General features: G+C 35.8%; 2 protein-coding genes across 2 annotated transcripts; both read left to right on the top strand.

The window, feature by feature from the left end:
• Positions 1 to 3,136: 3,136 nt before the first annotated feature.
• Positions 3,137 to 15,490, top strand: LOC129264764 (uncharacterized). Its single transcript, XM_064101393.1, has 6 exons — positions 3,137 to 3,282; positions 7,105 to 7,742; positions 8,875 to 8,915; positions 10,333 to 10,396; positions 14,935 to 14,982; positions 15,485 to 15,490. The coding sequence occupies exons 1-6, from the start codon at positions 3,213 to 3,215 to the stop codon at positions 15,488 to 15,490; spliced, it is 867 nt and encodes a 288-aa protein (XP_063957463.1). The 5' UTR covers positions 3,137 to 3,212.
• Positions 15,491 to 60,817: 45,327 nt separating this feature from the next.
• LOC129265401 (arginine-hydroxylase NDUFAF5, mitochondrial-like) lies at positions 60,818 to 114,636 on the top strand. Its single transcript, XM_064101392.1, has 6 exons — positions 60,818 to 60,874; positions 61,778 to 61,888; positions 62,864 to 62,950; positions 86,957 to 87,101; positions 89,262 to 89,344; positions 114,553 to 114,636. Exons 1-6 carry the CDS (start codon positions 60,818 to 60,820, stop codon positions 114,634 to 114,636), a joined length of 567 nt encoding a protein of 188 aa, XP_063957462.1.
• Positions 114,637 to 131,640: the final 17,004 nt, after the last annotated feature.

The following is a 131,640-nucleotide window of genomic DNA, read 5'->3' as shown; positions in this document are numbered from 1 at the left end:
GTCAAAAAGGGGCCTAAGCTTTCGATCCTAGCAGAATCTTCGTCGGAGGCAAAAATATTAAAATAAAAAGAGTTGCCAAAGCTGCTGTTGTACATGTATAATTTCACACACACAAATATATATATATATATATATATGTATATATATATATATATATATGTATATATATATATATATATATATTGCTTATGCACATGACCTAAACACATGGATTAATTACTGGTATGACTTGACATCATGGTTAGGTGCCAACATGCACATGCTATTTCACAAGTGATCTTATTGGTGGATATGCAGTACTTAGCCTTTGCCCTCTAAGCATGATCTGACCAATGTGGAGGTGTGTTAATGTTAATACCACATTCAAATGGAAATTCAAGAGCAATTCCACTTATAGTCACTTATAAATCTTTGTGAAACACCCACTCTTTTTGTGATTGTAGTGCATTGGTTCTCATCTTCAAAATTACTCTGAAAGTGTCTTGAACCTAGGTAATCAAAAGTCAAAAGTTTCCTGTTTCCTGTCTAAAAAATTATATTTCTGTATATTTATTTCTTACTTTGGCCATCTTTGACCTCCTTAGATCCGCCACTGCTTTCTACTTTGATAATCACATTGATCATCCCATTCTTGCTAACAGAGACTGAAGGGGGGGGGGTATACTTGTTACAGCCCCCTCCACCAAGCTGAAGACAGACAAAGATAAACATGTATATTGATACAAATCAAGAATAGCACATACTGTATAAAGTCATGTTCAGTAGTTTAAGAGGGGCAAATTCAATAGTTTTATTGGTAATAAGTCACTCATACCAATTTTTATCTAATTAAAGCAGACAAAATGATAGAAACATGTACTAACAGATATTTTGATGAAAATCCAAAATGACAGTCAATTTTTTTAAGCTATCCCATTTCATTAACTTAAATTTATTTTGTGAAACTTCTTTGACAATATCTTCTTTTTTTTCACGCTTTTATTAAAACTGATTTGATAGGATGGATTTTTCCATTAAATTTGTGAAAAATTCGCATCAGTAAAAAATTGCACCCCTTCCAACATTATTTTAATAGTAGAATTTCATTTATGCCACTCATTCAATGAACAAGGTTATGATATAACCTTGTTCTCTGTTGTACCTCCATGTGTGGCAAAATAAGGGTGGCAATGTTTGGCTTATTCTCTCTTTTTCTTTGGGACAAATGCTTTTTTTTACACTGACAGTTTCCATTACACCTATTCATCATACAACTTGGTTCTTCAGTAAATTTGATTCTTTAAATTATTTTTTTCTTAATTTAAAATAGAGATTGAAAAATGAAAATTTTCTTGCCATACATACTTTCCACCAATAGAGGGCGTACACAAAAATATGCCCAAAATTCAAGTTTTTGAGTGCTCTGGTGAATACAAAAATTATACCCAAGTTACTAATGAAAAATAAATTGCAACTGTAAGGAAATTAGTAATATTGGTCACAAAATTGATATTTTAATGATTTTTTTAAGTGTGTGCTCTGTACAGCATTGGCATACCATAGTCCTAACTGTAGATTCCCACAGGTAGGATGGTTGCAGTGGCCAAGTGATTTATGCCATTAGAAACCAAATAGAAATCTCCTAATTGACCCTTTTGGAATTTTGAATTGGGAAAAAGTGGCTTGTTTGTGTAATAATTCTAGATAAATCTGGGTCTTGTGAATATCACTACATTGTTGAAGTGTAAGCTCTAAAACAACAGTATGAGGGGGTGCAGGGTGAGAATAAGAGATGGAAATTAATTAAGGGGGGCTAAGAAACAAGAGAGATGGCTATGGAGGAGAGGGGGCGGGGATACCAGATGACTTGTTCCCTTGAATTCACTCCATGTTGTGAAAAGAAATAATAATTTTAATTTCAAATTTGAGTAATTGTGCCACTGTTATAGATGGGGGGGGGGGGGGGCTGGCTCTTTTCCCATAGCTGGAGATGCACAATTTTGAAAGCAATTTGGTGTTTGCCATAGGCTAAGAAAATGTCTGAAGCAATTGAAATATTTTAATGGGGGGGGGGGGGCATTTAAAAAAAATTGAGTGCATAATTATTATTCAACATCAGCACCCCAGGGCCCAGTCACAAAATTGTGTCTAGGGTTGTGCATCCACTTAAATGATTATGTATAGGAACATTAGAATGGGAAAATAAGAAAGGGAAAGGGGTTCATTTTGATCCATGAGTATTGTATGTTCATCAACCGCGATTTGAACAAATCTTTACCGCGTTCCTGTGGCCCTCGAGAATTCAGCGACCGTCTCGTCTCAAGTCGCGCTAATACAGGGAATTTTCTTTTCTTCTTGCCACGTCGAAGACGCAGTCGCAAGAACTTCGTCGTAGATCTTAACCAAGATCTACTAAGATTAGGGATCCATCCAACAGGGTTTTGTGATAGATGTCCTGAGGTAGAAACTGTCAGACATTATCTTTTACATTGTCCAAAATATATAATTGAAAGATCAATGCTCCTTGTAGAATTGAATGAATCACAGCCAGGACAAATAATGGAGTATTTAAAAAAAGATGACCCAGGGATACAGAAAGCATTTTTACGTTTCGTTTCAAGAACGAAACGTTTTAGTAAGGAGTGATGTACTATTTTAATATTGTATTGTCTATAAGAAATATGAATGGATATGCTTGTACAAGTCTAATGTGAAAAGAAGAAAAAATATATATATATACATAATAATGTATGATATAATATATACAATATGATATATTCTGCACATATAACTAACAAAGCCCACAAGTGTTTTCGCCTTGTTGTTGTTGTTGTTTAAAAAAAAGAAACAAATTATTTTAATGTTTAACCCATCTGTAAGCACAGGTACACTAGCGCCCCCTCGTCTATGCATGGGTGACCTAGGCATTTATGTCCGAAAAATCGGCACAATGTACCGTGCTGACCGGTATGATTGCATCTTTGAAAGGGCAGGGCAAGCGCAACTAGTTGGAACTGAGCTGAAGATAGCGGTTTGTTTTTGGTGAAGTTTTGTTTATATGCCATTTTGACAAGAGTTACTGCAAACTTTTGTACATATCATAATTATCCTCTTTCATATCAGAAGGATACAAAAAAAATATTTTATATATGTATACATCATATTGGTAATAATATTATTATGTGAGAAGTGAGATTTTTTATTAATAATGTCAATGGCGACAATAGTCAAATATGACTAATCGCCACTCAAACCAACATAAGAAGAAGAAGAAGAAGTCGGGAATGCAGCTCGCAGGAAAAGGTGAGGAGGATTATTTTTCCCATCGATATACAGCTAGATCCAGGGATATTATACAATATAATTAATTAATATGCGATAGATTTATAGGTTCTCTTTTGGTAGGGTTAAGGTCTGTGAAATTATAACCACAAGTTTCGCCTACCGTGATTGAATAATTTACTGCAATTGCAAAGCAGCAGACAGGACTAGGTATCCCCACTTTTCTCGCAGCCAGAGAAGACGGGGAAGAATTGGCTTCGTCTCCGCAGCAGAACCGACGTACCGTAATGTCACTCGGCTCGAATTAGAAGTTACGGTCAAACATCCTACTCCTTACCTTTCTCGTCTCCTCTTTTCCATTGCTATGTAATCCTTACTACTACTTGTCAAGTTCATGATTTTTAGATTTTATCAGTATCACGTTATTTCTGCCACATCAAAACACATGACATGGGCCTAAGTAAAGTTTTAAACCAAAATTTTGGCAAAAATGCTCTTTAAGTTTTTGGCAAAAAGCTTTAATATGACGGTGACTTTTTATGTTCGGTAATTACAGAGAGTGAGAAAGACTTTCTAACTTGATCTGTACAGGGACTCGATGACAATGGCATATTAAGTTCGGATAAACCAGGGAAGTGGGAGTCATGCGACAGCCGAAGTAGATCTATTCTAAGTCACGTTAGGCCTACTGTTTTTTTCTTTTTAACTTTTTTTTTTCTGTTTTGGTGCAAATTAAGGCCAAAATGTAATATCTTTGTTTTTGTCTCACCTGCGAAGCGGGTGCTGCTTTTCCGACAGCGGCGGTGCGGCATCAACACCAAATCTTAACTGAAGGTTAAGTTTTTGAAGTGACAGCATAACTTAGAGAGTGTAATGGGCCTAGTTCATGACACTTGGCCATAAGGTTAATCAAGTATTACTGAACATCCTGCCTTAGTTTTAGGTCACGTGACCAAGTTCAAAGGTCATTTAGGTCAATGAACTTAGACCATGTTGGGAAATCAACATCAAAATCTTAACCGAAGGTTATGCTTTTGAAATGTCATCATAACTTAGAAAATATATGGACCTAGTTCATGAAACTTGGACATAAGAGTAATCAAGTATCTCTGAACTTCCTGTGCAAGTTTCAGGTCACATGATCAAGGTCAAAGGTCATTTAAGGTCAATGAACTTTGGCCAAGTTGGGGGTATTTGTTGAATTACCATCATAACTTTGAAAGGTTATTAGTCTAGTTCATAAAACTTTGATATAAGAGTCATCAATTATCACTGAACATCCTGTGCGAATTTCAGGTCACATGACCAAGGTCAAAGGTCAACAAACTTCGGCCATGTGGGGGGTATCTGTTGAATTACCATCATACCTTTGAAAGTTTATGGATCTGATTCATCAAACTTGGACATGAGTAATCTAGTATCACTGAACATCCTGTGCGAATTTCAGGTCACATGACCAAGGTCAAAGGTCAATGAACTTTGGCCATGTTGGGGGTATCTGTTGAATTACCATCATAACTCTGAAAGTTTATGGATCTGGTTCATGAAACTTGGACATAAGAGTAATCAAGTATCACTGAACATCCAGTGCGAGTTTCAGGTCACATGACCAAAGTCAAAGGTCATTTAAGGTTATTGAATTTGGCCATTTGGAAGTAATTATTAGATTGCTGTCATAACTTTCAAAGTTTATAGATATAGTTTATAATTGTGGATATAGGGGTAATCAAGTATCACTGACAAGTCTTAGGTCGCATGATCAAGGTCAAATGTCAATTATTGTCAATGAACGTAGTATTGTATCATGAATGGTTTTTTTTGTGAATAATTGTTTTATAGTAGTTTTCAAAGTCAGTACTGCTGCTATAGAATCGCGCGATGCAGATGAGACTGCCAGAGGCGCTCCACTAGTTTTATATATTTTTTGTGAAATAAAGACAAAAATCGAAGAGCCCCATCGGGGGGATTTTGTATCATTAACCCCCTAACGTGTACGAGGAGAAATTAAAAAAAAAATGTTTATAAAAAGTCCTCGAATCATATGGCTGCCAGCTGTCTACCATGGGCATGGGGCATGGCTGTTAGACTTGGATCTATACGAATGTACTGTTTCTTCTGAGATTTTCACATTTTCTGATTTTTTTTGTCCTACACAGACGGATGACGGCCATTGGGCTCGTAATGGTGGAGCAAACAACCGCCACATAACTACAGCATCTATGGAAAAAGGGTGCACTTTTGGTTGACCCTCCTTGATTAGATCTAGATCTACTCCTAAATTTTGCTTTTTGACGGGGGGAAAAACAAAAAAATAATATAGATAAATTTAAGTCTATATCAAACACAATCAGCTTACCACCTTTCTTTGTCAGCTACAGCTGAACGAACGGACGTGCCAGCGGATTGTCTTGCACGTTCATACGCTCAGCTGTAGCTGTGCTGACAGCGATCGAAGAAGAAGAACCTGGCTGATCCTGATCTATTTGTCATCGAAATTCGCTAATTTCCAGCATATCTTTCACTTTCAGAAAGGTGGTAAGCTGAATGTATTCAATAGAAATATATCTTTATTATTTCTTCCACTTTACCCCATCAAAAAGCAAAATTTTTGAGTAATTGAGGAGGGTGCAAAAGTGTACCCTTTCTCCATAGCTGCTGTAGTTAAGCAGCAGATTTTAGACTCTCTTCTACGACTAGACCATGAGCAGATTATTTCAATATTGTGTGCTCTAAAGGCTTTACACCTCTGCTCTCTAGAAATTATACATGTACAATCCTGCATTCTGCTATGTGTTTTCTATTTCCATTTATATTCCTAGGTAGGATTCTTGCTAATTTATAGATTTCTGGGTATATCGGCTAATATAGCCATATAAAGAAAAACTCTTATATAACCTGATTCATTCGATGAATGCTATTAAACTAAGCTTCGTGTATTATTTTAGGTAAGATCTTTGTAAACTCTCTATATGTAGGCCTTATACATGTATAATAAGCTCCTAGAGCATTATAGTCTTTTAGGGGGGCTGCCACAGTAATGCTGAATTAAAGGAAACCAAAACCCAAGAAGAGAAGCAATCTTATTAGAAAGAGTAAAATGAGAGGAACAATTTAAAAGGAGTTTCATCAAAATTTGTTATGAAATAAGCAAGTTATGAGAGTTTGAAAACTCTTGCTGTACTTTCTATGGGCATTCTCAAATTGGCAAACGTGCTTCAAAATGGCTGATTTTGTGGACAACTCTCCATTTGTTTTGTACACAAATTTTCAGATTTTCCTCATTATCTTTCAAATTGCATCTTGCCTCCTTCTGAGCACAACATATGTCATGGGAAAATATAATCCACACCATATATGTCAAGGTCAGGAGGTGATAATGTGAAATATGTAAAATAAAGGGGAAAATCTGAAAATATGTGTACAAAACAAATGGAGAGTTGTCCACAAAATCAGCCATTTTGCAGCACGTTAGCCAATTTGAGGATCCACATAGAAAGTACAACAAGACTTTTTAAACATCCATAACTTGTTTTTTCATAACCAATTTTTGATGAAACTTTTTTTTTTAATTGTTCCTCTCATTTTACTCTTTCCAATATGATTGCTTCTCTTCTTGGGTTTTGGTTTCCTTTAAATTTGTACTGTTAGAGATCAAGACTGGGACTAATTAATGTCACTGGTACTAGTCTGAAACAAAGATCATCTGATTTTTTCTTTACAAAGTACTATCATTTAAATTTCAAGGTCACAGCAAGATAATGTGTCTCTACTTGTCATCTACATGTACTAATTACATTTATAAAAATCTTATTGTGTGTTTCGTTTTTTCATTTTATTTCACAGGATTGAGCTTCCGTAAAACAGGAAAGTCAGCCATGTTCCATAATTGCCAGTATTGGTCTGGTGTCCTCTCGGCATCATTTCAGACCAGGACCTCTCTAGCAGGATCAGCTTGGAAAGGAAAGACTTCATGTCTTCTTCAAACAAAACAGAAAGTCGGAGGGAAAAGAAGCTTATTAGCATCAGGATATCAACACTTTCTAAAAGAAAAGCGTTTAGGCATCAGGACTTTAGAGAGCCCTGGGACGGACACCATGTATAATCACCAAGGCACCCATAGACAAAGAACTTCCCTCAGGAGTCTTCTTGCTCCTCCATCATTTAGCCAAAAGGTTTCTAGAATGATGAGGATGGTAAATGATTACCTTTGCTCTCATAGAAAAAAGATCGATCCAAAACACCTGGCATCTGAATGTGGAATTCGGCATCTTTCAAGATATCAACAATTGTTTCGAGACCAAAGGAACATGTTTGTCACAAGAAGATCATTGGAGAGAAACCTGTCAACCTCTTCATATCTCTGTCATCCAGCTAGAGGGGAGAGTGTGATGAATGTCTTTGATCGCAAGACTAAGAGGAAACAGAGGGACAGGGCTGCAATGGCAAAAGATGTAGAGGTGTATGACTACATCAAAGATGAAGTAATTAAACCTATTATCTGACCTTAAACCTTCTCCTCATACAGTTTTTTATTCCCAACCTTGCCTAATATAAATCTGATTTGAGTTCAATAGCTTTGACTTAAGATGGCAAAAGTAAGATAATAATGAAATAGATTAGATTTGCAGTACATGACTAAAATAGATAGTAAGGTTTGATTTGTCTTTCGAATGCATTTGAATAATTAATGATAATAATCAGAGTTTGTAATTTTGATTGGTTGACTTTATTTTACTTGTATTTGACTTTTTTTTTGTTTAATGTCAATTTATTTCAAAGAGTTCTAAATTAAAATTGGAGGTAAAGCAATTTGTCAACAATTCTCATGGAAATTCAATGAAATTGATATTTTCTTAAAATCTTTAAAAAAAAACAGAATAATGAAAGGACAAAGAGCTAGAAATAAAGTAAGTGCTCATACAGCACTTATGTATGGATACGTGAGTCGTTAATACATGTACCTCTCTCAAATACTAAAACTAATATCACTGACCAACATGGCTCTTATCTAGTTCAGAACAACAGGCCTAAACTATGCTCTTTGAAATTTGTGAAGTTTACTTGATATCCAAATATTTGTGGTAACTAAATTTCATAAAGTACATATATTTTAGTGGTGTGCTATTGAATGAACTCAATTTGTTTCATAATATTTAAATTTTGAGTGCTGTGAATATGCCAGATCTATAAAGAAATCATACAACTAAATATTTATGAAATACCCCTGGTACATGTATGACCCTTTGATCAAAGTCACAAATATGATAAATGAAGGAGAGTTAGAAGCTGATTCCCAATTACTTATCTAAGGGAGATTAAATGTGGAGATTATCAATCAATCTTAACTACTTGATGTGATGTGAATCAATTTTGTTTCCTTTGATACAAAATGTATGCATTTGATAAACTTATTGTGGAACTACAAAACAAATGAGATTTTAATTGAAAAAAAAAAATTGCTAGCTGTGTTTGATATTATGGAAAAATATGACGTTCTACTCCCAAACAAATAATTTTTCTTTTTTAAATTGAACTTAAACCCTTGTTGTTCCTTCCCTTTGTGGGGTCATTGAAGTAACCTAAATTCAAATGTACACTTTTTTTTTTCATCAGATAGCTTATCGAATGGTGGACAGAATTAGAGATGTGACAAGGTAAATAACGAAGAGATCATAAGAACTAGCATGTAATAATTTAGTGTCTTCAAAATCATATTAATCTTGAAGTAGAACTATAATGATTATCAATAGGTAATGAATTAATAGTATTGAAAATGATAATACATATTTCTTATAGTACATAAAGCAGTTGCCAATTGTAATCTATTTTACTTTAATTTCTGCTTAGCCTATGCCAAAGCCCATTTCAAACTATATCTTCATCATGGTGAATTGACCTTCATGTATGTTCATAGCAAATTGTGCCTCAGTGGAACTATGACATTTCAAATTTATAGACTAATATGAATACTGGGTGATGTTTATAAAAGAAGGCTTTGAACTCATTTCCATTTTTGTCTCACCTGCGAAGCAGAGTGAGACTATAGGCGCCGCTTTTCCGACGGTGGCGGCAGCGGCGTCAACGCCAAATCTTAACCGAAGGTTAAGTTTTTGAAATGATAGCATAACTTAGAATTAAAGTAATGGACCTAGTTCATGAAACTTTGCCATAAGGTTAATCAAGTATTACTGAACATCCTGCCTGAGTTTTGAGTCACATGACCAAGGTCAAAGGTCATTTAGGGTCAATGAACTTGACCATGTTGGGGGAATCAACATCAAACTCTTAACCTTAAGGTTAAGTTTTTGAAATGTCATCATAACTTAGAAAACATATGGACCTAGTTCATGAAACTTGGACTTAAGGTTAATCAAATATTACTGAACATCCTGCCTGAGTTTTGAGTCACATGACCAAGGTCAAAGGTCATTTAGGGTCAATGAACTTTGGTCAAATTGGGGGTATTTGTTGAATTACCATCATAACTTTAAAATGTTATGGATCTGATTCATGAAACTTGGACATAAGAGTAATCAAGTATCACTACACATCCTGTGTAAGTTTCAGGTCACACAATCAAGGTCAAAGGTCATTTAAGGTCAATGAACTTTGGCCATTTTAGAGGTAATTATTAGATTGCTGTCATAACTTTCAAAGTTTATAGATTTAGTTTATAAAATGTGGATATAGGGGTAATCAAGTATTACTGACAAGTCTTGGGTTGCATGATCAAGGTCAAATGTCATTTATTGTCAATGAAGTAGTATTGTATCATTATATAAATGCTGTTTTTGTGAATAATTATTTTATAGTAGTTTTCAAAGTCAGCTCTGCTGCTATATTGAATCGCGTGATGCAGGTGAGACTGCCAGAGGCGCTCCACTTGTGTATTGTTTTTAGTCAATTGATGCAATTTTCTTGTATGGCAGGTTGAAAAAAAAATAGTGTATGCTACATTAACTTAGCTAAAAGAGATCCATCTTTAATTTTAAAAAATCATTGAGAAATAGACTTATGTCCCTTTCACGTATTAATTTTGATTAATATATGTTGTCTTTTCTTATTTTGCAGAAAGTTTCCAGTAGCTGTAGATCTTGGCTGTGGGAGAGGTTTAATGGCTAACTACTTAACTGAGGTGAGTTGAGATGATAAGCTGTATGTACAAAAGCAAACAATTGCTTGTATGAAAAAAGCATTTGATAGCTGGCAAGTGCTAAGCTATCACATATTACACACATGGCAAGGCGTCAATCCACACTTTGCCACTCTCACCCAGGTGCTAATTGGGTACCGGTAGGAAACAACCGTCATTGTGGTTGGTTTAGCAAGTGTGCGCCTAACAGGGTGCTTGGAATGCTATGAATCCAGTGATCGGGTAATAATAATTGTGAAGCGCTTTGAACAGTCGTAGATTCATAAAGCGCTATATAAATGCAAATTATTTTTATTATTAAGAAACAAAATCTTAAAATGTAAAAATCTTCTATTCCTCTACCCCTTCACCATTTCCCTCATATGTTTTGTACACAGCCTAAAATTAAAATGGCGATATGCGAAGGCTGACAAATGTATACTTACCCAACGCTGTGGGGCGCTCTTGAGCGTTTCATTGCACGCTCTATGTGAATATGTATGCAGAGAAGTTTGCACATTCCATGTGACTGGGGCATTGCTGAGAGAGCAATGGCTGATATGTTATTATACTAGTATTCGATCAATTTTACTGAACATGTCTTCAGATGATGTGAGTGGAATATCGAATGCAATGGTGTCGATCTGTATTCATGGATGGGGGGGGGGGGGGGAGATGACTGACTCAAATATTTTTGAGGAAATATTTTTGAGGATGGGGAGCTTTCAAAATGACCCTTGCTGAAAATCATAAGTTGAAATATTTTGTAGTGGTTGATATGCATGCTAAATTCTTTAGTTTTCTTGGAAATTAATTCATTATTGCAGTGTACTAAAATAATTTTCAAAATTCTAATTTATGTTACAAGTACTGGTATGCCTAATATAAATCATACAAAAGAAAGACAAAAAAAAAAAAATTGTCAGTACCATATAAAGTGATCTGTTAATTAAGCATAATGCATACAACTTAATAATGTTTCTTCTTTCTAAAATCTATCTTGGTTGGCAGTGTTTTCTTCTTAATCTATGAAATGACAGACAAATTACAATTAGTTAGATGACAACTTATTATGTATATCACTTTTTGTACTTGATCACTCTTACCATCATTTCTGAGATGGTTTTAACCCCAAAACAGGTTTTTAAATGCTTTATACATGGGCAGGTCCAAGCTATTTGACTTGTGACGTACTGTACGGGACATTTAGAGACTTTAAAGTTGTGTAACATAAAGAATAAATGCACAACAGAGAATCTTTTATGGATTTTGGAAGGCCAGTTGTGCCCTCTTTATTCAGTAAAAAAATTAGTGATCTACAATTCCATTAACGATGTAATATTTTAATTAATATGCGCTGTGACGTACGGGACCAGACAAAAGCTGATTTTTTTGAAAAAAAGTTTGTCATTAAAACTCTGTGAATTGGAATAAGCTGGAAATCTCTCATTATCATGTTTTCATCTTGTATCTTATCAAGTTTCATTAGCCATGATGAAATGATAGAACGCATTGTTGTTATTATGTAATAGCTCAAAATATAAACATTCGCGCTGTGACGTACGGGACATTTGTCCATGTGTAAAACGAATGGGGAAAGTGAAATTTCATCAAAACTTACAATTAACTGGATGAAAACCAAAGTAAGTAAGTTTTACATGGATTATTATGATTGATATATATTTCTATTATAGTATATGATTAAACAAAACACAAAAAAACTTAATGACCTTATAATTATGATATATTTAATTAATAACATATGTTTACAAGTATGCTAATATATGCACCCTTGTTATTTATTACAAATCATAACTTTATTATCAGCCTTTTACCAATATTCAACCACTTAAATAATATCATTTATCTCAATTTACTTCATCTTTGCTCCTAATTGAAAAATAACCCTAATTCGAATTACATAGAAATCCTATGTATAAAGTATGGTGTGTCCCGTACGTCACACATTTGTCCCGTACGTCACAAAGCTTAATTAGCTGATATAATTAAACATGCAATTGATTCAGTAAATTCACTTTAAGTTTTGGATGTATAGTAATATAAATTAGAACTCTCCAAGGTGTGAAGAAAACTGTTCAACTTTTCCATAATTAGAATCTAAAAAAACATATGCTAAATTGTGATGTACGGGACACTGCCTGTTGGACACCAGATAATTAACTTAATTAATTAATTTTCAAAATAATTTTTTTTCTCAAATGTTTGCATTAACTTAGCACTACAAGTCCCCACAGAAATATTTTCAAATATATAATTTGCATTATCTGCAGATCAAAAAATGTGATGTCCCGTACGTCACACTAATAAATGATTTCTTGGAATCGTGACCTTGGCATTCATTAACTTTACATTTTCAGAAGAAAAAAAAATATAGGGCAAAAACCTTCAGAGTATAAGCTTTAAAATGACATACAATATGTTAGATTTAGGCAAAGATTTAATTTTGGCTTCAGAGGGGACAATAGCTTGGACCTGCCCACATGTAAGTGAAAAATTCAACTGCATTTTTAATATTTCCTCAACATTTTTTTTAACCATCAGTGTGTAATATTTATTTTATATTGGGTGGCACAGAATGGAATACCAGAGATACGAGTTAGGGCCAATATTCCATGAATCGAAGATGAGTGGAATATTGTCCCTATAAGTAGTTCAGGATGATGTTATAATTGCGCTCTATGCTTTGCATCCTATTGTATTCATTGTTGTACGCATTGTATTTTTTTGCGCATTAGACTGTTCAATATGGTACCTTATTGGACAGTAAGTTTTGTGCAGTAGCCTGTGGCATATTCTTCGTATTTTGTTCCTTTGTTAATTGTGTCATACTTCTGAAGCCATGACTTCAGTCGTTGAAGACCCCAAAATCTCCATTCACACATGCTTGAACCAAAAATAGTCTCACAAGAGCCTTGACATGTGGGAAAAGGGCTTGCACCTCGGAATGCAGATCTTCTGGAAAGCGATCTTGGCATCATAGACAGTACTATGAAGCTTTTGTTGTTTTGCTGGAACATCTGCCATTGTAACCAGAGAGGGTTTCTTGTCAATTCTAGATAATGTTTGATGATTGCTTCTTAGTGCCCCTCAATCATGCCAGTCACAAGAACACGTTCAAGCTCAACATAAGTTGCCAGGTTGCCTTTCAAACAGAGGGTCATGGCTTCAAATGCTAGCCATTGCATGTTTTCCTTCAAGAAATTTATCCACAATGTGCTGCACTCGACCCTGGTGAGGTGAATGGGTAACCGGTAGGAAGAAATTCCTTAAATGCTCAAGCGCCTGATCAAGGTAGCCGTGCTAAAGCCGGGGTAATAATAACTTTATCATGTTAAGCAGGGCCCTCTGGTAGAACAGTTTTCAGCACTGAAGTGGCTGCCCTGGGTGAAATATGACATTATTATTATTATTATTAGGTCTTTGTTTGATGCTACTTCAAATCTTTCTTCCATCTCTCTCATCAGGTGGCCAAGGAAATGAAAGAATTGCTGTCTGTAAAGCTCTTTGAGTTTGTTGTGATGTAAATCATTTGCTTGGCCTCCCAGCCTCTGAGGGCATTTTCTTTTTTCGGCCGATCAAGGGGATCAAGGTCATAAGCCTCAATCTTGGCAGAAGCTCCTCCAAACTCATCTTGGAAGTTTTCTTCAGTCTTCTACAACATCAGCTGCTCCAAGCAGATTTCTGTGGCTGCCATCATACCTGAAAAGTGAAAATGAAACATTGAATATTCTGTCAAATCTTTGATTGATAAATCAGTCTTCATCAAAATTATGCTGTATTCTTTAATAAAGAGTAAAATGCACCGTATAGCAAAAATATAGTTGAAATTATGTTACCAAACCATGTTACCAAACCACTCCTCCATCAGTCTTTTAAACAAATGCCATGTTTTTTGGCACAGCAATCTTGCGTGCTAGCAGCATATAAGAGAAGAATCTTCATTAAACTTACCAGATTTGAAGACTGAGCTTGACAGGCACTGTTCAGTTATTCGTTAAGGGACGGCTATTGGATTAGCCAAAGCCACCATAGTTTTGGCCAGTAGAATTGTTCCTTTCTAAAATCTATCAAACAGTCCATTTGCCTTTAGATGTGCTGTCCAATGTGCTGGAGGTTGCCATCTCCTGCACTGCTTCATAGATATTCAGTACTTATACATGCTGGCTGGAAGATGACAAAGCCATCTCGTTTGACAGAGGGCCTAATGGTTTTCCTGCCTCGTGGAAGTGGGTCTTTGTCACATGCTTGATCCAGTTAAAAGTGATTTATTGCAGTCACAATATAAAGCACTGTGTAAATTACGTAACTATTACTGTCTTTATCATTATAGCTGCTGCAACTACTACTCGGGTATTAATTGTGTAGCCTCTATGTGTGTCATATCTTACAGATTTTTATACACTCTTCAGGAATACCAAAATCATGATTTTTGTGTCAATATATATTGTTTCTCTTTCATAACAATAAAGACAGGCTTATTCATTCATATTTCCTTTTTTGTTTCATTTAAATTCCCTTAGGATGAAATTGGCACCTTGTATCAGTGTGAAATGTCTGAGAAAATGCTGGTAAGTATTCAGTTTCAATAGTTTTATTATTCACATTTTATGCTTTCTGCCTTTGATGCCCAGATTTTTTAAGTTTAGTTTTGTTTTGTTTCCTATAATTTACCTTGCCTTGAGAATAGAGGATGAGTAAATTTTAATCCAACTTTAGGATGTAAGGAAAATCCAAGATGGGAGTACATGTAGTTCATTGTCTTCTATAGATTGTTGTATTACAGTTATTCAAGACAAATTTGAAAAGAGGGTGAATCTGCTATATATTGGTTCCAAGACATCCAACATCAAAAGTCATGTGAAGTTTATTTTTGTCAAAGTTTAGCATACCCCAAACCCAAATAAACCCATTCCAAGTTTGATATTTATATTTATATGTATATATATATATATAAGTTTCTTTTTTAAATCAAAACTCATCAAAATTCAGTTTCACAGCAAGGCAATATGTGTTCCATTTATGATTTGGCACCAATAGTCTCATTTTCTCAATTTCCATTAATTTTTATAGATTTAGATTTAGATTTTATTATACGCCTGTCCTTGACGCGACGTGTGACATGTTTTCATCTTACCCTTCTGAAGTCCTTGTAAACGCGATAACTTAAGTTTAACTTAACCTAGGCTCATATAATTTGGTGTGTATGATACTAGCATGAATCCCAGGAAGCCTATTGATCTTGAGATCAAAGGTCAAGGTCACAGTGACATATTTTCATCTTACCCTTCTGCAGTTCTTGTAAACGCGATAACTTCAGTATAACAAAATCTAGGCTCATATAATTTGGTGTGTATGATACTAACATGAATCCCGGGAAGCCTAACGATTTTGAGGTCAAAAGGTCAAAGGTCAAGGTCACATTGACATGTTTTCATACCCTTCTGAAGTCCTTGTAAATGTGATAACTTCAGTTTAACTCAACCTAGGCTCATAATATTTGGTGTGTATGATACTAGCATGGATCCCAGGAAGTCTATCAATTTTTAGGTCCAAAGGTCGCAATGACGTGTTGTCATCTTAACCTAGGCTCATATAATTTGGTGTGTATGCTACTAGCATGGATCTCAGGAAGCCTATTGATTTTGAGGTCAATAGGTCAAAGGTCAAGATCACAGTGACATATTTTCATCTTACCCTTCTGAAGTCCTTGTTCACACGATAACTTTAGTTGAACTTAACCGAGGCTCATATAATTTGGTGTGTATGATACTAGCATAGATTCCAGCAATTCTAATGAGTTTAAGGTCAAAGGTGAAGTCGCCTCTTTTCACTTTTCTTGCTTGACCAATAACTCCATTTTCTGCGTTATAGGCGGGCGTATTATGTGCCCGCCTTAGCGGCACTCTTGTTTAAGTTCTAATCTTGCTCAAATCAAGCTATCTATTTTGATTTTTTTTAATGTTCTTTTTTTTTACATTTGTGATGGAAGTCCCAATATTTCTGTTAACCCAATCTTCAAAAGTGTGTGACTACAGAAGCACCAACAGTTGTTTTACAATATTGAAGTCGTTCAAACCATTGCCAAATTGTAAATCTGCAAACTTGGTATGGATGAAAGCATTGATGTGACCTATGTAACTGATTTCAAAACTAATGAACAAAACTAATGATATTTTCACAGAAGTTACAATATTGACTGAGAATTTTAAAGCTAAACATGTCTGCCAGAGGGAATTTATATTGGGAGAAGCTGTGTAACATTGATTGACAGATTGTGACAGTTTAAAAATGTAGTTATTACTCACAATATCATTAGGTCATGATATTCAAGTACCTTTTGTATGTTTGAACATTAGGGAGACATAATGGAAAGAGACTGAAAGTAAATTAGTGTGATGGTGAGAGAATGTGTCCATGGGAGATCATGTGCATGGAGATCTTAGATGGCCCAACCTTTAATAGCAAGAGGTATTATGTGTGAAAGATGCCAAAAAAGACTTAAGAGTTTTAGGGTCGAACAAATGGAAATGTTGCAGAAGCTCTAATAGTTTATTGAATATTGATAAAAGTCTGGAGGAAAAGTGCAAGACTTTTTGACGACAAATGAAAAGTGAATTTGTTATTATCAACATTTTGGTCAAATCTATGACTCTGTTTGACTTTTGTAAAAAAAACAACCAAAGAATAAATCCGTACCATACTTAAAGTTACAAAGGAAATAAATGCATAGAATTCCACATTCGAAGAAAGCTGGCCTTGTCTTGTCTCTCAGTCTTCATGAATATGATGCAAGAGGGCAGCAAACTACTAAAATATGTTCCTCAATTGAGCCAACAATGTTAGGGTTCATGAAGTAAACTTCATATGGTCACTTTTATCTGAAGAGCCAGTGTCAATTTCAATACATAGTTTAGATGGATTGAATACAATAAAACGAAGCACATCGTAACAGAAATTTAATGAAGGTGAAATTAGAATAAAAACATCCATTTTCATGAGTACAGGTAGTCTTTTGTATTGATTTTTACTTGTAGTTCATAAACTAGAAATACTGAAATTTTATTCATTATTTTATTTCATGAAATTTCAAAAATGTCAGTGTTTTCATCAATTCAAAGGTTTTTCACATGAATCATTGTTCTTGCAGTACATATAACCAATTATGATGCCATGGGGAATATCTTTATTATGGAATGCAGAGAAAAATGAATTATCTTCCTCAAATAAGAAAATCTTGAACAGCTGTTTAATACATATAAGACGTGTTTTTATTCAATCATTAAATTTGAAATTTTATAAATTGGTCCTTTCATGGATACATTTTAATGTAAAATCCCCCTTTTTACTTTGCTACTATTTTTGATGTTCTTTTATTGATATCTGGGCCCTGTTGCAAAAAAGTTTATGTATTGATTTATGTCATGATTTATGTCACGATTTATGTCATACAGCATAAATCATGACATAAACACAAATATTGACATAAATCCGTTGCATAAAGCTTTATGTCATAAATCACGACATAACATCATGACATAAATCCATTTGAATGACATAAATTTATGTCGTGATTAAAATCAAGACATAAACTGCGGCTTTCTGCAATAAGTGACTTAAGGGAAATTTTAGGATTATTTTTTTATAATTATGCCCTTTGTAATTTGATGATATTTTGAGTTTTACTTGGAGTTTCCAAATAATTTTTGTGTCATTGGATAGCCTAAGATGTATTCTTTCAATATTAAAGAAAATAATTATCGTAAATATTTCCCTTATTTTTATAAGCAAAGCTAGGCCTAAGCATAAAAGTTATTGTGCTTAATTTTTTAGGATAGGACATTTTCCTTAGAATTATATTATAATTTAATATATCAACGTCACATGTTTTTCAAGCACCACCCCTCCATCCCGAAATAATGATAATAACTTTGACTTTCAGTCTAGAATCGCCCCTTTTGTGCTTAATTCAGATGTGATTAAACAAGAAATTTGGTACACACATTGGATGTCTTCAAGTCCGGTGTTGGCGATTGCTTCCCTTAGCCCCCAAACCTATTTTGTGTGTTAGAAATCATGTTGCCATGGTAACGGCATATTATATGACAAAAAATTGGTAAAATACTTTCAGTTTTAATTTCTTCATCAATTTTCAACCAATTCTCTTGGAATTTGGTTCACACATTGAGTGAGAGGTAAAGGTGTGAGAGACACATATTTTGTGTGTGTTGGAAGTTGTGTTGCCATGGTTACAACATATTATAAGCCCCAAATTGGGTAAAAATATATTGGTTCCAACTACTTGATTAGTTTTCAACCAATTCTTATGAAATTTGGCTCACACATTGGTCTCGAGGTAAAGACAAATACAGGACATTTTTTTTGCATGTGTCGGAAATCGTGTTGCCATGGTAACATTATATATGTCAATACCTCTGTCACCCATCATTTATATTTTTTCATCTTTGAGCACCTGGCCATTTTCTTTCTATCTCTCTCTCATCAAATGTAATCCCCCCCCCAAAATGCTTTATCCTCTTTTCCCCTTTCATTATCATCCTCCCTCTGAGATTGGCCCACTATCATTCTCGGAACTTATCTCTCCAATTCTCAATACATCTATCTCTGTTAATGACTCCTTCACATTTATAGTACTTTTTTTTTCCCGTTCTACTTCACCTCGCCCCCCCCCCTCTCTCTCTCATTATTCCCTATACAGTGTAATCTTTGCATCTCTGGATCTTTCTCACTTTTATATGAAATTTCTTTTAATTTCTCGCCCTTCCTACTTCAAATCTTCATCTCAATCAATTATTTTCCCAATTTGACAATTTATGGGAAAATATTCAGAGTTCATAAAAAAAACAATCATACAATTTTCTACAAATATTAGTTACTATTTTTAGGAGGGAAACAAGTGTGTTCTGAGGGGCAAATCATATTTTAACCACACCCCACCCCCTCCCGATTCAATAAAAAAAAAACGAACAAAGAGATGAAGCAAAAAGAATGACATTTTATGTAAATTTATTACTTTTAAAATAAATTCACATTAAAATTTGTAAAACAATGTAATCTTGTTACCTGTCCCATGTCCTTTAATCATGACTGTATAAATATGATTTAAAGGTCAAATCCACCCCAGAAAATGTTGATTTGAATAAAAAGAGAAAAATCAAACTAGCAAAACGCTGAAAATGTCATCAAAATCGGATGTAAAATAAGAAAGTTATGACATTTTAAAGTTTTGCTTATTTTTCACAAAACATTGTATGCACAACTCAAACGAGACAGTCGATGATGTCCCTCACTCACTATTTCTTTTGTTTTTCATTGTTTGAATTATACTATATTTCTTTTTTTTTATATAGATTTGACAATAAGAAACAACTTGACTGATCATATAGTATTAAACAATGCTCATTCCACATGTTCAGGGAGGAATTAATTGTTCTTTCACTTGACAATGAGGAGAAAAATTGAATATTCCATATTTCATATTATAAAATACCAAAGAAATAGTAAGTGGATGACGTCATCAGTCACCTCATTTGCATACCCACCAGAATGTGCATATAACTGTTTTGTGAAATTAAGCAAAACTTTAAAATGTCATTATTTTCTTATTTTACATCCGATTTTGATGAAATTTTCAGTGTTATGCTTGTTGAATTTTTCTCTTTTTATTCAAATCAACTTTTTGTTGGGGTGGACTTAAAATAAAAAATGGGTTAATAGTCTCCGAATATTATTTTTTATACCCTTATATGGTTGTAAGAATATATTTCATTTCAATCAAGTCATTGGAGAAAATGTTCATATGTGGCGAAAAAATACAACAACACAAAATTGAGGTCAAGGTCATGTTTATGTTATCAACTTGCGACCTCTCCCTTCTACTCCTACCACTATTTTATTCTTAAATGCACTTATATTGTGTTTATGCTTGTAAGCTCACATTGTTAGTCTCTTTGTTGAGATGAATTGTATGAGATGAATTGTAAAAGAGATTCATATTTGAAAATGAATGATATATAACAGTACATCACATTTACAACTGCTCTTAAAAACAATAAAATAAGTTAAAATAAATATTACCGTACAGTATACTTGTATTTACAAGTAGAATATTCAATAAACACAACTTTATATAAAAACTCACCTTCATACTAAAATATATTTCTTGTTCAATGGCACACAGTGGCAGAGTGTCTGGACTTCCATCTCCTTCCAGTTGCAATCCCCCTCTTTATTTCTACCTCTTCTCATCGTTTGTGTGGTTCAACTGTTAGGAAAGTGAATACAAAATTTTTAATAGTAACAGATGAGAATGAATTCATATTTACATTTTGAATAAACAACTGAAGTTCCTTCTTTAAAAAAATATTTAATCATTACAGATTTTGTCAAATATATTTGACAGGGGTGTTGGGACAGTTTCACTGGCTTTTTTCAGAACTGTGTAAAAATGAATTCTATCCATGAGTGCATTGAGAATACTAATCAAAGGCAAATAAGGTCTAGTCATTCAACCTTGAAATGGTTTGATGAAAACACTAAGAAGGTTCAAATTTGAACCTTAGGGGTTGGTACAATAAGGAGTGCCAATGAGAGCGATTATGCTCATTTGTGCACCTTTATGGGTGTAGCAGATTTGAACCATGTAATAAAGGCTAAAAGATTTGAACATTTTTAATGTTTAAGTAATACTATTATGCACCTTAAAAGGTAAAATGTTGCCCCTTTCATTGTGCAAACGAACATTTCTGGGTGCAAACAATAATGACAAGGTCAATTTTTGCACCTTTTATCACTTAGGATGCAATATTGCAAGGAGAGTACAAGTGTTTCATTAAGGCTTCAAATTCCTTTTTTTCTGTTAGAAAAATATGTTAGAAAAATGATTTACACACGCAATATATGAATACTTCTAAAGATAGGTTTTGATAGGTAAGAAAATTGTAGGCCTTATAATTCTATTATTTATACAAAAATTAGGGATTTTTAAAAATTCAAATTGCCAAGGTTTTTTTTTCTAAAAAAAGCACCCCTTTAATGATTTATCTAAAAAATCCTTTAGAGTAAATAGGTAAAAGAAATAGAATATAGTAAAAAAAATCTTGATAACAGTCTCCAAGAGAATTTCAATTATCATGGTTATTTTTATCCACAGATCAGAAACCAAATCTTGTAGTTACCGGTAATGGAAATGCCTTTTCTCAAAGCATATTACTTGTGCATTGGTTTAAAATTAATATAAAAGGCATTTGATAAGGTTTTTAACCTGTTAAACAAATCAAAGAACTAAAATGTGCACTATATCCTCAGAAGTGTATTAAACTTATCAAACAGGTAGCTTGTCTACAGGCCAGCAGCCAGCTCGCAGAGAATATATTCAAATCAGAAAACACAGAGGATACATACATGTAGATCTATTTTTTTGTTGTTGACTGCATGTTCAACTCATTGCTTTTGTTAAAAATTAGAAGAGTCTAAAATATCAATCGAAGATGTACATTAATATCTATATTAGATATCAACATACAATGTTGTCATCATTTATCATAATTCTTCTCCCCCCCCCCTTTCTTTCCCTTCCTGTTCAGTAGTCTCCAGTCTTTGTTAACACAGAGGGTGTCCCAGGGTTTTCTAGATTATTTTATCACAATACACACCAATCATTTCAGTTGTTTTTTTTTTGCTTAACAGAGAGGGACTCCCCCCCCCCCAACTCGCTTCTAGGGTATTATACTCTACATGTTATTGTAGTGCACATCTTCCGACTGATGAATCTTGACTAGATCTAGGCCTCTACCCCTGGCATTAGAAAACAATATTAGAGCTAGACTACCCTATTCCATAGCTCTGTCATAAACCCAGGGGGCTCCACCACCGTAGCGTAGGCAGCAGAGGCACCGCCTTCCAAAGGTCTAAGTTAGAACCTACAGTACTAGACTCAATTTGAATTTTAATGTCAGAGTTAAGAAGCCAGGCTAAAGATTAGACATAGAATGGATCTAGAGTAACATTTGTAGTTCTAGTAGATCCATAATGTTAGATAATCTATGATAGATAGGCCCTACAAATGATTAGCTTACTAATGATGCAAAGACAGTTTCAATTTTGGGCCCTAGAATATACAAATAAATTACAAGCGATCACTGGTTCTGCCTGAGCTACATCTATTTCAGATCTCTTGTATTGCTAATTGGGTCCCGAATTAGGTCTCGATTTTGATCTATAATAAAAGCATGAATGGAAGGAACCCAAGCCAGACCCGGTCCAGGGGCATGCAGGGCTGCACCACCTCATTCCCTGGCCAGAACCAAGGCCCAAACCGGGGTAAGCCTACATGTAGATCTAGTAAAGTAGTAATACAATGGTAGGGCCAGCTCAGCTAACCAAGACAAATTTAAATTTCTTAGATCTAGATCTAGGAGGTCTAGTGACTAGTCTAAGTCTAACTTAGACCCTAGATAGAAAACTAGATCAGAATAGATCTACTGACTACTGCAGATCTAGACTAGAAGTGACAAAGGGGCCAAGCTAATATAGCTAATATAGCTAGGGCCTGGCCCTGCCTACCTCAGGCGAGGGCTCTATAGACTATAGGTTCCAATACACTTCACTACCGCTACCCTCCGCTCCACCTATCTGATAGTGGAGCGGACGGTAGCGGTAGTGAAGTATGTACTATCTATAGTGGAGCCTATACATGTACGAACCCTCGCTTGAGGTAGGCCATACCTAGGCTCTACTCTCTAACCTAATTTTTTTTAATCTACTAACATAGGCTCTGTTATAACTTATATAGGTCTGGCCTGGGCTAGGCCCTAACTTATTCTTACTTACTACTTAGTTTGTCTTAGACTTTACCGAGGGCTAGAAAGTCTAGGGCCTGGCTCTGACGCGACGGTCAATGAGTGACAGAGCTGGATAGACTTTAGGCCCTAACTAGAGGGTCTAGTCTAGTCGAATCTAACGTTAGGCCTAGACTAGATCCAACTTGTTAACGTTAGAATTTAGACTCTAGAAAGACTACTGACTAGATTTAGAATTGATTCAAGTACAGAAAAGTTATAAATAAAATTACCGCAAATTATGCTGGCGCAAATATTCACTACTGAATGACACGCGCCGTATAAGCTAAAACAACAACAACAACAATTTTCCAGAAAGGGCGGGGGTGCTCTAAAAAAAAAACTTAAAAATCAATGTCCAATATGTCGTGAAGATGAATTAAAACTGTTTTCTGTCGGTGTTCATTCCACGCATTATTCATGTTCATCCGACACAGGAACCTTTAAAACAATGTCCAATGTCGTGAAGATTATTTAAAACTGTTTTTTGACGGTGTTGATTCTATGCATTATTTGTCTGTGTCAGACGCCGGAACCTCCGGCTAGCACTGCCGGCGTTGTACGGCTAAAAGCAGCCGGAGAGTTTACAAGCAATCATTTCATAAAATTGACGGCGATAACAATTAATTTAAAATATCTCTTAATACTTAGAAACTTTAATTTTTAGTCAGAACGTGAGATAGATCTATTATCTATGATATATAACAATGAAAATTGGATACATACCAAAATATGCCTCTATCCCGTCAAAATGGGAAGCCGATGACCCTTTTTCGCAAGAAGTTGCTGCGGCTGAAAAATGACAACTTATGTCAACAGGCTCGTTCATGACTATTCAGTTTATGTAATGATGATTAAATCGCGTCATAAGCTAAAACAATACATAAATATTTTCATGCAACGGAATTTATGTCAACGGCATAAGCTATGCATGATTTTATGTCATGATCGAAATTTATGTCATTATGACATAAATTTTTATGCAACAGGGCCCTGGTTTTTTTTTCAATTGTAGATTATTTAAAATGATGAATTAATTAAGGGGAGTGATTCTTTTAATGCTAGATGCATGTATTGCCCCTATCCCAATGGCTCTGTGCTTGTGTGATGTCTTCATCCCTGTTTCAGGGGAGGACAGATACTATAATGTCTTACCTTCGCCAAAATAATTTCCTAATTCATGAAAAATACAAGGGTGTTCCTAATGTGTAGATTTTATATAATTGGGTTCTAATATTGTTTGAAAAAAAGCCTTTTCCATTCGCTACTGGATTTTACTCAATTTTGATTTCAAAGCACTCAGGAAACTCTGTGTACACTACTTACTATTATTTTGATTAATCATGAGTGCATCAATTATCCCTTCACCCCTGAATTCTGCAACTCACTTTTACTTTTTGCATAGATCACCTTATTCCACTAGGCAATTGATTGAATAATGGTTCCAGAGAAATGATGGATAGATTATTTTACATCCATGCCAAATGCAGTGAAAACTGAAATGGAAATAAAACCTTGTGAATTTTTATTGATGTACCGGTAAGTTTTTTATCAGATGCTGTATATAAGGTGTTATTAGTTACATCGTTAAAAGCAGAAAGGAGTATAGGCCTACCCATTAATGTAAGTGTGAAATTCAGTAAAGAATGACAATCATGAAAGAATGATTGATTTTTCTTTAGCTTTTATGTTGAGATTTAAAATGCAAACAGCCACTCTCTGTATGAGGTGTCATATAAATTCCTTAGAAAATTGAAAAAGGCTGTGAATTGAATACATCATCAGATATTACATACCGGTACATGTATATCATACATGCTTCTATGAAAGAAAACCCAGTCAGCGTGAAGCATGAAAATTACACTTTCTGGGATTTTGTATTATTATATGACATATACTAGGGCAACTGTTCACGTGTGACATCACAAGTCAATATCAAGCCTTAATTTATGTTTTCTGTCATTTTCTGCTTATCCTCTGAACTAACGCCCAAACATCTCCATGCTATTAAATATAGTAACTTCTGAGAATCCCTGTATATGCGTGATGGGTGTATCATGCATTATTTAAACGAGACTATTTATTCATTGGAATGCAATTTTAAAGATAAATTCCAGTTGTGGGGATGATCTCAAAATGACTTTTTACAGAATTTAATATAATGATCACCAAAGTGTCTGTTTGTATGAATAAAAAATATGTGCCAAAGGATTCTGGAAGAAATTGTGTAATTGCTGAGAAATAAGCAAAATAAGTGCGGATTCTGTCACTTCCGTCGGGTCTTTATTACAGCAATAATAATACACTGTCCCACGTGTGCCTATCTGTGTTGGCGATCTTCAGTGTGATCGTTTTTTAGCTTATTATGATTTCACAAAGTTCAGTTTATGTAACTGTACCAGATTTAGATCCACAATGATATAGTAATACTTAACCTTGGTTTTACAGACTTTCTCACGAAATCAGTATTTTACTGCAACTACTGTCATTTAGCTTTAAGCTTTTCAATTTTGGAAGGCGTGAATCTTGACGCAAGCCATGACAGAAAACACATTGATGCAATAATTGGTTCTTTACCCCAAGGAGTGTTTTGGTCTTCTGCCGTCTTGAAGCCAAACATCAGCTGCTGGAGACATCCATTATTGGTAGGAGTCACCATAGGGCGACTGACTTCAAAATTGAAATTTCTCTTTCTGATTAGATTGGTGTGAAGTCGTGTTTCTTGTGCTTTTTGGTGAATTAGAAGGGAAAGTTGATGGATAATAGTGGTGGTGTGTTTTCAAGCTAATTTTATTATGTTATTTGTGTATTTATGAGAGAGAGAGAGAGATAAAAATAATTGAAAACTAGAGTGAGATTGAAGGAAATGGAAAAGAGATATGAAAAGAGAAAGATGGAAGAGAGAAGAGAGAGTGGGTAGGAGGGGGGGGGGGATTAGGTACGAGCAACTAAAGAATGAGAAAATATAGAAAGGCAATGTAGATGAACAATGAAGGATTGGAGTGAGCCATAAAACCTTAAATGCATTCATGATTATATTCTTTGAAAAGGACTAAAAATGTACTACATGTATACATTCTAACTCCTTAGTTTTAAACCTAGTTTCATTCCATTTAATATTTGCAGAAAATTGTTAAATTTGTCACAAATACTCATCATGCTATTTTGTGCATTTTTATGAAAGAAAAAAAATCGTACTTCATTTTTTGAGAAATTTCATATTGTAGAGATTGTTCTGCAAATGATGAATCACATAAATTTGATGCAGTTTTTTTGTCTTCACTTTATGCATGTTAATGTTAATTTTTCAAATTGTGTGGACTTTATATTGTTTACCTAGTTTGTACTACATGTATGTGAAAGAAAGGATTTAATGGGAGTATCTAGATTTTTACACTGAATGACACAATAGAGTAAATAACATGCTGATTCAATAATGCTTAACTATTTCTGCTATGGTAACTCCCATAGGAACTCTGTAGGATAGCTTTCTGCTGGTATAACGCCAAGCTGGTATACAACTATTTACATAGGAATCATTTTACGCCTAAATTAATCAGACATAGTGGCTGACCATATAGATGACCAAAATTACTTGTAGGCCTATTCATTAAAGTGGAGACAATGGCAGAGCAGGGATTCAAACTCTCAGCCTTACTACTATGATTATTTTCAGCAATTTGACTCGATGCTCATTCAAGAATGTCAGTATTGGATGTTGCCCAATGTGGTTTCTTTACTGAACGCTCAATAGTGCACTAGAGGATTATAATCCTTGCCTGACAAAACATGGCAATTTTAGAAGCCTTTAAAAAAAAGAACATTATTACTACTCCTGAGAACTACTTTATGATCTGAGTTTACCCCTTTATATCCAAACTGATTCTGCCTTAATGCATAATTACATGTGATATCTATGTGTTTGTTTTTGTAACAGGACCAGGTCCCAACACCAGAGGGTGTAAAGACGATAAAGCTGGTTGCAGATGAAGAATTTGTTCCTTTCAAAGAGGAATCCTTAGATCTAGTCATAAGTAGTCTCAGGTGAGTGCCATTATGAAATTCTTTTTCATTTTTTGTCTCGCCTGCATAGCAGAGCGAGACTATAGGCGCCGCTTTTCCGACGGCGACGGCGGCGGCGTCAACATCAAATCTTAACCTGAGGTTAAGTTTTTGAAATGACATCATAACTTAGAAAGTATATGGACCTAGTTCATGAAACTTGGACATAAGGTTAATTAAGTATTACTGAACATCCTGCTTAAGTTTCAGGTCACATGACCAAGGTCAAAGGTCATTTAGGGTCAATGAACTTAGACCATGTTGGGAAAATTATTTTCAAAATCTTAACCGAAGGTTAAGTTTTTGAAATGACATCATAACTTAGAAAGTATATGGACCTAGTTCATGAAACTTGGGCATAAGGTTAATCAAGTATTAGTAAACATCCTGCTCGAGTTTCAGGTCATGTGACCAAGGTCAAAGGTCATTTAGGGTCAATGAACTTTGGTCAAGTTGGGGGTATTTGTTGAATTACTATCATAACTTTGAAAATTTATGGATCTAGTCCATGAAACTTGGACATAAGGTTAATCAAGTATTAGTGAACATCCTGCCTGAGTTTCAGGTCACATGACCAAGGTCAAAGGTCATTTAGGGTCATTGAACTTTGGCCAAGTTGGGGGTATTTGTTGAATTACCATCATAACTTTGAAAATTTATGGATTTAGTTCATGAAACTTAGACATTAGGTTAATCAAGTACCACTGAATATATCCTGTGCGAGTTTCAGGTCACATGACCTGATGACCATGGTCAATGGTCATTTAAGGTCAATGAACTTTGGCCGTGTTGGGGGTATATGTTAAATTACCATCCTAACTCTGAAAGTTTATGGATCTAGTTCATAAAACTTGGACATAAGAGTAATCAAGCATCACTGAACATCCCCTGTGAGTTTCAGGTCACAAAACCAAGTCAAAGGTCAGTTAAGGTCAATAAACTTAGGCCATGTTGGGGTAATTGTTGAAGTGCCATCATAACTTTGAAAGTTTATGGATAGAGTGAATGAAATGTGGACATGGGTGTAGTTGACAGTCTTAAGTCTCTGTTCAAATGTCATTTATGGTCAATGAACGTGGTATTATGTCATTATATGAATGATGTTTTTGTTAATGATTATTTTATAGTAGTTTTCAAAGTTAGCACTGCTGCTATATTAAATTGCGTAATGCAGGCGAGACTGCCAGAGGCGTTCCACTTGTTTTTGTACAGGAGCCAAACAGATTTCCTGTTCAGTCTATCTTTAAGGAATCAGCATTCATTAACACCACTATGGTGTTCATCCAAAAGGAATTGGTTACCCATTACCCTGAATGGAATCAAGTTTTTACAACCAACAGACACTGTATACTACTACAGTGTTTGTAGGTTACCAAATGGTATAAAGTCACAATTTCAGATTCCCTAGCCAGAGAATGCCTGAAGCAGACCAGGTAATGTATGTGGCGGTGGGACAGCAGAATTATATAATCCCCAAAGATGCAGCTAGACATTTACAGTGCTTTTCACAAAGTCTTGTGTCACCAAATTATTGCCATGAAACAATCCCCCCCAAAAAAAAAAATCTGTAATAAATATGCAATGTACTAATTATTTTATGACAGAGAATTGAAAGAAAAGTGTGAGGCTAATTCATCCTTTTACCCCTTTCTACTTAGCTTCATCCAAGTTTGTCATTTGCACTTTCCTAAAATGGATAAAAATGCAAAGGGTTCCAAACCCCTTAGAAAAGTGAATGGGCTTTGTAGAATAGTATGATTTTTTTCCGACAAAGTGGGAAATTTGTCAATGCAATTTGTTATAATTGAAAAGGAAATACTCTTCACATATTTTCTACACATGAGATTGTTTTCACTGTTGCGATTTGTAGTGACTGAATTATGATTTGAAATTTGGAATTGTTTTATATTTAACACCATCAGACCACCTTAATAATAGGTTGATTGATACAAATAAAAAAGACTTTGCTTGCTTGCATATTCAGTTGATATTGAATGACTTTTATTGCCAATGTGAAAGGTTTTTTCCTCTTCAAAACTGCTGGTTGATTTTCAAGCATATATGAAGAAAAAAACTTTTAAAAGACAATTACGTACCAGCATTCCAAGACCAGGGAACTATGATTGGTAAAGTTTACTTGTATAAAGGTGGGTAGTGCTTGTATCTATTTTTTAAATACATGCAGTTCATGATCTTGGCAGAGGGTGGGAGTGGGCTACACAAATGTCTTAGGGCAAAGTACTTGTCTTAAACACAAAGTTCATTGTCATTTAAAAGTTTTTTTTGTAAGGAGCAGCAGGCTATTCTATCTCTGCATGGGTTGGTGTTTTGTCTAGCCATGTATGTATTGTTTATAGGCTAAACATTCCCAATGTTGTGTTGAATGTTGAATGTGAGCTTGTTGAAGTGCAAGTAACATCACATGAAGCAATCTAGCGTGCAAGTGAGGAGTAACATGAAATTCAAATTGGCCTGCCATCTATAGCCCTAGGCATTCTAAGTGGCAGGTAGAAGAAGTGTTTCTAGTTACCTGAAAAAATCGGAGGATGTACATTTTTTTTACTTTTGATATTCAAGGTTGTGTTGTCATTTTCATGATATTTTTCTGTAAAATCCCTGAGGGGAAAATTGTCTGACTTTTTTTAATCACATTATCTATCACTTGGCTTAGATGGAAGAGCAGACATGAACATTATCCACGTGATGGTTATTATCTTTGAGATAAAAAAAGAAATATAGTGCCTTGCCTTGCAATGTAAAGCTTCAATTTTTAAGTGAATTGCTAGAAAGTATTAAACTAAATCGGGCTGTGTATATGAATCTATATCAATGATGGGATTGTTAACTGCCATAATAATAGTCTCCATTTTACTGATCTTTTCATTCTGTGAGCTATGTTCAACATCCTGTATTGTCTTCAGGGTAGCATTTCATGAAGAGTTTTATCCGACAAGTTGTCAGACAATTTTCCTTGATTTTGATTTGCTGAGACTAAGCACTATTAAACTATGGTAACTATCCATAAAACAGAACAAAAATGTCCGACAAGTCCTTTCATGAAATGCTTCCTATCCCCCATTGCAGAAAGAGTTACATTCAAATGCTACTCAAATAATTAAAATGCAGATCTGATGTTCAACCAATTAGAAGCACACATTTGGGACTTGTGTATGATTTTTTTGTTGTTGCAGCAATTAAACACAACAACTCTTTCAGTATCATGCCCCTGTTGGGCTCAAACCCATGCAGATGCACTCTCTAAGACACCGTTCTCATTACGATTTCTAAAACTGGTTTACTGGAAACCAGTTTGGAAGATCGCTTTGCTAGTGGTTTTCAAAATCACTTCACGTAAAGCGATCTTGTTGCTATGAAAATGCTCTCAGTGGGGTGACACGTTTTGCGCGAAATTCGAAACCGCGGCATAGGCATTCTATACCTGTCGTGTGGAGTAGCGCGCTCAAAATGTGCAAAGATCGCTTCATTAAGAATGGTTGTGTCCTCACGCTAAAACCAGTTTAATGAGGCAAAGCGATCTTGAAAACTACATCGCGAGGTGGTTTTCTGAACCGGTTTGGAAAATCATTTCCAAGATCGCTTCGACCGTTCTCACTACACATTAAACTAGTTTCCACTAAACTAGTTTTAGGGAGGTAGTGAGAACAGTGTCTAAATTCATATTACTTCTGACATGAATGTTGAATATTGTACTCTTTACAAAGTTATCACACCTGTACTGAAAGTTTAATACTTCTGGAAGTATTTATGCATCTTGTATTATACTTCAGACTATGTTGCTAAAAACACCAGGTTGGTGTTTCATAAAGCTGTTCGTAAGTTAAGAGCGACTTTAAGAACGACTGGTGATCTTTCTTGTGGTAAATTGTATACACCAAAGTGCTCATTGGCGATGGTTTATTAGCGCGTATTAAGAAAGGTTGACTAGTCGTTCTTAAAGTCGCTATTAACTCAAGAACAGCTTTGTGAAACGGCCCTCAGAGCAATGATCTGAACATGGCTCTGTATAAGATGAATGACGCTTTTGGTCTTGTCATGCAGCCTCAGGGAATCGACACCCAAGAAATAACATATCACCTAAGAGGCAAATGCCAGCAAAATATTATACAGTCACACTATTCCTTGCAGAGCTCAATCTTCAGACATTTCTTGTTTAATCTTCATTTTTCGTCCTTCCCCTTTCTCTAGTTTTGCCTACCACAACGGCACAAGTACAGTCTCTTACACTGGATTTTATAGACTTATTGTAACATATGTTTACAGTGTATACTCTTCTTCCTCACCATCCCTTTGTGATTCAAAAAGAGAGTTTCAACCCCCCCCCCCTAAAAAAAGTATGTTGATTTTTGTTTCACCTGAACGAAAATCGGGAGAGACCTAGTGATCACTTTTCCTGTTAGTCTATTGGTCTACTACAAAAAATAAACTTTTTGTTCAATTTTCTCTTATTTCTTTATTTGTGCATCAATTATACTCATACTTGGTACATATGACATTTGGGTATTAAATACCACATGTGAGCTAATGAGAATGTTTCAATTCAACTTTCTCTCATTTCTTTATTTCTGCATCCATTTTGATCACACTTGGTTCAAACTTCAAATGATCCCTGGGTAATACCACATGTGTTTCATTGAGGATGTTGGGATCAAAGATCATCAGTGTTAAAAGGTCAAGTTTTTGTTCATCTTGCTCTCATTTCTTTATTTCTGCATCAATTGTGTTTACACTTGGTACAAATAATCATTGGGTAATATAACACATACATTATGTGAATTATTAGGTCAAAGGCCATCTATGGGTCAAAAGATCATATTGCATATTTTATTGATCACAAAATCAGGCGAGACTTGTGATACGTGAGGTCATGTGCAGGCATACAGTATGTAATAGAAAATGCATAAATTTCAATGTTTAATGTTCGTGAGGAATTAAGTTTATTTTCTTTCAGGTGTGAAATAATTTGTCTGTTGATATACTGAAAGTACCAACAAATAAATTCAATTTTAAAAAAGATGACCTTCATTGATTTTGACTGCACGATAAATGGTGAAGTTGCTCGCGTATAACGTTACAAATAAAAAAAATGAAATAAAATTCCAATAACTTTTGTAATCTTTGATGGATTTTCCTTAAACCTACCCCAATAATTTAATTATTCTTTTATTTTAACCTTGAAGTTTTTGTCAGGGTGAACTTCACCTCTTAATAGAGGTTTCGAGCAACCCCAATGTTCAACTCTTGCAAATTATGGCCTCTTCTTGCCTTTCCCTATATGTCTGATCTGTTTATCCCACAGGAAATCTCTTTTTTTTATAACTAATTTATTTTTTATGGGCATAATTGAAATAATCTTTCTATGCCCTATTTGTATGTTCCTTTTTGCTTGTCTCTATCTTTATATGTCTCTTGTCTTCTCTCTCTCTGTCCTTTCTCTATAAGACTTCTTAATCTTGGTAATAGAAATCTCCTTTGCTTTATTTTTCTCTTTCATCTTTTGTTATTTAAATTTTATCAATAATCAACCCAAAACAACAACAGTGAAAGTTGTCTGTACTATTGTATTGCCTAAAGTTTCAACTACACTTAAATCATTCCTCTCAAATCACCAAGTTACAGTAGCAGAACATTTTCCATGAATAAATCCGGGGGGGGGGGGGGGCACTTCCATTGACAAGTGGATACCATGCGCGACCAAGGGGTCTCAAACAAGTATTGGAGTGTGAAACCCTACCCTTAACAAGTATTGGAAACAAAACGATACTCTTGGCAAGTATACCCTGAATTGAACCCCTGGTTCTTCTAGCGAAAATATAATACCTTTTTTCATTATTTTAGTGTTTTTGACACCCTTATTACGTTACGTACGTAATGTGCCCTATCTTGAAAAAGACACCCTTTTTACATATTTTTTTGGTCGCGCATGGTATCCACTTGTCAATGTAAGTGGCCCCCCCCCCAGAATAAATCATAGGATGATTCCACCAACGACATAGTCGTACTACACATATATGGAGTCCTAGCAACCTAAATGATTTTCTGTTGAAGTAGATTGCATTCTTGCATCTTTTATGTTCAATTTCCTATAATGAAGACTGTAAGAATAATATAAATTCTGAACCATTTTGGACTTGCTTTAGTGCCATAAAACTGAGGGTTTGGAAAATATTAAATGTTGAGTTACATGTACTTTGCAGAACTTGTAAGTTGTATGGCTTGCATCAATTCATTGTATTGTAAAGAGAATTTCTTGTTAAAAATGTACATGTAGCTTTGTCACTTAATTTTTTTTATTAATAGTTATCATTTACGGTACCGGTGATGGAAAAGACACATATTTTGTTGTTTCATCTTTTGACTTTTAAATTTTAGAGCTGTATATTTCTTTTTTTTCCAGATTTTAATTATTGAAAATCATGAAGCATAACAGCCAACTTTTATGTTTCTGGAGTTTTTTTTATTGATTAAAGTCAAAATATCATCACACAGATGTACACTGCAGTGAATGTTTCTTTGTTATCCAGGGAAAGTTTGATAAAATTCCCTTTCTCATCCAAGATAGACTGCAAACACATGATGCGTTTCATTTTTTTTTCTTGCACATCAGTTCAGGCATTGGAGAGAATTAATGAGGAAAGATCAGAGGAAAAGTGGCAAACATGTGGCAGGTGGGATTAACATTGATTTATTGGATGGCTGCAGCTATTTTAGGGGACTGAGGTGGTCTGGGTTTTATCAATCTCATGTGAACATTGAGTAAACATCAATCTTTGATTGTTAATGTGCTCACCTTAGCATAAGGACACACTCCATCTGAAATGTTGGATGCGGCGCAATTTGTTATTTTCACTGTGTTTCCTCAGTGTAGGCCTATAGTCTTGTGCCCCATTTCATGAAGTTGAGTGTGTTTTAGATATAATGCCAGCTTTCTATCAAAGATTATACTCTTGACCAATCAAACTGGTACATTTCAGTACCTTGCAGCAGTACAGTAGAAATTTGCCATTAATAAAAATAATTTATGAAATGAGCCTAGGACTTAACCTCGGAGTCTCAGACCATTTTGTGGATCAGATCTCACACCTTAAGTAATTAATTACAAAGAAGAAAATAGAGATTCTAAAAGAATAATAACTAGAACTTTAATTCGTCATGAGGACGAATTAGGTGATCTGTCTCTGATTTTCATGATCACGAATACAATCACCATGTTTATTGAGATCAATACGATGATCATATTGAAAACTGAACTTTTATTACGAAGAGAACATGTTGAATACCCTTGAAAAGAGGGAAATGAAAAGTTTTGTGAAATAAGTGTTACACATGGTATATGTACAAGTTATAATAAAAGGGTTTTAAAACTATTTTATTGTGCAATATATACCTTGTAATGGTCATAAAGGACCATTTGTGAAATGTTGAAAATAAACAAAAAAGAAAAAAAAATTCTCATATTCACCCCTGGGCTCGAACCCTCGACCCTAAGGACGCAAGTCTGGTGCCTTATCAACTGAGCTACACTATTTCCCATAGACTAATACACATAAGCACTATTTCCCATCGACTTTACACATAAGCAAATTGAGGGGATCTCAAATCCAATTTTTCAAGAAAAATACGGGCATGATCCCGGCTTTTTATCAGAAAAATAAGACCAGATTGCGATAGCTTACAATCTCAGCTACATTATACTCCAAGCTAAGAGAAAACCGACGATTAGAAATGGAGATATGGCTCGCGAAATAGAGGAATGTAAAATCCAGTTTTGAGAAAAAGCCATTTCCCATAGAGATTGCACACAAAATGAGCGAAAATGACATGCCTCTATAACTTGCCATTTTTCAGGATGATCCGTTCCTTTAAATGTTAATATAGCCATTAAGTTAGAAAGAGTATGTATTCAGCTACAACATATTAAAAAACTGGGCGAAAATTGACCAATATTTACGGAGTTATAGTCATATTTGCAAAATTATTAAAACGTCATAAAACAAAAATGGAAAATTTTAGTTCCGACGCCATTTTGATGACGTCATGATAAAATTTAGGGTCAAATGTGACATGAAATCACATCTACAATTCATACTCTATCGGAATATAAAAGAATATTTGAGGGTCAACGGACTATCCGAAGAGTTATATTAAATTTTGTAAAGGCATGTTTTTCCACATATTCGGCCTATTGTGAACGCGCGCGTGCGCGCGTTATTAAAAATTTGATAGAAGCTTATTCCTTTACTACTAGTCGTAGAAGGTTGATCAAGGTATCAAATTAATCAGAATTTAATAATAAATGCATTGATGTAAAAGAAACGGCGATTTTACATTGCGTAACGACGTTACGCGCGTGAACGCGCGCTAAAACGCGTGAGCGCGCAAATTCTTGAAATGCTTCAAATGACCTGATTCGTACTCTACTTTGATCAAAAAGTGATTTTGAGCATTTTAAAATTTTGACGCGCGCGTACATGCGCGTCGTGACGTGTTAATGACGTTTGATCACATGGACAGTTGACCCATGATCTGAAGTTAATTTCATGTTAATATTGTTCATTTTTGATGATTGATGATGAAGATATTGTTGATAATGTGATTTTACAAAATGGCGCGTAGATGACGTCACGATGACCATTTGACGTTGAACTTGTTTCGTACACATCGCATTATAACTGTGTATAATTGATAATAATTTGATGAAAATTGATAGAACAGTTTTTCTGATTTTGGTGGAACAAGAAAAGGGTGGAAAAAGAAAAATAAATAAAAAGAATAAATAAACTAGAATTTTAATTCGTCTTGTGGACGAATTAGGTGATCTGTCTGTCATTCTCATGATCACGATCTAATTTTCGATTATTACAACCATGTCAATGCAGTTCAATATGATCATCATCATAATAAACAAACTTTTATCAACGGAAGAACATATTAAATACAGCTGAAGACAACAAATTAGGTTGTGTAAAAGATCTTGTTTTATTAGAGATGCCAAATGCGATTTCGAAAGTGACTACACGAAATAGTGAAAATAATGTTGCTGGAATCCAAGAATGTAGAATCAAGTTTTGAGAAAAATCAGTATTAATAGAGGTTACACACAAATACATGAGCAAAAAAAAAAACATTGTCAAGTGAGTTTCGAACCAAGGATCCTCGCGTTGCAAGGCAGGTGTGCTATCCATTAGACCACAAAACTTCTCAAACTCTCGTCGTTCAAAGAATGAATATTATCTTGAATTGATTTATGACAGTAAAAATTGCCATTGTGATATGCCTCTATAAATTCTAAATTTTGAGGATTAATAATTAATATAAATGAAAATTTTAGAAAATATTTAGTAAGCGTATAAGCTCAGCTACAATATGTCGAAATCTGAGCGAAAAATGACCAACAATTACGGAGTAATAGTCATATTTGTAAAATTATTAAAACGTCATGAAACAAAAATGGAAAATTTTAGTTCCGACGCCATTTTGATGACGTCATGATAAAATGTAGGGTCGAATGTGACATGAAATCACATCTACAATTTATACTTCATCCGAATATAAAAGAAAATTTAGGGGTCAACGGACTATCTGAAGAGTTATATTGAATTTTGTAAAGGCATGTTTTTGCACATATTTGGCCTATTGTGAACGCGCGTGCGCGCATGATTCAAAGTTTGATTGAAGCTAATTCCTTTACTACTGGTCGTAGAAGGTTGATCAAGGTATCAAATTAATCAGAATTTCATAATAAATGCATTGACGTAAAAGAAACGGCGATTTCACATTGCATACCGACGTTACGCGCGTGAACGCGCGCGAAAACGTGTGAGCGCGCAAATTCTTGAAATGCTTCAAATGACCTATTTCGTACTCTACTTTGATCAAAAAGTGATTTTGAGCATTTTAAAATTTTGACACGCGCGTACATGCGCGTCGTGACGTGTTCATGACGTTTGATGACATGGACAGTTGACCCATGATCTGAAGTTATTTTTATGTTAATATTGTTCATTTTTGATGATTGATGATGAAGATATTGTTGATAATGTGATTTTACAAAATGGCGCGTAGATGACGTCACGATGACCATTTGACGTTGAACTTGTTTCGTACACATCGCATGATAACTGTGCATAATTGACAATATTTTGATGAAAATTGATCGAGCACTTTTTTTTATTTTGGTGGAACAAGAAAAGGGTGGAAAAAGAAAAAGAAATAAAAATAAATAAAAAAGAAAATTCGTAGAAACACAAGAGGTGATCTGTCAACTGACAGATCACCTAATAATAAAAAAAGATGTATGAGAGAAAAAATAATCAATTAATAACACAGAGTTAGCAAGTGACTGATACAGAGATAGATGCAGAGAGAGAGAGAGAGAATGGGGGGATTAAGTTTGATCACTTTATGTAAAGGATTTTTTGTGTAAGTGTAAAAACAGAACCCTTTTGAGAGGAAGTGAAAAACAGAGAAGAAAACTTTATGTTTTGGTCCTTGACAGATACTTTGGAATGAGTGAACATCCTCGTAGTACTCTGCTCATGGTATTCCTTCTTTTTTTTCTTCTTGAAGCAATCAAAGTAGACAGTGATGCAGAAAGAAGTTGTTGGTTCGTACGAGTGGAATCATTGAGCTGTGCTGGCTAGCAATGAGCTGGAGATAAATAAGAGTACAACCATTCACCTTATGTTCATTGATCTTCAGATCTATCTCTTACATACTGAGGTTATTCCCCTCCCCATCTAACATTTTCTGCATCCTGTTGCCGTGAGAAGACTTGTTCTGTTTCAAGTCTCACAAAAAAACAGACATGTAATGTCGGAACCTTGGAGCTGCTCAGTTCTTGTTACAGGGCAAAGAAGTTCACCATTGAGATCGATACTGCTATTTGGTCACCATTTGAAGCTATCTTTTACCTCTGTCTTGAATAGATTATGTGATAATCTCATCTTGTTTTGTTGGAATTGAAATTTCAATGAACTCCCTTTGCTCGCTCATTCAACTCATCCAGTTTTGTCGTCTTTAGCTTTAATTGACTCGTTATTTAGTCTAAAACAATGAAGAGTTCTATTTCCATTGCCATTTTCCTGGTTTCAATTTTTTTCTCATAACTTTTTTTTCTATTGTTACTGCCCATTACACTTTGTTCCCTTTCTTTGGTTTCTTTAATTTGTATAAATGTATATATATTTAAGCTAGGTAATTTCCTCTCCTTTTTTTAAAGTTATTTTTTTAATGCAATTTTGACTTGGCTCAGGCTATAAGAAGGTCCATGCATTGTGTGAGAAGACTACAAAAAATAAATTATCATATATACTTTTGTAATGTGTTCCCGTATTTGAAAGCTAATAACGATCGTTGTGAATTTCCGAGTTCTTTTCACATAATTTTGAAAGAATATTGTGGACAAAAATGCCTTAACATTAAAGGTCAAGTCCACCCCAGAAAAATGTTGATTTGAAACAATAGAGAAAAATCCAACAAGCATAACGCTGAAAATTTCATCAAAATCGGATGTAAAATAAGAAAGTTATGGCATTTTAAAATTTTGCTTATTTTTCACAAAATAGTTATATGAACAAGTCAGCAACATGCAAATGAGAGAGTCGATGATGTCCCTCACTCACTGTTTCTATTGTTTTTTATTGTTTGAATTACACAATATTTCAATTTTTACAAATTTGACAATAGGGATCAACTTGATTGAATCATAAAATGTTAAAACAATGGTAATTCCACATGTTCAGAGAGGAACAAAACTTTCTTTCACATGACAAAAAGGGGAAAATTAGAATAATTCATATTTCATTCAATAAAATACAAAAGAAATAGTGAGTGGATGACATCATCAGTTCCCTCATTTGCATACAGACCAGGATGTGCATATAACAATTTAGTGAAATTAAGCGAAATCTACAAATGTCATAACTTTCTTATTTTACATCCGATTTTGATGAAATTTTCAGCGTTGTGCTTGTTGGATTTTTCTCTTTTTATTCAAAACAACTTTTTGTTGGGGTGGACTTGTCCTTTAAAAACAAGACTCCCCAAAAAAGCAGTTGAAATGTTCAAGGAGAATATTTGTGTGTATAGTTCCATGTAGTGTTCAGAGCATCATGTTACTAATACACAGAAACAGTTCATTCCTGATTGTTTTGTCAATTGCAATATATCACACTGAGGTTTTGGTGCTATTGATGAAAATTTAGTTTCGTCCTAAATTTGATTCCATATGAAGTGAACTTAGAGTTATCTTTGAACCTTTATTAGTTACAGATACTGCTGAAAAGTACATGGTGATATCTTATACCCTCTGTTTTGGTTATTGAGAAGCATCAAGTTAGTCACGTGACTATTATGACACCTGTATAACAGACATATCTAGATCTTGAATGTGACAACAGGAAAGGTATTAAATGGCTTGTCTGGTCATCACATGGAGTAGACTGTACCTATATGCCAACAGAGATACGTGTATTTAGTTCAGAGGAAATAGAATATACTAATGGGTCCTCCAAGGCTCCAACCATTTTTTTATGGAAACACTTATTTTTTATTTTTTAATAATTTTATTCATAGTATTATTATTAATTTATTGATTAATTAATTAGTTAATTGATTTGTTTATTTATTTGTTGATTCATTCATTGTTATTATTTTTTTGGGGGGAGGGGGGATTGTGTCATGAAGCTGTTAAGTTATGCACAACTTTTCACATGACCTGATCTTTTACTTGTTTTGTAATAACTTAATCTGACGTTAGAAATGGTGTATTTTCATATTTGAAAATATACGGAACATTTTCTTGAAGAGGCCAATATATGGGCAAGCTAAGACATGATACATTCTGTATTTGAATTACCCAGGGAATGTTTTGTGTGTTCTACAAACCCAATTTCTTCACCATATGTGCTTGCTTAATCCAAATGTATAGAGGAACTAGTTCCTGAGGCTTTTCAAAACAATCATATAAATTGTACATAATCCTTAGACCAAATTGCTTCCAGGATTTGATTGATATCTTATCTCTGAATGCAATTTTCACACTATTTCTAGTGCATCTTATGTATTCATGTATGAACAGAAGTACAGTAATATTGGATATTTCATCAAGGGTCCAGAATAAGAGTGAAGTAGTTGTGGCCTGCTGGGGCCCGTAACACAAAGCTTAGCAATGATCGTAGACACATTTTTGTACAATTAATTCCATTGACTACAATGTACAATCAATCGTGAAAATCAAGCGTACGATTAATCGCTAACCTTTGTGTTATGGTACCCTGGTGTGTAGCTTCTAACGGCTCTGTTTCATAAAAGCTATCAGAAGCAAGTTATAAGCTAGTGTTATCAGCTACTGAAATCATGCAATTTGATTGGATGAGCAAATTTTCTGTAGGATTCTATGATTTGATTTTGAGTTTTCCAAAGAGGGGCCTGACTTGAAGGATTTGACAGATTTTTATCGGCAGTGCTGTTCATGTGGAACCTGCAAAATTAGGCTAAGCCATCCCTCTAACCAATATAGTCCATCGTTATAAAGGGCACGGACTTGCCTTCAGGGTTTTTCCTCATCCCTGATCAAGGAGTTTTTAAAAATCATGTTTGCATCTAGTGAATGAGGTGCAATAAATTAAGTTTCTCATCGAATGCAATGCATTACCTACTGTATATGTTTGAGTCCCTGACCACTTCTGTTTCATAGGCCTGTATTCTGAAGTCAGGTTTAACTAAGACCATGGTCTAACTCTGTGCTAAAATTATGGGAAGCCAAAAGTGTTAAAGTTTTTATTAAGTTGCATGTTTCTTATACTAACTGCTCTTTCCTGATTCATCGATGGTGAAGGCAATCATCTATTTATACTTCCTAGACAATTACGAATGATTTGAGAGCCAAATGAGCTGAAATATTATATCTCTACTGTTAGTGATTTTGTAACAATTGGCTGTCCATATGTAAACCACAACTTTAAACCTGGGTTTAAGTTAAACCCGACTTCAGAATACGGGCCAAAGTGTATGGATGTACAGTTCATCTCAGAAGAGGGAAACACATTTTTAGTATTCACAATCTTCAAGTATTTTTTATTATAAGAAATTCAATGTTTGTTTATTCTCACCTACATTGTATGCATAAAAGACTGAAGTTATAATTGTAAGTTAAGATGATGCTAGATCCTGATTGAACTATAGTATGCAGATCTGTGGAGTTCTATTTTTATCTTAACTTTATTTCAATTCAGCTCACAATCTCAGTCAATTTCTTTCCATTTCACTTATTGGCACTTTTCATTTGCAGCATCCACCCCAGTTGACTAGGCAAGTTGTATCCAAGTGACCCTTTACCTGTCCATGTTTCAGATTGCATCTATGGACTAGCTTTTATCAGATTCAGTATAGCTCAGAAATTAAATGTGAAGTAATGGTATGAAGCACTGAACTTGAGGACAGTAAACTTGAGGTTGTATCATGATATCAAACGGAGCCTTCTGCTGTCATGTTGCATTTTTTTCTACTTCTGAGTATTCAAATGCCCTTTCTTTGTGAAATGGAGAACAATCATAAACCAAAATAAATGAAGTAGGAATAAAACCACCCATTTTTCAATGCCAGAATACAGGGCTGCGTTTCTTTTTTTCTGTCTTCATGATGGAAAGAACTAATTTCTTGTTTTGATACCAGCATGTAAAAAACGGAATGTGTGTGGTTTGTAACACAAGAAAGTGTGAAGTCAGTCTTGAATCGTGTTGGAAAAAAAACTCCAATTTATTTTGTTTACAACATACACAATTCCATTTATCTAGATCAATGTTTCTGCAGTGTCCTGATGTACATGTATAGCACTTTCATTTCAAATAGTAATTGGAAACAGCGCATTGATTTTGCAAATTCATTTTTTTTTCTAGCAGAGAGAGGGAGAGAAAAAAAAGATATAGTCCTTTTTTCTTGAGAAGATTTTTTCCTACGCCACAGTTGTGGTAAAAGAAAGAAATTGAGGCAAGATGAGATTGTATTGGATTATGCAAGGTTATCTCCAGTTTTAGTATCAGAGTAAATGTTACACTGAAACTGATTTAATGAAGTGCCAAGCTTTTCATACAAGATATCCTGAATGATATTCTACTCATCATTATTTCTATAGTGGGTGTACATGTAGCATGTAAAAGTCATATTTGCCTTGCCCTCATGGCTCAAGCAACCCCCTGGATGTGATCATGCATCAATTGGTGCAGTGATCAGACAAAGCTGTTATTGGTTTTAATGTAACCAAAGAGAGTAATTTTTATCACCTGGGCCCCGTCTTACAAAGAGTTACGATTGATCCCATCTCAATATGGAAATCCATCAATGTCATAATTATTTTTGGAAATTTACTCAATGTCCTTTGAAAACAAAGAGAAGCATACTGAATTGTCAAGAAAACAGTGAATGAATGAATGAATGAATGAATGAATGAATGAATGAATGAATATACATCATTTCTAGAAAATATTTTGGACCAGCATGTAATTTTAGATGTTGACGTTGCTGGCTTTCCATAGTTGTGAGTGATCGGATCAATCGAACTCTTTGTAAGACGGGGCCCTGATGTCTATTATTCATACATTTGAATGAGAAAAGGGTACATCACAGCATCAGTTTTGCTAACGAGGGCCTACCAATTATAAGTTAAAATGGAGCCTTAAAGATCAGCTAGTATTGACAGCATGAACCAAGTATTAAAAATATAACAGAGAAATTCATGAAGCAAGTGGTCAGTGATTTTCACTGAACCTTTTGTTTGGGCAGTGATCAAATACACTTTGTGAAAGGCTCCCTAGATCTAAGGTAGATGTCAATACATGGTAGGTCATAGAAACCAGTAGGAAGCAGCCCCCACCTGTAAAAAAAAAACCAAATTTGTAATCAATGAAATTTGTATTTCATTTTGCAAATTTGACATGAACCAATCAAATCGCTTTGATTTAAATATCTTAATTCTTATTGAAAATAGAGAATATATTATGATATACATATGTACGTCCAATTGAGTAACAGTGAATGAAGCATTCTATTTTTAGTGACAGTTGTTAGAAGCTACTAAAATCCTTGTATCTGATTGGTTAGTAACATGATTGAATGTCAAGTTCAGTGATGAGATGCTTTATGAAACCCGACTAAATCTAAGGTAGATATGAATGTATTGAAGGTAATGGAACCCAGTAGGCCCCTGACGTAAATTATATTTTAAACAATATATTATTAATAGCTGATGTTAGCATCACTGCACATTAATTAGCCAATCAATTTACCTGTTTTTATGAGATAATGTGGCTTGAAACAAGAAAGTAAAGAATGGGGAATGACTTGGGACACTCCCGTAAACATTCTGTCACTGATTTTTCAATGACTGCTGTTATGAGTTGCTCTAAGTTTGTATATGATTGGTAAGAACACATTTTAAAATAAAATGTCTAGTAATTTGCTTCATGAAGTTTGCTCCAAATCTAATGTAGATGTGAATCTACTGCAGGTCATGGTATTTAGTCAGGATACCAAAAGTTATATGGCTATTATCGTTGATATTTGACAACTAAGTGCAAGATAACATGAAATTTATGCTGAAATTCAATGAATTCCTAATCATTGTAACTCTTTCAAGACATGACAATGACAGCTGGCATCATTCAGCTGTGTTGATGTAAATTTCATAGGCACTGTACTGGGATACTTGACTGAATCACCTCACTCATGTGTGACCACTGGTACACAAGGTCATGCAAATTTTTTTGTGGTTTCTGATAATTTAGGAATCTTGACTGTTTGAAATATTTGATGTTTTAACCTGGTGAACAGTCAAATGGCAAAAAGAGTATTCATCCCAGGCCTATATCCAACCTGATATTTTTCTGAGAGTGTAGCTCATTGTACATGCAGATTAGAAATACAAAATGAGAATTACATGGGAACATTTCATGAACCAATTGTGTCTTTAATTTTCATGACCAGTTTTTAGAAGCTACTAAATTTTAATATCAAATTCATATCAATTTTCAATAAATACAAGTAATTTACTAAAATATTCGGTTTTATTAAAATTTGTCTTAGCCCACAATCATATTTCTTTATTTTCAATAAAATTGTAGATTAAACATAGTTTAAAAAATAAAAAAGGGAAAGGTGAAAGTCTGCCCCCCTCCCCAATTTATCTTGATCTGCCAATGCACAATGGGAAGCCTATCTTATATCTCGTCTGTTTTTATCACCTTATTAGAGGAAACACTTGTCAGTGGATTTGGAAAGAAAGATACTGCAGTCTGCTGGATAATTGCTCATTTAACTCAACTTCAGAGATTCATATCACTTTTATTGCTGTCACCCTCAGCATTTCACATAGTCTGACAGATTTGTGATGCTGATGTTCCCTCATCACTCTTTTAAAAGATATTTTTGCTCCTGCTAAACTACATATTCATTGTGATTCTCTCTCCTTTTCCCTATTTATCTCTACATCCCCTTCTCGTTACCTCTCACGCTCTCTCTTACTCTTTCCATCCCTTTCTCTCTTCCCTTTCACCTTGTCTTTCACCTTCTCCCATTCTGTACAGCCTCCATTGGGTGAATGACCTGCCAGGGACCCTACGTCAAGTGAGTATACTCTTCTTCATTGCTACTATGCATTAAGCACCCTGCAGCAAAGTTTACACTGGATACTTCCACACCTACCTGATCAGTGAAATATCCATATTTTACAAGAACTCGTTTCCGACCCTTGATTTATTTCATGCATTTGCACCTCCCAAATCAAACTTGTCTAGGGTATTTGAGTTCTCATTGTAAAGAACATGGACATTCTTTTTATACAGAAGAATGTACAATCATCATGCGCTCATGATTGATGGGATTTAAGTTCTTATAATTATGTTTTCACATTGCTCATTCACCTGCAAATTAATCTTAGAAGAAGTTCTCTTAATCTTGATACAGTACCTAATACTTAGCAGGGGATGTGGAGTTTGTATTATACATGTGCGTATAGTGGCCAAATGTTGGCTTAGAATACTGGATAAAATGATACAAGGAAGTTTTCCTGATCAGTGTGACATAACCAACTATAAACTTGTATCTTGTTTCTGCTTGTCTACTCCCCTTTATGCTCTTCTTTATGCTTAGAAATTATCCATGGAGACACTGCACACCTTATCAAATAGCAAATCTCTAATCTTGTAGATAAAGTTTGAGACGAGTCAAAATCCTCGGTTATTACATGTAAACTATACTTGACATTCATGTATTAGCTTCGCATTACTGGCATGGACATTATTTACATTTCCCCCATGGCTCTATCCTGGATCTTCCCCCATAGACCACTGTACTAAATCAGAAGACAATTTTCTTATTTTTCATTTAAGGTTGAAGGACAATTTGGATACTCTTGTATTGCATTTTCATGAATTCTCATTTTGTCCTCGTGCCGCAAATTTTTAACTCTGCTTTTCCCAAAGCTTTGTTAACTTTGTGTTCATTAATTATAATATTAGTGTCTTAGTCCACACTCATGTTTGAGCTACTTCATGAGTTAAGTCCCTTATGGATGGGTGTGTGATGGAAATGCTGACAATACAGAAATAAAAAATAAAAAAAAGACAAACTATTCCAAATTTTCTGAAAACATAATGTGAGATCTCTATACGTGTACCTTGTATTGTGTTTCCAGAAACTGTACAGAGGGTTGTTTCGTGAGAGTGTTTAGCACTTAGTAGATCTCATTTATTTACAGATACCATAGTAAAAGTAAGACCGTCCTTGATTCTTGGTCAATTAAATAGAGGAAAGTTGTCAGATCTGACAGCTTTTAAGAAGACAAATGGGCCCTGAAATGCCTTCCCGGTATATGCCCAGATATTGTTCTGGTTTTATGTATAGACATAAAACTTATGTACTTGTTCAAATTTAAGATAGTTTGAGTAATTGTTGTCTTAAGGGGACATTACATACAATATGCTTAACCTGCAAACTATAAACAGATCTTGCCAGTGGCAGAGGCAGAATCCTCACAGGATTTTAAAGGATGGGACATTATACTTTTACCTTTTTGTCCTTTATTTGGAAAGAGAAAGATATGACGGATGCACAAAGGGGATACTTCCGAGAATAGTTCTATTATCTCTTCTCTTTTTGTCCTCTGATGTTTGAATCTTCACTTTTTTATGTTTCGACATGTGATGGTCACAACAAAGGAGGTGGGGTCATGTGAATACTAACAAAAAGGATGATTGCATCTCGGGGCCATGACTTACAAAGAGCTTTGATCAATTTTAATTGAATTCATTTTCTATCTCTTGATTACACAATAAGAGAACAATCTTACATTGAGTTTGTGATTTGAATTTATGGCAGCTCTGTATAAGAAGGGCCCCAGGTTTTACAGGTTCATTGTAAAAACTACAGTAAGATATTGTTGATTACTGTCATCAGTCAGACATCAAAACTTTCGCCAGACCATAGGTGCTGTGTCATAGCAAACTGGGGTAGTGTGATTAGTCATGGGTAAAGGTAAAAAATATGAATTCTTCTCCTCCCTTTGTTTATATAGATCAAGGGGAAAGAGCGGAAGCTAAAGAAAGAGGACGATAAATATATTTCAAAAAGGAAAGATGTAGACAGATAAATAAGTGGATGGAGAGGGCGAGAGTGTGCAAGAAAGAAGAGATACAGAAAGAGAGAGAGGGATTTTTTTTAAGGTTGAAAGTACATGTAGATGAAAATCAGACGTTTATTGCAGAATTATGTTTAATAAGAAAAACATCATCACCACCACTACCACCATCATCTTAATCATCATCATTGTTAATCTCATCATTCTTACCATTAAATTTTTTAAAAACTTTTTTATCTTTATTTTTTATTAATGCTTTATTTTACATAGCAGAGCATAATTGATTGGATTACTCAGAGGAACAATTCACATGCAAAAAAAAATTAAAAAAATGTTCTTTCTTCTGATTAACAAGTTGTTGGGAATCCGGCAGGCCAATTTAATCCCTGAAACCATGGGGTTTTAGTTCTTCTACTATCACTGCAGAGGTGATACCCAATAATGGATGGAAAACTCATAGCTTGATAGAGGACCATGAAGAAATTTAAGGGCAAGATATTACCAAAATGCTTGATCATGCAAGAAATGGAGAGTTTGCTGTGGAAACATTTTTTTTAAGTGAAAGTGAGAAGCAAATTTACTGTCAAAGGAAGTATATAATAACAAAAAGATGAGAGTTTGCAGTTTTTAAATGGAGTAGTACATTTCAGGATGCATCATGCTATGCCTACAAGGTATATCACGGTAAAAGAATTGTCCTAGTAGAAAGAGAATTGCCATCTATCAGAATGCAAATTCTACCCTTTGAAATGTATACCCTGGACTGAAATGAATAAAATGATTGATCTTATCCAAACATATGAATTATATCTAGAAACGCCTTACATGTGCCTCCAAGACCCAAATCATGTGAGGGGTATTGATGATGAATGGGTGTTTTAAGCTGTGAGGTTTGGAGTAGCTTTCGACAGTAATCATGCTGTGGAATGATGGATATCATACCTAGAGATGCAAGGGAATTAAAGGACAGGCCTTCTATTAGCAAGAAATGTTTTCACAGGGAATAGGGTCATTTACGCCATGAGCAAATGCAGCCTTTTTTATTCAAATGACCACTTCTTCCCCAAAACTCAACAAAATATCTGAGTCGAACAAACAAAATAATGTAAAGCAGATGTTGTTTTTAGTCTAGAATTTCTGAATTATCAATAATCAGTGAGCTATTTTGGTAACATAGCTTGTCTTGCTTCTCTTCTAATGTAATATTAAGCTTGTGTCTTGCAATCCTTTAAGAAACAATTATTGAAGTCGATGTTCTTTCATATTGGGTTTGCCAGAAGTGTAAGTGAGACGGTAAGTTAGGCCTTGCTTTTCAGAGGGCAGTATCAGCAACAAAATCTTCACCAAGCAAGGTCAAAGTTTTTGAAATGTCATCTTAACTTATAAATCTTTTCTATGAAACTTAGGCATAAAGGTAACCAGCAGGGGCGGTTAATCTAGGATTTTTCAAAAGGGGGCACATTTTCCCGAGGAAAAATTTGACAAGCAAAAAAAAAGTCCTCACTTACAAAAGAAGGGGCACACAAACATGAATCACAATATACAAACAGCGAATAGGCATGAGTGCGATGGTGCGAGATTTCGCATGAGGTGAAAGAAAGATGCTCTATTCAACGAGGCGTTAGCCGAGTTGAATAGAGGTTTTCTTTCTTTCACCGAATGCAAAATCTTGCACCATTGCATGAATAAGAATGTTCGCTATTTGTGTTGTACAATGCCTCAGAGTTTAGCGAAAATCAATGAGCAAAAATATTGAAAGCGAAAAGAAAAATCCCACAAGCGCACATGACCTCGGGCAGAATTGCACATGAATCCAGCAAGCTTAACGCAAATTTTTACTGCAACGGCACACTTTGGATGGTACGTGGTGTGTGCAATGGTACAAATGTGTGACATTCAGTCTCCCATTTGCTCGCGTACAACAAGCTAAGTAGGCATTGTACAATACCTCAGAATCAGGGTTTAGATGACCTTCATTCTAACGCTGTTTCTCCTGGGATTCGGGCTGATCCAGTGCGCAGTTTGACACCCGAAGTTTAGGTGTTTGGGCTCTTGAAAAATCAATCTTTTGCTTACAGAATTCAGTTTATTGAAAATGGTGTTCGGAAGTGAATTTCAGCGTAGATCCAATTTAATATTGACACTGTTAACTCAACAACAACTTAGATCATTGTCCAGTTAGTTCATTTACTAGAACTTGACAAAAAAAATGAAAAGCAGCAAAAGCAGCAAAAACGATGCGATGACCAACACAGAACTTGAAGTTAAATGCACGTAGCAAGAAATGCATGCATAGCACATAATAGCACATGCCTTGAGCTTTGCAAGAGTCAACCGGAAGAAGCCCGACACAGTGACGTCTATGGTTGCAAAATTCCCGGGAATTTTTGTGGTGGAAACTTTCCATGGGAATAAACAGGAATTTATTGGGAATTTGGGGAATTTTCTGCAATTTTCAGGAATTTTCAATGTAGCAATTTTCTGATATTTATATACAGGAATTGAAAGGATTACCCTGGCAGATGATGCTTGATTGTGCTTTGTCAGCAAGTTTCAAGCCAAATTTTATGCCAAGACAGTTAAGACGAGGCAGAATTTTAATGAATTTCATGTAAAAGTTGATTTACTGTATTAGTGGCTGAATGGTACGTGCGATGGCAGTACATGTACACTGCACATACTTTTAAAAGGGATATACATTGTTCATGGAATGATGCCTATTGGATATTCTGATCTTTTTGCAGATGATGAGAATCATTGATAATAATAATGAAATTATTATTATTTTTTATCATAATTTTATTTCTCATTTATTTCTGCATAGCAGAAGTGAGAACTTGGTACTGTTAGTGGCATTAATTTGATGAGTATAAATACAGATTGCTGGTTCAAGCTTCAAGTGTATTTCAATTAACCATGATACAAACAAACATTTTGTTCATTATTCTCAAAATACTAAATCAAATTAAATGAAAGTGATATGACTGTACTGTACTACACTGCATATAAAAAACAGGGTTACATTTTGAAATATTCCTACAAAATGATATCTTTGTAATATCCTGAAATTTTTCCTACATTCAAATATTGGTTCAGGCTTCTTTAAGCAAATGGCAATGTGACTATCAATGAATCTTACCACTTCAGTGTCGCCATTAACCTTTAAAAAGTTTATAAAAATGATATGCACAAAATTTTGAAATAGTTATGGATAAAAGTAGAAGTAAATCATGAAGTGCACAAGGAATTCTGCTAAAAAGATTGATTTTAGCATCTGAAAAACATCCAAACTTTGAACACGATTTTCTCGACTTTTGATGCAAATGTAACAAAATCAGAGCAATTGTAGAAAAAAAAATCTCAAATATATCACCTATTTGGTGTGCTAAATAATTTGTTTTACTGAACTTCTATTACCTGTCCTTGAAAAAAAACCTCCATTTTGATATCAATTGTCTTCACATGACATCAGTAAACTCAAAGTAAATAGCCAAACCTTTCTCGTACTAGTAGTTTTTATTAACCAATATTGATAACATTTGAAAGCAATGAAGCAATTAACATTAAATCATGTGAGAGATGAAAATGAAGAGGTGAAAATCTAAGGAAATTTGTACATTGTAAACCAAATAACAGCCAACTGATGAATGGTCAGTTGAAAGAACAAATCTCTAGTTAACTTTCAGTTTTTAAAACAAACTGATATAAATTTTAAAGATTTCCCCTTCACCAAAATTGTTAAGAACAAAATTTAAAAATTAAAATTTAAGAACAAAATTTGATTAGTCCTGGAAAGCTTTATATAATGCAGATGTTTAGCTGTTCGTCCTCCCAACAAGCAACTTAAACAGAAGCGGTAGGCGTCAGAAATCATTTTTATTTCCCATGCGAGAAATAAGTAAGTGCATCTTTCTTTTTTTTTCTAAATGCAAGAGAGAATGGAGAAGAAATTACCGTTTTGCTGGCAGGCAAATTTTAGGGTCAATAAAACAAATTTCTCACAGGAGAATTAATTATGGTCACCTAATTTCCAACTCTCATGTGCGCCCTATATTAGTAGTCGCTTTTTGCCACGGGCAAAAGCTCTTTGTAGGTGTGCGTGTCAATCAACCACTCCATCCCCTCTTGGAAGTAGATGTTTAGAGCCCTCTCTTGGCAGCCTTAGACCAATTATCATCTCCCGGGTCTTTAGGGAAAGATGTTTGTTTACAGGGTAAGGATGTTGACTTCTTGACTTTTTAACCAAGCTTCCTATTTTTGCTTAATTGCTGCCATCATTGGAATATATGTATCATTATCGTGAGGTGTACAGGCAATGAATATTTGATCATGGGCTCATTTGATATGACAGTTGCGTGCAATATAACCTACTCATTCATGTCACATAGGCAAAGCTGTGAAAAACTGACCTAGTTTACTGTTTGAACCTTCTAGTGACTTAAGATGCCTGGTATGATTTTGCTCATAACTACATCCCTCAAAGGTTTCCTCACCATCATATTTGTGTCTGTGTTGTATAAGTGGCAAAAGTGAGAAGCGCAATTTACTTTATAAATGATAGACTACCATATTTGAAAGTAGTTTATTGTGAATTATTGTAAATCATAGTAGCATAGTTGGGTACCAGCAGGAAGAGTTTATATGTATGTCGGGACTTGTGAGCACTGTAAAACATAGCCAAGCTATTTATTTCAGGTTAATATTCAAGTGCCTTGTAGACATGGTAGACATGTGTGCTGTAAAAATATCAAATATAATTATTATCGTAATTTTTAAAGTCTTGAATGAAATGTATTCTAAATCCATTCACTAATTATACAATTGTCCATGGATTTCCAGACTTATTAGATTCATACTTGTCTATGATTTCTTTTAGAATTTTATTTCCGTCATTTCTGACTTGCTATTAGATTCCATCTCATACGGAGTAAACTACACCATTTTTCATTCTAGAGAAGAATTTGACTGAGGAAGGCACTAGCTGAGAGTTATCTCCATTCTGAGCTTAAAATTTAAATTTGATGGGGCTTTTTATGATTTTTGCTATAAATTATTTCCTTTTGAGTACGGCTCAACATTATATATGTAGCCAAGTCCCTCTAATTTGGAATGAAAGTAATTTTCGCTTCTGCCATTCTGAGCCACATTAGAATTAAAAGTGTAGGTCTATATGTAAAACAAAGAGTAACAGCTTGGATTGATTTTGCAAAAATATGTGTTAGTTTCTTGCATCATTGGTAATTGAACAAATATAAGCTTGAACATTATTGAACAAAAATCCATGGAATATGCAAACCTTTTTGCCAATTACTAATTGCTTGAAATAGTCCTCATTAGAGGAATGGGGACCGCCCCCCCCCCCAAGAAAAAAGGGGGGAATATAAATATTTTAGACGTGACTTGAAAGTCCCCTTTAATTTTGATTGTAAATGAACAGGAAAATGAAAATTACCCATCATACTTCTTTTTTCCCAGGGAATGCCTGTTTATTCGCTGCTTTGCTTGCATGTTCCTTAGGGATCTGTATCTAGGTCAAGGAAGAGTCAGATACACTAGTTGTTGGTCGTCCTCGTGCTCTGATCCTTTGCCACAACAATTTAGAATATGGTTAGGAATAAAGCAACCAAAAACAGAGTAAGTTGGATATAGTACACCATCTTGTACAACAGCCAGCTTAAGCGGTAATGAAAGTGGTGTCAGATGCTCTTTGTGAAAGCCAATACATGATTTGATGGCTTTTTCGGACAATCATGGGGTGTAAGACAAGATTACAGTGAATTTATAGGATAATCAATGTTTGAAAAGAAATTCTGGATCTGAGGATGGATTTACATGTACAATGAGTTAATAGTCCAAGGCAATACATTGGTGTGGTCCTGTGGTTATGTGTACTTGATATGTGAGGTAAAAAAAATGAATAAGTATGTGTGTACGTGCAAAGCCTTGACAGAGATTAGAATATATTTTCAAATCTCTGTGTGAGAATTATTCTCATTTTTGCATCAGAAATTATCAAAGGGGTATACTTAGTAATCCATTAATCCATTGGACTGGAGGATGTAGATCCTGCGTGTATACCAATGTCTCTCTTTGGCAACGCAATGTACACCCTCCCAATCTGGGTGGTGTTGCTTCTCCCAAGCATGTTCTGCTACCGCGGATGTGTCGGTTCGCTGTAACCGAACATCGCGCTTAAGGAGGCAATTAGTATACATCTTTGTCCTAACAACTTCAACAGAGACAGCGGAATCGACATCCCCGATTTCTGGATGCGAACCATCCGACAGCACAATACCCCCTTATCTGGCAGTGCATGCCGACCCCAAATTTTGTGTTATTTGCATATTGCCGACTCGCGGCGTATTTGCATATACCTCCGGCTTATTTGCATATACGCCTGACCAATCACATAACGGATCAGTGCCCACCTATTGTTCCCGCGTTCGTGTGTTCGGTCCTGGGGATTGGTATAAATAGACTACGCTATCAGATAATTTTTGTCACTTGATAAAGAGTTGCAGGGGCACTCGAAAGCTCGTGAACTTGTAAGCTAGTGAACACTTTTTGGGAGAGTGATCACGAATTTCCTAGAAAGCAAGTGAACACTTTTTGCGAGAGTGATCACGAATTTCCTTGTTGACCATAGTAGATTGCGAGACAAATGAATACCCTCTAGCGATAATTGATTAAGCACAAGATCTATATAGAGCCAGTATTTGTAAGGTAATGGGCTCCTTTTACTCTACAAAATGAATACATAAACATAAATGAAACATTAGGAATACAATTTTCACAGTAGCAAGTAACAATACAACAAAAAATTATCAGGAGAGAAAAATAGGAATCTCTTAAAAGATTTATATTTTATAAAGGTTGAAAAATAATGAGAGAAGATTGACTGCAAATTTGGACAGCTTATTTCAAATTTGATTACCTATATCACCATGAAAAGAATGCAGCTGTAAATTGAAGGTTTGTACTCAGAAATCGTACTAAAAAAGTTAATCTCCTTTCAAGTCTAAAATTACAAGTTTGTCTTCTTGCAGTACTCACATGGTACAAATTTACCTAGTCCTGTTTTGGTTGATGAAGTGGGGGTTATTATTGGAGGTGTGACCATATCATTAGGATCTGAGAAAGATCGATCCATCACTTTGAACTCTCCCATTGGAAATCAGAGTCCTAGTCTGAAGTGGGTCAAATACATTATCGCTAGGTTGTCTTAAAACCACATACCCATTACCTTAGTCCACCGCTTGTCGTATAATCTTTATTTTGAACATGACGTCAGATGTGAATGTCTTTAAACCATATAAAATTTGTTTTAATATAGGTTCTGAATGAGTATGATTACGATGAAAATTCCTTATATATTTAACAGAAATCCCAAATGGCTAATGTAAGTCCAACCGGTCTAACAAATTTTAGAAACGTAAATCTTGATGCGGTAGGAGGCGACCACCAAAAAAAAGGCATAAAGCTGATAAGTGATGAAATGAGTACGGACATGTTTCCTACTGTTTTATATGAGGCGCCACTATTTTCGTTGTTAATCGGAATGCACTTTTATTTGAGGCATTCATTGCATTACACAGAACCTCAATTAGGACAACAAATGATACTGAAAACACACTCTTTATGGGTCCATTAAAAATGAGGTCAAGTGCTTCAGGATAATAGCCAATATACTTGTAAACTGTACTAGCTATGACAAATTACATTTAATGATAATTGGCAAAAGATGGCTGTGCAGCTATGTGAGACACACATCTCTTTTAGACGAACCTGATATTTTAAACACGTGGCAAAAAAAAAATTGTTTACTTGGCATAATCTGCCTGACCCTAAAATTATCACCAACCCTATGCTTTTTTATTTTTTAATCCGATATCAATTGCGTAAATATCGAAATCGCAATGCGGAAAAAGATTTCAACAATTTCTGGCTCATTCTGTGTCCATATACATGTATATTAGTGTGTGTGTGTGTGTGGAGAGTTATTTGAACATATTGTCCGAGGACCTATCTACGCCACTGTATGTATGTATGTGTATAAATTGCTACTTTGATGTATGCAAATATAAGCGACGATAACGACAATACCCCCCCCCCCAAAAAAAAAAAAAAAAAAAAAAAAATCCACCCTACCTACCCAAATTTTTATTGGCCTTGTTACGCCACGTCAACAATTTGTTTTTTGAGCCCCACTGTGCATCCCCCCACAAAAAGAAATACTTCTGAAGAAATTCTAAAATTAAGTTTTAATCTCAATTAAATGAGCAGAAATAAAAAGCTCATCAAATAGATGGTTTTGCTTCCACCCTTTTGAATAGACAATTGTATAATAGTGGTGCTTTTCAGCCCATTCCAAGTTTAAAGCACTGTTATTTCTGGATTGTCTCTTTCATGTCAACTGCCATTTGAACATCCAAGATATAGGCAGGGATATTTCCCTGATATGGCCAATCCATTCGTCCCCTGAATTTAAATTCTCAATTATCAAACTTGGAATGGAGACTATCAAACACTGCTGTTATACACTGCATCCCACAGAAATGGAAACAGGTTTTCAGAGATGAATTTCACGATTGTCAAACATGTTTTTATCATGAATTTGATTCTCATGGTAGGAGTAGAATCTCATCTTAAGAACACCAGCTTAGCAAATCATTCACGCATGGCAGGTTGCAATCAATAAATATTGAGGCCTATCAGAAACTCACATAAGAATCTGAATCGACTCTCATTTCGGGGATCAGTCAGAGAACTTTAACAAAGAATACAAAGGAAATTCAAATGAGTCAAATGTTGGATAAGCACGGTTGTCAAATCACAAACCAATCTTGTGTTTCTGCGCAACCTGATTTTGACATTAAAATTTCAATCTCATTTTGCTAATTAATGTGTGAAGAGTTCATTACATATTAGGTATCAAAATGTAGAGGAATAATTGAATTGGATGATGATGATGTAAATGAAATATAATCAATTTGCCTTTGAAGAAAAAAAGATGTCGGAATCCAGGTTTCCTTTTTCTGGGATGCACTGTATAAGGGCTTGTAAATTCAAAACCAGTGAATCAAGGCCTTTGAAATGTACAGAAAATACAACATGAATTGAGCTTGCTGAAATATGCAAACTTTATTCATATAAGGGCATTTTCACGGTAACTGACATTACACAGCACAATGTTTTCACACCTTTCATTGTGTGTATCTGTAAACAACAAATGATGGGAGTTTGCTTTTGATAGAGTTAATAAAGTGAACCTTGCTGTATACTCTGATACTAAGTTTTCCTATGTAACCACATCTTTTTACGCATCAGCAAGCAAAAATGTGTCGGTAACTGACATTACGCAAAAGGACATGCAATTTCAGGGTGTTCATTAAAATTGAAATATCTCATGTCCCTGAGTAGATAGAGTAATAATTTGAATATGTAAATATACCTCCGTTACTAGGTTAAGATGTGTCAAAATATTAAACAATTCGTTTTTGTCTTTTGGGGACTATGATAATTTTTCCACAACCATGCTGGTAACTGACATTACACTTAATTTGCCATAGAGATAACACATGGAAGTCAAATGTGTGGAATCATTGCATTGTATCTTCTGTGCAGGGCTTCACATGAAAGTGAGCTTGATGTGGAAGTATACCCGAGTTTTTAGGAACATTTCAATGAAAAAACTTTTTCTTTTTCTTAATTCCTTTCTTTGATTTGAACATTTTTATCATTACTTGTCGGTAACTGACAATACACATTAACATTTACCAGTGCTATATGATTTTCAAAGGCATAATTTTCTTGGTACTTATATGTAAGGCTTTTTAAAATCATAAAAGTTTCATAATACTTCACATTTTTAATTATCCAAAGATAAGAAATGTATGTTTTACTTAGTCGGGGGGGGGGGGGGGGGGTGGGGGTGGGTTGTCATAGCAGCTACATGTTTTCCTATAGTAATTTAATATTGCATTGACTGTACACATGGATTTTTCTGATTATACACCCATAATATATTCATCAGTTTTATATTGACTTTTTAAACCTTTTACTTCTCCAACCTCCCCCTCCCCTCAAAAAAGGCAAAATGAATAAGGGTCTCCTCCCCTAGGCTACATGTACCCCTCCCCCAAATCTCATGCAGCCATGTAGTTTTATTGATTTCTATTCTGGTCAGTGCAATCAATGCTTGTTCATATCTGTCGGATTTCAATTCTCTTCATAATTTGTTTAATCATTTTCTTTGCTAATTTCTTTTATAAGCTGTCAACAAAAAATAAACTCCAGCTTCTAAACTGAAACTGAACTATTTGTAAATTTGAAGAAAAAAAACACAGTTTTAGTAGATCCATGCAACATTGATCAGAACTGTCAAATTTCACTTTTCATCTATACTTGTAAACCAAAAACAAAATTGTATCACACATCCACACTACTAACAGGTATAAAAACCAGGAATTTACTTTTAGCGAGGCAATGCTCAAAAGAATCCTAGAAACTAAAAAAGGGACCCTGGAAATCCCCTTCATCACAATGTTAAGCTTAAAAAATGTTGCAGATTTAGGCAATAGGTTGGGAAAAGTACCCCCTACCCCCCCCCCCCCCCCGATAACCAAATAAAATATTGTCTGATACAAACAATTAGGTACTTGGTAAGTGCATGTACAAAACAATTTCATTGTAAATTTTTTTGCACGATGGGAATGCAACTTCCTTCATAATTTCATATAGTATTCCTTGTGAACTATACCTTTTAAAAGTCAATAGCAAGCTCCTTCTGGTGTGACTTTTAAAGTGAAAGACTTAAATAACAAGTACATGTATACAATATTTCTTCACCATAAAATTGACCACATATTTGCATTTCAATATTGGTAACCAACGTTTTATCATGGTAACTGACATTACATCTCGGTAACTGACATTACATTTTCCACTTGGTAACTGACATTACATATATTTAATGGTACCCTATGGCTTCATTGTTAATTGGTAATCTTTAATTTTGGTGTCGAAGGGAGGGGTGCTACCTAGAGAGGAAATCTACCAAGTTTCATATAATATATCCTCTTTTCCAGGAAATGAGAAAAAAAGTTCATGTTTTCGGTAACTGACATTACATACCATATCACATACTTCATCAATGTTTTTTTATCAGATGAATGAATGACTGGTGTTTCTTTCTGTGGGATTTTAAAAAGTGTTATAATAGCAAGCTAAATCACAGGCGAAAACATCATGATCAAACCTGTTCTTTAAAAATCTGTCAAAACAAAATATGTATCAATATACTATTTTCAACACTAATTTGTATCCATACTTTGGCAGCCATTTTGAAATAAAAAATGGCTGCCAGAGTCGGAAAAAAATTTTGTCTCAGAAACTTCAGGTCTTGTTTTATTAAAAAACATAAAGCATTTGACATGTATATCAACTTGATTTTTTTGCCTCTGTCCATCTGTGGTGAAAATGCCCATAAACTTGAATTTGTAAATTATTAGGATGTTGGGACATGCTGCATATATAGGACCTTTGGATATGTTTCTGAATGGTCATATGATGTAATATTTCAATAGAGGACATAATATCAAACAGCCATTGTATCTGAAAAGTCACTGTCATATCATATATATCATCTCATACATTGTACAATATCGTGATTAGTTGATTTGTTCGAAAGTAAGGCAAGAGACTTGATGGAATGGGCCATGGCAAAAATTCAGAGTCAGAATATCAAACCTTCAATTATCACCTGTATTGTGCAAATTTGTAGGGTTGTCTTACTTTGCTTGCACACTGACTACCAGTGTATCATAAGTTTTTTAATATATTTCTGAAATTATTATTCTCTTGTATGAGTTGTTTTGGATGCATTTCTAAAATTAGAAAATATTCAAATGTTTCATATATCCATTGTATATTTTGGTAGTATGAGAGTGGGAAAAGGTTTTCTATTTCCACATGGTGTCATGTTTATCATTGATATGGTAAGAAAATATGTAACAGTTGGGAATTAGCCAAAAAGATCAAAAGAATTTGTGGGCAATATTTTGTGTTAACTGGTTTTACTAATGTTGCCAGGCAAATCATTTGGATTTGTTTGTGCACACTAAAAAGTATTCAAAATGTCTCATCCATGCAAATCATTTGGATTTGTTTGCATGAAAAAAGTAGATATGATTGTTTCGTGAAATCAAACATATTCTTGAATTCATTGAATTATGATATGGATAGAATTGATCATATTGTGTTTCTGTTTTACAGTAAAAATCACTTTTCGATCGATCAACTGTCTGTATATGAATCAAGGCGTTTTCAATATTTACTCTCGATATGTCATTTGAATCTTTGGATTGAAATTTCATTAGAGCTGATTTGTCTCTCAGACAATATTAAATGGGCTGATTGGGTGTGGGTTAATATTTTCCCACAATTCATCTCGTAATACTAGGTACTAGTATTGCAAATTATAAATTAAGTCGATACTCATTGGTATTGTATGTTTACTCATCATTACTCACATCTAAATTTCAATTATGCGTTATACCAGTACTACAATAAGTTGTTACCATCAATCTTGAGAAGGTTACTAGGATCTGTTATGACCCATGACTACGTTATAGCTTGTTGCCTGGAGAAAGATCTTTCTTCATATGATTAATGGTAAGGAGAAAAAGGGGCGTGTGACCTATTTACGTGTACATCTCTGACCCATTTCATTTGCCTTTGTGCATTAATGACTGTACATTTGAGAGGGCCTGATAGTGAAATTCACTGACACATTTGAAACATGGACCTGTTGTAAGAGGATCTATCTTGAAGATCTATTATTCTGCCGATCTTGTCAAATTTGAAATATGCCCCAAGGACAGACTGGATAGGAAGTCATCAATAATTGCAGTAAACAAGTTTTGCTCTTCATTTCTAAAGGATACATAGGGTGTGTTCAATGTTGATTTTCAATTTTCAACAGCAACATGAATCATGATTTAAAACGCTATTACAAAACGTGGATATAAGAGAAACAAAGGATGTGTTCAATGTTCCCCATTCCTGGTTGTAACAGTAAACTTCTCTCAATTGTAATTGGAAGGAAAATTTAAATGCGGAAAGGACATTTGGAAACGCGATCAGCTCAGATTTTATGGCCTTCAGCATTGGGAATGCGACATTGAACACAATTGACTTTTGAAACGTCTTTAAACTTGCTCTGCATTGGAAGCATACATCCACTAGTACTAGAATTTACCTTTTTTGTGATGGGTCAAATTGCTTAATAAAGCTGCATTAATGAAAGTGGGAAATTTAAACATGATTAAAAAATGATCAGATTGTATATTTTCGGCACTTAACAGTGCACCGCTTATCTTGTTTGTGTTCTGTGTTTTGTAATTGAGTTTGCATTCATGACTCATGTTGCTGTTTAACTTTGCAAATCGACATTGAACAACCCTTAGTTACGTAGACATGTTTTGTCATGAGTGTGTTCCTTTTTTTCTCTCTGCCATCTTATTTCATATATAATTAACACTTTCACTTCTCTACAATTATTTTCATGTTCTATTCTTTCTGTTAGTTACTGTTTTCTGTTGATGTTTCCGCTTACATGTACTTTCTTTTTTTCTCTCGCTCTCTTGCTCACTCTGTTTATATTCTTTCTCACACACACTCATCCCTCATCCTTCATCACTCCATCTTCCCTCCCCCACACCCTCTCTCTCTCTGTCTCACTAATCCAATTTATATCACCCTTGCCTTTGCCTTTGCAAATGGAATCCTTTTTGTCTCGCCCACCAGAGGTGAAGGCGAGACTTAGGGATCCAAATGTCATCCGTCCGCCGTCCGTCCGTCACAAACCTTATGACACATAACTCCACAACCGTAAGTCGCTTTTCAACCAAACTTGGATGGTAGATGGACTTGGGGGACCTGCATGTTATGCTGCAGTCAGAGGTCACATGGTAAGGTCAAAGGTCATTTTCAGGTCAACGTTTACATGCAAGACTCTTATGACACCTAACTCCGCAACCGTAAGTCACTTTTCAACCAAACTTGGATGGTAGATGGACTTGGGGGACCTGCATGTTATGCTGCAGTCGGAGGTCACATGGTAAGGTCAAAGGTCATTTTCAGGTCAATGTTAAAGTTTACATGCAAGACTCTCTTGACACCTAAGTCCGCAACCGTAAGTCACTTTTCAACCAAACTTGGATGGTAGATGGACTTGGGGGACGTGCATGTTATGCTGCAGTCGGAGGTCACATGGTAATGTCAAAGGTCATTTTCAGGTCAACTTTAAAGTTTACATACAAGACTCTCTTATGACACCTAACTCCGCAACCGTAAGTCGCTTTTCAACCAAACTTGGATGGTAGATGGACTTGGGGGACCTGCATGTTATGCTGCAGTCGGAGGTCACATGGTAAGGTCAAAGGTCATTTTCAGGTCAACGGTAAAGTTTACGTGCAAGGCTCTTATGACAAGTGTTATTCCATCCCATTCATTTCACAATGAAGTTTCGATACAATTCTGTTGCGTACGTTCGCAAGTCACAATATTTCTGGTTATTTTCATAAGTGGGCGAGACACAAAATCGCTTTTGCCTTGTCTTTTTACCATTTTCTTTTTACAGATCCACATTCAGATTCAAAGTTCATTGATGAAAATCCACACAACCTGGGTAATTCTCAATTTTATGATCAAATAACAAGCAAATTTTAATGTTGCAAATATTACATAATGGCCTTTTGTCTTCCTTTCCCCCATACCCCCCTATCTCAACAGATCCACACAGCATTGAAGAAAGATGGAGCATTCATTGGAGCTATATTTGGAGGGGATACTCTCTTTGAGCTGAGGTGTTCATTGCAGCTGGCTGAACTAGAGAGAGAAGGGGTAAGCTAACAGCTTTTTTTTTTTTCAATTTATTTTCTGGGGGTGGCTAGGTAAGTTACCTTACCAAATGAAAAGGCAGAGGCGCATCTGCAGGAATAAAGGAAGCATCATTTCATCGCCAATTCTCGCATTCTGGAATTAGCCTTTAGACTTTTTAGCATGAATCAAAAGTGCTGTTAATCTTTCACTGCAGTTTTTCTGTATTCCTGTGTTTCACATTGTTTTATTTATGTTGAAATGTGAGGATTTGCGATGCAACTATGCTTGAAAAATTTCTTTGTGAAAGACGTCGCTCTTACTTTGGCCAAGTTGTCACTGCTCAACTCATCACCCTTAATAAGATGGTCAAATAATTGCTAAGATTTGTGGACAGATCAAAGTTTTAAATATACCATTGCAAAATTAAATCAGTTGAATCAAATCTAACCATTTGATTTTAATGTAGAGGAATTTAGGGAGAGATTTAAAAGATATTTATAACAGTGTGAAGTTGCAAGTTTACTTGTGCATGGGATGTGCTTTCTCTGCTACATCTGTTGAAACTTAGCAGTCCAAACAAGAAAGATTTCTTGTATTTTTTGTGGTCAATGGTTGTCATAACATCATATTGTGACAGTAAATAGATTAAGGGGTTACTCCTTATTTATAAAATGAAAATCCATAATTTATTATTCGAAATAGACATGAAATGAAATACTCCGAAAATTTGCTTTGCCCAATTGATCGTGGGCCCGGCAGCCACTGTGCAGCGCCAGATCAATGAGGCTCTATCCCTTGAACGCCAAACAGGGTAGCAGCAACTCCCATCTTTTAACGTCTTTTGGTCTGACGCGGCTGGGGTTTGAACCCCCGACCTCCCGGTTGTGAGACGGACGCTCTACCAACTGAGCCAACACACCGGTGAGGTAGATGTAGATATTTTCCCTTCATTTCCTCAATGTCCTTTCCTATTAATGTTTATTGTGATTTTTGCAGGGGTTTGCACCTCATATATCACCTTTTGCTGATATGCAAGACATCGGAAATCTTCTTTCAAGATCAGGATATAATATGCTAACCGTTGTAAGTATTCAACTTCCTGTTCCTTCACCCAATTTTCTTGACTTACTGTGTGTTTAACTCTTGTATATATCCATATAGTTTTGCAGCGAGCAATAAGTCATGAAACCTTGTGGCGCATTATTTTGCATTACAGAGTTATCATAAAAAATGTTGATGGGGGGCTAAAAATAACCTGCACCCCCTCCCCGTGCTAGATAGGGTTAAATTCACTCCTAGTCTAGATCCTAAGCTAATGGTGAGTTATGCAGTCTCGTGTGATTTAAGATATTTAGTATCTTTCAAGCATTCATACATTAGACAAATTAGAAATAGAGTTGACTGATGTCGTACATCCACAAATTTTCATAAAATCTTAAGAGCACCATAGACGGCTACAATCTACGAGTTATTGAATTTGGTCTTCAAATTCACTCTATGGGTACTAATAATTCTTGTGAAGGTTTTATGTCTTTTACGTTTTTTAATCACATATTTTCCCCGGTTACCAATGAACCAGGTCTGAAGACTTAAGGGGATTGTTTTCAAATTGACTTCATCCAGTCCCCTTGGGTACCCTTCCCTCCTTCACTTCTAATTGTATGTGTTTGGACTCCATTTTCTTCCCTTTTTAATGAGATCATTTTCTGTGACCCAAAATTCATGTCTCTTTATGCCTTGTAAAGGAGGAAGCAGGGAATTGAGATGCACTTTAGCAAAATTCTATTTTCTCTTGCTCCAGTTTTACAAAACGCTTTTACCAAACTGGTAAAGCAGCTTAGTCTACAAATTAAGACATTTTTTTGAAAAAAAAAACTATTTACCTTGTTAGTGATATTCAGCTAATGTAACTGGTGCCAGTGCCTACAGTACTGTGATGCTGTATTCATTTCTATGCCCAACAACTTCATGAGGTTGATGTTGGCGGCTTGGTACAATATTCTTAATCTGTGTCATTTCATTGTCATTGCCTCTTTCATTGGCAATATAATTGCCATCATCATCCTCATCATTTTTATAGTCCTTTGTCATTGCTGTTGTCAGTGTCATTCACCCTGGGTGGTGTTTCATAAAGCTGTTCGTAAAGTTACGCACAACTTTGCGAATGACTAGAACATGTTCTTATCCATAAGTCAGCTACATAGGGATATATCATATAGCACAAGAAAGGGTCACCAGTCATGCGTAAAGTCATTCGTAACTTACGAACAGCTTTAGGAAACGGGCCCCTATGGTACAGAGATAATTTTGCATTAATACCATTCACAAAACAATGCTAGAAATCTCTAATATATTTTGTTTTCTTTTCACAAAATAGAAGTAAAACATATATCTGTAGTATGAGCGTATACATGCATACATTTTATGTTAAAAAAGGGATAGGTAGGGGAGAGGCCACTCTCTCTGGCAGCATATTGTCGTTAAGCCTTAAAGGGATGGTCCAGGCTGGAGATGTTTTTATCTCAATAAAATTCACAAAGCAAAATGCCTAAAATTTGATAAAATTCTGATAAATAACAAAGTTATTGAATTTTAAAGATTTGCATTATTCCGGTGAAACAGTTCTAGGCATGTCTTCATGAATATTCATTAGGTGGGCTGATGATGTCATATCCCCACTTGTTCTTTTGTATTTTATTACATGTATATGAAATTAGGTTTATTCAAAATTTTTCTACCAAGAACTAAAACAATTGGATTAACAACTGATTAATTGCATTAGTTATTTATTGCCGCAACTTATTTCATCATAACGGAGACACATCATTTACACATATATGAAAAATGAAACATTTATTATTTCATGAAATAACATAAGAAAAAGGAAAGTGGGGATGTGACATCAGTCCACCTAATGAATATTCATGACGATGTGCATATAACTATTTTCACAAAATATTGATAAATTTTAACATTCAATAACTTTGTTATTTGTTATCCAATGTTGATGAAATTTTCAGCATTTTGCTCTGTGAATTTTACTCTATTTAGATATAAATATTTTCAGCCTGGACCATTCCTTTTATTAGTTTTCAAAATAATTATATTATATTGGCCCTAAGGACTGGAATATTTCTGGTATTCCATGAAATAAAGCCTTCCAATATAATTATCTTCCATCCCACCCCACCCCCCCAAAAAAGAGGGAAAATTTGATTGAACAAGTCATATCACTTATCACATTATGGCATCATCATTTCATAGGATTTAATTTGGTCATTGACATGGGACTTGCATGTAGTCATTATGACATCATCGAGCGTAGTTGTGCTCTATGCTGCGCATCACATTAGTTTCATTGTTGTATGCGTTGTATCTTTTGCACATGCGCACTAGACTGTTAAATATGGTCTCATATTCAGTGGCAAATTTTGTACAGGAGCCTATGGGATATTCATCAGATTTGGGTCCTTTTTAGGGAAACGCTCTGATACTGCACGTGAAATTGATGAAGACCAAAATATGTGTTTTTAATGCATCGCTAAAACACTGTATATAGATGATAATGTATGATATCTTCTGTCCCAATGTAGATGTACATGTAAATTTGTCAGCCTCCCCCTTTTAAGTACTGATTTAATAGAATATTCTATACTAGTATTTCATTTTACTTCTGTCATTATATTTTTAGTTACAAAATGAAATCTTCAGTGGTATAGGCAAAATTATTTCTGTAAATTGTAAGGCTGGATTGAATTACATAAAAGTGAAACTCCCCTTCGAAACTTCATGCATTTCTATGTTTATGTAACATGTAACATTATACAAAAAGCTCTAGGGCAGAATGACTTAGACTTCCTGCTTTCAACTTGACATACATTTGACACTCACAGAACAAAGAAAGAAGAGAGCTGTCTTTTCTAATACTTGGAAAGATCTGTCTTCATGATACGAAGAGACCGCAGATTCATGCTGACTGCTGAAAATTCTGCTTTTTATTGCAGACACGAAGCTTAGTGGCCAAGAAAAAATATGAATTTTCATCAGGTCTCTTTTTTAAATGATTTTTTATAATTAGCGGTATGCTTTTTCACTTTAATATTTCGGTATTTTTTTCCAAAGTTCTCTTGAAAAATGTAAGTTACATATTAGGTGGCATGAATTTGGCTAGTGAGAAAACACTGGTGCATGTTTCTTGGGATTAGTGGTCAGCAGAAAATCAACAGATTGATCAGAATGGAGTCTGTAAGAACAGACTACATCTTGGTAGCACTTGGTTGTGTTCGATTGTCTTAACATGGTCTCATCAAGGGAGCCAAGCGTTGAATTACGCGAGGTGTCTTTCAACAGGACAATTTCCGCTTGCAGCCAAGTAATTTGTGAGATTTGACGTCAGGTGGCAAGTACAAGGGCACCTCATTCTGCCGAGCCGTCTTTGGGTCTTCGTGTCGTAGCAATGACTGCCTCTTTTCTCAATCACTCTTTCAACATCTTTCCAGACATTTACTCTCATGTGAGAAAGCATTACCTGTCATTTAAAACCGTGATATATAATGACTCTTGAACAGAATGTGGTGAAGAGGTAAAATGAAGCGCGAAATGAGATGTGCTCCATTTGAAACAATCGCCCAGATTTTCTATTTAATTCCTGTCAAGATTGAGTTCATCGTACTGACTACTGATAATAGTCTCGTAGATATTAAATTCTCTCATGGATGAGTATGATATTGCATCGTTGTATCAAGCAATGCAATTGATGTGTCTAGGGATCTAACAGTTGTTGACATCGCAATTAACAGTATCATCTTCCTTGTCCTTTTTATGGAGTACCCTAATTATTCAATACAAATTAATAATTTCACATTTTCATTTCATTACACTCATATCTCAGCTTTTAATCAATTCCATTTTAGATGATTGATACAGGTTTTTTTATTGTTGGCATTCAACGTTTACTCATTATCTTGGATATTTACAGGCTTGAGAGAATGCATTCAGCATTTATCCATAATTTCGCCATTTACAGAGATGAGATTTAGAGCTAACATTTACTGCAGATCATAAAGTGATAATGAGCAGATCCATCTGATATACCTAATGAGTGCCATGACTCATTTTTGTGCTGTATTGCTTAAAAAAAAAAAATGTCATAATGAGGGGTGGCTCTCTCAAATTCAAGATCGATAAATTTAAAGGGAGTACTTCATCCTGATGTTGAGTTAATTTTAACAAACAGACATAAATCAAACAAGCATATTAGTGAAAATGTAATCATTGAATGAAAAATAATGAGCATTTTTAGGATAGCATTAATTATGAAAGAGAAAAACGAGAATGGACACTGCCACCACAAGCCATCTCTTTCAATGCATTTGATGATGTGATTAAGTTAGAGCCTTATCAACTTTCTGTTATGAATGTAAAACAGGCTCTTACTCTTCAATTGAATGTGCAAAATCGTCTTTTATAAATGTTTTATAGTTCTTCAGTCAAATCAATTTATTCTCAAGATAAAGTATTGAAAGCTCATCCTTAGGGATAGTTAGAAATTGATATGAGCTTTCACTTTGGTTTCATGTCCTTTGTACAGGAGAATAGGAAGGTCAAATTTAAAGTCCCCTTTTTCTGCAGTGTGGGGCAAGGGTGAATACATAATTCAAAGAATTCTGGGAAAAACTATTTTCAGGTTAAAAAATGAATCGTTAAAAATACAGTGAAAACATCTAAGTTAAAGCAGAATTGAAGAAAAGAAAACATTGCATCATGGAAAATCTATCAACCAGATCTGAATACAGAGTGTCATATCTGACAAATATGGGTCCTACATGTATATATGAACTTATATGTTTTGTTGGAAAAGTCAATTTCAATAAAGGAGGTAAAATAGGATTTTCAGGAAAACTCATCTTGGAGGATTTACATAATAAAAAGGTAGCTCACAATATTCTGTTGGATATAATACAATGTCTGGAGGATAAGCAATGTCTGAAGCTGTGTCTTAACTGCCTAACTCACTATTCCGGTATGGCAGTAATGCTCTGGGGTGGTATTCTGAGGTCATTTTATCTTTAAAATATTTTATTTTATTTCATAAAATGAAATTGGTATTCTGAGATGACATTTTATCTCTCAGATAAAATTATATTTTATATCTTGCGTATGAATTTTATCTTGCGTATCTATGATGATACGAAGGCTGCGTAGACATACCCATCGCGTATATGGCCATTGCAACGCGGGTGATGTGCTTGCGCCTAAGTTACTTTGAAGAAAAAATAAAATTAACTTAAAAGAGGGTAGGGGCTATTTTATCTCCACGACGTTGATTTCGTCAATATTTCTAGGTGAAGTAACTCCAAATGTTGACATGAAAATGAAGAAAAATGATATATTCATTGAGAACAACACCTTAAAGTTATTCCTGTACAATCGGGAAGTATTTCATACGACTTTTCTTGACTAATATTGTCTTTGAAATGATGCTTGAAAAGATGCGAAATAGACTTCGAAAAAAAGATGAGAGTATTGTCAGTTTTGTTAAAAAGAAATCTCTGAAAGGACGCGCAAGCGTATTTGAAGTCAATAAATTGACGCAATCTCACTCCTTCGCCACACCTCCTAGCGGAATGGATTTCCATTGGTTGAGTGATATGAGAAAGCTATAAAAGCGCGTTTCTAATTGGATAATGATAAAAAAATAGGTGTATCTTACAGAGATAAAATTGTTCTCAGAATACCAATTCAAAGAGATTTTAAGGGTATTTTATCTCACTGATTTTAAAGGAGATAAAATATTTTATTTTATCTGAGATAAAATGGATCTCAGAATACCACTCCTGGACATCGTGTGTGGTGTTCCATCCTGCAGCAACGACAGGGTTAATAAACAGTTCATTGAAAGTGGAGCGTTTAAAGTGAAGGAAATGCGATGCAGTGTGAAGGTGCATCAGATTTGGGATAGAGATTAGGGAGAATGAGAAGAGCACGTCTGGAGTGTCTGTGACAGCCGGTTAATCTACTCCAGGTGGTGCCCCATTAATCCTCATGACTGGATAATCCGATTGGCCTACTCACGCTGCTTCTTGTTACTCTTGATGGTTCACCGGGCCAATCATGGATAAGAAGAGTAATGGAAGTTGCTTTATTGGTAGATCATTCCCACTCCTGCTTCTTGAGTAGGAATCACCTAACCAGGATTGACTGATTTTGTAGCAATGAGCTCTGACTGTGATAGTCAACATCTTAGGTGGATGAAGAAGTTTTATTTCAATGATTTTTAATACAGGGATCACTTGCTTTCTCTTAAAGTTAATTCACTTTTCTCATTTCTTTCCATCTATATTGATTTTATTATATACTAAATGTTCCCCCTTTTCTGGAACGTTCTTTATTAGATCCATGTATAGATCTTAAGTAGATGTGAACGTATTGTGTGTGTTTTGGGGCGTTCTCATCATTATTGTAAATTCTCTTGCTTTTTACCACTTGGCTATTCACAACTTCTCTCACTACCTCTCTCACATTTCTCCCACCACCTCCCCTATCTGTCTTAATCCTCCCCCCTCTCCGTGTTGCCTCCTTGATGATATTGCCTATCTTAGGTAGATGTCGATATGTTTTATTTTACTTGTTTTTAGACAACAGTACTATTCATATGTCATGTTTGTATTCTTCATTCTCCTTCATTTCCTGTTTCTCCCTGTCCCCCTTTATCTTATATCTTTCTCCATTCCTTCCCTTCCTTCTCTCAGACCCCCTTCCTATACAAAGGCATCTCCCCCCTACCCATCACTTCCTGCACTAACCCTCTTTTTTCCACCAAGCAATTTTTATTCAAAGTAAAAAGCTTTCCCAAGAGCAGCTTCAGATAATGCACAAACAAGATTGTATTGTAATGAACTGTGGCCTTGGGGAGCTCCTAATTGTATTATCTCTGGGCGAGGATAATGAGACCTTTGATTCAAAGGATCTTGCGAATCACATTCCCTTTGCGGCTCATTAGATTATTGCCGATTTCTCTCAGTCAATGACAAACACCGAGAATGTTTCCTATTTGACTTTCTCATTACATTAATTGCTTTTCGTTCTGTTCTTGGATCTTCATTACTCATTCTTCTTTATGTTACCTTCAAGCATGCGATCTTCTCCTTGTAAATTAACTTATTAGTCTCAACTGGTTATATGCTGTATTCCATCACCACACTGTCTTACATGATTATAAAAATCACTCTTTTTAAATGTTTTCTCTCTTTGAAGCAGTGGCATTAACCCATGTCATAATAACTTTTGTATTTACATTGTGCAATTATTGCTTTTATCCCACACACTTTCTAACAGATTCAATTCATTCTTCGTCTTGCTAACCTGGGAAAAAAATGTTCCTTCTAGTTGTTTGTTATTTAACATATTTTTATGAAACATATAAGTACAGATTTTATCTTTGCTAATCTACTTCTTATTGCTTGGTAAGTTTTACAGTTTTACACTTTGCAGGCATATTTATAAGAGGTTTGAATATGTTTTGTTTTAGAGGTCTAAATAAAGCTTATGATATCCTTTGCATCATTTTTCAGATAAAACAATAACATTGATAATCATGACTAGCCTTATCCTTTAACTAAGAGAAGGATTTTGGACACCATGATCAGTATTGGTATGACATGTATTAAATTACACGTTTGATCCATGAAAAACGATCCATTATTTGGTCATTCCATTGTCAAAAATATCTACCATAATCCCACTGAACGAGCCCTCCATCAAATACTGTGGGGATTTTCCCCTCTTTTGAATTTCTATTAAACACAAAGGTCTGTAAACTAAATTTGACCTCCTAATATTGTAAACAATAGTGGAATAACACTGCCTACCTGTGTATTCATTCAATGTGTATTGCTATTGTTCACTACTTGTACAGTTAGATGAGGAAATCAAATTTACTTATCAATTTTTTTTTTATTTGATCATAAAATCATGCATCTAATTGTCTTCTTATTTTCTATTGTCTTGATGTCAATTTCATCAAATTTATTATTTAAAATGTTATAAAGAACAAATAGAATTGATTATACCGAAAGTGGATCAAAAAGAAGCTTTGTCTATGGAAAGCAAATGTGAAGTCTCTTTAAGCATGAACAAAGGGTTTTTTATTCAATTTTAAATCTGCGCTATTCATGTTTATTGAGAGAATTTCAAGGCCTTAGCGGCATCGTGTCACATGACTGATCACATGGATAATGTACCAGCACCCTTCCTGAGAGTTAGCCATGGCAGACGCACCATGTGGCTGTCATGGGAGTTGAGACTCTCCCGTTGATGAGACCATGTGACGATTAATGAGACGTCAGCCCCTGGTGCGTTTTTTTCCACTTTGTCAGTTTGAAAGCTTTGTTATTTGATGCTCCTGGTTGGCAGATCACCCTCTGGCTGTTATAGACACTTGTAACATTCAATCTTCTCCCATATCCTAGCTCGCTCTTCTATATCTCCATCATTCACTGTCCATTTCTTATCTCCTCTTTCTATTGCTTTTGATTATAGGGTTTGTTGTCAACCCATCCCCTCTTGGATTTTTAGAGGTCATCTCTTTTTTAAATCATTTTTTCCAGTCTAATATAATTTGTGTATCCTTACGAAGGTACAGTATAAGCTTTGTCCTTGGTTTTAAATGCCTTCATGAATTATGTCTTGTCCTATCCCCCTCTCTTTCCTTTATTTCATCTTGTCTCTCCTGTTTGTATTGTCTCTGTTTCACTGTCTCTTTATCTATCTTTGCTCTGCATCTATCTATCTGTATATCCTTACTGTCCATCTGTTATCTATCTCTCTTTCTGTCTGTCTCTTTTTCTGATTCTGTCAGTTTATTTCTTATGCACTTTATGCCTGTTCCTTTCTTCAACATTTTTTGTCATGTCTTGACTCAAGCTTAATAAATCATTGATATTGTGCTTTCTTTTTACAATATCAAAATAGTACTTTTTTCGATATTTGGTCTGGTTGTTATTTTAGTTGATGATGTTACAAATGAATCATAATATCTCTAAGATATATGTACAACAAAAATCAGGCAAATACACTTTGATTACTCCATTGATTTTAGTTTTCCTTGTGAAAAAAACTCACTGATCTATCATACAACATGAGAAAGAGAGAGAGTGGGAGAGAGAAGTAGAATAGAGTGATTAAGATTAAATTGTATAGCTTTATTTTAAATGGATGTATTTTGTATGGCTCCTACTGCATGGGTGAAGATGAATTATATACTCCAGTTTATGCTTTAACCAGTATTAAGTGTCATCATCACAACTTTATTTTTACACATTTATGTAATCTGCTATTAAAATAAGCCAATATCAAAGTTGCAGGGGTTCTATGTTCTGTCATAAATAAAAATGGCTTTCATGTAACATTTAGCTTTCATGCGTAGTAGCTGTAGCCACACACTGAATTGAAAATTGTTGTGAACTCATGATGGTGAACTCCTGTTATTCATAAAACGAAACACTGTGAAAATGTCAGGGTGTATAGTTACTGTGTGTAGCAGGCATACATGAATGTCCAAGTGATGTGAGTTCTTGAACTCCTGTTTTCTTGTAAAGTAGACACATTGAATGCGACTCATGTCTCTTGCGTTCAGCCTTGGGTGCAATTAGATACCATGCTGTTGCACTCCCTCCTAATGTCCTCTGGGAGTTGACTGTACAGTACATACTTCAGAACTGCCATGTGAATCCTTCCATGCGCTGCAGGATGAATTCAAGCAGATCAGTTTTCAACCATTCTCTTTTGTTCATTTCAGATTTCTTGACATTGAAGTTTTCTTGACGTCACAGACTTAATCTTGAAAATATCGAATTTTTCCATTTCAAACTTGTCTTGAATGCACCAAAATGGACATAAATGATGAATAGAAATCAATTTATTTGATCGTATTTATTGTTTAGGTACATGATGTACATTGGATAGCTCTAAAGATTCCATCCTTGGGGAGAGTGACAGAGGGACAAAGGCTAGGGAAGGAAGGGGGATGCATTGTCCCAAAGGCCTATGCATATCAGTCTGAAAACTAACTTGAGAGTGGTTTCCCATAATCTACATTGCTGCGCCATTTGAAAGAATTGTCATTATACCTGTTGCACAAGGATCATTTGAAGAAGCGGGGGCTATTTAAGTTCAGTAAGCAACCCACTTCTGATTTGCCTTTTAGTGTCTTATGCATTAGTATCAAGATAAGACAAGATAAGATATTTTATTAAACTGTTATGTCAGAACACAATATTCCAATTATTCACTTATATGAGCAATATTAATAAAAAAGTAACAAGTTTACAATAGCTGCACAGAATAGTATAGATTTGTAACATTTTTTTGGTGGTGATAAACTCTCCATTTCATTATCATTAAATTAATTTGTGTGATGCATGTTTCCTTCAATATCATATTGACATAAGTTATTTGAACATATTACACTACTCAAAAAAAGTTAAGGACCACTTTTTAAAACGTACATAAAGATTTTATACAAGGTGTTTTATTTCTGGAAATACCTCAGTACAACTGTCCTAAATGTCCTTAAACACGCTGTAATCAATTTCACGCATGGGTGGTTTCAGTTGTTGCACAATGTCTCTCGCATCACTGCACATCCTGAAAAGTGGGCCCCGAGGGGTATCAGCTACCGACATGAAGTGGTAAAAACGAATGTCTGAGTGTCTTTCAGGCAGTTCAGTAACGAGTGTGACCACCTCCTGCAGCAATAACGGCTTCACAGCGCTGTCTCATGGAGCTGATGAGGCGATTGATGTCTCTGACGTCCAGTGCATCCCATGCAGCCTCCAGAGCCACACCCAGCTGCTGCAGTCCAAGTGGATGGGCTTCGAGCTGCTCGAGACTCCTCCCCATCATGTCACAGACGTGCTCTATCGGGTTTAAGTCCGGGGACCTCGCTGGCCACTCCATACGCTCAATCCCCTGGCCCTCAAGGAACTCGGTCACCACCCTAGCTCGGTGGGCACGGGCATTGTCATCCATGAAAATGATGTTTTGTCCCACATTTTCTGCAAATGGCACCACTATAGGTTCAAGGACCTCATCCCTGTACCTCACTCCTGTCATTGCTCCCCCTGGGACCACGTAGAGACGAGTACGGTTGGCGTAGGTGATGCCTCCCCACACCATGACGCTGCCTCCCCCATAACGGTCATGTTCTGCAATACAGGGGTCTGCAAATCTCTCTCCTGGTCGCCTCCAGACTCTCGAACGTCCATCATTGTGGTCAAGGGAAAATCTGCTCTCATCTGTGAACAGAACTCTACGCCATTGCTGTCTGGTCCATCTGACATGCTCCCGGGCCCAGTTGAGACGAATTCTTCTGTGAGCAGGGGTGAGTGGGACACACTGAGCTGGCCGTCTGGCATGCATATTGGCTCTGTGAAGTCGGTTACGGATTGTTTGAGTGGAAACAATCACTCCAGTTGCTGCAGCGAAGTCATTGTTGAGGCGGCGTGCACTGTGAAAGCGGTTGCGGAGGCTGAGATTCGTCAAGTAGCGATCATCTCTAGGGGTTGTCGAAACTGGTCGGCCACTGCGGGGTCTCTCGGAGTATAGCCCTGTCTCTCGGTGTCTTTGATTTGCTCTGCTAATGACACTGTGTGACACGCCCATCATTCTGGCTACTCTTCGCTGACTGAGGCCAGCTTCCAGCATCCCTAGGGCTCTGGCTACATCTGTTTCACTTAGGTGGTGTCTTGGCATTGCTGTTGTAGGCAAGTTGTTGATTGTACAGACTAAAGACGGAAAATGCTTTGGAAGACACTTGTCTTATGGCCCACTGCAATGATGCCAGAGACATCATGAAAGAACTGCATGTGTGAAATTGATGTCATTGTGTTTGATGGCATTCTGGACAGCTGTATCTTGGCATTGCTATTGTCAGCAAGTTGTTGATTGTAGAGACTAAAGACAGAAAATGCTTTGGAAGCCACTTTTGTACGGGCACATTGCAATGATGCAAGAGACATGAAAGAACTGCATGTGTGAAATTGATTTCATTGTGTTTGATGGCATCCTGGACAGCTGTATCTTGGCATTGCTGTTGTCAGCAATTTGTTGATTGTAGAGACTAAAGACAGAAAATGCATTTGAATCCACAGCCAGAGCCCTAGGGATGCTGGAAGCTGGCCTCAGTCAGCGAAGAGTAGCCAGAATGATGGGCGTGTCACACAGTGTCATTAGCAGAGCAAATCAAAGACACCGAGAGACAGGGCTATACTCCGAGAGACCCCGCAGTGGCCGACCAGTTTCGACAACCCCTAGAGATGATCGCTACTTGACGAATCTCAGCCTCCGCAACCGCTTTCACAGTGCACGCCGCCTCAACAATGACTTCGCTGCAGCAACTGGAGTGATTGTTTCCACTCAAACAATCCGTAACCGACTTCACAGAGCCAATATGCATGCCAGACGGCCAGCTCAGTGTGTCCCACTCACCCCTGCTCACAGAAGAATTCGTCTCAACTGGGCCCGGGAGCATGTCAGATGGACCAGACAGCAATGGCGTAGAGTTCTGTTCACAGATGAGAGCAGATTTTCCCTTGACCACAATGATGGACGTTCGAGAGTCTGGAGGCGACCAGGAGAGAGATTTGCAGACCCCTGTATTGCAGAACATGACCGTTATGGGGGAGGCAGCGTCATGGTGTGGGGAGGCATCACCTACGCCAACCGTACTCGTCTCTACGTGGTCCCAGGGGGAGCAATGACAGGAGTGAGGTACAGGGATGAGGTCCTTGAACCTATAGTGGTGCCATTTGCAGAAAATGTGGGACAAAACATCATTTTCATGGATGACAATGCCCGTGCCCACCGAGCTAGGGTGGTGACCGAGTTCCTTGAGGGCCAGGGGATTGAGCGTATGGAGTGGCCAGCGAGGTCCCCGGACTTAAACCCGATAGAGCACGTCTGTGACATGATGGGGAGGAGTCTCGAGCAGCTCGAAGCCCATCCACTTGGACTGCAGCAGCTGGGTGTGGCTCTGGAGGCTGCATGGGATGCACTGGACGTCAGAGACATCAATCGCCTCATCAGCTCCATGAGACAGCGCTGTGAAGCCGTTATTGCTGCAGGAGGTGGTCACACTCGTTACTGAACTGCCTGAAAGACACTCAGACATTCGTTTTTACCACTTCATGTCGGTAGCTGATACCCCTCGGGGCCCACTTTTCAGGATGTGCAGTGATGCGAGAGACATTGTGCAACAACTGAAACCACCCATGCGTGAAATTGATTACAGCGTGTTTAAGGACATTTAGGACAGTTGTACTGAGGTATTTCCAGAAATAAAACACCTTGTATAAAATCTTTATGTACGTTTTAAAAAGTGGTCCTTAACTTTTTTTGAGTAGTGTAATATGTTCAAATAACTTATGTCAGAACTCTACGCCATTGCTGTCTGGTCCATCTGACATGCTCCCGGGCCCAGTTGAGACGAATTCTTCTGTGAGCAGGGGTGAGTGGGACACACTGAGCTGGCCGTCTGGCATGCATATTGGCTCTGTGAAGTCGGTTACGGATTGTTTGAGTGGAAACAATCACTCCAGTTGCTGCAGCGAAGTCATTGTTGAGGCGGCGTGCACTGTGAAAGCGGTTGCGGAGGCTGAGATTCGTCAAGTAGCGATCATCTCTAGGGGTTGTCGAAACTGGTCGGCCACTGCGGGGTCTCTCGGAGTATAGCCCTGTCTCTCGGTGTCTTTGATTTGCTCTGCTAATGACACTGTGTGACACGCCCATCATTCTGGCTACTCTTCGCTGACTGAGGCCAGCTTCCAGCATCCCTAGGGCTCTGGCTGTGGATTCAAATGCATTTTCTGTCTTTAGTCTCTACAATCAACAAATTGCTGACAACAGCAATGCCAAGATACAGCTGTCCAGGATGCCATCAAACACAATGAAATCAATTTCACACATGCAGTTCTTTCATGTCTCTTGCATCATTGCAATGTGCCCGTACAAAAGTGGCTTCCAAAGCATTTTCTGTCTTTAGTCTCTACAATCAACAACTTGCTGACAATAGCAATGCCAAGATACAGCTGTCCAGAATGCCATCAAACACAATGACATCAATTTCACACATGCAGTTCTTTCATGATGTCTCTGGCATCATTGCAGTGGGCCATAAGACAAGTGTCTTCCAAAGCATTTTCCGTCTTTAGTCTGTACAATCAACAACTTGCCTACAACAGCAATGCCAAGACACCACCTAAGTGAAACAGATGTAGCCAGAGCCCTAGGGATGCTGGAAGCTGGCCTCAGTCAGCGAAGAGTAGCCAGAATGATGGGCGTGTCACACAGTGTCATTAGCAGAGCAAATCAAAGACACCGAGAGACAGGGCTATACTCCGAGAGACCCCGCAGTGGCCGACCAGTTTCGACAACCCCTAGAGATGATCGCTACTTGACGAATCTCAGCCTCCGCAACCGCTTTCACAGTGCACGCCGCCTCAACAATGACTTCGCTGCAGCAACTGGAGTGATTGTTTCCACTCAAACAATCCGTAACCGACTTCACAGAGCCAATATGCATGCCAGACGGCCAGCTCAGTGTGTCCCACTCACCCCTGCTCACAGAAGAATTCGTCTCAACTGGGCCCGGGAGCATGTCAGATGGACCAGACAGCAATGGCGTAGAGTTCTGTTCACAGATGAGAGCAGATTTTCCCTTGACCACAATGATGGACGTTCGAGAGTCTGGAGGCGACCAGGAGAGAGATTTGCAGACCCCTGTATTGCAGAACATGACCGTTATGGGGGAGGCAGCGTCATGGTGTGGGGAGGCATCACCTACGCCAACCGTACTCGTCTCTACGTGGTCCCAGGGGGAGCAATGACAGGAGTGAGGTACAGGGATGAGGTCCTTGAACCTATAGTGGTGCCATTTGCAGAAAATGTGGGACAAAACATCATTTTCATGGATGACAATGCCCGTGCCCACCGAGCTAGGGTGGTGACCGAGTTCCTTGAGGGCCAGGGGATTGAGCGTATGGAGTGGCCAGCGAGGTCCCCGGACTTAAACCCGATAGAGCACGTCTGGGACATGATGGGGAGGAGTCTCGAGCAGCTCGAAGCCCATCCACTTGGACTGCTGCAGCTGGGTGTGGCTCTGGAGGCTGCATGGGATGCACTGGACGTCAGAGACATCAATCGCCTCATCAGCTCCATGAGACAGCGCTGTGAAGCCGTTATTGCTGCAGGAGGTGGTCACACTCGTTACTGAACTGCCTGAAAGACACTCAGACATTCGTTTTTACCACTTCATGTCGGTAGCTGATACCCCTCGGGGCCCACTTTTCAGGATGTGCAGTGATGCGAGAGACATTGTGCAACAACTGAAACCACCCATGCGTGAAATTGATTACAGCGTGTTTAAGGACATTTAGGACAGTTGTACTGAGGTATTTCCAGAAATAAAACACCTTGTATAAAATCTTTATGTACGTTTTAAAAAGTGGTCCTTAACTTTTTTTGAGTAGTGTATATTACATAAACAATAAATTGAATCTCTGAAACCTAAGACCAAAAAAATGGCTCATGGCACACTATCGAATGATTTTAACTGTTGTAATGAATAAGATATCATGTTGACCAATTAAATAAATTACTGCAATTGATTTTCTAAAAAATGCGGATTGTAATTATGATTATGATTGCAAATACTGATAAGTTCTTAGAATGGTATACACCACATTAAAAAATATGACCCTTGTCATATCTAGACTTCACCTTTCTCAGCATTTGCCTCCATCAATTTCATGTAATTAGAAATTTAGACTATTCCATACTATTTTCTAGATCAGGTAAAAAAAACCCATCATATGGAGAGAGGAATAAAAAAGAGAATGGCTATGAATAGTTGATCTTTCTTAAAGTATTCACTGGTCAAGACCGAAACATGCCTATATTTTTTTTAATTTGGTATGAATATTCTACTTCCAAACAAATGTGCATGTATGTCAGATATACATTTGCTGCCTATCATCAGATCATTCCCATTCCCACAGTTTGTTATGTATTGGTGATTTGTCATAAGATTGAATATAAAAGGGAGGGCCACCCCAACACTCTCAACAGCAAATGATGTGTTTAATTTTCTCCAATGCAAATTGATTTCAATCTCCATTTCTGTTGACTGAAAATTACATTATATTAGTAAAACACAAGGAGTTGTAATAATATTATTTGCCACTACTCATTTAGAGAGCGTGACAATCATGTTCCTTAGAGCTAGCTAGAATTTTCTTCTGTCTCTTCTTGGCTAACTCCTGTCTATTTCTCCTTTCTGCATGCCCCTCTCTCATCCATCAAAGACCCTGTTCTCATTACCCTTCCTAAAACTAGTTTAATGGAAACTATTTTAGTGGAAACTAATTTAACGTGTAATGAGAACGGTCGAAGCGGTCTTGGAAGCGATCTTCCAAACCCTTTCAGAAAACCACCTTGCGATGTAGTTTTCAAGATTCATTAAACTGGTTTTAGCGTGAGGGCACAACCGTTCTTCGGGAAGCAATCTTCGCACCGTGATGTTTGACGCTGCGGTTTGAAATTTTGTGCGAAGCTGAGAGCGTACCCATAGCAACAAGGTCGCTTTCCGTGAAGTGGTTTTGAAAACCACTTTTGGGTTATCAAATGGGAACGCTAGCAATGCAAACTGGTTTTGTGAACCGGTTTCCAGTAACTAGTTTTTAGGTTTGTAATGAGAACGGTGTCTTATTATTGAGAAGCACAATAGTTAGTACCTCTTGGTATGGTTTTAATTCACTATTAAAGGTGGACTCCGGGCTGAAAATATTTATATCTTAATAATAAATAGAGTAAAATTCACTGAGCAAAATGATGAAAATTTCATCAAAATCTTCTATCAAATAGAGAAGTTAATGAATTTAAGTTTGCTCATTGAATATTCATGAAGACATGCCTAGAACTGTTCACTAGAATTATGCAAATCTTTAAAATGCCTTAACTTTGTTATTCCTTGTCCGATTTTTATTAAATTTTCAGTGTTTGGTTTGTTTGTTTTTCCTTTAATCTGTTTAAATCATATTATCTTCAGCCTGGAGTACCCTTTAACTCCTTACCTGGGCCTGATAACATAAAGCTTAGCAATTGATCATTGGGCTGATTTCTATGGCAAGTGCATTGATTATTTTGTATGACCAATCCTAAGAATCAGCTCGGTTACTAGGCCCTGGAGGGTGTTTCACAAATATTTGCATAAAAGGCATGACCCCATTGGTCAGATCATGCCAAGAAGACGCGCTTTACTACGTATTGATCCATAAGATTGCGCGTTGCGTAACATGTACGCGTCGACATTTCAGTGCGACTCTAAAGGTGGTTTCAGACCGCCTCGAAGTTCGTCAGTTCCAGGTATTCTTTGATCGGGAAATTTTCCCCGATCAGAAAATACCAGGTATTTTGGTAATGTGAAAGCAAACTAAGCGTAATTTCCCCGAAAGAAAATACCCGCTAAATAGTAGGTACTTGGCGAAATTACGAGAACTTTCGCGGGGATTTTTCCAAGGTCGCAGGTATTTTGGCAATGTGAAAGCAATTTACGGGAACTTTTAGCCCAGCGTGTCGTTGGGCGCGGGCACCGTGGGTGGCTGCTGGGCTAGTGGTTTTGAATCTCGCGCCTTGCCTGCTTATTAGACCATACTGCGCATGCTCCTAACTTCAGGAATTTATTCCGAAGGGTATGTTTCGGGGCGGTGTGAATGCAGGAATAATTAATGGGTATTTTTTAGCCTAAAAATGTTCTCGTAATTTAACGGGGATTCTTGTGATCGAGTCGGTTTGAAACCGCCTTAAGTCATGCCTTTATTATTTGTGAAACACCCCCCCTCTAAGAAGCAAGGTGATCCAGAAGAGACCATCACTAGGTTTCACACCACCTCGATCATAAGAATCCCCGTTAAATTACAAGAACTTTTTTACGCTAAAAAAATACACATTTATTATTCCTGCATTCACACCGCACCGAAACAAAGCCTTCAGGATAAGTTCCTGAAGTTACAAGCATGCGCAGTATGGTCTGATAAGAAAGCAAGGCGCAAGATTCAAAATCACTAGCTCAGCGGCCACTCACGGTGCCCGCACCCTACTACACGCTGAGCTAAAAGTTCCCGTAAATTGCTTTCACACTGCCAAAATACCTGCAACCTTGGAAAAATCCCCACGACAGTTCTCGTAAATTGTGACAAGTGCCTACTATTTTTTTAGTGGGTATTTTCTTTTGGGGAGATTACGTATGATTTGCTTTCACATTGCCAATATTACATGTACCTGGTATTTCCTGATCGGGGTAAATATCCCAATCTGAAAATACCTGGAATTGACGAACTTCGAGGCGGCCTGAAACCACCTTCTGTAAGGTTGTTTTCTGGATCACTCCAGTCACTCCAGAAGATTGCTTTGATTATTCCATGGAGGCATTTCTTGAAAGCTGTCAGCACTGACTTGTCACTTGTCAGCTCTCACAATAACAGTGATATTCTTTGTTTTGATTAGCTGAGGGTACTAGTCTCTGACTGGTATGATGGTAAATGTCAAAGAATGACAACTTGTTGGTGCTGACAAGAAGTGGTGTCCTGCATGGGGAGCGTTTCATCAACATTTTCATCCACAAGTCAGATCTGACATCTTTCCCTGAGGAGCGTTTCATGAAAGGACTTGTTGTATGTGTTCCGATAAGTCCCAATTTATCCGACAGTTGCCATGTAGTAACAGCGCTTCTTAGCCAATCAAAACCAAGGAAAGTTGTCAGATCTGACAACTTGTTGGACAAAAAAAATGTTGATTAAACTTTCCCCTGATGTTGATTGGCTAAGAGTCACAGTTCCTATGGTAACTGTCGGATAAAATGGGACTTTTGGGATAAAACATCCAACAAGTCCTTTCATGAAACGCTCCCAGGACTGCTTGACCATTCTCAGTCCAGGAAAGTTACTGTACATTCAAACGGGTTCTTTAAGGACTTGGATTGCATTGGAGTTGAACTCGACTGAATTGTTTATTCATTAACATGATTTTTATACTTTGTAAACATGGCATTTGCAATAGGCAGTGGGTTATGATATAAGCTGAAATCATATCAATTTTTTTTAAGGTTGAGTTATATGTAAAAGCATTCTTTGTAATAATTTTTATGGGTTAGTTTGGAAAGTACTTATCTGCATGTGTAATCTGAAAAAAGTTGAATAATTCAACTCAACAATTCCCTGGAGATATGCTTCCTGTACAGCTTGATCCTCTTCAAGTTTTAGCATTTGATTTGACAGCGAGAGAAGCAGTGTGAGTGTCAAGGCTCCAACATAATTAGCCTAAAAGAAAAGCAATTTCTTTTTGGCATCATTTATTCGTTGTTATTAGTTCACTTGATTTGAAGTGAGTGACATGCCGTGAGGCAGGCTCATGTTACTGTTTATACCCAGTCTCATGGCTATTTTAAATGCCAATATTCATGGTTGGTATCTTGGCCTAGTGGGTCCCAGCCATGGGCTTGTATTTCCTCCATCGCAGCCAGGATGCTACCTGCATGCCAGATGAGTCTCACCATGTTTTCAAGATGTTGGGTACAGTTTTGGATTGTCAATTGCCATTTTGAGGACATTGTTTGGATCCTTGAACCCATTGGCCCTATGTTGATTCATTGCTTGTCTTTAAATAATGTTTGAATCTGTATGTAAATATAGGAACAAAACATGGCACAAATGTTTGCAGTAGAATGTGAGGAGGCTAGACGGGCATCGGGTGATAATGAGAAGATATTGCAAGACCCAGGGGGAAATCACCACTCAGATGCCAAAAGTCTACTTTGCCCTGAAAATACATTTAAAAGCAAAAATATCAATTAATTTGTCTTTGTGTTTCAGTTTAAGCTATCAATTGTGATCAAGACATACACTATAGGGTTTCCATATCTTGATTGGTTGTAAGGTTATACTTTATCACATGTATAGCTTCATGAATTTTCTTCCAGGGGAGGTGTCTAGTTGTGTGCGATATAAAAGGCATGACTGCATTGGTCAGATCATGCAAAGAGGACACACACTACTGAATATTGATCAATAAGATTGTGCGTTGCATATCATGCATTGCCATTTAATTGTGACTCTAAGTCATACTTATTCTTTGTGAAACACCCCCAGGTCTGGCAAAACTATCCAAGTAAGAACAGACTGGAGATTTTGTTTGATAAATAGATGCAACTTGTAGGGCTATTTTATGAATTATAATCCCAAATTTAACTTCAGCTCTGTTTTTACAAAGTATATTTTCTTGTGAGAGGCCTATTCTATTGGTAGTGATGATATACTTGGTTTGGCTCTTCAAAACAATTATGAATGTGATGCATAAAGTGTGAATAAATTCCCCATAGCCCTGTTTTGTGCTGAAGCTTCTTGGGCTGATGGAAATGTCCTTAAGATTCTCAAACATTTATTACGACACTTAAGCATAGTGTGAGAGATTTTTCCATGAGAACCGATTTATTATCTGTGACTTTGGGATCCTTTAGATTGCAGCATTTATCACTGAATTTGTCTTTCTAGATTGTCATTAAATCACAAAGTGATGTATTTTCTACAAATTTTATCCCAATATTTTTTTGTCTCTCCACTTTATGTACGGTACTGTATAGATAATAGATTATTAGAGGACAAAAAGTTGACGCCCTTTTCTGATTTACAACCCATGATACAAGAGAGAAGATGTTTGTTTACTAAGTAATGTGGGTGTTGGAGGAAATCCGTTAAGAATTTATGCATTCTGTCTGGAGAGACTCCTCGGACTAGCTGATGAATGGGATATCAAATATTCAAAGTTCCCCCTGAAAGCTAGTTGCTAGATTAGCATAGCTTAGTACCCTCTCAGTTGGAATTTATAATTGTTCCTACCAAATGGTAAATGACTTTGGAAAATTATATATAGATGAGCAATGTTGTGAGCTTCAAGGAACCCATGTTTGGATTAATTTGCTATGAAGTATGGCCTGTATTTAGGAGGATATGGTAGTTGATGTTCGTTCTTTTATAACTGTATTTATGACAATTATGGAATAGTATTTTTCATATTAAGTCATATAGTTAGGAGTGTTCTTTTTTCAGATCAGATAATAAGGGTCTGAATTTTTATACACTGTATTGTTTGTTTATTACAATTCTTCGTTATCTGTAACGCTAGACAATTAAACGAAAAATCACAGTGAAATTCGAGTATTGAAGAGAGCTAGCAAACCACAATATACGTATGGGCAATTCCATAGGTTGGTGGACATGAGCTCAATGTGTCTTTGTACATATAGCCCATCTGAACCGTAACGTGAGTAACCACTTTATCTGCACCCCTTGTAAAAACCATGTGTTCTTTATTTTTTTAATTATATACAAATTTGTCTCCCTAATATACTTCTTTGAAATGGATATAATCAACTTTCATAAAAGCCTTGCATGAGGACACTTTTCGCTTATGTCCACTTTTCATTTTATGCATATATATCCAAATCATGTTACATGAGTAACCAACACATTTCAAAGATTTGCCAGGAGCATAATGAAATTTCCCAAGTTTTGTTTTTATACAAAGGATAGTCAGACTGCGTACTATGTTGGGATAAAGAGATGTTTAGTTCCTATCAATAATAATGGAGTTACAGCTCCAAGTATGAGTCAAGGTGTCTCCAAATGTAACGTGAGTAACCGTGGAATAGCCCTTATTAAGATTTGCTTTGTAAGTCAGTTGCTAGTCGTCACCCTATCCACTTGAAATGCATGATTTTTTAAAATCTAAGCATCTCTCGAGAGCAAGGAGATAGAAAGGTGGAAAGAGCAAAGTTCAATGAGTCATTACTGTTGATATATAATATTGTACAATTGTATCATTTATCGCTCGGCTGGCAGAAGGGCGCGCACACTGAATCCCATCTAACCTATAAAATATCAACTTATTTCAGACCAAACCCAAATTAATGAATAAAGGGATGAAATGGAACATGCGTAGTAAATTTGGTCTGAAATAAGTTGACATTTCATAAGTTAGATGGGATTAAGTGTGTGCGCCCTTCTGCTTGGCGAAAAATTTGCACCCTTCTGCCAGCCGTGCGACGATTTGTCCTCTGATTTTGAATGGAGGTGATCTTTTTTTTTTCATTTAGAAGTGCACAGGAGTGCTGGTTACCTGTTAATATGGAGGGAATGGTACATGTCTTGGCACTACTAACAAAATCACATTAGGTGGTTTTAGACCGCCTCGAAGTTCGTCAGTTCCAGGTATTCTCTGATCGGGAAATTTACCCCGATCAGAAAATACCAGGTATTTTGGTAATGTGAAAGCAAACTACGCGTAATTTCCCCGAAAGAAAATACCCGCTAAATAGTAGGTACTTGGCGAAATTACGAGAACTTTCGTGGGGATTTTTCCAAGGTCGCAGGTATTTTGGCAATGTGAAAGCAATTTACAGGAACTTTTAGCCCAGCGTGTCGTTGGGCGCGGGCGCCGTGGGTGGCTGCTGGGCTAGTGGTTTTGAATCTCGTGCCTTGCCTGCTTATTAGACCATACTGCGCATGCTCCTAACTTCAGGAATTTATCCCAAAGGGTATGTTTTGGGGCGGTGTGAATGCAGGAATTATTAATGGGTATTTTTTAGCCTAAAAATGTTCTCGTAATTTAACGGGGATTCTTGTGATCGAGGCGGTTTGAAACCGCCTATTGTAAATCATGCAATTCAGTGGTGGCAGTGCGCGGTCATTTTAATATGAAAATTAAATCATACTAAAAGGCAAGTCTGGATGCAAATTGCAAATGAAACCACGGTGGATGTTGAACATGCTGTCTTTTGAAATAATTGGAAAGGTATTTTTGTTAGAAAGTCTTGCACCCCATGACTTTCACTGTACTAATATCTGTTTTTACCTGTTGACATCAGCATTCTTCTATCTACCTGTTTTTCTTCCTCTCTGTGTTTAATGTAAACCAGTTCAGGTGTTTAAACATTGATTTTTATGATCCCTGATTTTCTTGGAAGCAATCTGTCCGGAGATTACCCATACAGCTCTTAGACTTGTTTACGATATTTGATAACAGGAGTGCATAAACCTTCATTTGGGTATTTCCCTAGATAGTTTCTTGTCACAAAAGCTGTATTTGTGTGAAATACTCATTTGTGGGTCATTTGAGATCATGATAATTGTGTTCAGACAGAGCTTAAGGGCTGTATTTTTTTCAACTTTGCATTTTTTTTAAGGAAATGAGATGACAATTGTGTTCAGATAAAGTTTAAGCACTCTGTGTCATGCACTAATATATTACTTAAAGCCAAAATAAAGATTCGTTCATGGAAAGCTGTGAGGGAACAAAATACAACAATATAAGTTTCATGCATTTTCACTGCTTACCTGTTAAATGTATACCCTTGATTATCGCTTCTCAGCGACCTGAAATCCATTACATCATTCTTTGTGGACAAAGTTTAGATTACATGTGTTTGTATATGTAGAAAAGGTTGATTATTTTATCTTTTTTGGAAGTACTAATTCAAGATTTTAAAAGAAATTCACACAGAAAAATAACAGTAAAAATATGTCCTACTTGAATGGATGAAACCTAGGGCTTTAGAACCTAATTTTGCCAACTTTTGGGAAGCTTTTTGCCTGTTTTTGCTATGCCTTGAGTTCATTTAAAACAGCTTTAACTGACATTGTAGCTTTCGCCAAATAAGAGGCAAAGAAAGAAAAGAACAGACAGGAATATGGTGTAAAGCTGTGGGTTACTGTTCATTTGAGCATTAAATAATTACAAAGTTTTCTGCAGATCATCAAAAATATTTTGAATCATGTATTGGTATTTACAGTAAGCTTGCTTGTTCCTCTAGAACAATAAATTTATGTGAAATTCCCAAACTGCAAGTCTGTTTGTGTAAATTGCCTCATGTAGTTTGAATCCTATTTACATAATGACACCATATATTTTGTTTTTCCTAATAATAATTTTTGTTTTTAACGATGTTTTGCTCTTGTCTTTTTATGTTTGTATTTCTTGTAGGACAAAGAAGAGTTGCAGGTGAATTACCCATCCATGTATGAACTTATGCATGATCTTAAAGGCATGGCGGAGAACAATGCATCATGGTCAAGGAAAAACTACCTTCAAAGGGATACTATGGCTGCTGCAGCTGCAATATACAAAGGTAATGGAGCTATTGATTTTGTTTGTTTCTTATTTCTCAAATATCCAATACAAATACCCAGATAAATGCCTGCAATATTGGAAAGTTATGCACAGAAATAAACCCAAGCCAATTCAGCGATGAAAGTAGAATATTACGATCTTCCATAGGATTATTAAAAAAGTGTTTCCTCACTGTTTTGAACTGTCAATGGGCAATGCACCATGAGCCTCTTTTTATGATGGCCACCGGCGCATTACAAATGTTCATATTATTATTATTATAGTAGTAGTACAGTATTATAGGAAAAGCATATTTGGTTGGTGTAATTTTTACACTTCTTGGTCTCTCAGGTTCACCTTTTTGTTAAAAATGCTTGTTTGACTATTTGAAATGCTGTAAGTAGCATTCCGGATCATAAGAAGGAAAGTTTGAAGTTTAGATGTGCTAATAAAGAAAAACTCTTCCCCATACACCAATTTGTTTATGAAGTCGGTGAGGGGAAGGCAGACAAGTCCTTTTTCTTGCATTATTCATCCTTCCACGTCATCTTCAAACCCTCATATCCCTCAAGAGTGAAGGCAATTACAGAATCTGACCCAATTTTTTTCTAAATATGCCCCCATCGTACGTGGGATCTCTGTCAACGCTCTGGATTTTTCTTAACGAGAGGTTAAATGATGTTCCCACTAGCTACCAAATCACTCCTACTAGCATGAATTCCAATGCAATCCAAACATGAATATTTCATGATGAACAGTCCCCCAGTTTCACGTCCCCCAGGGGACCCTTTTTTGCCTTAAGTTTGCCTATCAATATTCATTGATGCTTTCCATGTTATTCTTGAGGAAGGCATAATGCATGCGGAACATGAACAGGTGACTTCATGCATTTCACATGCTGCTTTGAGATGGTTACAGTAACCAATGAATATAAATGACGGCTTTTGCGAATTTTAGAGGAAATCTGACACGCCATGCATCCTCAAGACGGATTCGAAGCTCTTGGGTAGTTCAAAAGTACCCATAACTTTAGTCAAAATTAGTTTTCATTCTCATTACGTCTCTTCACTCTGTACTTTATGAACTTCCCTAATTGCGGTGGACTAAGCTGAAGGTGAAATCCATTCATATCTAGCGTTCAAGATTTAATCATGCATTGACACATATTGAGGCATGCAATTATGTAGCAATATGCTGATATTCACTGTAAAAACTGTGGTGTTAAAACTGACACCAGTTGGTGTTAATAGACGACCACACCCTGAGGTGTTAAAATTACACCCTAGAGATTGAACATAACACCAAAGAGTGTAAATGTAACAACCAAAGGTGTTGTAATAACACCTATAGGTGTTAAAACTAACACTGTCAATTCAACACCGGTGTAAAATAACTGGTGTGGTCCTCTATGTACACCGGTTAACACCACAGTTTTTGCTGTGTTGAATCAGGGCCCAATGAAATGAAAGTTTGCAATCAATTGCAAAATGACATTGGCCAGTCAAGATCATTATTGCATATTGTTCCACATACCCACCATCAACCAATCAAAATCATTGTTTGAAAACTGCAATCTATTTCTTTTTTATTATAGTCCTCGTCTCAGTTTTTCATCATGCTTCATTATTCAACCATTCATTATACAGTATATATCCTTTATCATTCATTAAGACAGTTATATATTACTTTTATTATTCCTTATATGGCTTATAATTATTTGGGTAAATTCACTCGTTCTCAAGAAAGGATACTCCAGACCTGTATTTTGAACATTCAGTAGTGGTCTTGGCAAGATGGAATACTGCTAATTATCAGCGTGAGAGTTCCATCAAAATTTTATCCGAAAAGTTGTTTGATCCGACAACTTTCCTTGATTTTGATTGGCTGAGAAGCACTGTTACTATGTCAGATAATACAGACTTTATTGGATAAAACATCTGACAAGTCTTACCAACAACCCACTTTATATTATCTTATCTCCATTTTATCTACTCAATGCTTTTTTTTATTACCTGCATCTCCTTCAACTCAACTTTCAGATCTAGACATTTACATTGCTTATCTCTATGATTAGCTGGGCTCTGATAAGCTTTCTGATTGTCTAGTATAAGAGAGTTAAAGGAGAATATGCATTAGAAAAAAAAAAAATTAATGTGTATATTTTTCTTTGATTTCACAGACATGTATGGGAATGAAGATGGTACAATCCCAGCCACTTTTCAAATTCTCTTTATGATTGGTTGGAAGCCTGACCAATCACAGGTAAGATTGTCTTGTTGCCTTTTTTTAAAAGTCACCAAATTCTTGAAAATCTGTTGCAGATGGAAACTGATCAAACAGTTTGTTTCATATTATTCAAACTGACATGTACTAGTTTGTTTCATCTTATTCAAACTAACATATACTAGTGTTGTGATGCTCTATTGGTTTTAAATTCACAGGGAAAATTAGATTTTCAGGGTTTTTTATACTCCCACCAAACCAGTTTGAAGGGGGTATATAGGAATCAGCATACGGGCGGTCGGTTGGTCCGTTGCAAATCTTGCGCATTGAACTACTTCCTCAGTTGTTAACCGATTCTCATGAAACTTGGAACACATATTGGTGTTGGGGTGAGGATGTGCAAGGCACACTTTTCGCATACATGTGTCAGAAATTGTGTTGGCATGGTAATGGTATAATTTGGCAAATATAGGGTACAAATATTGCAGTTTACACTACTTCCTCACTTTTTAACCAATTCTCATGAAACGTGGCTCACACATTGGATTCAAGGTAAAGATGTGCGAGACACGTATTTTGTGTGTGTTGGAAGTTGTGTTGCCATGGTAACAACATATTTATAGGCCCCAAATTAGGTAAAAATCGGTTTGAACTACTTAATTAGTTTTCAACCAATTCTCATTAAGTTAGCTCACACATTGGTCTCGAGGTAAATACAGGACATATTTTTGCATGTGTCGGAAATCGTTCGAACTTCTTTATCAGTATTAAACCAATTCTCATGATATTTTGCTCACACATGCATGTACATGTAGGTCTTGCGGTAAAGATGGGTAAGACATATTTTTTCCATGTGTTGGAAACTGTTGCCATGGAAACAGCATAGGGTGGGGTATTAATCACCTTCAGTGATAGTTCTAGTTTTTCGTTTGAATGCTCCATGTTCTGCATGAGAAAGAGATTGCACCAGATGCAGAGATTTTGTCATATTTGTGTGAACCTTTAGAGGAAATTACTCTAAATTTAGGATGATATAAATGGGATATTGTATGGAATTGTCAATGATAAATTATCTAGATGGAAATGCAATTGAACAAAATATTTTTGATAAGAGTTGCATTTCATGATATTTGTGGTTTTATCAAAGAATCAACTGGATAAAAGGGGGTATCATAAGATTAAGAGAACCTTGTTTTTGTTTGACTCGTGTATCAAAAATCTTTTTGGGATTATAAAGGGAATACCACCACAGCCGTAAAGCATCCTTTGGCAAGACGTCAATCAGTCTATAAGCTTTAACTTCCTCCACCAGGTGTTGATGTAGGGCTTGGTAATTTAAGCAATTTATTGCTGGAATACTTTATAGAGTGGATAATTTTTTACACATTGTTTTGGATGAGGTAGAATAATGGTAAAGCGCTTCAGAGGGATCTTTAACTAGCGCTGTATGAAAGCGTGATATTATATTATTCTCAAAGATCTATGACTACCACATTGATTGTTCGTTTTCCATCATGTTCCTATCTTTGTTTTCCTACCCCTCACTTTCTTTTCATTGTCATCAGAAATGAGTGAAAGTGTGTCGGGTCCATTCGTGTGTTGTATTGCATAAAGAAGTTCTACCAAATGAAAACATGAACATTTACATTCAGTTTGCAATGCTTTTGAACTGGATTTTAAAGTTTTTCTTGGGACTCTGGAGAAATTGATATTCCATTACCATCTTCAAATAGCACCTTGATTGTCAAGCTTGAATTGCAAATTATCTGCTAAAGTGTCTTACATTAAATCTGAAGTATTGTTTAGTTTTAAATAAAGATACTTCAATGAGCACTTTCTCCAGGGCTTGTACAAGTGTTATTTAGGCTGAGTGAGTAACTATGTCATTAAAGGAGGGGAAATGTGGGAACTGTTTGGTAACTTGCCGTCAGCTTGTTCAAAAGATAACTTCTTCTTCCAGTTTATCCCCGAGTCATTGTACTCATTGGGACATTGTTTCAGAATGGAAAAATCTGTAGGTCATTATCAACTTGTTCCAGTAGAACTCATTTTCCGTGATTCTCTCCAGGGCTTTAGAGGCTCATCATACCTATATTGGCTGTCGATCAAAAAGAAATCAATCTTTGGCTTCCAAAAGGATAGAAAACAAAGTTCCATTTTTCTCTCCAGTTTGTTGAATGCCTCAAAGGTGGATCAAAATCGGGGAATGACAAAGTTTCCCAATACACCAATACCTGATCAAAACTAGTGGTACAGATTATGTGGAGTAGAGGTCAGAATTTCAGTACCAAAATACGTAATTCCCTCTAATGTCCCTGCTCCATTTACACCCTTCTGCCTGAGAAGGTGCGTAATAATTACTGCACTTTGTGAGACCCTCCTGTGCCTGATTGTAACGGCCCTCACCTGAGCATTAAGGTGAGGTCCAGATGTTCATTGCAATCAAGGCCAAGACTCGCAGCTTCCTCCCCTGATTATACCTTATTCATTAAATTGCTTTATAATGGTGCTCTTTAGACCAAAGATGATCCAATATTTATCACGCGTGCCCTTGCCCTACCTGATTAATTTTGTATGAGACAGGTGCGAAGTAGGTTCTTTGTATGCTCGGGTCTAAGGAACTTGTAAATAAAAATCTATTTTCTTCTGGGATCAAACATGAGATTAAAGACATGCTTGTTGAAAATACTGAAAGACATTTCCTTCTGTAATTTTACTTTTTTATAATAGAAAAAAAATCTTCATGTACATGTATATGGTCTCAGACTTTTCAGAACAACTTTTATTCCTTTTTTTCTCAAATGATGAGGTAGTTCTTTTCAGAATTAGTCTATTGAATTTATTTCTTTTTGTTACTTTTGAGTAAAGAAAGACATTTTTAATGACCAAACATGACTTTGAATACCAGTATTTGTTCTTAGAGTGGCAATACTACAAAATATATTGTTGCTACTTTTTCATTTTGTTATTACGGTGTCCTAGCATGATTGGTTTAATTCATTAAGTGTACTCTAATGGAGAGGATCTAAGGTCAGCGTGTTAATTAGGAAATAACTCAAATAGTTATTACATCCTTTCATAGTTACTCACTCAGAGCATAATCTCTTTATTTTGTAGAGTTTAATACAAGTATTGTAGTGATAGTCCAAGGGACTAATTAGTGCACTTCAGTTTTTTTTTTCTCTTGGGGGTGAAAGCTTTGATCTGTGTTGAATGGTCTTATGTAAAAATTCATTATTTGATCTTTACATTTTGCTCACTTTATGGCCGGTCTAAAACTGGCAAAATGTGAATTATATTTTGTTGAATTCTAATCATACAGAAGCGTAGTGACTGTAACATCTATTTTCTTCAATTGATCCTTTGTGAAAAATATGATTTTGACTGGTAAACTGATTTTGCATCCTCTCTCAAGAATGATAATAATTTTCTGAAGTCAAACACCAAAATCCTATCAATTTAGTATAAAAAAGATATAGTTAAATATTATATCTTCTAATTATTGTCCCATTCAACGCCTTAGAAATGGTTTCATACCAGAATTTTGCATCATTCACACAATGTATTTTTATATGGTGTACTGTTTGATTTATCTGAAAATGCATTCAAACTTGAAAACCCTTTCGTTTAAAAAAAAGTATGATTATCAGGCCTAAAGGATGTTCAATGTCATTGATGATAATTTTTGTTGAGCAGAGGACAACATCATCATTGGATCATTGTCAAAAGTTTTCACAGGATTGTCATTGTTGCTATATCATTATTCCTCTCATCACACGCAATTTGTCCTACCTCATTAGTGTAGACTCGATGACCTTGCTCAATGCCAGGGCCAATACCTTTTACCATTGATCCTACTAATTGTGTTTAGATTAAGCCAAAATGAATATTTTATGTTCGTCCATGAACATCTATAGATGATATTGACCATGATTTATTGACGATAGGAGAAAGTATGAGCAGGATGGGTAAATATGCAGGAGATCAGGAGGGCATAACCAATTAATCTATAAGCTTGTCTCGGAATATGTCCCAGTTTATTAAAGCTTGATTACCCAGATTGGCATGTAAGGCAACGGGACCTTCATCTTTGAAAACGTGCTGATAATCAGCTTCAGTGTCATCCGATTATTATTTTCGTCTGATTTAACAACCCTAAGGTCAAAACCCACACAGTTTGGTGGCGTTTTTTTTTTTCTACAAGCAAGACGTATCAGTCATATTTGATTGCATTTTCTAAATAAATACGAAGTGAATTATAATTATAAAGCTCTTTGCCTTAGCTTGGTCAGCATTGCATTCCATTAAACATGCAAAAGCTGTTAGAAATTAATTAGCTCTAGAGTTTGGAAAAGAAAAAGGCCATTGTAAAATTCAACAGTAAAACCTAATTAGTAAAAAAGAAATAGTCCATATTTGAATGAAATTTCTTGCAATCTATTGACATACACACAACAATATCCATTGAAATTCAATTCTTCTTTTATTTCAATGAAAATAATAAGTTATTAAGGTTGAATACAGTAATTCACTCGTGGCAAGAGGTTGTTCAGCTTACATGTAAAATGAAAAAAAAAACTGCAAAAAAAGCTTACAACTGTTTGTAGAAACATAGAATAGATTCAAAACAGAAATTTTGAAATTGTTAACATTTTGTTGCGACAAGAAAAAGCATTTTTTGGTGATGACAAAATTTATTTGCAATTTCTCTGGCAATCTTTTATAAGCCTTTTGAAAGCTTTAATGCACCCTAGCGAAATCCTGAATTTGGTACATTTGCATGCAATCGCCTTAAGCAAAATCCATAATTTTAAAGCATAATGTAGAATCAGTAATGAATCACTTCTTCCTAAAGAGAAATGTATAAGAATGCAGTCATAACCAAGGCAGACAGAGAAGATCAGCACTACTCTGAAAATCAATAATCTTTTCATCCATTTACTATTTTCACAAAATTATTAAGTTTTTTCCCATAGTACTGTTGTCACTGGATGGAAATTACATGTGTAGAACAGATTGATTAACATCAAGTAAGCATAATATGTTCACATTAGCTTGAAAACATCGAAGCAAACCAGTTTATGGATGTCCTTGTTTTCTTTAATTTGAGCGGCCTCCTTTATTTCAGGTTGGTGAAGGAAAAAGCTTGGTTGGGAGGGGGGGAGCTTTGATTCCTTCGCGTCAAAGATAATGAACGAAACACCCGTATTGCCACTTTCCATTACCAGCGGGATAGATAGAGTGAGTGGTGATGAGAAGGATGCAGTTTTCTACCTGGTTTCGGAGGATGCTTGGGTAATGACAAATTGATTTACGGGAATCCCCAAGACCACTTCAATCCATATTGTCAATTTAGGGCAGGATGCATGCCATAAATCAGTAGCTTTACGAAAACAGGCCGAACATTCATGAGTTTATTTCTACAGAGATTGGAAGGGATTAAATGAATAATGCATTGCAGATGTTCAAATGTAGTAGTAATGTGCAGATGTGTTTGTGGCGCAACATTGGAATGGAACTCTTTTAAAGGTCAAGTCCATCCCAGAAAAATGTTGATTTAAATCAATAGAGAAAAATCAAACAAGCATAACACTGAAAATTTCATCAAAATCGGATGTAAAATAAGAAAGTTATGACATTCTTAAGTTTTGCATATTTTTCACAAAACAGTTATATGCACAACTCAGTGGTACCCGTATGCAAATGAGAGAGTCAATGATGTCCCTCACTTTCTATTTCTTTTGTTTTCTATTGTTTGAATTATACAATATTTCATTTTTACAGATTTGACAATAAGGACCAACTTGATTGAACCATAAAATGTTAAAAACAGTGGTCATTCCACATGTTCAGTGAGGATAAAACTTTGTTTCACAGGACAATGAGGAGCAAATCAGAATATTTCATATTTCATTTTAATGCAAAAGAAATATTGAGTGCGTGATGTCATTAGTCTCCTCATTTGCATACCGACCAGAATGTGCATATAACTGTTTTGTGAAATCAAGCGAAACTAAAAGAAATGTCATAACTTTCTTATTTTTACATCTGATTTTGATGAAAGTTTCAGTGTTATGCTTGTTGGATTTTTCTCTATCTATTGAAAACAACTTTTTGTTGGGGTGGACTTGTCCTTTAAACAAGATTTCTTTAAGAATCTATGTAATATTATACTATGGCATTATGCTCACAGTGCTCCATTTCTAAAAGTTATTAATGAATACATAGCAGAATTCATTGACATGTAATGTAAATGGTTTATACATGTAATTCCTCCTGGGTTGAAAGCTGGGAATATTTAAAGAGAATCCATCACAACCACAGGCCACCAAAAGCAGGACCTTGATGCATTTAATGCAAAGTACTTCTGGATGGTATAACCCTGATAACTGGATTCACCCAAATAATATGTCTACTCTCCACTCTCTGGGGAATATCACAGCCAGTCTTGTGATTTACATTATATTTATTTTATACCTACCCATTTAATGTAACACTATGGTGGATAGGAAGAAAAGAAGGGCGCTGGTGTTGCAGGGAATCCAAGAACCTTGTGGTTGGTAGTTCAGGTATTTCTCCTCTAATCCACAGCATGTTTAATACTCTTCTACTAGTATTTGATAATATTACAAAGTGCTTTGGGTCTGGGTGGAAAGCTAGAAATATGATGAATTTTTTAATCGGTAGACGTTGCAAATATTGTTTGATGACATATGAGGAAAAATAGCAAACTGATTATGTTGTGGTACATTTTGTTCTAGTGATCTGTAAGATATTCCTGAGGTCTGTAGTTCAGTTCAGAGTCCCAGGACTCTCAAGTTTCCTTGCCAGGGTGCTTTGTTTGAACTTTAGATTCGAGGCATGCATCATTTTTATAGAAAAAATGAAGTCTGAAGAAGATTTGAATTTAGATACTTATACTTTAATGACTATTTTTACAGGTGTTTATCTGTTAAACATCTCTTTGACCACAAGGGCCATATCAATGCAAATTCCACATAACTGTAGAGAGATAGCTCCCATCATAGGTCCATGCTCCCATTGTGGCTAAGCTCTAAAGCAAGAGAAGATCAAAATGGTGGCAATATGACTGATCCTTGTTGACCATAGATTTTCAGATCATGTGTTGCTTTGGCCTTATCCAAGTATGCCCTAATCTGCTGGACTCCTAGGTGTGAAGATGAAACTTGAGAATGGTATCTTGATCATCAAAGGCTGGTCAATTAGTGTTGTCATCCAGGACCTTGTTTTACCAAGAGTTAGGATTGATCCAATCAGTCCAATTTTTTGTAAATAAATCAGTGTCATAATATATTGTAAAGGAAATATAGACGGTGTTCCTTTTGAGGAGCAAACAGGTATGTCAAGACATTTGCAAGTAAATTCATGTATGTCAAATTCAGAAAAGTAACTTGAATGGACTTTAGATGTTGTCATCACTAGCTTTCTATAGTTGTGATTAATTTGATCACCTGCAACTCTTTGTTAGACAGGGCCCTGCAGAAGACTCCTGCCTTTTTCTCCATGAAGATCTTTTATGGCTGGCCCAAATGATTTGGAAGCATTTATGCTGGACAGAAATAAAGTCAGTTCAAAGAGGTGTTTCAGGATTGGCCATCGGTCTAACTTTAATGGTAGTTTTATACCCCTATCAGTAACTCGCTGGTCCATACCAGGCCTGGGCTAAATCGTAAAATTTTGAGTATATCATTGGTGGTGGCTAAAATGGCCCGCACCAGGCCTAGGGTTAGGGTTAGGCTATTTTGGTGCTGCTTTTATCAGCACCAGGCCCTGGCCAAAATTCATTGCATGGTCAAAGGTCACACAGTTCAGGCTCTACATCCGTCGGAGCGTGTGTACCGATACCACTGGATAGAAATATGTGCATTGTTTTTTTATATATATATTTTGCAGACTTGTTAAAAGTAAATTTTTTCTCTTTTAGATAATGATTTCTGTAATACGATTATTCTTACAGCTTTTGTTTAAATTTTAAAGGAATACCGAGCACTTCCGCTCTGTATGGTATGTTCAGTTATTATGACAGTTATCCCTTTATGTGCCAACATTTTTGAATGAGGGATCGTGAAAGTAGCACGGCTCTGCTATAGTTACTGAACACAATTTTTATTGTGTGGTTCGGACTCTTTAAGCCGGGCCTGGTACAGACCAAAAATTAATGAGTTATTGAAAGGGGTATTAGGCAGCGAATACTCCGCACTCATACATGACCGTAAATGCCGTACATTTGATTTTTTTTTAAAACTTTCTGGCAAACTGACATTTTTAGCAGTTTTTCATTATTTAATTGAGAGTCTATGTCCCCTCACCCAGCCATTGCCCACTGCCAAATATATTTGGTGTCTCATTCTTAGCCATCCAATATAACAATATTATTGACAGCACATGGTGGCATTTTATTCTCACACATCAAAATATCTGTATTCATCTAAATTGCAATATCAAATTTTGGAAACCTAATATAGGGAAAATGCTATGGGATTTCTTTGGTTGAACAATGCAGTGCTAATTTTTTTTACTTCATGGAATGTAATAAGATAAGAGAAGCTGGTAATTTGATCGAGCTTTGTCGCAAATGGAAGGTCTGAAATTTTGTGATTATTGCTGCGGGATAAAAGTATTAAGTTACAACTGTCTACACTATTTCTTTGAAAAGCATGGGAAAAGATATATTTGTTATTCTACATAAAGTTGTATTTTTGCCGAAAAGTTCATTATGTGAAGAATTATAATAAGAGCTTCCAATTCAATCACAAAGTATCAAATATAATGATTTGTACATACCTTTAAGAGGAAAAGGCATGCTTTACATTTTTGGAGCATTAAAAAGAAATATCTGAAGTATCATAACTTACATTAATATACAAAAGGACAAGTGATCTGAGTGTGACATCTTCAGCTTACTTGTGCACACTTATTATGCCTGACTTTAAGCGTGTTGTATACTGTAAAAACTGTGGTGTTAAAACTGACACCATTTGGTGTTAAAACTGACACCATTTGGTGTTAATAGAGGACCACACCCTGAGGTGTTAAAATTACACCCTATAGATTGAACATAACACCAATAGGCCGATTTTAGCCCGATTGGCCCTCTTCGCGATTAATCTCGAGATTCTAGAAACCCCGTCTCCACCATCGCAAGAAGAGCGATTCCTGCTCGAGCGAGGCATCGATGCATTATGGTCTGACGCCGTGAATGAATAATCCCAAGTGCGTCTGCACCTACGAATTAGCGCGATAATTTGTAAAATAGCGTGCTATTTTGCAAATAATCCCAAGTTGACTTGGGATTGTAATCTCGAGATTAATGCTACGAACTAGCGCGATAATTGCATCTCCATTGCAAATAATCTAGAGATTGTTCAGATCAGGATAATTTGTCGGATCAGAAATAGCGCGCTAATTTGAAAACTCGGGATGGTGCAGACGGCCCTAAAGAGTGTAAATGTAACTACCAAAGGTGTTGTCATACCACCTCTAGGTATAAAACGAACACCACCAATTTAACACTGGTGTAAAATAACTGGTGTGGTCATCTATGTACACCGGTTAGCACCAAAGTTTTTGCTGTGTATTGTACCTTTTTAGTATATAGAGGTACATAGATGTTATCACTTATTTGTAGAATTTTTTTTTTCTTGAGTCTATATTACTTTCTTAAGCAAATTCTAGAAGGATTTTTTTCTTGTCTATCTTTAGTTTTAACGAATCGAAAATATCTTAATGAAAATGTCTCATTTTGCCAGTGAATGTAAACCAACTTTGGAAAATTAAGTATTCTTTTATACATTTTTCTTTCTTGTGTGTATTTGATTTATATTCTTTCAAAACTAGGAATTTTAATTTGATTTTTCGTAAAATATCTGTGCATTCAGGCTAATTGTAAATTTATCGTACTTGCCTGAGGATAGTGTAGACTCAGAACTTTCTCTTATAACAAGACAGCTTTCCTTCCCTTCTTTTTCTCAGTACATATATGTAGAGCAAGTCAACAGTTTGGAATATGATAGCAAAAACAGATCAGACAATTTGCACTCTGGTTTCATATAAGGACTTCTCCCTCGAGCAAGTCCATACAATTTGAATTTCATATCCTTCAAACTTAGTTTAACCAAGGGTAGTAGGTCCGTGGTTTAACAGGGTGCATGCATGGCTGCTTGCAAATTTTAGTAATACCTTCATATCTCAATGAACCTTTTTAGGATATTGATATGATTTTTTTTAATATGATTATTATTTTTTTGTTCATTAAATTAATGATAAAGGTTGCATGCACTATATATATTTTGATAGCTTCAATGTAATCATGCTTCAGAGTAATTACTTTATCAAAACTCGTACTTGTCTATTTTTAAGGCCATTTAACTTCGAAATGTAGAGCAATATATCTTTTGCTTAAATGCATCATTTTCATTCTAAAGATTATATAGTTAGAAATCAATAGCTGATGTTCAATGTCTAGCTGTATTCCCTGTTTTGTTTCTTGTCTTCAAATACCTAAGCATTATAAACATTGAATCTGTCTTATGAAGAAACATATTTTGAACAAAATATGAGTGCAAAAGTAATCTTGATTGGTCAATGTCATTTTGTGTTCTGGAGCCCTGGGGGTGTTTCATAAAGCTGTTTGTAAGTTAAGAGCGACTTAATAAAGAACGACTGGTGAACTTTTCTTACGCGCTAAATAAGCACTAATGAACATTTAATGGTGAATATCATTTACCCCAAGAAAGGATCACCAGTTGTTCTTAAAGTCACTCTTGACTTACAAACAACTTTATGAAAAAGCTCCTGGTGTGAACAGGGGGTGTTTCACAAAGATTTAAGTATGACTTAGAGTCGCACTTAAATGCCTAGTTGCGTACGGTATGAAATGCTTGACTGCATTGGTCATATCATGTCATGAGGACGCGCACTACTGCATATCTATCAATAAGATTGCGCATTGCATATCATGTACGCATCGGCATTTATGTGCGACCTAAGTCATACTTAAATCTTTGTGAAACACCCCCCAGGTCATGTATGGTAGGGAAGCAAGTGACAAATGTTCCATTTCTTGTACATGTAGATGTAAAGAGCAAAAATGTTTCTGCCATTAACATTGACATCAATAAAATATCATGTTATGTGTGGATTTTCTTTAACCATTAAGAATATCACCCCCCCCCCAAAAAAAAAATGATTATAATCAGAAATTAATACATAATTAAATGGATAAATAAATAAAACAAATAGATAAATCGGATAAAAAATATGACTTAAAATCTGAAGAAAAGAATTGATATTGAAGAATTAAAAAAACTTGAAAAATAGATAATTTAAAAATAAAAAAAGATGGAGAGAATGGTATACAAATACATAGAGAGACACATATTACACTCATGATCAATGAGAACTTGTATTATTTTCTCTGGTTGGGATGGGGATTGAACTCATGTGGTTAACTTAGAAACAACCATCATTCCGTCTATTGGATACTTCAGTTTTATTGCCACCTGCTTTTAGAGTTCAATTTCAGTTCACATATTGACTTATTACCCCAAGAAAATTATTTTTTCACTAGTCTAGTTACTTATAAATGATTTTCTTCAATCATGATAATTTGTTAGAACATTTATCATTCTTCATATTGTTTTCTCAAGTTCATCCTACAGTCTGGGTCCCGGTTTCTTTATAAAAAAAAAATCATCACAAGCCAGACCTGTATTTTGATTGAAAAATGGCACAACTTTGATTTTAACAATTTAGTGAAACACACCCCTGGCTGGCCCTTAACATTTGTTCTGAAATATCATGACATACATGTAAATGACTACCTTGACACTATTCTTTATGTATTTTTTATAGAAACAATAATATGATATTTTTCATAATAATAATAAAAAATGTGTGTAGCTTTGAGATAAAATCGATTTGAAGGAAATTCCACTGTATATTCTATTATCTTTCAAACACAGTAGGCGGTGCTGCACCAGCCCTAGTTTGCTCAATCTCGAGATTTTAGCACGATCAGCCCTCTTTGTGATTAATCTTGAGATTTCAAGAAAACCCGTCTCCACCATCGCAAGAAGAGCGAGGCATCGTTGCGTTATGGTCTGACACCGTGGATAAATAATCCTGAGTGTGTTTGCATCTGCAAATTAGCGGGATAATTGGTAAAATAGCGCGCTATTTTGCAAATAATCCCAAGTTGACTTGGGATTGCAATCTCAGGATTAATCCAGCGAACTAGCGCGATAATTGCGTCTACATTACAAATTATCTCGAGATTGTTCAGATCAGGATAATTTACAGGATAATAAAAAGCGCCCTAATTTGAAAACTCGGGCTGGTGCAGACAGCCCTAATCAGACTGGCTGGTTTGACCTCCAGGTGATTATAGCTTTCATGCTGAACATCTGAAGAAGACTTGAGGCAAAACTGAATCCAGGAGCCCATAACACAAAGCTTAGCAATGATCGTAGAACAAATTTTCACGTTTGATTGCATTGACTACAATGTACAATCAATCGTAAAAATCAAGTGTACGATCAATCGTTATGCTTTGTGTTACGGAGCCCAGGAGTGACTTCAGTCATTGATGAAATAGAAAACAATCATTCATGATATCTCTGAAGCTCTTTTGCTGAACAAACAGTAGATAATTGCTCTACAATGAATTCAGTAAGTAAATTGACAGAATGTTATATTTACTCTAATATATCAGAATCATGAAATGAATGCCTATCTGTAGATAAACGATAGACTGAATGATTGCTTCTGATCGGTATGCAATTTTCTGGCTCTGTTTATATTGATAGAAGTATTTTGAGCACCAATTTTCCGTGCTGCCAGATTTAGAAGCAAGGGTTATTGGCACATCAAATTCATTGATTCCTTCAACTCAGGAGCAAGCCAATGGTCATAATCTGTCAATTGTCATCATCAACTACCTGTAAAGTTTGACCCCAAGACCCATTACTACCTATTGAATATCGATCAAGCCAATTCAATCCAACCCATGGCTTTGCCATGCGCGAATCTACCCGTGATGTTAGCCTTGCTCTAACACCTGCTCTGAATATTCAATAGACCTACCTGTTTTTATTTATTCATTCTATTTTATTCTATTTTGTTGATCTTTCAAATCAAATTCTCTGCATTTTATATATAAATGCATTCTAAATTGATTCTACTTGCTAAAATGGTAAAATCCTATGGGAAAATTTCTTAGGGTTATGTCTTGCATAAGGATGGGGTTCTGTAGCTTATATTTGTTAAGGGTTACGCTTCATACCCAATACTGGTAGGATTTGGTTCTTTAGCTATAGTAGACTTGTTAAGGCAGAGTTTCATACCCTAATCCTATACTTGTTCATGGGTGCATTTTCAGATCATTGAAAAATACTTGATAAGAGTACTTTTTGAAACCCCATGATATCCACAGATCAGTGGAAGTGGGACCCCCCCCCCCCCACCAGGTTTGTGTACACCTATGCCTGAATACCGGAAAATGTGTGTGAAAATATTTACAGATGAAGTAGGTGGTTAAAAGAGCTTATTGATTTGCGTTATGAAGGGCTTGATATGATGTTGAATAAAAATCCAACAAAGAATTCAATGTTTGTGGACATTTTTTCTTACAAAAAATAACAAAACAAAAAAGTTCATTTTGTAAGGAGAAAATAAATACTTAGTATAGTTCTATCTTATATTTTTCATATCTCAGATTAACTGGATAAAAGTCATACAATGATGCAACTTGAAATGAAACAAAACTGTGATAATCCTATCATCTAAAAATCTATCCAATATGCCATTTGGATTTTGTTTCACAGCTTGGTATAAATGATAAATGACCTAAAGATCAATATAGTGAAGCTTTTTCCAGGGCATCTTCCTGTGATGGAAGAATCAACCTTCAAGTGTATCCCTTGGAGGATTCACTTGTCATAAATGTTGCTTTCATTTGTCTGATGGAACTGCACTGTTTAAAACAACAGGATGCTCTAGACATTGTTTTCATCAGTATCCCTTGAAAAAAATCTGATATGTTTGGAGAAACAATTTGTGTTAAGAGTGAAATTCATAAAACTAAGATAACTAAAGCAAATTTATTGGCCAAGAGAAAGAACAATACCTTTTTTGTAGGCATTTAAAGTTAATAACCTATTTGCCTCTCGATTACTTCTCGTGAAGAATTCCAGACACATTTAACTCTTTTCTGGAGTTCCAATATTTCAACAAATTGGATTTGAAGCTGTTTACAGATGGGCTTTCTAATACATTTTAGGGCAGGTTGTTCCATTCGTTGATGCATCTCTGTGAGAATAGAAATGAATAGAATGTCATCCATTATTCTCAGATTTTCCCTTTGGTTATGGAGATGATCGAATGCTTTAAATTAGAGTTTGGTTTTTAGTATTTGAAAAATAGTCAATTTCCTGTATTAAATATTGAGTGCTCAACTTTTTTTTTACTGTGGTTTCTCAGTTACTCTCTTTTTCTTATATGTGAAGGAATTCATGAAATATGGATGTGCACTTTAATTATAGTTGAAATCTTTTTTTCATTCAATGTTTATTATCAATATCTGTAGGCATTTAGCCAATCCACTCTGCATTTAGGTAAAGTGTTAAACGTGATGGAGAAGTATGTGAAATTTAAATCTTATTTATTTGTAGTCCAGGGAGAAGAAGAAGAAGAAGAAGAAGACATAAATAAAAAAAAGAACACAGACCAATCACCACATTAGAAGTGCAATTTCTTTCAAGTTGAAATATCTTCTCAATGGTTGTTCATTATCACGCTCTCATACGGAGTATGGTTTGTCCGTAGACTCCCTACACATTTCATTAGTTGGTGTTCAGACACATTGAAAAAAAATATTAATTCAGGATTCTACTTTTCAAAACTGGGAAGAAAAACATGAAACATACATACTGAAAAGTTTTGTGAAAATTCAGAGGAGAAAATAGACATTTCCAGAAAAGAAAATATAATCAAATTGCCATACCTGGGGGCCGTTTGATAAAGCTGTTCGTACGTTAAGAACGACTTCAAGAACGACTGGTGATCCTTTCTTGGGGTAAATAATATACACAAAAACCTTCATTGGAGAGGGTTTTGCGCGTAAGAAAGGATCACCAGTCGTTCTTAAAGTCGCTCTTAACTTACGAACAGCTTTATGAAACACCCACCTGATTCTATTAATCCCATAGGTCCAAAAGTGATTTACTTTAGGTCAGTTTTTCACAATTTGTCATGAGCATCCTTATTATCAAATATGTTAATTCATTACATGAATTCCCTTAGTTATTTATCTATTCTTTTAAATTTCTTCTTTATCTGTGGGGTGATTTCTTGTTTCAAAAACATGAATATCAACAATGTCTAGCTTCATTTTTTGGGGTGGTGCTTTTTGTTGTTCTGGGTCCCATAATACAAATGTTAATGATTGATCGTACGCTTGATTTTTTACGATTGATTGTACATTGTAGTGAATGCAATCAATCGTAGAAAAATGTTCTATGATCATTGCTAAGCTTTGTGTTACGGGTCCCTGGTCTTGTGGATGAAGGTCGGTCAAGGTTAAAATTTCTATGCACATGTTCAAATTGAATACTGCCCCTACCAGACTGACATTATAAAAAAAATGTAATTTGGAAACTTTTGTTGTGTTCATCTGATTCCAAAAATCAAGAAAAGAAAATCATTAAAAATTTTGTTCAGAAATACATTTGATTCAAGTGATTATAAAAATCATGTTTTTACGAAAAATTTTATGAACGCAAGCAATCTTGTTTTCAACTCAAAGTGTTTTGTATTCAAAGTATTATTCATATGGAATAAAGCCTTTCTGCTGTTGCTTGATGCAACTAATTTCTCATATCAGAATAATGTAATATATCATTTCACATAACTTATGATGCTTAAGAATCAGCTATGAAGAGCTGTGTTTACTGACTAGAGGCTATAGAACAACAAACAATACTAGAGGCTATAGAACAACAAACAAGTTTGTTCTTAATTGTAAGGCCATACTCTATGTTCAATCCATTGTGCTTGACAAGAAATTTAATCAATAATCGTCCTTTGCATTTCTAGCATCCCACACATGCTAGAATTAGGAACCATAATGATAAATCATTCAGTTTGCCTGAATCCTATTTTTGATTGAGTATCTGTTTTCATGAATTCTTCATGGTTGATTTCTCCTATTTTAGTTATTAGTTTTACTGGTGGAAACTGCCTCATGAAATCTCTCCTGCCTTTGTGGTGTTCTCTCTTCTGCTATTAGAAAGTGCTCCATTGCTTTCCTCATATACCTGAGGCGTATTTTCATACCTTATGGCATCTCCAAACAGGATTTTTCTTTTTGTTATGATAGTGGATAAGGTTTACACCCGAGCTGTAGAATCTGATCACGGTAGCCGCGCATCGTGCATGCAGAACCGACGTCGCGGGGTCGGCGATGCAGGATGCGTAGGATGGAACTTGTAAGGCACACTCATCCGATGTGGGTTAATGAGTGCAATTTTATGCAGAGCCAGACCTGGAGCAGAACCCAAGCAGTCCAAAACATAGAAGTAAGGACAAGAACAAGGCGTTGTAGGGTCGTGCACCCCTAAGTATTCCCTTGGTAGAAAGTGCATGGAGTTTTGATGTTTAGTAAGGCTTGATCCATGATATTCATCAGCATAGCCTGTGCATTATACATGAGAGTGGTAATTATCTTGTGAGTTCATCCCATTCACTACTGGTTTCTCAAACCTCCATGGGGGTAATAATGGCACCACTAGTTCCCACTGTAAACATTTTAAAGGACAAGTCTTCAAACATTCAGTTGATTTTTAAGTACATGTTATACCGAATATTTTATCAAAGTCTGATGTAGAATAACAAAGTAATGGCATAATTTTAAATATTTTTACTTTGTATAATACTGATTAGAATGACATGGTCAGTTTGCAAGTGAGAGAGCCCACGGTGACACATTTCTTTATGTATTTCATCATATGAAAGTTTAGAGATTTGGTTATGGAAAGATTTGGCTGTCTCAGTTGTTTAGTTATTGAGTTATAAATGTATCATGTGTATTAATTAAAGGGAAACTGCAAAAGCGAAACTTAAAATTTACATCTTTCTAAATATGTCATCCATAGTATGAAATTTTCAGTGCTGTATCTTATTCTATTTATTCTGATCAATGTTGATGAATAGGGGCTTAAGAGAATCCCAACAGTATCAAAGCATGAATATTTGTCCTTTATTATGGGGGAACCAATTATATTTTTAATCAATCAAGAGAATTCTTCTGGAGTAAGTGTGTCATGTTCATGAATCAACTTAAACATATTATCATCACAGAAATAAAGATGTTAGACTTAAGCTATAAAAGGTTGTGGAAAAGCTGAAAATGGATGCTTGCAGAGGCAGCATTGTTAATATTTTGTCTTTTGCTTCTTCAAATACTATACTACTGCTTTTACTAGTATTGTAATATGGCTACTATTCTTACTACTACTACCTCTTTAAACTCTACTATTTGAAAGGGGGTAAATCATTATTAGATTTATAGAGAAGAAAATATTTTTAAATGATGTTCAATTGGTGGATCCCACAATTGCATTGAGACTCTTTCTGCATATTTTAAGTTGATTGACCTGTGGTCCCTTGCAAGAAAATGTGTAAACATTTCCTAGTGACAAATAGGTTAGGTTTGGTTACATACGCTTGAACAGTGCAGTTTTGTAGTGTTTTGTTCAGGGAATTCAGAAGTGAAGGCCCAAAGGCTGTAGAATCTACTTCGAAGTGGATAGTTTGCACTCTTTGGAAGTAGAGATTAATGCATCTTTAAGTTAGTGAGAGGTCACCAGAAAACTTTTGAACCATATATGATTGCCCCACTCATAACCCATAGTAAGTCAGCAAATTTATTTTGGTATAGTTCTAAAAAAAAACCAGACACTAAACAAAACATGATCAGCTAAAACCTATAATTTGATTGAATATAGAATTTCACAGAGTGATTCGAAAAGTAGGGAAAAACATGTTTAACATTTTTAAGTTGACAGGAGCACATGATGCACATACTGTAGATGATCTGTTGAAACTATTAGAAGTATAATAAAGGATCTTAAAGAATTAGTGGTTTGTGTTGGTTAGATTTCATAACTTGAGAGAAGTGTTACTCTGCCAAATAAGCTGATCTGAAGAACTACGTATATTGAAGCTCAAAATGACTATTGCTTTTACAGAGAACATTGCCTCTTTCGTTATTGTTGGTTTTGAGCTGGATGATGATATTTTTCTGTTTTTTTAATTTAACATTTTTGTTCAATATGGACAAAGATTCTTACAAACTATTGAATTGAGCTTCATGAGATTGTCGCAGAATGCACCTCAGCGATTCACAGGTGGATCTATAGACCAGAATACATCAGGATGAATCAAAATTGATGACAAGTCCCTCAAGTATGTTAGCATTCCTCTATCTACAATTGGGCCATGAAGTGCTTGCTTAGTATAGATAATCCCTATGCCTAGATCATAACGCCTCAATGCTTTTGCATATATAAAGCTGTTTACTAAACCACTTTTTACTCTCACATCGGAAGCTAGGATGGAGTGGATGATTGCAGATCCAGTCATGAGGTTTCAAGATAAAGAAGATTTCTTGTTTGGCTTAGTACTTTAATACCCTTTTTACACAGGATTTTCTTAACCCCGGACTATCGCTAACCCCGTACTATTCTTAACCCCGTACTATTTTTTTTTCCTTTTTACACATGCCAAATTGTTATTGCTAACCCCGGATAAGGAATGCTTGCTTTTTACACACGAAACTCGCTAACCCCGGACTAGTGGTTTTTGTCAATCATTCGTAGTACAAGTACTTCACTCGTACCATTTTACACACGCTACAATTTCCTTAACCCCGTACTATAGGTGGGGCCAAATTGCCATTTAGCCCCACCTATAGTACGGGGTTAAGCTTAGCCCACTTTCGTTTTACACTAGCGATCTTAACCCCGTACTATCGCTCTTAGCACCGCAATTGCTGGGATAACCCTGCTTTTTTGCAGGGCCAAATAATCCCGTACTAAAGGTGGGGTTAGCCCACTTTGCAAAAATGCTGTGTAAAAAGAAAGTGGGCTAAGCTTAACCCCGTACTATAGGTGGGGCTAAATGGCAATTTAGCCCCACCTATAGTACGGGGTTAAGGAAATTTTAGCGTGTGTAAAAAGGGTATAAGAAATGACTTTGAACAACATAATTTCTTACAACTATTGTAACTTTGCCATTAGTGTGATTTCATAAGTAATAATATGTAACAAAATGTGTAAAACAAGATACAGCACACAGAGAAAAACATGGTTATTTTGAAACTTTCTGTGAAGATTTTTTTCTTTCTTTTGTGAGGTCATATATTCATATGCTGTCTGTGTTGTATTTGATTTATTTTGCCCCAGGAGAAATGGTGCTTGAAGGAGAAAACAAAAGAATTTCTGATAATTACACTATGTGCTTGACTTACGGAACAGTGGTGGTGTATAATCTGCTCTCTAAATTGCCAATTTGAATTTTACATAGCCTGTCTTTATTACTTTCTTTTTAAAACTTCCAACACACTGTTTCATATGATTTTATGCTTTCACATTTTATAACCAAGATGAGAATTTACTCTTGTTTGATTAATATATTTCATGGCTGGGTCTGAAACATTTTTTCCCCCTCCTAGTATGAAACATACATTACCTAGTTCACAGCTATTGCTGCTGACTTGTTGTTAGATTTCTGAGAAAGAAAATAAGGGGACTGAATATAACGGATGAAGTTTAGATGGTAAGAAATCCCAGGAAGATTGAGTTGTTGTTGCTTTCTGCTGGGGTCATTTGCCAGGCAGGGAGCTCTAGAGCCATTCATACCTCTTAAAAGGGCTCCTTGAGAAAGTTTGAGACTCATCATATGACAGCTTCTCCTCCTGAAGGAATAGTTTGTGCATGGTTACCGCATCAACATAGAATCATGAGTACTGTGATTACTGTTTTTAGATGCTGTCTTTATCCACAGTTTGGTAAATACCTAGGTAAAATAATGGTGATGATCAAAACTGAATTTTAAGTACAGTTGGTGTGAACTTATGCTGACCTTTGAATGGTTTATTTCTAGAAATACTTGTATTTCCCTTTTATATGTTTCTTTATTATTTGCTTTGTAGAGTATTACGGGTCTGGAGGTTTCATTTTGATATGTTGAATATCCATGTTTTACATTTTTATAGCCTTTGTACGTGTATGTTACCAATAACGCTTACAAATGCAATACTCAAGTGTTTTGAAGGAGTACATGTAGTACTGCAATTCCTGAAATTCATGAAAATGTTTTCAAGTGGATTGTCATGGGACAAATAATGGACCTGTATTACCCATCCTTTATTGATCTCAATATCTGACTTTTTAAAAATCTGCATCATATAAGGTCCTTATACAGTGCGTATCAAAAAAAAGTTTACACTTAGAAAAAATCCTGTAAAATTATACATTTGTAATATCCTGAAGATTTTTCCACATTTTAACATTGGTACAGATCCATTTAAGCAAATGACGATATAACTGTCGAAAAATATTTCCGCTTGAGTGAGCACCACTTACTTTTGAAAAGTTAGTGAAAAATGATTTGCGCAGAACTTTGAAATAGTTATGCGAATAAAAGTAGACCTTAATCATGAAGAACACGTGTAATTTAGCTAGTAAAATTGATTTGAAGATATCTTTTACCTTTTTTAACTTGTTTCCTTGCCCAAAACACTTCAAAGAGTGCATTGCGCCCCACCCCACTCCCCTACACACCGAGGCCATCGTGACGATATTTGCTTTACACTGAGCTGTGATTCACATGAAATGGCTTAGGCTTTATTTTCATTTTGTTAATCATTGTCAAGCTTGGGAAAAGTTTGGGGAAACAAGTATTAAATGAAAAAAGAAATGTAAACCCACTTTAAATGATAAAAAACTTAGTGAAAAATGCTGGAGATGTCTGATATAAACTTTATTCAGATTCAGTTATATCCTCAGATCCAGCTGGCACAGAAAGGGTAAAGGTTGTGCTTACTTATTGTTGAAATTTAAATTTTGGTGGCAAAATCGTTATAAAATGCTTGAATCTATCCGTTTTATTTCAATTGACTAAAAGTGCAAGGGAAATGTATGAGAAATGTTTCGCAGGGTAAGTTTGATTTCGCCCTTTCCCCTTGACACAGCGTGAAAATGAGCATTTCTGCACAAACAGATTTCTGCGAGCTTTACAAAAATGGACAGTGCTCACTCAAGGATAACATCCTGTCAAACAGTCAGACCGCAGGTCCCTATGCTAATGAGCAAAAAGGCCAGATTCATCCAAATCATCTCGTGGCTGAATCCTCCTCCTTGCAAAATCTCGTGATTCGTGAGATTTTCTTTCTCTAAGAATTTACCTGTTTTAACCTCAATTTAAATGAAATATTATTGCACCATCAGAAAGAGTAAATGTTACTCTTTCATATTGGTCATTTATTTTGTATACAATATTTTGTTAAATAAGTAAATTTCTGGCCTGAAAATGTGCCTCAAAATTGAATTTTCTTCCTCTGTTTTCTTTTGCAAATTGTGCAAAACTTTTTATTTCGAGCCTCAATGATATCTATATCACCATAAAGCTGAACTTCTGTACTTTCTCACAATGCCACTCTTGATATGCGGCACCTTTTAATCGGGTCAAGATCACACTTTTCCCACCAAGGTACAAGACGAGATTTCTGAAATTTTGTACTTGCATGAAATGCAGAGTTCTGATTGGCTGAATAAGGTTCACAGAACAACAGGCGCGGGGTATTTGAGGAGATTACCACAGAGGAAGTGTGACCTTTCCATGAACCCAGGCACTGGAACTGTTGCAATTTGCCAGTGTGTGGTCTCTTTGACCAATCAGAGTGCAGTATTCTTATTTTCAAGCTGCTTTATGTACTTGGCAAATGAAAAGTGTGATCTTGACCCGATTAAACCAATTCTTATTTTGAAACCTATATCATTTTAAAGCATACATATTCAGCTTTATCATGATCTAAAAATCATTTGGGCTCAAACAAAAATAAAGTGTGAAAATAGCAGCTTTTGTCAGGTGAAAATAATTATTTTGTAGCATATTTTAGATCAAAATTGTAACCTATATTACAAAATCTTTGAATAAATTCAAACACATGATCTGAACGAATGATTCTTCTTCTTTACAATGATACCAAATTCATGAAATTCGATGCACAATTAGAGCAGCAATGACCTAATGAAAAGAGGTGTTTCGGTTCGCATCAAGCTCATTAAATATGCAAAACATCTCAAGTCATGAATATCACTTGTATGAAAGAAGCCACTTTCTTGGGACCTGCCGTCTGACTGCAAAACTTTTACTTTCATTGGATAGATGAGACCCAAACCCAAGAATATATGTGAAAAATTACCAACATGTATATATTTTAATTCCCATGGCTTTTTCAAAGTGTAAACTTTTTTTGATACGCACTGTAGAGAGTTGCAATTTTAAATCATATCCCATGAAACTTGATTTTCATCCAAACAAAATCAGTCATATTCATATTATTGGGTATGCATTTGATCTTGTCAGTTGCATCAGTTTAGCATCCGGCCCATCTCTATATGATAATTCAGTTTACCCTTCCCAATATTGAAAATTTGAGAGAAATGACTTGTTGTGTTAATAGTTCAGATATTTCATGCTCTTAACTCTCCAAAAAGGAAACATGTCAATTTAAAAATCTATAAAGGTATATGCATTGATATTGTTAAGGTCTTTTAAGTTTGTATTTTTGCGACAAATAATAACCTTATCCCTGAAGAGTCATATTTTACTAAATCTCTATCCTGCTTTAAAATGGCTATTTTGAAATTGTTTTTGGATAAAAACATCCACTTACTCAGCTCGTGTTCAGAATATTGTATAGCTCTTTCATATTCTATGTACAGCACAAACTCTTTTCACTTTTAACTTAAGCCATGCCTTGAAATCACAGCTGATATCTAGCAGAATACATGATCAGCCAAACTGTGTACACACACATGAAAGCTGAAATGAAAGCCAAGGAAGTTGAATGTAGTCAAATGGCTCCCCAGGACATAAAGATAAATTTCTCTAATGGATCGCACCAGAAACGAATGGAATCCTGTAGTTGTCATGATTATACTGCTTCAAAAAGCATAAAATCAAAAGCAAAAAGAAAAAAAAGGCAATAACTTACTGAGATGAGTAGTGAGGCAAAGGAAAATATTAGCTTTAAACATTAATTTGCTGCTTAGAGCTAGAGGCATTTTAATTCTTGACATTTCCATCTCTCCGCAGAGGAATGCTGCCTCCCAACTCCTGTAGATCTTCATTTGATTGGTCTTTAATATCTTAGTAACCACAATTTAATCTTTTGACTTCTGACTTCTTTAATTTCCATTGGCTTTGGAGAGGGATCCTAAACATTCAAGGCAGTGGTTATTATACAACCATGTTTGTTTTGCATCAAAATGAACTACATCTACTTTATTTCAGTTTGTAAAAATGAATAAAATTCAATCGAAAACAAACAATCTTTTTTGGTACAAATATTCATTTAAATGTATTACTATTCATAATTTATTCAGAGTTGTCTCATGAGGTTTGTTGCTACATTTTCACATTTTGTTCCTGAAATGTCAGAGCAGAAATATCAATGATAGAATACTCAATATATATATAAATAAAAGATTGCTCCCCATTATTCTATAAAAGCAGAAGAAATCATGAATATATGTATCCATCAGATTTCTGTCCTTTGTATCCTACTCCATAGTTGAAATATATAAACTGATATTCACCAGAAGGAAATATTTGAAAATTTATTAATTTAAAATTAGATGATCAGAGAATAATGTCTGCAACCGTAATTTTCCTTTTCTTCATTCCATATTTCATCTCTTAAATATCATAGCTGAAGTAAAATAAAAAAGTTGATTCTCAGAGAAGTTACAAACCTAAAGCATGTCAACGGATGAGACCGGGTTGGCATTCTGACAGGTAGCGAGCCATATGTGTGATAAATGCCACACAGATGCAGGCTCCTAATCCATGGAATTTTCAGAAGATAGGTACTTGGATTAGGACTAATGTTATTTGGATCCTAGCTTTCGATGATGTTGCGGTAGCTCTCTAGCTCTCCGTGATCAACCAAGCTTTATGCAAGCTCATACCAGCAACATCAACTGCTGATGCATACCGTACATATTCCAATCTTCGTGGTGTTTGCTCTGTGCGGCTTATTTTCTGCCCTTTTGTTCCTTGTCCTGTCGAATTAAGGAAAGAATGCTAATGTCAAATACATGTTGACTGCAATGAGCATGGTGGGGTGTTAAAGACACTTCCTTAAGGCATCTTCTCCATAGTTCTCATGTGACAGCAATACTCATCCCTCATCTTCCATTCAGAAATGGGGACAAGGGCATTCTTTCAAGAATCACACAGAATGTGGAATAACAAGATGGAATGTCTAGTAGGTTCATGTGTCCCTCGCAGTTAAGATCAAGGCAGCACATCAATAAGTTAATGCATTAGGAGGTGTCAGAAATATGCTCAAGTTCTGTGGTTACAGATTGCAACTTTGTTTGAATTCTCCAATGTCAAAGGATCCTTTGCAGGGTAAAGAAACAGTTTGGTTTTCATCTTTGATTCACCTCAGGAGAACGGGCCATATTCCTTTCTTGAAAGTGTCTGAAGAAATGGAATAACATGTTAAAACTTCTGTATTTTGCCTCTGAGCTGAATGCATTTTTAGGATAAATTGCAAACCTCAGCGTCGGCATAACTCCCCTCAACATAAGAAAAAGGAAAGTAGGGATGTGACATCATCAGCCCACCTGGTGAATATTAAGGATTACGTGCATATAACTATTGTCATAGAATATTACTTAACTTTAAAATTCAATAACTTTGTTATTTCTTATCAGATTTTGATGAAATTTTCAGCATTTTGCTCAGTGAATGTTCCTTTTTTTTAAATTCAGATATAAATATTTTCAACCAGGAGATTAACCCTTTACTGACTGTACAAACATGAACAATAATACTATCTGTGATTGTGTAATTTGATCCTTTCTTGCACACCCTATTTTGTCCAGAAATTTGATATCACGTTTGCTTTCTTCTCTTTTTATTACCATGCACAGGCAAAACCAGCTGCTCGAGGTTCAGCAACAGCTTCACTTAAAGATCTGGACAAACTCAAGATGGATGTACCCCCTAAGGAATAATGTTTGAGCTTCTCTATGTTGTAATTTATCATTGATAAGGACAAGCTCAGCATTGATGCATCGTCAAGGAAATCATGGTCACTGTTCACTTAAGATGTGGTTACACTAAAATATTATCACCATAGTCAGCTAAGATATATGCTCATATTGCATGAATGGGTCTGCAACGAATGTTTGTGGCATAGCTTGCTGTGATGGCATCTCAGGAGCAACCATCTTTATTGGAATTTTTTTTTTTTTTTTCTTTCATAGATGGCAAGATTGTACCTGAAATCTCAGTTATTGTTCTTAAGTTTCCTGCAACAAGAGTTTCCTTTAAATTGATGTTAGATTCAATATAATTATGTCACAAAAAAATCATGTTTGACTTTTCCCTAAGATGTGGTCAAACTTATTTTTGTAACTTGTGAACTGCAAGATCAACTTATCCCATTATGATGAATTTCAAGAGCATTGGACAATTTTAATTTGCCCTTGATATACAATGGAATGACACTTATATAAGTGTATTTTGATTAATTAATTCACTCTTAAGATCATGTGCATTATGAAAGAATTTGAAGTGGATATTCTTTCTGTGAAGACTTAAGGTGTACTTTTTACTTCAATTGTGTGTGAAACAGAGTTAAAACTGATTCATATTTCATGTCAGCCTGCAAACTTATTTGTATGATTTGAATTCCACACCCACTTGTGATTTCTATTATAATGTGAAAATTAGCCTCTTGTGTTATCTCAACACATATATTTGAAACAAAATAAAAAGCAAAACAAGAATATAAGTATGTTTGTCTGTTTTACATAAGAAGTGTATTAAGATTATAACATTTTATTTTGGCAAAATGATCGATGATACATTGTAAGATTGATGACCTCACTATGCACTTGGTAAACAAGATTATTATGCTGTTCTATTATTCTCTATTAAAAATTGTGTAGATGAGTGCAAACTTTTGCAATTCAAATTTTGTATTTTTGATTCAGAATAGTCCATCATTGTGTGTGATTTGTTAAATTCTGAAATTCAGAATTTGAATAAAATGAATTGAAAATGTTCCTATTTGGGGTTTCTTTATTTCAGTGGATGTGTCTCCTCATCTGGGGCCTGTTTCATAAAAAATGCGTTACAACAGTTGCAAGGCCTTTATGAAGCATGGCCCCAGATGTAAGTTAATTGGTGTATATGCTGTATGGACTGTTAGCTCTGATTGATTTGATGTCAAAACAAACACTTGGGGTTTGTGCACATAGTTTTAGTTATTTATAATTTTGAGCTTTTGGAAATAGATGAATATCATGAAAAGGATTTGGACTTAATTTAAAATACTTTTCAAGGAATTTCTGTATGGCATCGTACGTTTGTTTTTCTTTAAAGGTTCTTTGACGTGTGGCAGAGGAGGTGGTAGTGTGGTTTTACATGTGTGCATCTGTTTGTTTTCTAGAAGTAGATCTTCCTCCTCTCTCCAAGATCTTACTAACAATGCTAGCATACATGACTGATGACGTTGTTAAAGATTGCTCTGAATAATGAATGAAATTAAGCAGAAAAATGTGGAGGGCGTGAATCTAAGAGTGCTGAAAAGGGCAGAGAGAAGAAAAATATAACCGTAGATAGATTATATGCCTGATGACATTTAGATGTGTTGGACATGATATGATAGATGGGAAGGAACTGCTCCTTCAAGAATGATAGACATAAAGGCAAATCAAGAAGGATTAAATAAACATGAAGGGTCTTGGGTTAGTTGGGTAGTTGGAAAAGTACACAGGAGTTTGACCACAATTCCCATTAGTACAAATGAAAAATGCTGCTACTTTTGAGAGAAGGGAAATGACCAGTAGATATAGATCAGTGGCAAGAAGCAGTAGAATTTGGTATTACTATTTGATGTTCCTTCTATTTGTAGTGCTACTAACACTTCTGCTTCAGTCAAGGCAGCCATCATTACTATGAAAATTATCTGAAAGCAGAAACAATAGTGATGGTGGTGGTGGTGGTGGTAGTAGTAGTAGTAGAAGTGGTGGTAGTAGTAGTAGCAGTAGTAGTAGTAGTAGTAATAGTAGTAGTAGTAGTAGGAATAGGCTAGTTCTAGTAGTAGAATACAGAGAGGTAGTTTGAAGTAAAGTAGCAGTAGTAGGAGGAGGAGTAGTAAGAGTAGAAGTAATAGGAGTAGTAGTAGTATAGTTGTAGAAGTAGTAGTGGTGGTGGTGGTGGTGGTAGTAGTAGTAGTAGTAGAAATAATAGTAGTAGTAGGAATAGGCTAGTTCTAGTAGTAGAATAGAGAGGTAGTTTGAAGTAGTAGTAGGATGAGTAGTAAGAGTAGAAGTAGTAGTAATAGGCATGGGCGGAAATCCCAGGGGGGACGTGTCCCCCCTACTCAAAATAATAGGGGGGACACAATATCAAATGTCCCCCCTACTATATTTTGTCTTTCATGGTAAGAAATACATCATTCTAAATCGTAATAAAACATGTATTTTGGGACGAGTTGGGACGTGACGAGAGTTGGGACCGTACTTTTGGGATGATAACCTTTTTTTTTGCTTGTCAAATTTTCCCGCCCCTTGTCCCCATAGGCGGATCCAGGGGAGCCGAGGCACCCCCCCCCCCCCTATTGGCGGAACAAAGAAAAGAAAAATAGGGAAAGAAAGAATGAAAAAGGAGGGAAAAGAAAGGAGAAAAAGAAGAGAAGGACGACGAGTGCATAAAATAAGATGAGGGGAAGACTTGGAAAATAAAAATAATCTTTCGTGCCACTATATAAAATTTACGCTCGCATTGCCTGTTATCTTGTTTAATATGGAGCTCAGATATCAAGTTTGGAAGTCAATATACAAAACATATTTCTCCTCGGAAATCGAACTTTCATTATTTTGTGTGATCTACAAATTGATTTTTTTAAAGTGTTCTGTAAAAATGTCAGTTTTATGGTCTGAATAATTATATCAACATTTGCCGCTTGCGCTGCGTGCTCGCAAATTTTTATTTATCAGGTATCTATTATTTTCGTGTATTCCAAAATTTTCAAAATATCCCTTTTCTCATTTTTCAGATCGGAATATCAAAGTTTCATGATTTAAGATGTATTTAGAATGCCTAGATTCTAGGTCTAAATATGAAACACTCGCGCGCATGTTTATTCAAATACTCAACTTGTTCTCTATTTAAATCAGTATCCAGTTTCAGATCACAATATCAAAATTTTTCTGCTCGCGCTTTGTGCTCGCATTATTAATGTAGGAAGACCCCCTATTACTCATCCTTTTCATGATTTACAAAACATTGATTTTGATTGATTTATTTTATTTAAACACGGTAAAAAGCCCTCGATCAGCCTATGGCTGTTTACAAAACATGAACAGAGTGGCCCATTTTTGTCTAGCCTGCATAGCAGAGCGAGACTATAGGCGCCGCTTTTCCGACGGCGGCGGCAGCGTCAACATCAATTCTTAACCTAAGGTTAAGTTTTTGAAATGACATCATAACTTAGAAAGTATATGGACCTAGTTCATGAAACTTGGACATAAGGTTAATCAAGTATTACTGAACATCCTGCCTGAGTTTCAGGTCACATGACCAAGGTCAAAGGTCATTTAGGGTCAATGAACTTAGACCATGTTGGGAAAATTATTTTCAAAATCTTAACCGAAGGTTAAGTTTTTTAAATGACATCATAACTTAGAAAGTATATGGACCTAGTTCATGAAACTTGGGCATAAGGTTAATCAAGTATTAGTGAACATCCTGCTCGAGTTTCAGGTCACATGACCAAGGTCAAAGGTCATTTAGGGTCAATGAACTTTAGTCAAGTTGGGGGTATTTGTTGAATTACTATCATAACTGAAAATTTATGGATCTAGTCCATGAAACTTGGACATAAGGTTAATCAAGTATTAGTGAACATCCTGCCTGAGTTTCAGGTCACATGACCATGGTCAAAGGTCATTTAGGGTCAATGAACTTTGGCCAAGTTAGGGGTATTTGTTGAATTACCATCATTACTTTGAAAATTTATGGATTTAGTTCATGAAACTTGGACATTAGGTTAATCAAGTACCACTGAATATCCTGTGCGAGTTTCAGGTCACATGACCATGGTCAATGGTCATTTAAGGTCAATGAACTTTGGCCGTGTTGGGGGTATTTGTTGAATTACCATCCTAACTCTGAAAGTTTATGGATCTAGTTCATAAAACTTGGGATATAAGAGTAATCAAGCATCACTGAACATCCCCTGTGAGTTTCAGGTCACAAAACCAAGTCAAAGGTCAGTTAAGGTAAAAAAAACTTAGGCCATGTTGGGGTAATTGTTTAAGTGCCATCATAACTTTGAAAGTTTATGGATAGAGTGAATGAAATGTGGACATGGGTGTAGTTGACAAGTCTTAAGTCTCCGTTCAAATGTCATTTATGGTCAATGAACGTGGTATTATGTCATTATATGAATGATGTTTTTGTTAATGATTATTTTATAGTAGTTTTCAAAGTTAGCACTGCTGCTATATTAAATTGCGTAATGCAGGCGAGACTGCCAGAGGCGTTCCACTCGTTAGGTCTAAATCTCGATTTTTTTCTGCTCGCGCTTCGCGCTCGCATGAATTGTTGAATTATATAGCTATCCAGTTCACGATTACAAAAATTGATTAAAATTTTCCATTCTTTCTTTAGAAATTTTCTAAATTTTTCAGCTCGCGCTCCCTTTTTTTTTAATTGTTGAAATATGTAACGCCTTCATGGCTAAGTGCAAGCAGTCATTAACAGGTACCAGTTCAAAACGTATATAAAAAATTTCTGCTCGCGCTTTGCGCTCGCATTATTAATACTCATCCTTTTCATGATTTACAAAACATGAATAGAGTGTCTCGTCCAGTAAATATTATAGGACTAAATCTCGAAATTTTCCGCCCGCGCTTCGCATTAACTGTCTACTTATATACATATTGTGCTTGAGTTACAAAAAGTGCTTAGAATTTCCATTCTTTAGGTGAAAATGTCAAAAAAAATCAGCTCGCGCTTCGCGCTTGCAATATTTGATTGTTAAATGCTAACTGCACGCAGTCTTTAACAGGTATCTTTTTTATCAGTTCATTTCTGCTCGCGCTTTGCGTTCGTATTAATTATTAAGTTGCATACACATTTTTTTCAGGATAACAAACATTGCCCAGAATGTTCAAATTTTAGGGGGAAAAATCCAAAAAATTAGCTCGCGCTTCGCGCTCGCAGCATATAAATAAGGATTATTATATTATATATGAAGTTATAACAATGAAGCTAAGAAGTTACTAATGAGGACTATTCCTTCAAAGAAACAAACACAAATTATCTTCGAGCTGCCGATCGGGGAAAATATGGCTGAAACGAATTTCCGCCCCCCCCCCCCCTATTGGCGAAGGCTGGATCCGCCCCTGTGTCCCCCCTAACTTTTGGGGGAGATTTCCGCCCCTGGTAATAGGAGTAGTAGTAGTAGTAGTAGTAGTGGTGGTGGTGGTGGTAGTAGTAGTAGCAGAATAACTACTAGTAGTAGTATAGTTGTAGAAGTAGTAGTGGTGATGGTGGTGGTGGTGGTGGTAGTAGTAGTAGTAGACGTTGTTGTTTCTTGAATATTTTGAAAAGGAAAACAAATGTGAGCTGCAGTTGATTTTTTTTTCTTCAAAATATGTAGAACGAGAAGGGGTCCGTTATTTTCATACGGCCAATGAAAGAAGTGATATTAACCGCATTTTCTTGAAATACTCGTTCATTCCTAGCAATCAAATTGTCCAGAAAGCCCTCTGAGATCGTTCTCTCAGCATCTTCATGTATATTGCATGTTATAATCTCTGATGCGAGTAATCCTGATAAAATCCTAATACGGGAAATTTAACGGGTCCCATCGGGACGACTTAGGGTACTTAATACAATTGCATTTTTAGAACATGCTCTTGATTTTATCGTTCAATTAACCACGGAACGCCGCGCAAATAGAGCATGAAGAAGCGAGCACTGCCAAGCCCTGTATTATTGAAGTTAATTTATCCTTTCGTACTCCAGATTTTTTTTACCGTAAAGTGTCAATTTATATGTCTGAACGTAAATTTTCAACCTTGGGTATTAAATGTTCGGGGTCTGACTGGGTGCATTATGAATTGTAATTGATGAGTGCAATATGCACACGTACTAAATGGCTGATTGAAATATACGATATGAAAATAGAACTCCCATTTCTCCCACTTAAGTGTTCTTTTGTGATTAACTAGGTGAGGACACACTTGGCTTCTATAAATAACGGTTTTTTTTCTTCAAAACTATTTCACTTACGGTTAATATTCCTACTGAAAAGGATGAGGAGGGGGACAGGGTGAAGAGGGAAATAATGAGGATGAAGAGAAGGAGGAAGAAGCAGAGGAGGAAGAGGTCATGCATCCTTTAATCTTTTATCATGGAACTATTTGAATATTTGCCATTAATCAAGTTTTGACACTCTCCATAAACATTTTAGTTATAAATTAGATTATTGAGTTTTTCTTACCCAGGTTGACAAAAGGGTCGTTGCAGCCATTTTTGCCCGAGTTGTCACTATAAATATTGTATTATCTTTGAATTATTTCCTTTGTATCTCTGACATCATAGCGCTGCATCTGGGGGATGTGGATGTGAGAGTGTTCCATCCAAAATGTGGATTACGCAATGAACCAGGTACGTTGATATGTCAGTGCATAATATATCGTTCTAGGCATACTTAAACCCCCCCCCCCCCCCGTCAGTTAAAGCTTACCATAAAAATACAGCATCGGAACCTAATTATTCCACTCTATACTATACCTGTATACGGAGTTTTCGCACAGCGGCGCAGAATGAATCCTAACAATGCAGCCAATGCACCACCGCTAAGTCTCCGAATCACAATGAAGTTTTTGTCGAGGGTCGGTGAATCGGAACATTTAGCACCAATGTGCGAAAAGACCCTATTTAGAACTCTATGACTTGAGTATCAAATCTGTTTTACCCGTGCTGCTAAAGTGGCAAATTTGTCACTTAACCACTGCCCCCCCCCCCCTCTAGAAAAATGCATTTTAATTTATAGAAGCTACTCTCCATTAGCAGTACCTCCTCTATCCGCCCCTGCCCTCCCGAATTGAATCAGCAAATCATTTCGGAACACAAAAACGGATGAAATTATTTGTTTATCATATTCATTTATCTTATTATGTGGGTGCTTAAATTATCTTTAGTGGTTTGTTTTTAATCCAATATCAGGAGGAATTTCGGTTCTGGATGGTAATGGGCACACGCTGCCCAGATATAGCATCAAATATAGTATACATCTGTAGGAAAAAACCATGTTGATATCTTCATTAGATCTTAGTTTCAATGCTGTTTTTTTTTTTAATTCAGTCCAGTGTCACTTCAATTTAGTTCAGTTCACTATTTCATTCAATCTAAAAATAATCGACATAAGAAATACTTCATAAATAAAAGATCAAAATACATACATGTAAATATATATTGAACAGAGTTGGTATAATGAATGGTACAATGGTGCATCATTTGTATACCAAATTATTTCCAATGAAATAAAAGATGTGTTCTCAGAGCCGACCCCCCCCCCTTCCGTAGGTATGAATTATAAATGTAAAATTACCGACGAAAATTAATTGAAAGAGTTGATTATTATTTTTGTTTTTACTTTTGACACATAGTGAACACATTCATATCTTTATTAGATATGAAAGCATTGACATTTTAAGCTATATTATAATAGTTTTCTTTAAAAAATTCCATTAGTATAGACACAATTTGTTTTGTGAAAGGGTCTTATCTTTGTGAATAAGCTGTATTAAGGAGGTGCCGTGGCCGAGTGGTCTAAGGCGCCTGGCTTTACATGGAAAGTCCGGGGTTCGATCCCCGACCGCGGCACCTATGCCCATGAGCAAGGCATTTAATCTACAATGCTCTTCATCCTGCTTTCAAATAAATGGAAATGCTATATGCATTATTGATAACTAGATGTGGACTTGTTTAAAAAAATATATATTAAAAAAAATACTTCTTGGAGTCTGATGCGATAAACTGCAAGTGCATTGGTTTAATGAAATATTTTTGCACGAATTGGTCCTGAAATGAAAATTGTCCCAGCTGGCAATGACCCCTCCTTCCCTGCCAGACGGAAACAGTGATTAGATTGTGCTATATAGGGAAACGGAGGAAAGCCATCTTATATTTGTTCATATAAGACTGTGATTATATTATTAAAAGCATATATTACGATAAAATGGTTACGAGTTATAGTAATGATGGTGATGATAGGTACACGAATGATGACGAGAACAAGAATGGTAATAATGAGAATGACATTGGTCATTGGAAATATGTAGTCGTTCATCCGAGTATTGAAAGGTCTGTACGAGTTTTGAATACAACATAAGATAGTGGTGTAGGTATCAAAGCAATTACGCAAACCAATAAATGTCATTAGGAAAGTAAACTGATTCATCAGAAATCCATCTAATCGGATAATTGAAGGATTCGTGAATATAATCATTCTAAATCCATTAGTTGAATATCACTTGACCATCTTCATGATTTAGATGAATGGTGGGTGAATCTAAAAGCGATTTAGTGAAAGTGAATGAAATAGACTCTATTGTATTCACATTAAGAGTGTTTGATTGCGATCTCTGACACCCCCAATGGGGGAGATACCACTTGAAATGCAAATACCAAGACGTGACGAAAAAGCTAGAAAAGATTACGATTGGAAAGGTTGATGGGTGAAGAATCCCCAATACAGAGTCGAGCTCTCAAACGTCACGATTACGAGTATGAATGAGTGTTTGACCAAAGCAGGCCGAAGACGTTAATATCGTTATTGAAAATAAAATGAAAAGGGTACTGAAGTTAGTTGTGATTGCGTGTATATATATATATAATGTATATATATACGCTTTATATATATTTTGCTTTATATATTTTGTTTTATATATTTTGCTTTATATATTTTGCTTTATATATATTTTGCTTTATATATATATATATATATATATATATATATATATATAATACTTTTTTAGAGTTATGCTCCTTTAAAATCTACGATTTTATAAGTAATATATATACATATATATATATTGATTATTTTTTTGAGAGCTATGCTCCTTTAAAATCTACGATTTTATTTCTAAACCTTTTGTGATTATTTTATTCCATATGCCGAAGCAGACTATTTCTATATATATATATATATACATTCATATAACACATTTATAGCTTACAGTTTGTTTTAATAAGTTTGTTAAATGTTTAAGAGTCCTCCATATATCTATCTGCAACCATTCAGAGTCAGGCAGAGACCTAATGGTTTAATGTTTACATTTGATTTAGGTCAACGAGCAGCAGGGTTGCTATACACCTGTTGAAGACACAAAAATATTCAGATCAATGTGAAGTATATCCTTTCCCAAATAAGCTCCCGGTGAGGTTTGCATTTCAGTATATAATGTATATATATACGCTTTATATATATTTTGCTTTATATATTTTTTTAAATATATTTTGCTTTATATATATTTTGCTTTATATATATATATATATATATATATAATACTTTTTTTAGAGTTATGCTCCTTTAAAATCTACGATTTTATAAGTAATATATATACATATATATATATATTATTTTTTGAGAGCTATGCTCCTTTAAAATCTACGATTTAATTTCTAAACCTTTTGTGATTATTTTATTCCATATGCCGAAGCAGACTATTTATATATATATATATATATATATATATATATATATATATATATATACATTCATATAACAAATTTATAGCTTACAGTTTGTTTTAATAAGTTAGTTAAATGTTTAAAAGTCCTCCATATATCTATCTGCAACCATTCAGAGTCAGGCAGAGACCTAATGGTTTAATGTTTACATTTGATTTAGGTCAACGAGCAGCAGGGTTGCTATACACCTGTTGAAGACACAAAAATATTCAGATCAATGTGAAATATATCCTTTCCCAAATAAGCTCCCGGTGAGGTTTGCATTTCAGTAATTATGCAGATTCTTCTCTAATTTGGCTTGTTGCTTACAATCATGGGATCTATTTCATGGCGTTAAGAATCTCGGACGTAATTCAAGACGTGATCATTTTACCATCTTCACACCGACTTTACACATCAGCGTCGATATGTAACACTCACGTTTCATTTGAAATACCTTTAAAGCTTCGTATTGACATCGTATCGTTGGTATTTGATACGCAGAAATTTATTTTCATACCTTCTTGACCAAAGATTCAGTCTCACTGTATCATAGGTTGTTTCACTACATCCGGCTCCACTTGCATGTCTGTCCGTAGCGGGATGGGGTACCCACCCACTTCAACCTCTTCCCAAAGAAAAGGAAAATGTCAACATCAAATTCTTTATTGTTTTCTTACAAACGAATTCTCATTACATCGGATTCTCCAATATGTAGTATAAAAATGTGGAATGCGTTCATGACCAGGGGCCCATTTCATAAAGAGTTGCTATCATAGCAAGTTGCTATCATAGCAACTCTGGTAGAATAGCAGCTTTTATTTGCTATGCTAGCAACTTGCTATGCTAGCAACTTTGCATTTCATTAAAGCACATTCGCTGGAAAGTCAGCTTGACTTTCCAGCTATTTATTTGAATAGTCATGTACGAGGCTGATTAGGGGGAAATCCCCTTTCTCTCCAGTTTTTTGTTTTCAATTCAAGTCATAAGTTTTGGTAGAAAGCACTGGCGGATGCAGGGGGGGGGGGGCACAGCCGGCCCGTGCCCCCCCCCCCCCACCTTTGAGAAGCAAAATTAGAAGAAGAAAAATTGAAAGAGAATATTATTATTTTTTTGCTTATTAATTTTTTCGGGAGCGAAATTATTATTTAGCAGCTGCAAACAGGGTCTGCAGCATAAGACTAGCAGTTGAAGCAGAGTGATGGCTCTATGGCGATAGTTTGCAATTCTAGAAGAGAGTAAGAAGAAAATATCTATTTGTCACAGGATGGCATAGCATTGTTTCTCCATTGTGTAAGTTTTCAGAGAATTGATTTCATTTAGCCCTATGCCAGGGAAAAAATTATTTTAAAAAGGGGGAAAATTTATTATTATTGCCGGTCGAAATTTCACCTTCAACAAATTTTCTACCGTACAAGTTTAATCCCAGTCCCACACTTGACTATTTGTGTCGGTAATGCAAGGTTGTATCAACAACAAGGCAGGCGGCGGCCCACTGCTGGTGCAGTGCTGTATGATCACCCTGAAGCAAGTAAATTTGTAGGCTCTAATTATGCATGAAACATCGAAAATGACCTTAAAAGATTATTTTTGTTCAAAATGGAAATGATTTTTAAGTTATCGGTTTCAACGGTGAATAACCATTCAGTAAATGGATTCAACAATGCCATGGCCACAACTTTTTTTTGTTGAGAAAGTCAGAAACAGAAAAAAAAAGCAATCATTTTTTTATTGCATACATTCGTAATTCCGAAGCTTCATTATTCCGAAGGTTCGTTAGTCCGAAAACGAAGTGAGGTTCGTAATTCCGAAGGTTCGTTAATCCGAAAACGAAATGGTTAACGAACGTTATTTCGTTTTCGGACTAACGAACCTTATTTCGTTTTCGGATTAACGAACCTTCGGAACAACGAACCTTATTTCGTTCTTGGATTAACGAACCTTCGGAACATCAAACCTTATTTCGTTTTCGGATTGTCGAACCTTCGGAAATTAACGAACATCGAGGTATAGGCAATTTACGTGTTTCGGAATTACGGACCTTCGGAATTACGAAGTGTAACCTTTTTTATGGCCTAGGGCTTTTTTAATTTAGGCCTTGCATTAAACACTTCCACATAATAAATCTACCTTCCTCTATTTTTTCCCACAAGAAAAAAAATCCTCTCAATTTTTTTTTTTTTAAAGTCTGTCTATAACTTGCCTCCCTTTTTTTCCCTTTGCCTGCCCTGGGAAAGACTGAAAAATTTGCTGTTTCGGAGGAATTTTTAGATTTTTTTTTTTTTGGGGGGTAGGTAGAACAAAAAAAAAGAAACAGCATTTCTACTAGAAAGCATTACATTAATATTTTCTTTATCAGCATTATCACAGACATTGCTCTAAATATCTGTTCTCTTGTAAGAGCCCTTTGGGCATGCCTGAGCACAACGTACACCATTCTTAACAATGAAAAACCCTTTACAGTGTCAACTTGACGCTCCCCCATGACCAGCGTCAAATATTTAACCCTATTTGACGCTCCAGTAACCATACTTGTCGTTCCAGTAAAAAGTTGACGCTCCTACTGGAGCGTCAACTTTTTATGAAATGCGCTGCAGCGTCAAATATTTAATTTGACGCTGCAGGTGAAGATTTGACGCTGTTTTGGGACTTGACGCTGACGCTGTACCTTTATGAAATAGGCCCCTGGTCTACCGTTTCAAAGCCTCTCCCCTTTTCTCTTAAAAATTCTTATTTTATTACTCTTGAATTAAGAAAATGAAAATGAATACATTTCTTCATATAAATAGCCCCTGTGTATATATGTATACTTTTGCTTCACCAATATGTAAAAAAATCTGCTATAAGAAAATTGCTTACTTTCAAATTCAAGCCCTTTCGCACAAAAAACATGATGAAGTCATGCCTTAGTTCCGCAATTTAGCCATAGCGACGAATGATTACAATGGCCTCGTATAGTAGTTGTGCGCGTTCCCTTGTTATGATTATTATAAACCATAATCTGACCAACAGAATCAATGTGCGTCTTTCAGCTACAATTATGTATTTGTAAAACACTTCCATATAGGTTTTTTTTTTCATCTCGGACAATGTTGGATGACTGGTTACTTGAAAGTCCATTGAGAATTTGTTTGGTTTAGGTGGTCCTCTGCTTACTGTAGTATTGAATGGAAATGAAAGGGTGCACGCAACATGATCCAGTTGTGGGATTTCTACCGGCTGGAACGACACAAACACTTGATAGGACCTACTTGTTGGAACAGGGGCACTGGTGATATTACACATGCTTGAAAAAATGTATTAGGTAAAAGAGGAAAGAGAGCGAGTGAGTGAGAGAGGGATGTGGGTTGGGGGACAGACGGAGCTCATCACACCCCCATACACCTATTAGATGAAAACATGAGCAATAGGCAAAGGGGTAAAATGATGAACCGATTTAGATGGATGTAGGGCATAAAATATGCAGAGACTTTTCTTTTAACGGACACCTTCGTTACCCTCTGGCGCATTCTGAAGACAAGCAGGGTTTTTTCTAGGTTTTTGTCTCACCTGCATAGCAGAGTGAGACTATAGGCGCCGCTTTTCCGACGGCGACGGCGACGGCGGCGGCGGCGGCGGCGGCGTCAACACCAAATCTTAACCTTAGGTTAAGTTTTTGAAATGACAGCATAACTTAGAAAGTATATGGACCTAGTTCATGAAACTTGGCCATAAGGTTAATCAAGTATTACTGAACATCCTGCCTGAGTTTCATGTCACATGACCAAGGTCAAAGGTCATTTAGGGTCAATGAACTTAGACCATGTTGGGGGAATCAACATCAAAATCTTAACCTAAGGTTAAGTTTTTGAAATGTCATCATAACTTAGAAAATATATGGACCTAGTTCATGAAACTTATACATAAGGTCAATCAAGTATCACTGAACATCCTGCATGAGTTTCACGTCACATGACCAAGGTCAAAGGTCATTTAGGGTCAATGAACTTTGGCCGAATTGGGGGTATCTGTTGAATTACCATCATAACTTTGAAAGTTTATCGATCTGATTCATGAAACTTGGACATAATAGTAATCAAGTATTACTGAACATCCTGTGCAAGTTTCAGGTCACATGATCAAGGTCAAAGGTCATTTAGGGTCAATGAACTTTGGCCAAATTGGGGTATTTGTTGAATTACAGCCATAAATTTGAAAGTGTGTTGGTCTAGTTCATAAAACTTGGACATAATAGTAATCAAGTATCACTGAACATCCTGTGCGAGTTTCAGGTCACATGATCAAGGTCAAAGGTCATGTAAGGTCAAAGAACTTTGGCCACGTTGGGGGTATTTGTTGAATTGCCATCATATCTCTATAAGTGTATTGGTCTAGTTCATATAAAACGTGGAAATAAGAGTAACCAAGTATCACTGAACATCTTGTGCGAGTTATAGTAGTTTTCAAAATCAGCACTGCTGCTATATTGAATCGCGTGATGCAGGTGAGACGGCCAGAGGCATTCCACTTGTTGTAATATTTGTCGCATTGTCTTAATAATTTGATTTACACCATTGTGTTTTTATGTACACGGACGGAAGCAAAATGTGTTTTTCCTCAATCTGGCGTCGCATCAACTCGCACTCATAACTCAAATCGCTTTCAACTTTCCAGAGAACAGCCATGATCGAGTTACTTCTCACAGGAATATATCGTAAAGCTTCCACATCCTACCCCGGTTTAATATAATTTGACTTTCCTTGAATGCAATTTTGGCGCATTACGATCCGTCCAAGTGTATGTGAACAAAAATCAGTTGGAGGAGGTAAAGGAATTGTACTTCATCAAGAGATTATAACTTAATTGCTGGTGCTGAAAGGAAATTAATTCCTCTTGTATGTTTGGCGTGATTATCTGGGATGGAAACGTAACCGTTCTTGGTTTGAAAGCCAGTCGGGGGTTTCTCATTTAATGGGACTGATCATCCCTAGAGCATGGTGATGATGGTGGTGGACTGGTGTGTCGCGGTGGTAGGGAATGCCATGCCCTCCTTTCCCCCGAAAATATGATTAACAACAATTATCGATAAATATATTTAGAAGTTCATTGGCATGTAATGTACCTGTTATCTATATGCAGAATGCTGCTAGCATCTGAAATCCACTTTAATTTGTTTATACTCTAGCCCCTCCCCCCCCCCCCCCGATAAAGGGAAACCTACATCATTGATCCATCTACTGATGACGCGATCACTTCAACGAAGTGTAATTCGATCTTCCCATTCCAGATGTACAATTAGCACAAAGTCATTCCAATTGAGATAGATATACATGCCTTTAATTTGACCTTGACTTTTTTCGAAGCTTTAAATTAGCCATGTAATCTCCACACCAACCTCGTCCTTGCCAGCACATTGGATAAAGACTTTTCTTCTACAAAGAATAATGACAGAACTGAAACAAAGTGATAAAATGAGAGTATATATTGTGAATTAGATAAGTTTCAGAAAGGTTTATTTATAACTTATTAGACAGTGTTCAGCAATCATAGACCAACATAAATTGATTGACGAATAAAACCAGAGCAAAAGACAAAGAGGAAATTACTTGATCAGTTGATTAATATTCGATCTAAAAGCGATCATGTAAAGAAATCGTATGCATAAGTAGAAACTTATATCGAGGAGGGTTTTGTTTCCATTGAAAAAAGAGAACATCTTTTATCAAGATTTTTTTTTTCGAAATTGTGGAATTGCAACGAATTAAATGTAATGGATTTAGAATGAAATTGGGAGAAAATTGTAGACTTTTTTGTATGTTATTTAACAGTCAAATTTATAGGAAAAATATATTTACATTCTGCTGTCATTTGGGATCATTTTGAAAACTTAAAAATATAATGACAGAGGCTCATTTGGCTAGAAATTCATGCATATTTAACTAGTCCATTCCCAAGTTGAGTTTTGCTCATTTGGGAGTACAATGCTGTCCTTTCAATTTATGAAGCCTATGAAGCTGAGGATAGAACAACATAAATTACTGTCCGAAATTAAGAAACCCCGAGGTAAAAATAAAAAATATATGTTGTTTTGCGCCTTGCAGGGAGAAGACGAACCATTGGCTAGGTTATTGACTTCTTATCTTTTAAAGGTCAAGCCCGTCCGAACAAACATTGATTTAAATAGAAAGAGACAAACCTATCATATTTAATGCTGAAATTTCAAAATAAACATGTAAAATAAGAACGTTTTACTTCAAAAAGAGGATTTCATTTTGAAAAAGCGCACATTTTATTTTTAAAAAAGGCATTTTCCAATTTTTAAAGAGGGATTTTTTCTACGGGGATTTTTTTGGGGGGAGGGATGAGTGCAACCCCTGCCACACCCCCCGGTCCCACCGCTCCTGGCGCATCCTGAGCGGACATCCACTCACATTTCTCTTGTATTTTTTTATCAGATGATATATATTTGAATTTCTCCTTAGGTCTATAATGTGAATAAAATTTGATTCCTCTTAACATATAGAATATGTTGAGAAAGGATCGAATAGAACATTGTTGTAAACTATTGTGATTTTACCAAGAGTCTCATTATTTTCAAATCTACAACATTGAAAAAATAAAAGGCCTACAACTCATTAAAATACGGCTAAGTAGTGAGTGAGAGTCATCATTGACTCTATAATTGACTCATATTTTTAAATCTTAAGTTGATTATGTTTATTGGCAAATTTGATGGTTATTCCTGATCTGGTGAGAACTAGTTGTAAATTGTAATATTAGTTTTGATACATTTTGTTGTGCATAGTATTTCTATTTCTTTTATACTTCATATTTCCCTTATCTTAACTGCTTAGAGGCAATATGCGAATTTGCGGTATATAAAATCATTATTACTATCATAATTGGCGTAGCACTTTTTTTTTGTAGTGTTGTGCATAGATAATTGCTTTTTCAGCATTAACCATGACCGAATTTCCCATTCTAGTTATATAGCAACATTCTTTTTAGGGGAATTTGGTAAGTACTTGTTTCATCCGATTACCCAGTATACTATGTTTATAATTTCATGAACCCGTGACGACCGTATCTTTTTTTCTCAAATTCATTTATTGTATCATTATCATTCTGATCTACCTCGATATTAGAGATTTCTAATAAATTCAATCTCTGACCGGAAAGTGCTCTTGTATATGGCATGAATCTTTAACCACTTTTGCTAGTTGTCAGAATATTTTTGCCCCGTTTTTTCTAAGTATGCCACTATAGCATGTATAATTATT

This window comes from Lytechinus pictus, chromosome 7, assembly GCF_037042905.1.
Source record: "Lytechinus pictus isolate F3 Inbred chromosome 7, Lp3.0, whole genome shotgun sequence".
In the NCBI taxonomy this organism is placed as follows: domain Eukaryota; kingdom Metazoa; phylum Echinodermata; class Echinoidea; order Temnopleuroida; family Toxopneustidae; genus Lytechinus; species Lytechinus pictus.
This window is presented reverse-complemented; position numbering and strand designations above follow the sequence as displayed.

Bases quoted from the DNA above. Each gene is read 5' to 3' on its own strand.
- LOC129264764 (XM_064101393.1), top strand. From the start codon at position 3,213: ATGACTAATCGCCACTCAAACCAACATAAGAAGAAGAAGAAGAAGTCG. The intron at 3,283-7,104 runs GTGAGGAGGATT...TTTATTTCACAG, and splicing joins AATGCAGCTCGCAGGAAAAG to GATTGAGCTTCCGTAAAACA. The intron at 7,743-8,874 runs GTAATTAAACCT...TTTTTTCATCAG, and splicing joins ATGACTACATCAAAGATGAA to ATAGCTTATCGAATGGTGGA.
- LOC129265401 (XM_064101392.1), top strand. From the start codon at position 60,818: ATGTCATCCGTCCGCCGTCCGTCCGTCACAAACCTTATGACACATAAC. The intron at 60,875-61,777 runs GTAAGTCGCTTT...CTATCTCAACAG, and splicing joins TGACACATAACTCCACAACC to ATCCACACAGCATTGAAGAA. The intron at 61,889-62,863 runs GTAAGCTAACAG...TGATTTTTGCAG, and splicing joins CTGAACTAGAGAGAGAAGGG to GGGTTTGCACCTCATATATC.